At 29.4% G+C, this 144,179-nt stretch overlaps 1 protein-coding gene across 1 annotated transcript; it reads right to left on the minus strand.

Moving 5' to 3' along the window:
- Positions 1 to 30,519: 30,519 nt before the first annotated feature.
- On the minus strand, positions 30,520 to 110,971 carry LOC107453691 (neuroligin-4, X-linked). Its single transcript, XM_043039509.3, has 9 exons — positions 109,419 to 110,971; positions 60,288 to 60,437; positions 55,612 to 55,797; positions 53,348 to 53,778; positions 50,143 to 50,546; positions 48,372 to 48,487; positions 37,394 to 37,839; positions 31,963 to 32,288; positions 30,520 to 30,719 (listed from the first exon to the last, which is right to left on the minus strand). The coding sequence occupies exons 1-9, from the start codon at positions 109,873 to 109,875 to the stop codon at positions 30,695 to 30,697; spliced, it is 2,541 nt and encodes an 846-aa protein (XP_042895443.1). The 5' UTR covers positions 109,876 to 110,971; the 3' UTR covers positions 30,520 to 30,694.
- Between the last annotated feature and the right edge of the window lie 33,208 nt (positions 110,972 to 144,179).

Here is a 144,179-nt window from a genome sequence, read left to right on the forward strand (position 1 = left end):
AAAGGAAGTACACATTTGCATATTATTACATTCACTTTTTTTCCATTATATGACTACAATTTTATAGCGAGATCCGCGATGGCTCAGGGGATAGAGCGTTCGCCTTCCAATAAGGTGAACCGGATTCGAATTCCAGCTATGACTGGTCGGTACGAACCCGCATCTAGCTTGCACTGACCACAGTGCTAATGTGAAATATGCTCAGTCATAGACGGATCGTAAGTTAGAGTCCCTTTGCCTTCAGGCTAACCGTGAAAGGTTCTCGTGGTCTCCTCTCCATGCAACGCAAATGTGGGTTAGTTCCAGCAAAAAGTCCTCCACGAAGGCAAATTTCTCCCAATACTTGATCCTGGAGTTCCCTTGTCAGCTTGGTTTGGGTTCAAAATTACAAGACTGCGGAGTTGGACATTAGTAGTCGTCAACCCAAAAACTGAGTTGGCTATTCAGCGATGGTTATAAAATAAAATAAAAATTGTATAGCAAGAATCTTTGTTTCTCTCTTTTTTTAAAAAAAATGTACCTATTGTAACGATAATTTATATTATAATACAGCTTGACGAATATATATTTAACTATGATCAAGATTATTGTTGCGTATTTCTCCTCAGATAAAGTAATATTTCACAAAAATTGACTGTAAAGGAAATTTCAAATAGAAAATATCTGGTGGAAGAATTTACTTCAGACGGAAGAACTTAAAGTAGTTCCATTATTATTATTTTTTTTGGCATTCAGAATTTTCTATTGATTATAACCGAGTTGTACCTGGTCATCTCGGATATATAAGCTCCTACTATTATCAGGCAGCAGAAAATGTGGTTGCAGAAAATTAAGCAGAAAATGTGGTTTAAAAAATTATATGTGATGCAAAATCTGTTTTAATAATTTAAAATGAAAGCTAATAAAAGTTTTATCATCTAACTGAGGTTGAATTTTAATGCATGTTTTAGCAATTATGAAATAAATAAAGAATCTGTGGACTGTATGAAAATTTCTCTTATTAAATTTATTAAGACATTTGCTCCACAATAAAATATTAAAAACTTTCAGTGAAACAAACGGTGTAGAAAAATATCAAGAAAATAAGAATCATTCATACAAAGTAAAAAGGAATAAAAAAATGGCAAGTAAATAAATAAACAAATAATAAATGAAAAAAAATTGTATCAGCATGAAGCATTTCTCAAAAATAATGGGAAAATATATGCATTTCTAAATATTCCAGGCGTAGGAGGTTAAGCATAAGAAAAAAAAATTAATTCCATAGAACATGAAAAAAATTACTAATGTTGATAATGTCAAATTTTGTTTTAAACTGATATATTTTCCCCAGAAATTTCTCTAAATGAGAACATATATCATATTTCGTTAACAAGTTATATTTTATTTCATCTTTAATTAAAGTTATCCAGGCATTTCTTACTCCAAATAAATAAAATCAATAATTAAATTTGACATTTTTGATAATGCATTTGCATTGATGTTGTGTTTTTAGCAAATGAAAAGTTTTAAATATATTTGAAACATGAGAAATTAAAAACCATTTTTGCTTCTGTCAATTTATAGTATAATGAAATCCAATTATAAATAACTATCTTGAACCAGGAAAAGGTTTGTTCATTGTTCCAAGGCCCTTGAATCCCAAGATAATCAAATGCATATTGTTAAGTTTGAATTAATCTTGGATTACTTCTTTATGGGATTAATTTTAATTCGATTAAGTAAAATAATATTTGAGAAATAGAAATCTAATTCAATCTAGAGGAAGGTTAAATGATGCCTTGCTGGAAAAATACACACTTGAAAATTTCTTTCTTAATAAAGCTGTTTTAAGATGCTTATTCTGTTGACACTGTCTTATACAGCAGCATTTTCACCCAACATCCTTTAGAAGACTTCCACACTGATTAATTTAGTTACCCGATGTAAAAAACATAAACTGTGCAGTAGGGGAAACTACGAAAGATGTTACAACGTCCGAATTATTAAATTGCTCATTAGGGTATAAATAGGAAAGATGTCACAATATTTAAACTACGAAATTGCACAATTGGGCAAAAATGAGAATGTCACAACGTCTGGACTACTGAAGAATCAGATTTCTTATTTACAGTAACAAGTAGGAAGGCTTTCTTTATTCCAGGAGGTGTTGCTTCATCTCTCTTATCTGTATATTTTGAAAAGTAAATCTTTTCAAATCTTAACACCAGTCGCAATGGTGGTTTTACTAAAAATAGGACGATACTGAATATGCTTTTAGAGCTAAACACACACCTGATTTTCCTCATTTGTTTAAAACACAAGTAAAAAAGAAACATTATGACTTCCTAAACTAAGACAACTTTTCTGATTAAATTATTGGAACTATATTTTCGTAATAGTGAGTAGCATCCATTTTTTTCAAAGTTCAAAAAATTGAACCATTTAAAAAATGCATGTTTTACAAGAAAGATAGTATTTTGTAACTGATTTTGAAAGAAAAAAAAACATTATATGCACAAATTAATTAGGGTATCATGGCATATATAATTTTTTGAATCTTTTTATTTTGCTCCATGTACATGGTAAATACATACTTAACTCTGAGATAAGAAAAGAAAAGTAAACACGCACCACATAGTAAAATAAGTAGGCCTAGAACGGAAACTATAATCTTAACTTACATAACTAATTTTAAATAGTCGAATCAAAGTTAAAATTAGAAATGCAGTAATCCCTTTTTGTGTTTTACTGTTTTTAAAGTTTCCATTCGCTTATGGATACAATATTAGCAACACACGAAGTTTTATGTTTGCCTTTTATTTTTAAAACTCTTTTTTGAATTAAACATATTCAAAATTTCATTGGTTTAAAATACATGCTAACTCCGAATAAAACTTTAATAAATTGAGAAACTGAAGTAATTATTTAAGAATTGCGTGGTGCTAGTTTTGAATCTTAACAAACATTTTACATTTTAATATTAATAAGAAAAGTGAGTTTTTACACACATTTTTGTATTTATTACACACATTATGTACACATTTACACAATGCATTTTTATAACAATATATTTTTTTTACAAGTGGATAAAAAAAGTTTGCTTTAAAAATATTTGTATTGGTTGTAATTAGTATGAATTATTTCTTAGAAAATAATCAGAAAGACAAAAAAGTTATTTCAATGGGATTCTCAGAATTCATATTATTTCGAAAACTTCATATATAAGTCCCGATTTAGCCTAATAAAACTATATCTTAGAAACTGGTTCATTTATACTGGTTCCCTTAGAGACTGGTTAAAAAAATTATGGGTTCAAATTATGGGTTTCTGGGTTCAAAAAATTATAGGTTAAAACCATTTCACGGAATGAAACTGTAAACAGGGATAATATTAGAGGTGGAAGAAAATTAAAATGAAATTAAAAAAATCTTGTGAGAAGAAATAGTAGGTTGTGATGGATATTGACGGAAGGATGAGGTTTTGTTATTTAAGTTGATAAAGTTTTGTTATTTAAGATATTATTAAAGATAAGTTATGATAAAGTACGATAAATATGTTCACTGAGAAAAAAGTATGGACAAAATTATCTGAATATGGTGAAATTTATCGTGTTACTACGGATACTATGGGTACAACAAAAGGCTTGGCAATTTTTACCGAAACTCATTGGTAATGAATTTGGTAAAATTAACAATAAAATATGGTTTTATAATATGTGATAAAATTTGGTAAATGGGGTAAAATTCCGTAATTTTATCATGATACCTCAAAGTACGGCAGTAATTCCATTAATTCGGTAAATTTTTGGATTTTTTTAAATTTTTCAGTTTTGTATTTTTCTTAAACATCTGTTAAACAAAGCTCGACTTTCGAAAATCAGAATTTCTGGTGAACCGTTACCACATGAATGAATAAGTTATCAATAGCTTATTATATTCAAATAGCTTATATTTTGGGTTTTATTACTAGAATTATGCTTTTTTTAGAGGAAAGGTCATTACCAAACAGTATGGTAATTTTGCTAGAATTTTTTTCTCTGTGTATGCTTTGTGATTTACGATTGACAATAACTTTTTTTTCCGACTGACGAAATTTTATAAGATAACGAAATGTAGAAAATATTTATTTTCCTAACCATTTCTCTTTGCTGAAGCATCTAAGATTATTAGAAAAAGTTTCAAGACAATTCTGACTTGTTCTTTTGACTAAATTAAACAAATATTTCACAAGTATTGTCCAGAAACGTTTAAAACTGAAATGATAAATTATAAAAGTAAGATTTGTTTTTAACTCATCAAACTATACGAACTGCAGGCTAGTAACTGAAGATAAAACTCTAATAAAAATTATGTTTATAATAAAAGTGATCTACATTGGAAAATTATTTTAATATTTAAACGGCTCATTGAAATTACTAATTACTCTAAGAAACCCTTTTGAATAAATGTGAAATTTCATAGTTAGCTTAAATCGCTTAATTAAAAGTGTTTAATGCAATTGTAAAATTAAGTGGAAAAGAAAATGAATTATCCTATGAAAACTAATTAATGCTGCGTGTCTCAATGAGTTTTGAAGCAAAATTAAATTAATTTCATAGCAAATGAAAACAAAAAAGTAGGGAATCATCCACGATTACATTGAAGCTGAAAAGCTAGAAACACTTTATTGCTATCTCGATACACAATCTTCAAGTAATTAAATTGGAACAATTAAACATCGCATATAACTAATTCAATTAACTCTTATTATTTGAACTTTGGACAAAAGGGATAGCAGGAAAATGAATAATTAAATTTTTAGCATACTTAACTTAGAATACTTGCTCGAAAATTTATATTGCCGTATGTTATAGTCTCTTATAGCAATATTCGACAATTTGGAACGAAATTTAAATTTCTTTTCATGAATATTAAGTGATGATATATTATTGTTTTATTGTTTTTTATAAATAAATGAATTCGAAGAATGTTATTAAATGCAAAACGAATCACCTGTAAGTTTTGTGAAAAGTTACCATAATTAGTTATGCAATAATAAAAAGATTCTCTAAACCTTATTATGGTTTCAGGTGATCTGATATTCTTCGTGAGAATGAATTATTAATAAGCAAGTATTAACGATTTGTCTTTTATAAAACGGTAGATGGCTTCAAGTGTTAATAAGATTTGCGGATGCTTTTTTGGTAACTTGAACCTGTTATCGACTGAAAAACCTACAGATGTTTCGTTGTCACTTAGAAATAAAAATAGAGAAATCATAGAATAAAAAGAAAATTTTTATTTTTTTCTGCCAGCACTTTCTAGCAAAAACTCGCAAAGCATTTTATATATTACACTGGGGAACAAATGTTCTGTTGCATCTATACAAATATTTGATCTCGCCATATTTGGGTATGGAGATTTCAGATCTAAAATAAGTTTTGCTCCAAAAGCAAAAGTTTTCTAAATAAGAGTTTTGTCTATTTTTATCGAATGTGCAAGTTTTTTAACGTTGGAAATACCAGGGATTTGTATAAATTTTGCAAAAATTTCAAGAAGAGTTAGACCACATCGTCAGGATTAAAACTGCATAGGACACCATAACTGGAAATGCCGTCATTCATTTCCAGGGGCCCTTGCCTATTATGATCTTCAATAAGCTCATAAGCACACGGAGAAACAGTTCATAATAAGACAGTGCCTCTAGTGGCGTATGATGACATTTCTGGGAATTGGTTCTTAAGTAATTTTAATCTTAATGATGTGATCTAATACCACGAGAAGTTTGGACATTTTTATAACCCTCTGTTATATATAACGTTTTTAAACTTGCCCATTTCGCCAAAAAATAGACTAAAATTATAATAAAAATAACTTGTGATTTAGAAAGAGAAACTGATTGTTTATTTGGTAACAGCGATGCGAAAGTCTGTAAGATCCTTTAAAAGCAACTTAGTCATGCAACAAAAAACAAAACAAAAATTCCTTAGTCAATTTGGACTAAAATAACTGAAGGTTTCCCTGAGTTTTTTTCTTTAGGCTTTTTATTTGATTTTTTTCTGACAAATGAACTTCAAATCGGTTGCTGTTGATTTCTTATAGTGAAAATCAACTTTTGCAATACTATGGTTTAACTTCACATTCTTTACGTGGACAACATTTGGCGCGTAAGTAACATTCATGGTTCAATTAGGTTCATTTTTAGAATGATTAAAGGTATTTTTATTGCTGCATTTTTACTGAGCAAGTCAAAACAATATTTTATTAATTTAAGTAGAGTACAGTTATTACATTTGAAGCAGTTTCACCTGTAAAATATTTACTATTTATACAATTTCTTTTTGAAAAATGCTATTTTGTTTTATATTTAGTGATACTATATAGGGTGCAAAAAAGTTTGGAAACGGTGGAAACATTGGATCAGAGAGGTGAAAATTGGCTCATTTATTATTTATTTTCCTGAAAAAACTATCCAATGATTCCAAGCTCGATCTTTTGACCCCACATCCTATGTGTTGAAAATTCGAGGTGGAGGTCAACTTTTAAATTTTTTAGGTGAAACCTTATTTTTATTGCAGATTCAGATTCTCCAGAAAAATACAACCTGTTTGACGTCCAGGTTTATGTATTTTGAGGCACACATCTTGCTGTAACTGAGAAATATTAAGTAGGCTTCAAACTTTTAAAATAGGGGTTCATTCTTAAGATTTCAAAATTGTCCAAACTCTACCCCCAGGGGCGAGAGTGGTATATTGAGTATGGGATTATTGGTATGGGATTATTGGTTTTTAAAAACATATTAAATGTGAATAGTTTCACTTTTGATCAGGTCTGATGTATATTTCTCGAGATATTTGACAGTTTTCAAACCTTTTTTGCACTCTATATATATTACAAATGGTCGATTTTTTGTTAAGCTAAACAAATACATCAGAAAAACTGAAAATTATGAAAATATTTCAATAATAGCAAAACGCATACATCTCTAATAAAACCTTCAACACTGGATTTTAAACGAAATTGACGACTTTTTCTAAAAAAAAACATAAAAATATCTCGAACGGATAAGGACTAACCGAATTCTGAAGTATATTTCTTTTATCTAAATTAAATTGAAGGAATTTTCTTTTCTTGTCCATTGTACTAATATAAAGTTTGCCTCAGATTATCGAAATAAAAAACGGCTTTAAAAACTAATAAATAACTAAAGGCTTGAAATATAATGTTATTTTAAGAAACTTTAAGCTTATTAGTTAAATGTAGAGAGTATGAATCAGTTTTTTCATATTTTTATATATTTTTTTTAAAATTTATAATCTTTAAAAAATTTATTGGATTTCCTTTAACCTTAAGCTCGTTAAAATTTTCGAGATATGAAGGGAAGTGTCTTTAAATCAATATTATTCTTAAAAAAGATATTATTAAATATGAAATGATAAAAAGTTTGTGTGGTGACAAAAGACACTGAATTCTTAAAGGGATATCAAGAAAAAAATTTACAGGAATTTATGCTATAGCTTCTTTTACTCACGTTTACTGTGGATTTTCTGTAAAAATATTCCTAAAAATTATGTAACGAAATAATTTAAATCATCGTGGAGTTTAAGTTACTTTTAATAGCGAATAAAATATCGAATTATCTGTTTAGGGTTTAATAGCAATATGAAGTTACATATTATAAAATTACTTTATTTAAATGGAAATAGAAACACCATTTAACAAATTTATTTCAATTTAAAGGTAATTTAATCATCTTTCATCCATACTATGATAAGAACAACAATCATAAAAAGTAAAATATTTTAACTTCATACTAGTTCATTGTATTTTAATAAAGAAATTTATGACCTGAACTCAATATAAAAAAATGCAGTTGTTGCTTGTTGTAGTGTGCGGACATCTTCGCCAGAGGGCGCTTCGCACACTCACCTCCGAAAAAGTATTAATCAGAAAGAGAGAGAAGCATTCTCGGGACTGACTTGCGAAGTCAGACAAGATCATGTCACTAATTTACCTTTTCTTTTTATATTATATTTACATATGTTAATAATAAACAGTGTTGTCTATATAAGTGATAGTTATTTATGAGAACCAACCACATAATATTCGTGAAGGAATATTACATTGGCGCAGTAGGCGCCAGGATACGAACTGAATCACGTGAGTAACTTTTCTTCATATTTTTATGGAAAATGGCTTTCCTAGCGAAAGGTAGGAAAGAGGATTTGCAGTTTATTGCTGCTGAATTGGGTGTTGAGAACACCCAAGATTTAAAACTTTATGAGTTAAAAACAGCGATTGTTCAGAACACTAATTACGAAGAACAGTTTGTTAGAGAAATGTTATCTTCAATAATGGATAGACGAAAAGAAGAAAATGAAGAAATGAAACGAAAAGAAAATATGGAGTTAGAATTGCGAAAAGCTACTTTAGAATCAGAAAAGGCGAAGCTCGATTTGGAATCCCAGTTAGAACGCGAGAAAATAATTTTAGAGAAAACAAAACTTGAGAAAGAATCACTTTTGGAATTAGAGCGTATTAATTTAGAGAAAGTTAAATTAGAGAGTACGCTTAAGAACCCAAATAGTGTAATGATCTCCGAAAATATAAATATAAATTCAGTCGAAAATTTCATACATAGCGTTCGCACTTTAACTCTGCCGATTCCTAAGAGAACAGAAGGGTGGAATTTATTTTTTTCATCCCTAGAGAGAGCTTTTAATACAAAAAAGGTACCCGAAGAATTAAAGGGAGAAATTTTGTTAAATTTAATGGGGGAGAAAGCTGCCAATATTTTGATTTACATTAAGGATGAGGATATAAAGGATTATCAAAAAATAAAAGACACTATTCTTAGAGAATTTGAACCAACGCCGGGAGCATGTTTACTAAATTTTCAGAGAGCAAAACGTTTACCGAATGAAACCCATGTCCAATTTGCGTCACGTTTGGCTACCGGTTTTGAGCAGTATTGTAAATTGCGAAACGTTTCTGATTTCGAAACATTAAAGGAACTAATAGTTAGTGACAAATTATATCAATCACTCGATCAGGAAACCGCGACGCACATAAACATAAAACAGGAAAGAAATTGGTTTAAGCCTTTGATTTTGGGTAAGGAGTGCGATTTATATTTTACATCAAAAAATAAATCTTTTTACGAAGTGCATTCACCTAACGCTAGATTTATCACAAACGAATATAATTCGCGAGACGAAAGGAAATATATTCCTCCTCAAAAGCGGAGAGAGGAATTGAAATTAAAAGAAAATAAAATAAACAAAAAACTAGAATGCTACATATGCGGAGATAACCATTTAGCAAAACATTGTGGGAATAAATTTTCAAAAGTGAAAGTAAAAGAAAATGCTGTCATTGCAAAAATCTCCTCCGAACATTTTTATCCATCTGTTGACCTTCACCCTTTGAAGTATGTATCAGTGTATGTGGGAGGGGGGAAGAAATTGAAATGTGTAATAGATTCTGGAACTCAAATTTTTGTTTGTAATTCGAATTTGATTCCTGGCGCCGCTGATGAGGAATATGGAAAGATTATTTTGAGTTCGGCGTTCGGTGAGCATGTTGAGGCTAAGTTAATAAAAACAATGGTCTCATTGAATAGAGATTCGGCATTAAATTATCCCGTAGAATGCATAATTGCACTGACAGATAAATTAAATGTAGATGCGTTGATACCACCGTTTTTGTATGAGAAACTGATTTCGTCAGACTTGGAGAGTTCTTGCGAGGGGGAAAGCAGTGAAAATCGGTGCGTATTGCAAAAAGAATCAGCACACGTGTTATTACAACAAATTAATGAAAAGGATATTTTGTCAGAGGGGGAAGAGAGCGGTTGCTCATTGAGTGGGAGTGAGACGAATATTTTAAATGAAGATTCTAAATTTTTTTCGGATTATTATAAATTAAAAGAAGAGCAAACTAATTGTATTTCATTAGAGAAAGTTCGCGCGGAATTAAAACAAAACAAAGGCAATTTTATTTTAATGGATGGATTAATTTACCATAAGGATAAAATTCTTAATGAATCAGTTATACAGTTAGTTTTACCAAAATGTAGGCAAAATAAAGTTTTAAAATTGGCACACGAATCCGTTTTTGGGGGTCATATGGGGGTTAGGAAAACAAAAGAGCGAATAAAATATAGTTTTTACTGGCCGAATATGAGGAAAGATATAACGGAATTTGTCCAAACTTGTGAAGGGTGCCAACTTAGAAAAACTGAGAAAATTGGCGATAGAGCGCCCATAACTCCTGTGGTTCGTCCCGAACTTCCTTTCGAAATTGTGAATGTGGATGTCATTGGTCCTATAGACCCACCATCTAGCAGAGGACACAAATATGTACTTTGTCTTGTTGATCAAAATACTCGCTGGCCTGAAGCTGTGCCGTTGAAATCGCTATCTGCTAAAACAACTTGCGATGCTTTACTTACAATTTTTACAAGAACTGGTATACCCAACGTTATAGCTAGTGATCAGGGGACTAATTTTAAGTCTGCCCTAACTCAAGAATTTCAGAAGCGTATTGGTTCGAGTCCCAGATTCTCCTGTCCGGGTTATGCTGCTGCGAATGGACTAGTGGAAAGGTGGAACCGAGTACTAAAAGATATGTTGCATCACGTAATACGTGAAGATCCAAGAGGTTGGGACCTTCAATTACCGTTTCTGCTATTCTCGTACCGAGAGGTTCCAAACACCACTACTGGGGTATCTCCTTTCAAGCTACTCTATGGTAGAGAGGCCCGAGGTCCATTGTCTATCCTTAAATCATCTTGGTCTGGTGAAATTAGAATCCCTACCACTTTGTCTCAGTCAGCTATTGACTATCTTCAAGAACTGAAAGTCAGACTGGAAAAGGCTGCTGAAAGTGCCTCATTGATGGCTGCTGACAAACAGAAAGCATACAGTGACTATTTTAATAAAAGATCTTCAGTACGAAATTTTAGTGTCGGTGAACATGTAGTACTTTTAATCCCTGATTCTGCCGATAAAATATATGCCCGATGGACTGGTCCAGGTGAAATTGTCAAGCACTGTTCCCCACATTCTTACATGGTAAAATTACCAGATGGGAGAGTGAAACAAGTGCATGTAAACAAGATAAGGAGATTTCATGCTAGAGTTAATTCAATTGGTGTGATATTTGAAAATGAGGACGAATTTGGTGAAATTATTACAGTACCTGAAACGAACATTGGAAAAGTTATGTTTGATTCACAATTGGACTTAGAACATTTGAGTGATGATCAGAAAAGAAAATTAATTTCTTTGCTGAGTAAACATCAAGAACTTATGACTGGAAAATTAAAGAAAGCAAATGTTAAAGAGCATAAGATTCGACTCATACCTAACAGTGAGAGGAAGAGGCCTTATATATACCGTATTCCGGATGCTTTGAAAGGAAAAGTAGATGAACAGATAGAAGAGCTTTTAGATGCTGGTTTAATTGAAGAGAGTTCCGCTGAAATTGCTTATCCAGTGGTGTGCGTTAGTAAAAAAGATGGAGGGATGCGGATGTGCATCGACTATCGAGCGTTGAATGCTGTGACTATAACGGACGATTTTCCTATGGAAGATACTACTGAGTTAATACATACTATAGGGAAAGCTAATGTAATCTCAAACCTAGATCTGCTAAAAGGTTACTATGCTATTCCCATGGAGGAAGCAAGTTACGATTTAACTTCCTTTAAAACTCACAATTCTCAGTACAGATTTCGAGTTATGCCGTTTGGACTCCGGAATGCTGCAGCAACGTTTCAGAGAGTGATGAACAAGGCCCTAGCACCATTTAAAAGGTTTTCACGAGCATATATAGACGATATTGGTATATTTTCTAATAGTTTTGAGGAACATCTAGTACATCTGGAGTTGATTCTGAAAAGATTAGAAGAACTCAATTTCACTGTTAACCTGAATAAATGTTCTTTTGCTAAACCAAGTATCAAGTTTTTGGGACATATCATCGGTTCGGGTGAACTCCAGCCCGATCCAGAAAAAGTTCGAGTCATTCAACAACTTCCAAGACCAAATACTAAGAAAGAATTGAAAAGTGTACTTGGATTATGTGGTTTTTACCGAGATTATATTCCGAAATATGCTGAATTAGTGTATCCTCTAACAGAATTGACAAAAAAGCGAGTGCCGGAAGAAATTCCCTGGAGTGAGGTGCATGACTCTGTGTTCTCACGTCTCAAACGAGCCCTTGTAGAAGCCCCATCACTTTACACACCAGTGCCCGGTAATCCTTACATTATTTACTCAGATGCATCACAGATTGGAATAGGAGCCTGTCTTTCTCAGCGAATAGGAGATAAAACTTTCCCAGTGTCTTACGCTAGTCAAAAATTGACCAAAACACAACAAGCCTGGTCAACTATAGAACGAGAAGCTTACGCTATTGTGTGGTCATTAAAGAAATTTGAGTCGTTGATATTTGGCTCTGAAATAGAATTTTACACTGACCACAACCCCTTACCGTATTTAACGAAGTGTGCTCCTCAGTCATCTCGGTTACAGCGATGGGTGTTCGCTCTTCAAAAGTATAATATAACTTTGAAACATTGCCCTGGTTCCAAAATGCCGCATGCGGATGCATTATCTCGTCTGTTTCCAAATACTCTGACTTAAATATTGATTGTTTACATTTTGATAATTTAAAATTTTTTTTTGATTTATATATTATTTTGATTTTATAAGCAAGTTATAAATTTTAATAGTTTAATGCTACGTTATGTTAAATAATTGAGTGCATTACCTGATTATTGAAAATGTTTTATTATTTGAATTTAACTACATTATTTGCATTATTTGAAATATTCATTAATATTAGTGATGAATGTTAATTGTCATTTTAGTTTATATATTTACGATATTGTTGTTTACTATCAATTTATATGTTTTGTCAGATTAAGTATCAAGGGAGATACTTCAATCTTGCGTGGGGGGTGTAGTGTGCGGACATCTTCGCCAGAGGGCGCTTCGCACACTCACCTCCGAAAAAGTATTAATCAGAAAGAGAGAGAAGCATTCTCGGGACTGACTTGCGAAGTCAGACAAGATCATGTCACTAATTTACCTTTTCTTTTTATATTATATTTACATATGTTAATAATAAACAGTGTTGTCTATATAAGTGATAGTTATTTATGAGAACCAACCACATAATATTCGTGAAGGAATATTACACTTGTTATATGTTAAATTTAATTTGTATTTTCCTTAATGAACAAAGGTTAAGATATTTATCAAAATTAAAGGGTTAGTTACTATAAAATCTGATTTATTGCTAATTATAATTGTAATATTATAATCTAAGCTCACCGGACAAAAAATTACTCACCCTAGTGAGCATGCACCGATTAATCGTAAGGTACCGTTAGATGATGCAGTGATCAAGTGACTTGCTTAATTGCGTGATCACTGCCTCAATGTAATCAAAGGCAAGTGGCCATCAAAGAGATATTTTTGCTTTAAGCGGAAATTGCGTGTAAATATGGGTAAGTGTAAGGATGTGACTGAGTGGCAAAGAGAGGCGGTTTTGTTTGGCTTTGCCCATGGTCAGAAGGGGAATGAAGTTGCTGGATTTGTTGGTGTTTCGATGCAGAATGTTCAACGTGTCTACAAGCAGTGGTGTAATACACGTGGTCACAAAATATGATGTCAGAATTGTGATCGAAAAAAGATCCTGCATGAAAGATACCGCCGATGTGTTTCACGACTTGACAATCAAAATCGCTTCCAAACCTGACAGGAATTACTTCAGTTAGTGAATGAACATCCATTCCAACCTGTTACTAACCAACATTATGACGAGAGCTGCATGCAATGAACATTTGGAGTCGAGCATCTCTTAAGAGGCCATTGCTCACACAGACACATAAAGCTGCCTGACTTCAATGGGATAGAAGTAACCAAACGTGATAAGTTGCTGACTGGTGGAATGTAATATGGTCTGACGAAGTACGTTTTTGCCTTTAGTCAAATGACACACGTCGTCGAGTTCACAGAAGACCAGATGAAGCATTTCATACTGACTGTGTGCAAGATCATGTTCAAGCCGGAAGTGGGTCTGTCATGTCTTGGAAGTGATTTTCTTATTATGGATTTAGCCCCCCTACTGAGGTGGCCACTAACATATACCAGCATGTTTATTTGAGTATTCTGGATGATCAGGTGTTGCCTTTCAATCATTATCTTGATGAAATCGATACCCCCTCTTTTTCAAGATGACAACAGCAAAGTTCATCGGGCGACTTGTTTTATGAACACTCAGACACTCAATTACCTCTCGACTGATCTGTAAAATCACCTGACTTGAACCCCATTGAAAATTTGTGGGACATATTGGAACAACGGGTAAAATGGCGAAATCAGTATCCTCGCAAATTCGTGGATTTTCATGATCAAATCCTCAGCGAGTGGCTTAAACTGGATTAGACGTAGGGTAAAATAACCAGTGAAGGAACACTTAAGCTTCGCTTGCCTTTTAAAAAATCATATTAATTTCAAAATTCGTAATTTTAGTTAAATGACAGCGTCAACATATTTGTTACTAATTGTAAATTATGCAAAAAAATTGTAGATAACTTGCATAATATTGTTTTAAAGTTTTGGAGGTTCAAATAACAAGTAGTAAGAAGACCAAGTGAAGGAACAGCTCTTACCAGTGAAAGAACACAAAACTGCCCAGTAGAGGAACACCTAATTTTGGTTATTTCTTAATGCTCTTTATGAATTTATTAGCCATACAAATGTATAAAAACAAGACTATTTGGGAAATTATAACATACAAGTACTTGTAAAATGCTAACTTTTTTCTGTAATCATGTACTAGAAATTAAAGTGATGCTAAATACAAAATAAATAAAAAAATCATTCTGTCTTATAATTTGACAGTCAAATCTAAATCATTGCGTCATCCGATGCTGTTTATTATCATTATTATTTTATCACCTTTTTGTTTACTCTTTTTCCTCTTATTTCTTGAAGCTTTTTTTCTTTTTTAAGTATTTTTTCTTTCTTTTTCTTCTCCATATCCTCTTGTTTTAACTTTTTTTAGATCTTTCAGCCTCTTGAAATTTTTGCCATTTCTCTGAAGTTAGTGCAAAAGGTAATTAATTCGTTGTCTTCTTATTTGACCTTTTTTTTATCATCAATATTTGGCCAATGTAAATGGTTCTTCCAAACTTCTGATTTTTCCGCGACATTTCTAGAATACCTTTCTCGAAAATAGACGGGGGAATGGTGTCCTGAAGTTTGAGGAAAATCCATCTCTTGTTGACTTATATCTAGAGTATCATTAGAAGTACTGATTTTACTTATAGAAACATTTCTTTTTTCAACTAAGAGAGGATCAGTATGAGGACTCATTTCAAATTCGATATCTAAGATGCATTCATTATCAATACTAGCTTCAGTTCCTAAGTTTGACTTAACCAAGTGGTCTTCTTTTAAAACGTTCTTCTTCCATATTGAAAAAAGTACAGGCTTTTTGACATTTTCGATATTAGACTCTTCAGTCAATGCTGCGTTAAAAATTTGCAGCATATCTTGAGGGATTTCTCTCGTAAGCTTCTGAAGAAATTGAGTATCGTTTCTGTTTAGCTCTGTTTTTTGTTGAGAAGCTTGCTTCTAAATTCTAACATAGTAAAGTAGTTTTTATAATCACGTTGCTATCCTATAATGATAGCTTATTAGGAGTTCTTGGTGCAAAAGCTAGAGAAAAAATTTTCGATTCAAATTTTTATGATTATGTTTAATTAGTTTTCGATTTGTAAACATTGTTTATTAAGTTGCCTAACATTTGATGTAACTACACACCCCATTAATAAATGTAAATTATAATTTTTTCATAAATTAAGCTATTAAATTAACATTTTGAACTGAAATTATTTCAAGAATGATTCATGCAATTTTTAACAAAATTTCGATTGTCCTCTTTATAGCAGAATTACTTATCCTAGAGTCATGTAAAATCATATTTCACACATTACTGTCCATTCACTGGAAGTATTCCCAGTGAAAGAACATGCCTGTTTCTTCACTGGTAAGAAGTTGTTTTTTGTCTTTTAAACAGAATTTTGATGTATAATATGACTAAAAGTACAAGAAAATTAAAAAATTTCGTTTATTTTCATTAACTAGGAAAAGAACCCAGTAAAGAAACACTTGTTCCTTCACTGGTTTTTCATCGTTTGGTGATCCAGTGAATAAACACCCCCTTATCTCAGTACTTGATTATGCTATGGTGCTTTAAAAAAAAATAAAACGTAATTTCAATAACTATATTTTGAATTCTCTTTTTCACAGTGAGAAAAATAAGACTATTACATGCAATTATTTCCACTTCAAACATATAAATACAAACACTCACCTTATAATTTTTTCAACGAAACAAGGTGTTGCAGAGATAATAACAAATTCAAAATTTTTTCCAGAGAAGTTTATTTGACCAGGTAATCCAGAACATCGCTAGATGACTTCCTATTGTATGGCAGTAAGCTATTGTTATCAATCAATCTAAAGAAAAACTTTCAAATTCTTATTTTTAATCACTTCACTGGGTAGTGTTCCTTCACTGGTTGGTTTACCCTACCTTCAAAACCTTGTGAGCTCACTTCCTAACCAAATCCAGGCGGTTAGCATATCCAGAGGTAGTGTTACACTTTTTTAAATGATGTTTTTTTATGATTTCTCAAAGGGTAACTATTTTTTTTTGTCCGGTGTACTTATATTTCAGTGCTCTGTGTATATACATATAATATAAAATCTAATTATAAAGTATATGAGTTGTAGTTCCTATACTTAAAAAAAATGTTTAATCTTAAAAAATATATCTCATAGTGTGTATAATAAAATAGGAAAAAAATTTTATTATTTATTTTTAAGATTGTTTGAGCTGATTCACAAAAATCAATTCAATGAACGTTATAGATTCAATAAATTATTTTGATAAGCCTTGTACACTTGTATATGAATTCGTATACTTATAAAACGATTATTTTTATAAATATATCTTATTATTTTGTATAATAGAATAGATAACATAATTTATTTTTAATAATGCTTAATTAATATAATAATGTATAATTATATAATATAATAATGATAATAATTCACAAGTGTCATTTTCGACTGATTTATGTGAAAGGAGCGTATAGATCCAATAAAATCTTTTGGTATGACTTGTTGGTAATTATCTGAAAATAACTGTTCCTTACTTACGAAAATGTTGATTACCTTAATGATGCAATAAAACTTCAATAACTTCTACTCTGACTTTCGAAACTGTGCATAACAGCAGCTGTTATTGAAACAGTCATTACTTTAACTAGTCATTGAGCGTGTTACTCGTAACTGCTTTGCTGACAAGCTGTCGTAAAAAGGGAGCTTCAGCCTCTCCCCCGGTAAATTAAATTTATGTCACATGGGTTGAAGGACATATATTTTTTCGCTCCGGAGAACATGTTACGGAAAGCCAAAAACACATTTTTACAAGATGTGTATAAAAAAAAAGGTTGAATAAAAGAAACGATGCTTAAAATGAGGTGTGTAAAAAATAACCGAAAAAAAAAACACAATAATTTTCTTCGTCTTTACATGCGTTAAAAGGTCTTTAAAATAAAAATAAAAACTATTGGATTCCACTTTATTTATTTCTCTTTGTTTTTTTTAAAATTTATTTAACCATTTAAAGTACTATATGTATTTTATGTATTACATGCATTACATGTATTACATGTATATGTATTACATGCATTACATGTATTACATGTATATGTATTACATGCATTACATGTATTACATGTATATGTATTACATGCATTACATGTATTACATGTATATGTATTACATGCATTACATGTATTACATGTATATGTATTACATGCATATGTATTACATGCATATGTATTACATGTATATGTATTACATGTATGTGTGTTACATGTATATGTATTACATTTATCTGTATTATATGTATTATATTTTTAAAAAATGAAGGTCTCATTATATACGCTTCTCCCAAGTGTACAGTAAAAATTTCTGGAGCAAATTACTGTAAGAATTATCGCGCTCAAGGTAAAAGCACAGTTTAGCTTAAAATCTATTTTTCATATATACGTTTATGAGACAAAAACTTATGGTAATTTTTACAGTAATATTTTTTGAGAAATGACTGAAATTAAATAAATATTATTGCAAAAATTACGGTGTAAAATTTTATGTAGAAAATGGATTTTACAGAAGTGTACCAGTATTTCTTACCGTAATTTGATCCAAAATTACTTATAGTGTATGAAAAAAACTCTCTCTTGGATATAACAGTTAGTCTTAGTTGAATAAAAACTTTAAATATTATATAATAACCTTAAGTATTGCATATTAAATCTTAAGTATTGCATAAAGTACTATAACTTTTATAATCAACGCTTAGCAATTTTTTGTCAATTAAAAAAATTGTATATTTTGAAATGAAAAATACGATATAACAATTTAAAGTAATTTAAAATAATAATATTCATAAAATAATAATATTCATAAAATAATTCGTAAAATAATAATATTCTGCTTCTATCAACATTTAAATAATTAATTGCTATAATAGCCCTATTTGTTTACTAATTACCCTATTTGTTTACTAATAGCCCTATTTGTTTACTAATTTGCAGCAAAAATATTCCGGATCAAATTATTTACCGGCGGCTACAAATTACTACCGGCGTTTAGGGTGTTCATGCAGTAAAAATGATTTTACTGCAAAATATTATAATGTTATTTGTTTTTAATATTATACAGTAATATTTATTTAATTCGAGTGAATTAGCGATTTTTCGTAATTACTACTGTTAAAATACTTTTTTGTATATCAGATTTTTTGTAATGTAATGATTACGCTGTAAAATCAGGATCAAATTACTGTAGAAATTACCGGCACCCTGAGTGCCGGTATTTTTTACAATAATTTTATCTGGAATTTTTTACATTACGGGATGCTTCCTCCATGAACGACTGAAGCTCGTATCCTAACTGTGACAACTAAAACCTTAAAAATAAATTTAGCTTCTTATTTGAATATAAATTTCACTAAACTTCTGAGTTTGGACCCAAGCTCTAAATATATACAGCATCATTTTAATATCTATAAGAGAAACATTTGTTGTGTGAGACTATTTTTCAACGTGCTTGTATATCTGAAAGAATGTTATAAGCAGTTTCTAAAATAGTAATGGTAACCTATATTTTGTTTTTTAAATGAAGTTTGGATGATGTTTAAATCATTTCATATCTTAATCATATCAATCATATCTTAAATCAATTGTGCTTAAATGCCTTGACCAAAAAGTTTGATTATAAAAAGCAATCTGTAATTTCCTTAAATTTTTGATTGCCTATTAATTAAGCTCTTAATAGAATGGAGGAAATTACATATCGAGGAAATATTTTTCCATTTTATTCTGTCAATTTTTGTTCGTAGAAAAGATTTTTGTCAAAATAGTATTATCCTTAGAATTAGTCCTAATGCTACTCGGAGAAACCAAATTCTGAAATAATTACCATACTATTAAGGCAATGCCGGTAATAAAGAAAAAAAAACATAATTTAGCTAATGAAAATAAAATATACCGTATTTAAACAATGTATTTGGTAATATTCTAGTTCATATGGCCACATTCCCGTTATAGGTCTTATTACCACACACTTAGTAAAAAATAAAATAAAAAAAACAAACTGAAGAGGGAAAATATAACCGAATAAATGGTTCTTATGTCTTGTTCTAAGGTATCATGATAAAACATGCACCACATCTACTAAATTTTATATTACATTACAAAAGCATATGGTATTATTAATTTTGCTGAAATCATTAACAATGACTTTCGGTAAGAAACATTGAGCTTTTTGTTGTTCCTACAGAGCCGAAAACACCATGAATTTTACGATTTTTCACTTTTTTTTTACTATTTTTCAGTGTATCCATCAATTATGAAATTGATATTAAAATAGAACATAAAAGTAGAATATCTTATTAATTACTAGTATTTCCTCCCCGGAAAAATGCCTCACTATCGAGTGCATTAATCATTATTCCAACAATGTAAGCGATTTTAAAATCAGATAAAAAAAATGGAAATTTTTTTGATGCACTGAAAAAACATACTAGTGAAGTAATGGTTTCGTCAAATTATTCTGACTCAAAGTTTATAAAAAAAAATGTTTGGCGATGAAATGATTGTCAAAAAAATAAAAAAATTCAAGAAATGCTGAATAAGTTCAAGTTTTATTTCTTAGTGTGCGTACAAGGCATTTTTAAAACAACTATATTTCAGTAACCTGGAACAAAAACTACTTTACAGACAGCTTTGAAAACTGTTAAATGAAGTAAAAGAGTTGGAAAAAGTTTGACTAAAGAAAAGAGCAAGTTCGCTTAGACACGCACATCTTCTCTCAAAAAAACAATGTTAAGTTTTGACTCATGAAACAAGATTTTTCTCCATGATTAATGACTGTTTGACAGCCCAACTCTGACTTACTGTTGACATAGTTTATGTTTTAGATAGAAGAGTTAGTATAGAAAAATACACAAAATTTACATACCACAGGCTAATGTGTGATATGTTTAGCATAATGTGTTTTCTCGAGGCTGAAGACATGTAGGGCTCTTTCGAATTGAGTTGAAAATTGAGGTAAGCTTATGAAATAAAAAAATACTAAATTTTCGATGGGTTTTTAAACTTTGAGCACATGGATTTCTAAAATAATAATGCTTATTTTCATTTTATTTTTTAAATGAAGTTTAAAGTTAGGATAATGTTTAATTTAGAATTATTAATTTCACAAATTTTTCCAGTACTTTCAGATGCTAAAGATGTAAAATGAATTTTTTATGTTCTAAACTATTTTTTTTAACTTTGTGTTAGTTAAAAAAGCATGTTTTTAATATCTTAAGATGTTTATACTCTAAATTAATTAAGCTTAATTGTTTTTAACTAGGCTAAAAATTTTTATTTTAAAAAGTAATCTGGTTTTTTTTAATCGTTCCTTAATTAAACTTTTAATTGAAATGTTTCTTTTTTTAGAACATATGAAAAAAATGTATGCTTCCTTACAATTAATATGCGCTTCGTTCTTATTATAGTTTTTAATATGTAAAACTATGGATGTCAACTGTTGAAAATTCTTATGAAAATAGCAAGCATAAACATAGTTAGGATATAAAAATTAAGAGCAAATATTTTGCTACTAATTATTAAAGTGTTCATACAATTCAATTTTTAAATAAGTTAATAAACACATAGAATAAAAATTCTGATAAAATTACCGTACGGTAAGGTAATGACATTTCTCGTAAAATTTTTTTTTTAATTCTTATTAATAAAACCCAAAGTATACAGTATTTAAACCAATCATTTGGAAAACTTCTTTGTTCATTCGGTAACGGTTCATCGAAAACCATAGTTTTAAAAATTATATTTCTTATTTCAACACATTTAGTAAGAAAAAAATACAATACTGAAAAGTAAATTTCTCCGAATATATGGTCTTTCTACACTGCTCGAAGGTATCTTGATAATATTACCAAATGTTACCAAATTTTATTACATATTATAAAACCATATTTTATCTTTAAATTAACCAATATCATTACTAAAGCACTTTGATAAAAACTTCCGAGCCTTTTTGAATTTCCATTAAGTAAGAAAATTTTTAATTTTTACCATATTTTGGTAGCTTTTACTATACTTTTTTCTCATTGCATTAAGGAACTCACTACTTTTGAAACATTCTATCGCAACATGCAACGCAGATTTTAGATAACATTACAGCAAATACCCCATCTATAAAAAAATCTGTTATTGATCCTGTTTTAAGATATGTACTACTTTTTAGTATATTCAAGTATTTTCAAAATACTGTCATATTTAGAATATGAAATAAGTATTAACAATACGCATCTTTGAATTTCAATTTTTCATAATGTATCAATTTCTAATGTATTATTGATAATAATAATCACTTGAAATCTTAATTATTTACTTTTAATTTCTTTTTCACTGTATACTTTAATATTTTGTAACTAATATAAATCAAATTCTTTAAATACATTGCTCTAAATATCTATATTGATGATAAATATTGCTTAAATATCTGTATTTCCTGAAAGTAGTTTATAAAAATAACGGCATCATTAATTAGTGTCGCATTTTTGTTTACTTGGCATCTATAGTTTGCGGCAAAGTATAAAATGCATATTTGGCAGGAAGCATGAATACTTTGTTCGTATTAAAAAATGTGTTTGTGCGTGTTATTGTGTTAAAAATTTGTTTAAATGTGCCAGTTTAGCAAATACTGTCTTAACGAATTGGTATATTTTCGTAATTTTCCAAGTTCAGACATAACAGTCTAAAGTCAGATATAATCTTGAATTAAATACTTAATGGTTAAATTTTTTAAGAGTAATTATTATGATTATAACAAAGGGAATTTATATTTATTTCAATAACAAAGGAAATTTATAATTAATTATAATTTATATTATTAAAGACACGTGAGTTTAATTTCTTTTACTAATTACTGTCCTAAAAGCATTGTTGTTTATATTTATCCCCTGATATATGTTCGTGTATCAATTGATTAACATTGTAATGCAATACATTAAAAATAAATATTAATGAGAAGTATATAAAAATCTCCCGAATAAAAACGCGTTACATGTATGTCTAAATATAAAAATATTGCATATAAACTCGTGAAAACCATGTAATTATTAAAATACTACAGTGCTTCTAATAATTTGATCTAATTATTACAATATAATAATATAATACCTGTTGTAATAAATATTCCATGTTTATATAATATATCGTCAAATTTATCCAATCATCGAATTTATATTATATATATCGCGTAATTTAACCATTTGGTACCCGAATGTAAACAAGTGCAAACCGGTTTCAGTCACGTGATAGCAATCAAGCTTTATGCTATCACCTGATAATTAAGATTTTACATGGAATATTATTGTGCGTCGAATAGTTTGGACAGGGGCTGTACATAGCTAGTTTTATTTCAGGTAGTTGGCAATAAGTCTCGAGCAGTGAATGCTTATTGTAAAAGGTTCTGTCATAAGGTTAATTGTAATCAGCCTGATGACATTCAGTCTGATTGGATTGCCTATTTCCGACTTAGCTTAATATAGGTTAAATTGTAATGATTCCAAAAAGTTTCAGCAAATCAAAAATAAAGCAAATATTATAATGCAAAAACTTTGTCCATTTTTTTTTTACTGAAAAGTAACTTTAAATGCATTTTAGCTTACGAAATTTGTTTCTTACAAAACTATTCTTCTTCCGGCTTGCCAGGAAGTACAATTTTCAAGATAGAAAAAAAAATGGTGATTCTGAAGTGTAAGAAATCCCATACCATCAATCTTATCCACCATATCCGTTGCTCAATCTTCTCGAAAATGGATCTAGAGGAGTGAAGATAATTGAGGCCACCTTGGGTCACGTTTTGTAAGAACACCTCTAGAGAAAATAGACCCTTGTCGAATCCCTCCTTACCTGATAATGCTTCAAAGAAGAGCTGCTGAAATATCCCGAAAAAGAACACATTTCTACTTTTTATGCCTTTGGCTTCTGCTGAAAGATCTCGAATAAAAAGAGATCGAACTATTTCTTGATTCTTGTAAAAGTTACAATGTTCTTGGAGAGAGAGAGCGCATGAAATATTAAATAGGTTAAAAATAGCTTTTAATTTTCAATAAAAAGAAAAACTTTTCTTTATATTTGTGGTTTAGCCATCTTGCACCAACAGCTCAATAAAACCAACTATAATTCTATTCAGATTAATGGCAAAATATTATTTTCTCATTGTTTTCAGATTAAGAAAGAGCAAAAACTGTCTCAATTCTTAATAGTAATATAAGAGTAAGGTTTCTATTCATTAAACACATTGACAAGCTAAAAAAATACTAATCCCTTAAGACCCTCCTCCTTAGCGGTGTTGCCATCTCGCTTTTTGATGCTTCTCTTTTTATGTTAGTCGTCGTTTATAAAAATTTCGCTAACTTCGTGCAATCTTATAATTACTTCCATTTTCAACACACTAAACTCTATAGTCCTATTGTCTTCTATTTAAATCAAACTTTTGAGATTGTTTAAAAAATAAATAATTAGGTGACAAACCACATGATATAAAATAAAAATAAAAATTTATCTCAATATTATATTAAACCTATTCATAAAACTTTTTCAATTTATAATTTTCCTTTTAGGCTTTCTGGAAAAAGAGTTCAGTTAAATGTGTTCTGTTTGACTATTTTGAATTAAAATTAAAATTAAAGTTTTTCTCACTTGATGCACTGTGTACAAAAAAGAAAATTGTGGTCAAAATTACCCGAAAATGGTAAAATTTACCGTGTTTCTGGCCATATGGAAACACCAAAAGTCTCGGTAATTTTTACTAAAGTGATGAAATTGGTAAAATTGAGAATAAAATATGGTTTTGCAATCTGTGATAAAATTTAGTAAATATTGGAAAATCCATTAATTTTTTTATGATACCTTAGATCATGGCATAAAAATTCAACAGATTTATTTCATCATGTGACTAGTTATTGATTTTTGCTTACTTTACACCAAATTTTGGTAAAAAAATTATTTCTTCAAATAAACATCTTTGCTAATATTGAGTATATTTGATAGGTAAAGAGTAATGTAATGATAGTCTGAATTTAATAAAGAGTGTTATTTAAAAAATAGTCTTTGATTAAAATTAACATGAGTTTCATGAACGCAATAATATATTTTTTTCCTTATTATAAAAAAAAATATATATATATATAGTATTTGACATTCACCTTAAAGAGATATTTTTAAAAATAATCAATTAAATAATCTATAATAAAATAATCAGAACATTTATGTTATATTTTCAAAAATGTCAATTTCGAAAGTTGTTACTTTCTCATTTTGCAAAGAAAATCCTATGTGAAGTGGTCGACTTTCACCGTTGATTATCAACAATCGCAAAGTTTCTTGATTAAATGTCGGAAATATATTCTAGACCTCTGATTTGATATTTATATATATATTATAAGGCAATATATATACCTGGCGTATATTTATATATACACCAGGTAAATATTTGATCGCACTATTCTAAGGTAGATATTGTTCTAAGGCCAACTGCAGCAATCCGGTATACATTTGCTCGGTATTCCGGTATTCCTCATACTGATGTTTTTCCTAATCTATGCAATAAGTACTAAAATATCAAAGAATAAAAAAATTTCACATTCTCTACCTCTACATTTTTTGTTAAACCCGTTATTCACTTAAGAATTTTAATCCCTTAAGTTCATCTCTATGTAAGCTATAAGCTAATTCTTCCATCCTGATATCTATCGGTTTCATGCTTTGAATGCTTCCAGAATTTTCTAGACAAAAATAAATTATAACTTATATGTACTAGCTATTCTCGAATGAAATTATTCTCTGTCGATGTGAGTTCTGTGCTCTAGTGAAATGAAAAAGGAGACGGAAATTAATACTTTGAAATAAATTTTTATTGATTTCTACTTTTTAAATTTTTTAATATATATGTTAAATTTTTTTTGAGTGAAGTTATGTAGCTGTCAAAGTATAATTTTATTAATTTCATAAGAGAGATATTTCTATGGCAAGGAGTTTGAAAAAATTTTCGGCGTAATTCATCGAATTATTAAACGCAATAGATTTTTTTCCTCAATTACAACTTTGGTTTTCACTTAATTTTTTTTAGTAATTCTCTTATGTTTTCCTGAATATTTTAGTTTTTTTCCTGCATATTTTATTCTTAGCTATCCCAAATATTAGATAACTGGAATTTGGTAATCAATCTGAACGAAACAATTTTACTCCTAAGGTAAACATGTTTTCTAAACTATGTATCTTTATTCTATATTAGGGTTACATTTTTTTACCATAGACCAATATTGTTGTATTAAATTTGAGTTTATATTTGTAGACGAATGTATTTTAAAGTAAAATTTTGGGGCTACTTCATTTTATGAAAATAGCTTTCCATTCATTTTATTTGATTTGCAAGAAAATAACATGCATAAATTATTATCTTATCGTAAGAAAATAACATGTATAACGTTTCCGTACCTTGATAAAAAAGAATATTTTTATCATGAACCAAAGATACATTACATATAATCAACAGCCGGATCATTTTTGTGAATCAGCGGTACATTTTTAAATTCGTAATGTTTTAATATTACTTTATTACGTAAAATGAGACATGTGCTAACTTTTTCCAAATGAGAAAAAACAATCGATAACAATATTTTCACGTACAATGTCAGATACATTAAATTACAGTATTAACTACCGGCACTTTGGGTGCACCGTCCGTTAAATCCCTCTTACCGTAAATTATTATACCTCAATTTTTATACTAGCAATCAATTATATTAGAGGGAGTTAATCATTTTATGGCGGTTATTAATGTAAAAATCTCGGTATATCAGATTTTTTTGTTTCGTAACATATTCCGGTAAAAATTGATTTTACAGAAAAAAAGTACCGGCACCCTGAGTGCCAGAATTTTTTGCTAAGGTTTAGTTTCATCAGGTGCGTAAGAGCTATTTTTATAACTCAGAGGTCTCCCATTTTTTTCTCCACCACTGAATTAATGTCTAAAATAAAAATTTATCTTGTTCTGATAACTTTTTTCAGGTTTCAGAATCTCCGAAAAAACAAAGCCTATATTTTGTAAACAAAAAGCTTTCATAAAATCTATCTTTTACAAAACCAATGTTTAAAATAAAATATATCTTTTTCTGACTGACTTTTAAAAGTTATAACGTCTTAAATACGCAAAAAGCTATTATTCTTTACGCAGAAATACTTCGTATTGTCTATATTGTACCTAATAAATGTTTAAAATAAAGTTTACCTTAATCTGATTGACTATTCCAAGATTCAGCGCTTTCAGTGAGTGAGAGCTATTTTTCGTAACCCAGAAGTATTCAATTTACTTTTCTCTTCAACTGAACCAGTGTTTAAAATAAAATGTATTTTATTCTGACTGACTTTTAGCGTCTTAAGTGCTCAAAAAGCTATTATTCGCTATTCAGAAATATTTCCAATTGTTTATATTGTACCTAATAAATATTTAAAATACCCTTTACTCAGAATTATTTCAGTCTGTCTAGCTTGTACTGGTTCCCAATCAAAGTATTTTCCCAATCAAATTATGGTTAAAAGCAACGGCACTTCAGGTAAATCATTGATATTATCCATTTTACAGTTAAACCCATTTTTACCATGAAATATTTGACCGTAATTCTCACTGTAATGTTTATTTAATAAAAATGATTCTGTGATTTTACTGTAAGAATTGCCGTTTATCAGATTTTTTTCCATCACATATTCCGGTAAAAATGGATTTTACCGAAAAAAGGACCGACACCTTTAGTGTCGGTAATTTTCGCCGTAATTTAATCCGTAAATTTTTATATTTCTTGGAATTTAAACTAGAATAAAGCTTAAAATCCAAGTTTCAACGCCTTCAGAGCTTAGAAAACTATAGACATCATTTAAAAACCATTAATATCATTGTAGTATTTCGTAGGAAATGTGATAGATATATTATTGATAACTGCTGCTTATTTTATTTTGATTTTATTAAATAAAACTTTTGGATTCTTCTGACTTTGCATATTAAACTAAGACAATTTTTTTTCTTAATATGTTTCAGGATTCAGGATTAAGTCTTTATTGTACAAAAAGCTGTTATTCGTAACTCATGTGTATTATAAAAATGCACGAGTATACCATTGTACCAGGACCTATATTAACGTAAGTGTATTTCATACTTTCTTTCTTTTTTCTGTAGCAACTGCTTAATTTTATATTAAGGTAGTTTCACCAAATTGGCATAATATTACTATCTTCAATTTGTTGCGAAAATATCCATCTCAAGTAAAAAGCGTCTTATTAAAAGTAGAGGGCAAATAGTATTCCTTAATATTCCTGATTGGATTTTATTCATACAAAAACACTGTCGACATACAATATTCTTTTGATTCTTAAATGAAATGTTTAATTTTAGTTACATTTATTTACCACATTTTTTTTTTATTTTTTCAAAATTAAATTAATATCAAGTAAATATTTCACTTAATATAACTTTTGAGCTTAGAAACAATTTAAAATGTTTTTATTATCCTTGAAAGAATATGACGCTTTTGTGTATTTTTTTACACACTATATGCAAATTAATTTTATAAAAAAAGTTTAAAAAAATATCCTTCATCAAAAAGGCTATGCATTCATATATATAATTTTGCATACAGTGAGACATTTAAAAATTCAGTGTGATCTCCTTTGAACAGATTAACAGTTTGAGTGCGATAGCGCTTGTTATGAGCCAAAAATGCAGAGCTTCTTTTGTTTTGTACCGAAAATGTAATAATTGAGAATGAAAGGTATTTTTGTTTGTAAAAATTACTTGTTACATAATAAATAGTGTTAATTATAACCATTTCTATTGTTCTCCAAAAAAAAAACTACTACGCATTTCATTCCGCACTATTAGCATATATATAAGCAAACTCTTCAGCACTCAAACGGTTAAACTCTTGAATGTGTTTTCATAGTGAAGCAGAAATATTCTTGATTTTATCGACAAGAAACCAGACTTTCACAGCATTATTGTTCATGCTCTTTTAAAGCTAATCTCTCAAATGTTATTTAATTTATTCCAGAAAACCTCAGTTTTTTTAAGTAAATGTATTATGAAAAATATTTATTTTCATTTTCTTACGTAAATCTTCTGACCACATTGAGCACAGTCTAGTTGACATATAACAGGGGTTTCCAACTTACATGAGGCCGGGGGCCACAAATAAAAGCACAAATCAAATGATGGGCCGCAATTTTATCAAAATTTTTTGTAGGACTCTTTTATGTTAGAAGGAACATTAAATACTACTGTCAGAATTTTACCAAGTTGTACAAAATAAAAGTATTGAATTACAAATTAAAATAAGAAATATATTTTTAAAAATATTTAATTGTTAGTAATAATATTTTTTAAAATATTAACTAAATAATAAAAATTTGGGCTTCAATAAATTTAATGCGCACCTATGTATTAAACAATCAATGTGCAACAGATATCTAATTGTTAAGGTATTAAAATTTACATAGTAGCAGACAAATTATTCAAAGAGAAGATTGAGGTTTGTCTGCTCCAACCACCAGAGAATATATATTTACATTTTAAATTTAAAATTTACAAATGTGTGTGTAAATATTTTCGTCCAAAATGAGTGGTTTCAAAAAGTTAAATCGGAGAATTTTTTCGAGAAAATTTTTGATAAATCATGCTAAATTATATTCACAAAATACAAAAAAAATTAAATTAAAAAGAGCAACCTACACGATTATTTTTGTTGTTGTTGATTTACGTCGCACTAAAGCTGCATAATGGGCTATTGGCGACGGTCTGGGAAACATCCCTGAGGATGATCCGAAGACATGCCATCGCAATTTTGATCCTCTGCAGAGGGGATGGCACCCCCGCTTCGGTAGCCCAACGACCTGCACGCAAAGTCGAGCATTTTACGGTAAAACAGTTTAACGAGGACCAATACCGCACACGCTCGGTCCCTACGCACACTGATCCAAGTGGTCACCCACCCGCACACTGACCGCAGCGATTATTTTTGTAATTGAATAAATATTTTTTTGGATGCAAAATCTGAAAAATAAATTTCTTTGCACCGTTGGTATGTTAAATTTCACAGAAACGAAGAAATTAGGTTTTTATTACCGAGAAAAGTATTTTAAATCCATATAGATTTTTTACGAAAATTGTCCGCAAAAAAATGACAACTAATATATTTCAGTTCACGGGCCATAAAAAAGGCTTCGCGGGCCGGATGCGGCCCCTGGGCTGCCAGTTGGAAACCACTGACATATATCATCAAACGTTTTCATGAGCTGAACTAGTAACTTATATAATAAATAATCATGTCTCACAGCAGGGCTTATAACCTATACTTCCATATATAGCCCTATATATATATATATATATATATATATATATATATATATATATATATATATATATATATATATATATATATATATATATATATATATATATATATATATATATATATATATATATATATATATATATATAGGCATAACTAAGGCCTCTATTTGCTGAAAAACAGCTTAAAATATTTGTTTCAAATGGTGTTTTATAATTTGTTTGGCATTTTGATAATAAACAGTAAAAAAATACCAACTTGTCCTAATTATTTTACAAAGTATTGTATATAAATTATAAGTCATTATTTTATAGATATCCTCATTACCTAGTAAGTGTATGCTAAATATACGTGTGCATTTAATTTTTTTTAAGCGCAAATTATACTGATTTCCTGTTTTTGATTTTATTCCTTTTTGCATGACCATGTTTCCTATATCGCAAATGCTTTTTCTCATATTGAAAAGCATAATAAATCAAAATCATACGTCTGACACAAAAATTTTATTTACAATATTTTTTTTCTTCAAAAATTAACAAATTATTAATCACAACACTGATATGAATGAGATTTCAAATTATATGGTGTAAAAATTCCAATCACATAAGCTTTTATGCGTTCTTATGGACGTATACTGTTTAACAGACAAATGGTCGTTATTAGCTCGTAGTGCCTGCTTCTGACCTAAAAAACAAAGATTAAAAATACACTTAGTTAAGCATTAAGTATATAACTATGCATTTGAAAATGATTCAAAATTAAAATAAAATAAAAATCTTCTGAAAATGACTAATAACATGACGACAAAAATATTTCAATGGACATTTCATTTTTTTCATTATACAATTATATAGTTAAGATAAAAATAACATTTCAAGATTGTTTTGTTATAACCTATTTCAGTAAGTAGTTAGTAGGCTCAAAATTGACTTATATATGAATAAAATTACGTTTAAAATTCCTTTAAAAAAGTTTTTAATTTTTTTTGAGCTTAAGGGTACACTGGACGATAAAAACAAAGTGCAATTTTCATTCAAACATTTTAAATTTCAACAGAATATTGTTGGCAGTAATAGAAGTCTGCTACAATGTTTTAGGAAGAAAAATAATAAATAGTTTTAAAGTTATAGCTGAAAGTATGGTTTTTAATTGTTGATAATTAAAAAGTTCCTTGTGATCAAATTTGAAAGTTTTTTAATTAAATTTTTACCTAAATACACTCTTTATTGGTAATTAAATAAATTTAAGTGGTAATTGTAACAGCTATAACCAAGACATTAAATATTCATTTTGTCACCAAAAATGTCTTCGAAAAACAAGTTTTAACCATATTTGTTATATTATTTCAACTTTTTGCAGTTGTGGGAACATTGTTACTAGAAAAAGCAACTTTGTCATCGAGAACTGCGCTTTGATAAATGGAGCTTTACAAATTTTTAATCTTATAACTCGATAAGGAAAACTCAGATTTAAACACGGTTTGTTGCATATTACTTAATAAAGTATGAATTTTTTGAATATCTCAAAAACCAAAATAATAGATTTGAAGTATGGAGCTTTACAAATTTTTAATCTTATAACTCGATAAGGAAAACTCAGATTTAAACACGGTTTGTTGTATGTTACTTAATAAAGTATGAATTTTTTGAATATTTCAAAAACCAAAATAATAGATTTGATGTATGGAGCTCTACAAATTTTTAATCTTATAACTCGATACGGAAAACTCAGATTTAAACACAGTTTGTTGCATATTACTTAATAAAGTATGAATTGTTTGAATATCTCAAAAATCAAAATAATAGATTTGGGAAGAATTTCTCTCATTTTTAACGTTCAGTGTCCAATTAACCAAGCAATTCCTTAAAATACTTCAGGAACTCAAACTTTACATACTTTAGATACTCAAGTAACTAAGATAACTCACTCTGTTTTGAGAAGAGACTTTAATGTCATCTGTTCTGGACTGATAACATCCGTGAGGATGGGTTTAGGTATATCACATAAAATGGTTGGTGGATCAACAAAAGTAACAGTTTTGATTTTGGCTGGTTTTGATGTGTTTGTAAGCTCTGTTTCAGTTGATCCACTTAAGTGTCTTTTAATTTCGCTACTCTCTACCAGATCGAACATGGGTTGATCTTTAAATGCTTGGAGTGTGTCAAAATCGTGCAATATAAGAGATGCAGGTGCGTCTTTCAGGAGATAAGGCTTCTTGTAAGCTGGGTCTTCCTCCGATTCAGCTCTCTCCGTCTGAAATAAGGAAATAAAAGATGTAGTTCAATTTACTATTGTAATAATTTTTATAGAAACATTCAGCTTTGATTTCTACTTGAAAATGTATAATAAATGCTTTGGGAAGGAATTTTGAAATTTGTATTTTATTGCACCCGCTGGATTTAAAATACAGTTGAAATTGATGGTACAGGGCCATCGGTAAAAGCAATAATAAGTAGTGACAATTTCAAGATAATAGCCCCAGTAGTTTAAACAGCAGCGTTCTTCTAAAGATTTCTAATTTCAATCAATTTTGCATTATAAGTTAATCGAAAAAAAGTAAAAACTGAAAGAATACTTTGCCAAAAAATGAACATTTTAAGATTGTTGGGAAATTATCTTGATCTTAGTTTAATTGAAAATCAAAAGAATATTTGCTAGAAAAATTGAAAATACGTAAAGCAAAACGAACATTGCATAAATCTGGGAATCAGAATTTTTGTTTCACATTTATGAAAATTATTGATCTTGCCTAATTCGGGTGTGGAGATTTTCAAATTTGATATTAGTTTTGCTTCTAAAACTACAGATTTAGCTTAGAGAGAGAGATACCAATTATAGATTTAAAAATAGGATAGTACCTAAAATTTGCTAAAAAACCTTTTGCAACAGAATGAAAATTTATATATATGTATATACACTCTATAACGAAAAAATCAACGCACCAAAAACGTACTAAGACGCGCAAAATCGACGCTCGATAAGGCTGGAATGATGCCGACTGGGGACGTATAGTCTTTAGCGACGAATTCCGCTTCCAACTGTGTCCTGACGATCATCGAAGACGTGTTTGGAGACTCACAGGGCAGAGGGGGGATCCTGCCTCCACTATTGCACGCCACACCGACCCTCAACAAGGCATTATGGTCTGGGGTGCCATTTCCTTTAACAGCCGAACCCCTTTGGTCGTCATTAGAGGTACACTTACTGCACAGCGGTACGTCGACGACATCCTAAGACCTGTTTCGCTACTGTTCCTTTTGCAGCACCATGGGCTGGTTTTTCAGCAGGACAATGCCAGACCACATACGGCACGTGTTGCTATGAACTGTCTGCAAGCTTGTCAAACTCTTCCTTGGTCTGCCAGATCACCAGATCTCTCTCCCATCGAGTATGTCTGGGATATGATGGGAAGGCGATTGCATCTGGCACGGAATGTTGATGACCTCGTTCGACAATTGGATCGAATTTGGCAGGAAATACCGCAAGAGACCATCCGGGAACTTTATCGGTCTATGCCACGCCGTGTGTCAGCTTGTATCCAGGCTTTTTTTGCAGGCAACTTTGCTTAAAAAAATTTTTATTTGTTCCTTACTAGTTGACATTGACAGTTAACTTTAACTAGTTAAAGGAAGATGCAGTTGCTAAAACGGAATTATAGAGAAATAACGCTAAATTAAAAAAAAAGTCTATCAATGAAAAATAAAATTAATTAAAAACATGATAATTAAGATTATTTGATATTTGGAAAATAAATATTGCACAATATATGCTATTAAACTGCTGTTTGTAGAAAATGCAACACCATGAAGGAATCATCAGAATCAAATGAAATTCGCAGCAAATGTCAATTATAGGATATTATGCAAATTAATAAAGTTTCAGAGCCATCGCGCGTGCGTGGCGCGCGCAGCGCCCTCTGAATTGATGCTGAAAGCGTATAAATAAAGTGCTGTAGCGGGACGTTGAAAATAGTCTATGATTATTTGTTAGTGGCAAACGTTTAGTGAGACCTGAGTATGCCTCCACGACGGAAGAATAAGAAATTCAAGCAACTTACGGAGTTTGAACGAGGGAGGATAATCGGCCTTCGAGAAGGAGGATTTTCCTATCGCGCAATAGCAGCTCGTATGCAGCGGAACAGTTCCACAGTGATGCGAGTTTGGAAGCAGTGGACCGACGAGCACCGAACAACTCGAAAAACAGGCACTGGACGACAGAAGGTGACGTCAGAGCGCGATGATCGACACCTGCTCCGCATGGCGGTGAATGATCGCACAGCTTCCTCCAGGCAGCTGGCAACACATTGGTCAACTGCTACAGGTGTACAATTGTCGGCTTCGTCAATTCGTCGTCGTCTGCTGCGCCGTGGATTGCGTGCAAGGGTGCCATTATACAGGATTCCCCTCACGGCGGATCATCGACGGCTGCGTCGGCAGTGGGCTCTTGAGCACAGAGACTGGCGAGCTGATTGGCACCAAGTTGTCTTTTCAGATGAATCACGCTTCAATTTGTGGACCCATGATGGCCGTGTTCGTGTTAGACGTTATGCCGGTCAACGCTGCCTTCCTGAGTGTATTATTGAACGACATAGTGGTCGAACACCCGGAGTTATGGTCTGGAGTGCGATTTCGTATCATGGACGATCCAATTTGATACGAATTGAGGGTAATCTCAATAGCAACAGATACGTCCGTGAAGTGCTACAGCCCGAAGTCGTTCCTTTCCTTCAAGGCATCCCTGGAGCTATCTTTCAGCAGGATAATGCACGCCCACATGTTGCGCGGACTGTTAGAGACTTCTGTTCAGCACAACGCATGCAACTTCTTCCTTGGCCTGCTTATTCGCCGGATATGTCGCCTATTGAGCACGTGTGGGATATGGTTGGTCGGCGTCTCACTCGTGATCCGCGTCCTGCAGTTTCCAAAGACGAACTTTGGTTGCGCATACAAGCGATATGGAATTCTCTTCCTCAAGCAGATATTCAACATCTGTTTGACTCCGTGCCACGTCGTATAGCAGCACTTATTGCAGCGCGTGGTGGCTGCACCAAATACTGATTTCGGACGCTTAATTTGTTTCTTTTGTTTTGAAAATTTCATCATTTATTTGTATCAGTACAAGTCGTTTCTGCATTAAATTTCATTTGATTCTGATGATTCTTTCATGGTGTTGCATTTTCTACAAACAGCAGTTTAGATAAAATAAATAACTGAACATTCAATATGTAATCTAATTAACTTAAATTGGATAAAATTAAATTTGCAATAAAAAATTAAATTAATATAAAAATGATTCTTATTTTGTCATATAGACTGCTCAAGCTAAAATTATGTTTAAATATTTGGATAAAATCTTTATATATATATTTAAAAATATCGATGTCAACGAAACAAAACAAAATAATGATGGTTAAATTTATAAAGTTACAATTTACGTATTTACAATTTTTACTTATTTTAATTTTAATTTAAAATTATAAGAAAAATATTTTATTTCCTTGTTATTAATTTATAAAATTAAAGTTAATAAAAAATAGCATTTCAAAATTGTAAAGAGTTTTCTTTCTTACATCAAAATAAGAAATAAAATCTAAAGCCACTGCATAACAGTTTCAGAGAAAAGATAGCTTTCTTAAATTTCGTGACTCAAAGTGTAAACGCAATATTTGTTACCAAATCCAGCCATTTTTCTTGCTTTGTTCAGGTATTATACCCACAATAAAAATTTTGAAACGTTCATTTATTTATCCAAACGGGTTAGTCCGAAGGTTTTTCATTTATTTTTCAAGAAGTTGATAGGCGGTATTAGATATTGATAAATTATTACTGCAATATTTTTCTGCCGTACAAAGACATTTTCTGAAGCAAATTTTTTTAGAGAAATAGCTTTATAATTGATCATTAAAATTAATATTTTGCTGTAATATAATTTTATAAATTACTTATAACTTTATATCTGCTATAGACGTGAACAAAAATTATATTATTTAATAATACTAAAATCGTTTTATCTTTTAACTATATCAACTTGATTGCTGCTTATTGCCCTTAATAGACTTTTTTTCACGTCCACTTTGATTGTCTCTATCAATAAGTATTTGAACGCACATGCGTACGGTGGAGGTGGAATTATCGTCTGGGATGTTTCTAAAGCATAAGACGTGAACCCTTAGTCGAGTTTTCCCATGGTAAGCTCAAATCCGATACGTTCAGCACTATTTGATTTTAGTTTATAACCAATGTTAAACAGCCGACCAAATCAAGACTACTATGTAGCCTTGTAAATTTGAACTCAACCCATAAGACAAGGGAACTCCTGGATCAAGCACTGGGACAAAGCCTTCGTAGGGGACTTTTTGAGGGAACTAACCTACGCGGAAAGAAAAACTACGAAAAACTCCTACGGTTAATGCGACGGCAAGAGGATTCTTACCCATGATCTTCTATCACTGATGATATTTAATGTCGGAACTGTGATCAGAGTGAGCCGGAGGCAGAATTCGTATCAACCAGTCACGACTGGGATTCGAACCAGTGGTATTGATTTCTTAAATTGTTATTCTGTTTCCAAGTTTACCACACGTCTTCCAACGCTAGCTATTATGCTGCGCGAACCACCATAGAATCGTATGGCGACAATAGAGTGAATGACCTGTCCTGAGTCCAGACCTGAACAATATTGGAACAGCCGGGACTAGTTGCATCAGAAGAATTGAAACAAAGTACTCTTCGTGGGAGACTTTTTTGATGGATTTAACCTACATTTGCGTTACACGGAAAGAAAAACTACGATAACCTCCCACGGTTTGTCCGACAGCAAAGGGATTCTAATCCATGGTCGTCTACTACTGAGGATATTTAGCGTTAGAATTGTGGTCGATGCGAGCCGGAAGCAGAGTTCGTATCAACCAGCCACTTCTGGGATTTGATTCAGCGTCATCTTATTGATTTCCTAAGTCGCTGCTCTTTTCCAAGTTTAACACGTCTCTTCCAAGACGACAACGCTAGATATTATGTTGCGTGGTCCACCATAGAGTTGTATGGCGACAATAGAGTGAAGGACCTATCCAGAGTCCAGACCTGAACCGTATAGCGAATAATTGGAACATCGGAATTAGTTGAATCGCTGGGAGACAATTAATTAGAATATGTGAAGAGATTTTACGTTTTATCAAAGTCTTGTGGAAGAAAATAGTACAACTGCCATACCAGGACATTTTGAAATCCTGTCCGAAGGAGTTTAGAGCGCCACTTTCACTTTTTAAAGAATAAGGAATTTTTTCCCTAAGGCAGGTGACCTAATATTATTGATGGATAGTTTCTTAAAATTTATATATTGAACAAAAATATTGCATTTACCTCATAAAAGGCTTTCTGAACATTTCTTGCTACAGCTATTTTATCTTTTTGATAGTAAATTCCAGCGAAGACCACTACATTCAGCATGAGTAAAGAGCATCCCACGGCAATTGTAACTCCGAGGGCTGACAAGTGAGATGCTTTGTCCAAACTGAAGATGTATACCTCTGATGAGTTTGCAGAAACATTTCGATTCAGATCATTCTTTTGATCGATGGTCCCATTGAGCGACGAAGTATCTTCTGAATTCGATTTCATACTCAGCTGTTGAACTCCATCGTAAAGATTACGAATATTTCCATCGTAGGCAGAAGTATTATGATGTTCAGGCAGCATGTGATGTTGGTCCGTTGTAGTGTTGTCTGCTGTATCTAAAGCTGGGATGAGGTTGAGCCAATACGAAAGCTTGTGGGCATTGTAATGATCCTTTACTTTGGGTTTTAAAGCTGCAAAATACAAAACAAAGTATTAGTTTATTAGAACATGGAAATGAAACAAAATAAAGAAAATTACCGATTAAAACATTAATTAGATGTGTTAACACTCTATTTGATGTAAAGCTTCATTAAGTGCTAAATAGAAACTGCCCTAGTTTAAGGAAAAATATACAGTTTGAAAAATTTAGTACAAACAAGAAAAAAAAGAATAATATGCTTTAATGTAGACGATCGGATTTAACACGCACTTCGCTATAATGATTCGCTATAATTTTGCTATAATTTAATGATTCAATTTAAAGCTAATACCTTCCAATTAGTACATACCATATTCTAAGTTAACAGATATTTTTAAAACATTGGCGTTTTTTAATAATACCTCTTTAAATAAAAATGGTATTTTTATAATTTATGTAACTCAAAATAATCTAATGCTTTTAATCAACATTTGTAATTAAGAGAAAGTTAAGCTTAGTAATGAATATTTGTTACGGCTTAGTGAGTTAGTTTAGTATGTAGTAATTACTGATAAATAAGTAATTATTGATAATAATAAAAAGTACAAAGTAAGTTTAAATCAAGGTCTTACTGACCGTAATGCACTGCATTGTAAATTATATGTCATGTACTTCCTTTGTCTTATGGTTTTCCTAATTGAAGAAACATTTCTTTTATACATTAATTCAGCAATTACTGGTTATAACCCATCACATTATTTGTAAAAATTTAGTTAAATGTTTCTTTTTGTCTCTTCTTATTGTTTTACAAAATTCCTTGACCATTTAATAACCATCTTTGAACAGTCTACCTGATTTTCAGTTTGCGGCTACCAATGTTCAACCTCGTAGCCTTGTAATGTTGAACCCAATGCAGAAGACAAAGAAACTCCTGGATCACGTATTAGGAGAAATTTGCCCTCTTGGAAAATTTTTTGATGGAACTAACAAGCATTTGTGATATATGAAGAGGAAAAACACTAAAACCTCCCACGGTGAAACCTCCCACGGCAAAGGGACTCTAACCCATTATCCGTCTACTACTGAGGATATTTCACGTCAGCACCGTGGTCAGTGAGAGTCTGGCGAGGAATTCGCATCTATCAGGGATTCGATCTCGTGTCACCTCTTTGGGAGATGAGCGCTCTATCCCCTGAGCCACCACGACTCTACACACATCGATTAAGGCACAGAAAATGACGGAGTTTTATTCCCAAAGGAGGCTTACCGATCGAGAGGTACTTGCTCCTCTTAAAATAAAAATAATCGCTGGAGCACAATGTTGACCATCTTGCCACTGTCAAGGCGTTAGTTTTAAAGTTACGGAATCTTAATGTAAACGACCTGGATGTGTTTTACTTTGCTTTTAAATAATAGCAACATCGAAAAATACGGACCTGAACAATTAATTCGAGCCTGTTGCTTGTAATGCCTTTAATGGTCGAAGACAATAACATCATATGCTCGACAATATATCCCTTTTCTCTTAAATTAGACACTCTGGGGCATATTCTGGACTGCCTATACATTATAGAGGGGGATTTATTCCTAAAAAACCATCAATGGTTGCCTCAAAACTAATGGAACATTTGCCCAATTTCTAGGACCAGGATTAGAATAAATCTTTTTTTAAATTTTTTTTTCCAATGAGCTGCACAATCGGTCTTGCCGATAAGCAGACCTAGTGCGTTCTCCAGAGGTGGTATCCACTCTTTCAGAACCGCCACAATGGGTGAGATACCGTTGGTCGTGTTAATTTGGACGTCTGGTTTCTGTCACACTAGATGGCAGCACCGAGACTCTATTTGGATGCTAAAGTGCACTAGGAATTTTATTTAATCTAATTAATTTAATTTAATTAAGAATAAATCTAAACTCTGTAAAAAAATCTCACCGCCATACGATGTAAAAATATTTTATTACAACATATTCATGGCGTGAACTTAACTAGGATAGGGGCAAAAAGCTGCGCGTTTATACATTTATTCAAACATCTATTATTATCAACAAAATTTAGAAAATCTGCTTTCTGGCATAAATTTATCACAACTTTTAGTTCAAGTTTGATAAAGCTTCAGAGTAATTTTTCTTTCGAAGTTGAAAATTTAAGGCTCATCAATCATGATAAAATCTTTACAAGCTGCAAGAAATCTATTGATAGGTAATGGGTAATTTAAAGTTTGAAACTACCCGATAACGAAATAATAAATCTTAGAAAGGGGCTTAAATTACTTTAAAGATTTTAATCTTTGAAAGTTCATTCAAAAGATGGTATGGAATGATAACTCTTTAAAGAGTCTATTTTGGAAGTTTGGTCCGATCTGATAAGAGGGGGTAATTAAGAACTATAAAAATAGTATTCCATGAAGCGTAGAAAATTGAATTTATACTTTATTTGCATTTAATCTTGCAAATAATATAACTAAAATAAAATAAAAAGAATATTTTAAAATTTTACATTAATTCGAAACAGGTGTGTGGGAGTTAAGCGTAAGGTGATATGATTTATTATATATTTTTTATTTTGTTTAAAATGAAAAACATCTCCTGATTAAACAACAGCTTCTGATTAATTCCGAAATCATCACGCGCTGATAATTAAAATTATCGGCACAAATTTTAAGATTTGATATGCTTAAGACGCGGAAAAGTGTATCCGAAAATAGCTATTGTAAGTGTATATCATGTTTGTTAGACGTTAGATTAGAATTCTGTTTTTCATCTTTCTTGATAAAATTTTTCTTATTTTGCTTATTAACGTCAGGTGGATAATTTAAATTTTGGGGTTATTTATTTCAAACTAATTGATTTATTTGGGTAAATTAAGTGACAATGCTGAGTTATTTTAAAAACCAAGATCATATGAAACTAGTGTCGATTACTTTATAATTGCCCTCAGTTGTGAAAAAAATCTAATACTAATAATAGATTGATGGGTACAAATGAGGTATTTTTCAAAAGTATCTCTCTATCTAAAATTAATTATGACAAAACTTTGAAGGAAAAAATAAGCGCATATAAGTACGAGCGTACAGTGTTTCGGTAAGGGTTTTGTTATGCCAGATCATTATTTCCCTTATATTGCTATATTTGATTAATATCAAGTTATGTAACCTTATATAACCCTTACCTTATGATATAACCTTTAATATGATAATATTACCTTATGAACTGACATTATAATGTTGAAACTTAAAAATTTATTTGTTATTTTTTGAATCATGGGATTGTTTCAAAAAATTCACAAGACAATACATTAATTTTTCATATGTTCGAAAGTGAAAATATATATTTTCAAAATAAATTTTGTTTTTCAATACCACATTTTAACGTGTCGGAACTGAGATTAAATAGACCAAAAAAGAAATGTCTTTGTAAAATGATATGCTTTCAGATTTTTTTTTGCGTTTGTTAGAAATACTACGGTATTCTTGATAAAGAAAAAAAACTAAAATGTTAACTAAATCTGAATAAAATATAAAAGGATTATAAATAAAATGTAAAAAAAATTTTTAATAAAATATAAAACGATAAAAACATAAATGAAATATCGAATATAAAATTTCATAATACTATATCAAGTCTCTTTATTTTCAATTTTGTTATTTTATAAATTTTTTTATTCTCTTACTCATAAGTATTACTAGTCTGACTTTATTAAAGAATAAATTTATTTGCAGACAATCAGGAATCTGGCAACTATTAGACTGTTTAGCCATAATCAGAACTGTATTCAAGAAATGAAAACTCGCATTTCTTAAAAGGATTTAAATTTGAATGATAGATTTAGAAGATTTTTAAACAACTTTTGGAATCGATTATTATTTTTACCTATTCTTACTAAAATATTTCGCTAACTGTTGTTACAGAGAGTTTCATTTGAAATATTTTCTTTTATCAATAGGAAAATAATGATTTATATTTATATATTCCAGAATTTAATCGCTTTTCAGCATTTGTTATTGAAAACGTGTATGAGTATTTTCGATATTGAAAATGAAACAACTTTTAAACGCTATCTAGTTACATGTAAAGCCAAGTTCTTGAAAAGTTGAAATACATTTATCGGTAAGCTTTGTAAGCACAAATCGATGATTTATTTCAAAACATTTTTCCTTTACCTTTCTACGAATTGCAAAATCACTGCATAAAATAAAATAAAAAAATGCCGCTAAACGAAACGTAAATCGATAAAACCTTCAGTTCCATTTTGGGAACTCTCTAAAATTGGTAAAACTAAAATAAAGCAAAAACAGATCTCGTCCTACGAGCATTATTATCACAGAACTTTTAGATTCTTTTGTTCGTAGAATCTTTTTGGTCGAGAGCAAGGTGGGGCTGATTGGAAATAGTTCCCTTTTCATAATGGTTTTAAAAGGATCTTAACTTTTCTTTTCATGATTTCATTGTTGGGAAAAGTAATCTTTTCTTTCAAGAGATCTTCATTAGCAAAATATAAAAATTAAATCGATGCATTAAAGTTTCTTCGAGTGAACTTACTATCAGAGAGAATTGCAATCGAATCGAATATTGGGAGAAAAAAATATTACTGCTCTCGTGAGCTGTTTCGTTACTGTTTTTTTTTCTTTAAATACGTTTTCAGTCATATAACATTAATGTTACTAGAACTCCAATCATCCAGCACCTATGGGACAAAGATCATGTTGAAAAATCAGATAATCGGTAGACCTTGGTTGAAAATCGATTGTGTAAGTGTGGTTGTTGTTGTTGTCATAGGCCTTAATATAAAGGCCTATGACATAACATAGGCTTTAACATATGACAAGCCTTAACATATGTTAAGGCCTATGACAACATAGGCCTTAACATAAAGGCCTATGTTGTCATAGGCCTTAAAGGCAAAGTGGGTGATTGTTCTTAGTTTCCAGTGGCACCAGTAATTGTGGTATAAACATTAAATTGCACTTCGTAAAAAGAATGTCAAAACTATCAGAATATGGTAAAATTAATGGGGTCTCTGGCCAACACCTCCTAGAAGAACGAAGGAATCAGCACGGATCAATTTAGTAGTCCGACGTGACGAACATAAACTGCGCAGTCGATGAAAAAGAAGAAAGATGTCACAACGTTTGGGCTACTAAGTTGCGCAGTGGTGGAAAATACGAAAGACGTCATTACGTTTGGACTACTAAAGGATCAAATTTCTTGTTTATGGTAACCCGTGCTAAGGCCTTCTCTTTTCTACGAGGTATTTTTCTGGCTCTTTTGAAATAGACTGAAAGTACAAAAAATTTTGTAGAAGAACTTTGGATTGTAGATAAATTTATTACATTCAAAGTTTCATGATTTTAATGAAACTTGGCAACTAATTCCTAACAAAGAAACAAATTACCAAAGGTAGTCCTTTTTTTATAAGCTTCATTTATTATTCAGTAAGAAAGCTATAATTTTCCCTCTATATTTCTTACAATTAATTCTACACCATTAAAAAAATTTCAGAATCTTTAATTAGTTTTCAAATTAATATAATACCTATGCGTTATTAAAAATGGTTAGGAATTACATTCCTAATATCGATATTTTTCCTCACACCTTAATTAAAACTCAGAATATCCTACTCAAAAGGATTTTTATAGGTTAATTTTTCTTTTCTTGTTCATGAATTTTATTGAATACCTTTTTTTTTCTTTTGCTGGAAAACGCATTAACAAAAAGAGTAATGAAGCTCTATAATTAAAACTTCGTTCTTGTGTTAATGACTTGGAAAGGTTTTCACTTTCTTTATCTTAAAGGTACAGAATGATTGTGCATAGTTTGAGTGGAAAAAAAAACAAACTTATCCATACATATTTTTAAGGTGCAATTAACTTTAGCTTAAGAAAATATTACCTTGACAGCTTTTTTTAAAGCAAATATTTTTCCTATTGCGAGATAAAGAATAAAGTAAGAAAACGTCAAGAACGAAAAACAAAAGTAAAAGGTGTCGTTAAGTTTCCGTTTATTTTTTTCATTTTAAATAGAATAATAAATATCCGTTAAGAAAACCAAAGAGTATCTAAAAAGGCGCTCAAAAGAAGTATTTTATTTTTATCCTTGTTTGATAATTGATTTATATATGTTTCATCTTAAAATTAAAAATAATTATTAATCATCAATAACTATTAAAATTATTTTTTTGCATGGAATTAACTTAGGAGATATAAAATCTATAACTGCTTGCAAAATATCCTAGATTCGCTCTAAAAGTACGCGAGATAAAGTGAAAACGCAAAAAAAAAATTAACAATAAGGGATTAAAACTTTGAATCGTTCTCTGCCTTAACTATTCCGACCATATTGTCCAGACTGCGGCTATTTCCCACATTTTACAGGTCAAAAAACCTAATTCGCAGAAAAAAGCTATGTTTTTTTCAGAAAAAGCACGTTTTTCTGTCTTATTTCGTAACTTAAAATATCATCTCTGCACTAGTTAATCAGCATTTTTGAGATCACCCAATTAAATCATTAAAAATGCTGACCTCAAAACATATCTAATTCCAACCTCTACAGTAAAACCAAACAAGTACCAATTGAAAAGTTAATTTAATGGAATAAATGGTTCTCAGGCCGTACGTAATGTAAATACTTGAAATAATAAATTATAAACATTAATCTTAACTACTAATTCCTAACTATTTGATTGAAATTTAAGTCCAGTTTATTAAGCGCTAATGAAGCGGAAGGTTTGAAGTTATACAACAATTATATCAATAATAATAAGATAAAATATTGAATAAGCAAGTAAAGTTATTTTAAAATATTTTCCGAAATCAATTCTTTGTTTTTACCATTTTAATAAAGTCCTCGAATGGCCTTGTTATATATTTGCCGAAAGTAATTATTTCCTAATACTCTTTAATAAAGCCTTAGCGTATTTTTTCTAAGCTATTTTTGAATTATACGAGAAAGAATGCTAATATTAATGTCTCAAATTTTAAAAAAATTCTTCTTTTTATGAGTTGCAGGAATTTTACGAATTAATTAGGGGGAAAATGGAATGTATAAATTAAGATTGATTGAAATATCAGATTTTTATCGGAATAATTGATTTAGCTACCGCCATTAAATGAGGAATATAACAATATTTTTTAAATATAGTTAAATTAAAATTGTGAATGAATCATATTTTAAATATATTACCAATAAATAAAGTAATATTCATTTATGTAATATTTCACAGAATTGTACGCTTTCGATAAAATTATAGTGTCAGGAACTGCGTGCTTTTTACAAATTTATTAAGAAAAATTAAAAGTATACTTTAATATTAATTAAAGTTATTTATTTTAAACTGGATAAATGTATTTATATGCAGCATATAAATATATTTTTCAATGTTTCCGAAATAAAAGGAAATTTTAATCATATTTTCAATTTACATATATACATAGAGGAGTTTGCCCTTTTGTACGATGACTTCATATGCTTGCAAATTAATTTTAGTAATTCCACGCAGTAATATTCTAAGTATAAAAAAACCATAGTTTTTATCATATTAATTATTTTTTTACATATTTATTGAAACTTTCTATATTAATTTATTCAATTATGAATGTATATAATTTTGATTAAGTTCTCTAACAATTAAAATATCATTTCACTTTTTGTTATGAAAATGAAAGGCGGTATTCTTATAGTTAATAAATATTTCATTAAACCTTATATTGTTCATTAAAATCCAATACTTTTTGTCATCTTTCTAGCAGTAGCACGATTCTATGCGTTAAAATTTTTGTTTGTTGCTAGTAAAAAACTGATCCAGGTGCCACCTTGTATAGAGTAAAGGTTTTACCATCCAAAGAAATTTGTCGAGATCGGAGCATTATTGTAGATAAACCCATTTTTTCACTTCTCGGTGAGGATGCAATTGAAGTTTGAAAACCAAATCACAGATGACACAAATTTCTTTCTGAAAGAACATAAAGAACCCATACGTCGAGCTTTGAGACTAACTTTCTAGGCTTTTCTAAAGATCATAAACGGTAGTATTTGATAAATTTAGTCTCTCAACAATCTCACGAATTGTTATTCTCTGGTTTGCATCAATTAATGCCTTTATTGTGTCTTCATCTGCTTAAACTGACAAGGTGCATCTTCGAGCACTTTAATCGAAATTATGCGAATAAGTTTTGTCACTGGCGTACTGCTAATACATCTTCTCCATAAATGTCGGATAATTTTTTCTTGCTTGGACATTATTTTTATCTTTTCGATAGTAAAAAAGAAAAATATGACGGAAATTCTGTTTTTCATTTTCCATATTTGAAATTGCACCAATCAAAAACTACAGCATAGAATCAATCGAATATTTTCGCGAGCAAGCGCTCCCATATCAGCTGTCAAAATATATAATGATAATGCGAATGAAGTGTAAGGTTGGTTTTGAAAAAACATAATTAATTACTCTGTTGGGAAAAAACAGAATTACTTACTGAGCAACACAATAGCATTTAAGCAGATAAAATAAAGAAAAAAACTTGCTTCAATAAATCAGATCTCGTTCAATTAGAAACTTGTCGGAAATCAAATATCGATAAGTTTCGAAATTCACAGCTACAGTCTAGTTAACAATTTGTAAATGTGTTTCAAACTAAGTATTCAAAAGTATAAAAAAATAGAAATATAAGGATTGAAAATATGCAATAGAGTAAAAGTTAAAAGAAAATTAATAAAAATTTAGCATCATAAATAAAAGAACTCAAATACCATTTATCACACGAATTGGAAAAATTGTAGAAATATTAATAATGATCAAATCTTTATTTTTTACAAATCTCACACGCTTTTATATTATAGTTTTAATTTTAAAGAAAATATTATGAGTATAATAATTGTCTGGTTATTACTTGAATATGCATTATTCTTAACTACATTACGAGTGGAAGAAAAATAGGAGTTTGATCGCTATATTTTTGCGTTATAATCTATTCTAATATCTAAAACACTAATGCCTACGAATGGAGAATTGAACTAAAAACCGGAAACAGTTTGCAAGCTTTGAGCCGCCTGAGATCTCTCTCTATTTAAAAGTTCATTAACTAGAATTTATAAAAGTGAATTCAACTTTTTAGTTAATTCATCACCTCAAATAATTTTTCTTAGTTTCAATTTCTGGTGAATTAATTGACTGAGTCATTTCGAATTTTAAATTTTCTCATTTAAAACTACTCACATAAGAAGAGTGTAAGAATTTGCATACCTTCAAGTTCAGATCTTTTAGATTATTATTAGAATAAATAATGAAAAAAAATATTGCAAACAATTATTTCTTGCGAAGTTCTTTTCTTCAAAGTATTTGAATTAACAAGTTTTATGATCATATGTAAAAATTTTAGATCGCTTCCTCAGCTCAAAAGGTACGAGAAATTTTACATAAAGTGAAATTTACCCACACTGTAAAATATTATTATGCCAAGCGTAATGCTCCTTGAAGATAGAATAAAAATATACAACAAAAAAAATTTTTTTTTTTTTGCTTTTATCGTTTTTGTGGAGTTTTTCAATCTAGCTTTGCCCAGGCTCTAAAATGCAACATTTTTTTTTTAAATTTAGTGATCAGGCCAACCTTCACTTTTAAAGTGTCACAGAAAGTATATAAAAGCCTGCGCAAAAACCTTGTTTCAGTGATGTCCATAAAATCTGAAATAAACCTTGAGACAATGATTTTATCTTAAACTTGCGAACGATTTCTATTCTTAATTTGCGAATGAGGATTCATCCACGATTTCGGAAAGTTTTTCTAGCTTTGGTTAGAAAAGGCAAATTTAATTTCGTTGCAAAAGGGTTGTTTATATAAGCTTATTGCGAGCCTCATAGTGCATATACTAGCTTAGTTAAGTGTCACATTCATTTAAGCCTGCATGGTTTATGTGCTAATCAGTTGAAAACCTCATTCGGCTTTGCGATAAAAGCTGTTGCTGGCATTTTAATCACTCTTACACTGATCAACATTATAGGTTCCAAACTTTAAACCACTCTTTTGCCCGAACTATTGGAACCATATTTTCCAGATTGCGGTTATCCTCATATTTTTAATGTCCAGCATCTGAATCCATCACAACAAATATGTTCCTTCAGAGAAGGTTTGTTTTTAAGTCTCGTTATTTGTAACTTAAAATATCTGTTACTTGATATACTTAACTTAGTATCCTTAGTATAATATTAACTTAGTATACTTAAGGTTAGACCTTCTAACAATTACAATTGATAACTGAAAAATCCAATTCTTAGATCAAAAGTAACTCAGGGGGCGTTTTTCATTGCAAGATCCTATCACTTCATCAGGTACCATATGTGAAAGGATATTTCAACGTAAAATATAGATAATGATATCCCTTAAATTATTAAATCCAGTTTTAAAGGAATAATTTTATAATTATTTTAAATATTTTTAAATTTAAGGAAAAATGTATTTTATTTATTGCTTTTGCTTGACTTCAATGTATCGTTAATTCTGTTAAAATCTATTTCGATTAATCTAAAACACTAATTTGTTCAAAATTTTTGCTTAGTTATACCAAACAACAGGAATTGAACAATACTTGCATATGCTGAGGAACTTCTGATGTGTAGAGGTAAATTCGGGCCACACTACTCGCTCGTATCTTCCTCGGGTGATGTCAATTATAAGATCTTCCAGCTGAGTACCAATATTTGGATCGCTAGTAACAGAAGAGAAGAATTATATAGGTTTTTTTTTTCCAATGTAATTGTTTATTCCATAAAAACGCCATTTATTTATAGATCCAAAAATATAATTTGTATTTATCTCTGAAACATAAAATTAAATAATATTTGAAAAGCTGATTTTAGTTATAATATTAATATACAACTAGCTAAATATCGTTCTTCGTACCGGGTGAAAAAAATAAAAATTTTTAATTTTTTTTAAAGAAATTTTAATTTGATGACGTAGTACGTCTATGCTGAGTTTGCTACAATAGGATACTTGCAAGTGACGTAGTGCGGGTATCTCAATCCTTATTGGTTGTTGAAACGCTTCATTTGTTTACGTTAGCAACTGTTCTTTCCATTCCATTTCGAGTAGGCCAAACCCGTAAAGTATCGATTCTCTTAAGTGGCGCATTCTAAGTTCTTACAAAAAGATTCTCTCAAAAAGAGTTCGATTCATTCCTTTATATTTTTTACTTAACATAAAGCCTGACACAAAGCCATGTAGAACATAAACTAATCATACATCGAAGTTGCCAGATGCACAAAACGCAAATATATCACGGTTACAATGAAATACATAAGCAAATAATAAATCTAAGTTAAGTAAAATATGTAGACGTGAAACAGTTATATTTCAACAAATTCAATGTACGATACGGCGTTGTATTTAATTAATTTCACGTTAATTATCATTCTAACTTTTGTGGAGAAACTGAGTTCAACTTTAACACACCTTTTGGCTTATAAACGATCACCTGGAGCTGACGACATACATTTGCGGGTATTTGTGATGATCTTTTTGAAGTGTAAGTACCCAATTACAGACACTCAGTTTTTAAATTTTTTTTTTGTCGAGAAAAGGAGTTGCAGTTATAAATTAATGGCCAACTCTTTAAATTTTACGGAAATTTCTGCGAGTGCCCTAAGATAAAACATGAGTAAGGAAGCAGTTTTGTCAAATGTTTAAAAGCTCTTCTTCTTCTTCAGGAGCGCAACAGCCCTTTGCAGGCCTTGGCTGCCTCAACAGCACACCTTCTCCAGCTCCCTCTGTCCATGGCAACTCCCCTCCAGTTCTTAAGTTTTAGGACTTTGAGGTCGTTTTCGGTGTCGTTGAGCCATCGAGTACCTCTAGAGCGGGACCCCTGAGGGTTCTTGAAGGTGGCAATTTTTACAGGGCTATCTTCAGAGCCTCTTCATATATGGCCGAGCCATCTAAGTCGGTTGCTTCGGATTATCTGCATAATTTGAGGATGTTTATAGAGCCCATAAAGTTCAAAGCTGTACCGTGTTCGCCAACATCCCCCCTCTGGTATGGCACCAAAGATAGTTCTAAGTATCTTTCTTTCAAACGTTTCTATCGGGCGTTGGACGTCAAGGTTTAAAGTCCAGGTTTCGTTTCCGTATAGCAAGACAGGCAGAATGAGTGTCTTATAAAATTTTAGTTTTGTCTATCGGCTAATAAAATTCGATCTTAGTTGACTTTGAAAGCTCACGTTCATTAAAAACTATATATCAGAGATAAAAAAAATAATTAAATCAAAAAATTCGAAATAACCAAATAAAACTGATGATAGCCGAATGTCTGAAATACGAGTAGCACTTCAAATAGTGAACATCATAATCCTAGATAATAAATCCTTACCCAAATTTAGCAAAACTGGTCCAATGCATCATAGTCACTTCTGATAAGGCCACTTCGTCTGCTGTATAGTTATTTGTGAAATGGGCAAGATTTGTTACTAATGGTGCTCCAAAAACATAGGATAAGTCTTCACCTGAGAGACAACCCAATCTTTGCAAGTAATCCCCTTCCTCAGTCTGATGTGTGAAAACATAAAAGTATGTCTTTTTGGGCATGAAGAAAACTGGATTGTGAAGAGGGGTGTTGGTGGGAAAATTAGGGTTGCTATGCAACATTCCAGTCGTGATAACGGGGGAGAGAACTGTAGCATCACTCAAGGCTTCCACTGTCCCCCTAAAGATGTCTGTAGTATGAAGGTGAGGCACAGACCAGTCCATATACTCGTTGACGATTGTTAGAAAAATCTGCAAATTATAAATGTGCATGCGTATAAGGAATGGAAATGAAAAAAAAGAAAGAAAAGTTTCTACTAAAATACTGATATTTCAAAATTTACACCATTCTTAAAAACTGCAGACATGACTTTTATTAATGCTTGATTGACATTTTCAAGATTCTTAAATTTAAATAGGGTAGATTAAGACAAGGTAAAATTAGATACAATGACAATTTTTGAAAGATGTGTTACAAATTTTGTAGCTTCTACATTAAAATAAAAACACTATTATTAATTTTAATAAGTAGAGTAAAGCTATTTTTTATCTAAAGTTACACGTGTTTCAATATGAAACACTTGAGATTTCTTTCGAACTATGAAACAGAATTTTCGAAATGCATGAATCACATTTGTCATACTAATAAATTAGCAATGCAATACTGTTTTTATCAACATCAACTGAGGATTGAAGAACCTCCTGCTTCTTACTTCCGATTAATAATTGCAGAATTTTCTCGATAAACATACATTAGAAAAATAAACAAAGAATAATTAAAATCATTAAACAAAATTTTATAAATGTGTGAGTCATATTTATCAGTCTAATAAATTAGCAATGTAATACTGTTCTTATTAACATCAACTGAAGATCGAAGAACCTCCTGCTTCTTACTTCTGAATACTATTTGCAGCCTTTTCTCATGGTAAAAAATTAGAAAGCATAAACGAAGAATAATTAAGAAAATTAAAGAAAAGTTTATAAATATGGTGTCACATTTCTCACACTAATTAATTAGCAATGGGATATTGTTTTCATTAACATTAACTGAGGATTGAAGAGCCTCTTATTTTATTGCATCCGATTAACATTTTCTCGGTGAACATAAATTAGAAAAATAAATATGTTAGAAAAAAATACGTATAATTAGCATGGTGATTTTTTTCATTAACTTACATATTACTCTTCAAAATTCTAACTTCATGTGGCAAGCGTATGAACATTCTTTATATAGATTTATTTTGATTTCAATACATCACTATTTAAGCCTCTGTTGCTTATATAACTATTTTTTACGAAATCAATCACTTTTTAAAAATTAATATTTGCTTTGCGAAAAAGAAAAATGAAAACAGTCAACAGCATCTAGCTGATTTCCAAGACATCTGCAAGAAGGCAACCTAATTGGAATTCTAAATTTTTAAATAAATAAAGAGAACTAAAGAATGCTAATGTATTGAATTTCAATGACAAGATTGGAAAGATTGAGTGAGCATTTCATATTACTTCACAGGAAAGCACCCATTACCAGAACTTAATGAAAATCGATAACGAAGCCATTATCAAGTATTTATAATATAATAATTTATTTAAATTATCTTTGAATTGGCATCGAAAAGGACTAACAAAGATTTATTACTGTTTTAGTGAATTTGATTTTTAAGAAATATATTAAAATAAGGAGATCAAAAAAAGCTTCGAAAAATTGTTTAATGATATTTTTTTCATTGTGATGTTTGAAAACTTTTAAGGCGATTTTTATTTTCATTAAAAATATTATAAGATAATCATAGTTTATACTTAGTCACAAGTTAGTAAAATATAAATAATCAGCAAATGTGAAGAAAAATTAACAAAATTTACAGAAATTACTATTTTTGTATTATAATATATATTTATTTTAAAAAATTTCTTACTGCCCTTAAAATAATTTTCAATGTATAAATTACTAAAATGAGAAAATATAAATTAAAAGTTTAATAACTTATTGTAATATATATTCATGGTAAAAAATCTGTATAACTCTTTAAATTATTTTCAAACAATAAATTAGTAAATTAAGGAAACAAAAAATTTAAAAAAAATATTAAATCAAAAATTAAATTATATTTTAAAAGTTTTTAGGATGTTGCTTTTTTTCAAACAATCGAGGCTGCCAAACTTATAACTGCCATATAAATGGCATTTTGTTGCCTAAATGCAATTATTTCTATAAAATGAATATATTTAAAAACAGCAATTTAATAAAAAACATTGTATGATATATAGTATATTTAGCAATAATGGATTTGCTTATAATTCAATACATACATGAAGGCATACAAAGATTTAAGTCTAAGTTTATGTAGCAATATAATCGTACGAAATAACATGTCATAGGCATTTAAGAAATTGCATTGAATTTTAAAAATTTAATGTGCTTCATTTGATAAAATGTACTATTCTAAACTTAGCTTTGTCGTAAATTCCTTGGTTTCGGTTTGGTTGTTAACGTAACTTTCATTTAAACATAAAAGTCTATTACCGACCGTATGGAATTCATCCTCAACAATCATTCAAAAGCTATACTTTTCAAACTACACTAGCACAATATAGTTCGGGAACAGATCACGATAGAAATTACAAGGCCTTCGCATCATACACCCCAACCACCCAACTATGCACAGGCAGTTTTAGATTTAAAACCAACGAGGATATTACAGTTCATTCCGAGCCATTTAAATACGATCAAAGAAAATGTGCAATGTGATTAAACACCCAACTTTTAGCACGAGGAATTAAAAATCGGCCCAAACACAGACTGTACCCTCAATATCGACTAGACGACTTACCGTATAACGTAAGTTTACGAAAGAGTTAAAAAATTTCTGTTATTTTTTTTTTAAATCTGGGAATACGGTTGTATGCATGTACTGGCAAAAAAGGAAAAAATTTCATTAGCATTTTCATTTATTTGCCAGCTTTTTGTTTCAAAAAAACTATGTTTGAAATTTGCATGCCTGGCAACAAAATAATAAATGAAAAAATTTTTTCAAAACCATCTTCCTTACCTGTTGCAAGTGATGCGTAAATAAATTCCTGACCATTGTCCGTATTATTCTATCCCTTCTGTGAGTATTTATTCCCTTTATTTCCTCGACAGCTGAGAACATGAAAAAAGACTCCACTTTCGTCGTTCCAAGCATCAAATCATGCCTGAGAAATAGGTCTGGTTTGGTTTCCATCAAATACACGGGATCACGTGGGAGTACTATTCCATCTACAGTGGGTCCGAAAGCACTTAAGTGGTCAGGAGCTGGAATGTCCACTGACATTATTTCTTCTAACTGTCTTTTGCGGAGGCATTCAATGAGGGTCATACTGTCCTGCATTGAGCAATTTAATGCCTGCGCCAGCCTTCTCGTGTGATCGACGGCATCTTTCGCTATAGCCCACGGACATAATGCAGACCCACTTTGAAGAATGACACGTTGGAATAATCCTAGTAAATATATTTAGTTTCATGGAATTAAATATAGGGTTACAATTTTTAAAATCATATTAAAATAAATAAGGTATTCTCAGATTCAGAAATTTATCATAAAAAAATTTAGTTTTTTTTCATTTGTAATTATACTTCAGTATTTTAAATATTTTATTACTATTAAACTGTAAAAAACTCCAGACAAAATTATTGTAACAAAATTATGGTATTTGCACTCAGGATGTCGGTATTTTTAAATTCGTAAAATCCGTTTTTACCGGAACATAATATGGAACAAAAATTCTGAAGTACCGCATTTTTCACAGCAGTAATTATCGTAAAGTCACTGAATCATCTCTAATTAAATAAATGAAACTATAAAAATTAAGATATAATATTTTACGGTAAAATGGAATTTACGGATAACGCAGCCCAGTTACCGGTACAATATACAATAATTTTAATGTTATTGAACCATAATTTTTACAATGCGTATTATTGTTGTATATTTCGAATGTTATTCAATATTGGTTTATATTTCATTTAAATTTTAAGCTACTTATTATTTATGTAGCGTTCATAGAATTTTTTTAAAAAACAATTATTAATTTTAGTGCGCTGAACTTTTATATGAAAATCACCGAAAACAAGCATATACTTACTGAATATTCTTTTAAAAACTATGTAAAATAGTTTTTTGTAAAGGATTAATATTACGTTAAATAGAAGTAAAATAAGTAGGACAGTTCTAAAAATTGAGAACAAAATTTTTACTTACACGAACGTTCTGTCTGAAATAAAATTTTAATATAAGTCACAAATTGTAACTAGTGTCATAAAAATAAGCATAAAAGATTTACTAGCATAAAAATTTCAAAATCCGTTAAATTATAATATGTAATATACCAAGTTTTGAAACAAAGCTCAAAGCAATAATATTGTTTTGAAATAGAGTATGGTATGAAGATTTGATTTTGAACTTTTAATTTTTTCCTAGGAATTTTAACAAAGTCACACTGATTAAACTAAATAATGACTGTTCTTAACACCTCTAAACCTATTCCTGAAATGTTTCCAAACATGATCTGCATTAGTTTTTGGAAAATTGTACTTCAAACCCATAGAAAGCAGTCAAATGTGCCCCATGACTGCAGTTCAGTTGACTGAGTTTAAACTATTGAGTGTTTTTACACATTTATACGGTAAACTAGGTAGTTGATAGTTAGTACCGTATATTATTATTACATGAATGACTCTTATGAAAAGTCGGCATATTATTTTGGAATAAAATTAATTTTAGTTTTAATAAAAACATTGCTTTTCAGATCATAAAGTATTAAACTGAAAATACTATTCATGTTTAAAAAAAATATTTGCAATTTTTAATGAGTTATTTTTTAATAATTTTAGCAATTAAAATGAACTTTTAAAAAGCATTTATTTAAAAATAATTGCCTTAGAAAATAAATGAGTTGTAACTAACTTATAAACAACAACTATTTTTAACACATGTAATTGCGAGGAAAGAAAGAATACAATTTTAACAACATTCTCAACTTTTACAAGAAAAAAGACGTTTATAGTATTAATATTTAAAGAAAGTCAATAATATATATCATTTATAAATTTATTTCCAATGAGCTGCACAATCGGTCTTGCCGATGAGCAGACCTAGTGTGTTCTCCAGAGGTGGTATCCACTCTTTCAGGACCACGACAATGGGTGAGATACCGTTGGTCATGTTAATTTGGACGTCTAGTTTCTGCCACACTAGATGGCAGCACCGAGACTCTAATATAAATTTGTGTTAAAAACATTTCTCAGATAATAACAGTTAAAATGTATCTTTACCTTTGGCCATTGGGGAGAGCATAAGTAAATTTATACAAGCAGCGCCATGACCCTGCCCAAAGACAGTGACGTTGTTAGGATCTCCTCCAAATTCAGCAATGTTATCTTGTATCCAATGTAAAGCTGCCACTTGATCCATTAAACCATAGTTACCTCTTGCAGAACGATCAACTGCAGGCAAGAATCCTACAATTTTAAGAATTATATCACGTAATGTATGCACGTTGTATCTAAAGCACAGATAATTATGATATTTAATTCGCAGACTTTACTTTTTAAATACCAAACTATAATGAAAATAGTTTTTGTTTTTATTTATACATAAACACCACACCGTAATAAAAAGGATTTTTAAATTTTACGAAACTTTCTTTGTTTTTGTCGAAACCGCTTCCTGGAATATGCTGCGAGCAAATATTTCGTCAACGTGACGAAATAACTGTCATCCCTTCTTCGATGAAAAACATTTCGTCAAAATTGAAGAAAGATTTCGTCATGCTATCTTTTCCATAAAAAAAATCTCGAAGCGCTTAATGTATCTAACTTTTCTAATAACCATTTCATCGGGGGTACTGTAAGGTGGAATCAGTGTCTCCCAAATATCGTAAGAGGGACTGACAGAACAGAGAGATAAATGCCACAAATGCCCGAAGCGGGATTCTAACCTGCTATCTTCTTAGTACGAGATCAACGCACTTAACAGCCATACAGGCTGACCGTTTTCTCTCGTCTATATTTTCTATTGTCTAGCCACATTTTAGTTTAGTCATTCTAGTTAAAAATCTCCCACAATTCATTGAAATGAGGTTTCGTGCTGCGGAAACATTTTCGTCATATATTTGAGAGTTCTAGTTTCGTCACAAATCACGTTATTTTGTGACGAAACGATTCTCAAAATTAATGAAATACAGCTAAAAAATTGCTAAATCGTCAAAAGTGTGAATTTTGGTTTTGGTTTGGTTTTTGTTTCTGAGAGTGTATAGAATTTTTCTAACAAATTTTGTTAATAAAAATTGTGAGATCACATTACGAATAAAGCAAAGAATCTATTAATTGTGTATACTGTCGTATAATGTAAAAGAGAAGAAATATTTAATTAAAACCTCTATTTTGAAAAAAAAAATATGTTGGCAATCACTTTTCTTGAATTATATTGAATTTCCTTTAATGAGTTGATGATTTTTCAGATAATTTGTACAGAATATATACAGCTAAAAGATAATTATGTAAAATAGCTGAAATGTTCTAGATACTTCATAACCTTGAAAATATTTAATGCAAACATTTACTTTAGCTCACTGTATTATTATTAGATCGTTGATCTAGAAATACTTTGCATAACGTAGCTTTATTGAAATTAGTTAACGAATGTTTTATAAAACTTTTAATGGAGCCAAAGGGTTTTGATTTCATTAAAATAAAATGATTTCGGTTCAACGTAACAAATTAAAAATTTAAATTCGTGTTTTAATTGCTTTAAATAATTTTTAAGAGATTTTATTATCCTTTTTATTTCATAATTGTTTTTTTTTGTTTTTTTTTTTCATTTTTGAAATTTTTTTTATAAAATTTCAAAATTTTTTTCATAATAACATATTATAATAAAAGTTATAGTAAACCTTACAATCTTATGATAATGCATGCTATAATTCTTACATGCTTTATAATTTTATAACTATAATCTTTTTCTTGTAAAAATTGTAGTTTCGAAAATAAAGAAAAATAAAAAATTTAACAACTTCTTTGATGAAAAATAAAATTTAAAAAAATAAAAAAATTTTTTTTTTCTATTTGTCAATTCAAAATTTACAAAATGAAAAGAAATAATACTTACAAGATTTTATGACTCTAATAATAGTTAAAGTAATATTCTTTTATATTGAAATTAATTTATACATAAAAAATTAAAAAGTCGTTCTGGTGTTTTTTTCCCTATGGGTATTTCAAATCATATGATATACCTTTTTACGATGTCTATAAAAACGCATTAAATAACTGTAACATTGATATATATATATATATATATATATATATATATATATATATATATATATATATATATATATATATATATATATATATATATATATATATATTGATCAAGTGTTATTCATTGGAAAATTTTATTCATGAAAATATTATTTCATTGCCATCCTTGTTTAAAAAAGCAAGTTTGAACAAAAATGACAAAAAGTCCAATCCCATGTACGATTGACCTTTGATTGGCAAGAAAGTGAAATTGGAAATTAATTTTATATTAGCCATCCGAATGTTATATCCTCTTCGGAAAACATTGTACGTTTATTTTTCTTGATATTGCTTTGCGGAAATTCCTTCCCAATTGAAGCTTTCTTTTCTCTATTGTCTCTCTCTAGGTAATAACTTTTGATATTATTTCCCTAGACTGCTTTAGATCTTGACATACAGATTCTCATCCTTCCAATGTAATGATAAGTAATTGATGTCAGAAAGCAAACAATATAAGTCATCTCGGAAAACACTATCTTGTAAGAAGGTCCCAATACATGTTGTAATTAATTGCTGATGAAAGGAATGGTATAAGATTGCTTTCAACTACTCATTTTATAAGACTATTTTTGGCAAATATATAACTTCAAGTTTAAATCAGCGGGATGAATTCTTCAGTAACAGCTTTAATGACTTATATTTTTCTTTAATAACTTCTATTCCAAAATTTTTAGTTTAAAATAAGCGTATAAACGCCTTCTTGATTAATATCTTTCATTCTTCTTCAAAAGTATTTATTCTTCTTTAATGACTTCTATTCAAAATGAAATGCTAATGAAAGGAATGGTATAAGATTGCTTTCAACTACTCATTTTATAAGACTATTTTTGGCAAATATAACTTCGAGTTTAAATCAGCGGGATAAATTCTTCAATAACAGCTTTAATGACTTCTATTTTTATTTAATAACTTTTATTCCGAAGTTTTAAATTTAAAATAAGTGTACAAACGCTTTTTTTAGTATTTTTTATTCTTCTTTAAAAGTATATATTCTTCTTAATTCTTCTTTCCTATTTAAATTAAACTTTTACTTAAAAGAAGTGGAACGTGTTAATATCTTATTTCTAACAAACTGACTAATTGAAACACTATTTAACTTTAATTAATACTTATATTGAAAAAAAAATTCAAAGGGGAAAGAGCGTTTGCCTCCCAATGAGATGAAAAAGGATGGAATAGCAGCATTTGTACCAACCAGCAAACACTAAAGTGTTTGCTGGTTGGTACAAATGCTGCTATTTACTCGCACTGCCCACAATGCTGCCTTAAAATATCCTCAGTAATAGACAAATCAATGGTTAGAATCCTTTACATCGGTCTAGCAATGGGAGGTTTTGGAATTTTACCCTCCACGTAACGAAAATGCGAGTTAGTCCCATGGAAAAGCTCGTCACGAAAGCGAGTATGTTCCAGGAGTTCCCTTGTCTTCTGGATTGCGTTTAAAATTACAAGGCTACGGAGTTGATAACATAAATTCAGAATCTGCTATTCAATACTAATTATTAAATAAAATAAATTGTAAAAAATACTGCAAAAATATAAAAATGAAATAAGATGCCGTAATCTCATCAATAAATTGGCCATTAAAATAACTGAATATGTTCATTGAAACAGTTACAATTGAAAAAGTGTAAGGTTTCCATCTGAAGTCGTTTTGAGGTTAACAGGAAGCGGAACCTATCAAAAATAAATTCATCATTAAACTTCAATTTCAATCTCATTTTTACCCTATAAAATCAACCTCATATACACAGAAGAGCCATTACATTATGACCACGGAACAATGCTTTCATGGGGCACATCAGGACCCATAATCCTCATAGAACAATCCCTGACGTCTGTAAGCTACTTGAACATAGTTGCAGACTAGGTTCACCCCTTCAGGGCAACAGTTTTTCCTGCGGTGGATGGTGTTTGCCAACAGGATAATGCACCATGTTATAAGGGTCGAATCGTCATGGATTGGTTCGAGTAACATTCCAGTGACTTTCAAGTCATGTCTTGGCCCCCAAATTCACCTGAACTTAATCCAATAGAGCATTTGTGGTCCTACTTGGAAAACCAAATTCGTGCTGCCTCGTGACCCCCTCGCAATGTGAGGGAATTGCAGGACCAGTTGGTGAGCGCTTGGTACCAGATACCTTAGACTACCTATCAGCTCCTTGTGGAATCAATGCCACGGCGGATGCTAGCAGTTTTGAGGGCTAAATGTGGTCCTACATGTTATTAGCAGGGTGGTCATAATGTAAAGGCTCTTCGGTGTATATCTCAGCAAAACTTTTGGTTACAGTCGAGTGAATTCATACCTCAAGTATACTTATTTGCTAGTTAGTTGCTCTAAAGTATATCTTTATCATCTTCAAAACAACCTTAAGTGTGCTCAGGCACCTAGATTATATACCTTGGGAAGTTTGAAATAAACTTCAAATAATACTCAAAAACACCTCAAATTTTGGTAGGAGTCGCTGGATAAGGGGAGCCGCAAAATCTCTTTACTATGAAATATAAGATATAATATAGTCTAACGTGTTATAATGGATGCGTTGATTACCCAGATAAGAACAAGTGGTTCTATGTGTAGTGGTGATTACAAATCCATTTATTTAAATATAAATTTTTGAGTGTGTGTAAAAAGTACAGATACGAACCTAAGACGCCAAGCCTGTAGTTGATAGTAACCACCACAACATTGCCGTAACTGGCTAAGACACGCCCATCATATGGATTTCCAGCGTTCCATTCATAAGATTCACCATGAATAAAGACCATAACAGGAAGTTGCAGTGGTTGACGTCCAACTAAAAAGAGAAATATTGATATTATTATTTATAGAATAAGATCATATGCAACGTTTAGAGATGAATAAACTTAAAGTTTATTAATTTTTATTTTAGTAAATTATAAAACGTAAACAGATGGCAGTTAACTTTAACTAAACATTTGTAGTGTAAAAGACTAAACTGATGATGTTTTTCATGTTAGTTCACAATTCAAATGCTAAACATGTTTGAATCATAACTTTTTTTGTCCGTCTATATAAAAACTCCTCTCGCCAGTAAGTTGGAAAAGTAGCTGTGAATATGGTTGCGAGGTTTGACTATTTCAAGAAGGGATATTAGGTCTACATTTAAATCTGGTTTTGGGTTTGGGTCAACATGGGAAAGGGAATCAGGTGGAAAAGAAGCTCTCTTCTTGGAAATGCGCTATTTCTTGTTTTTGAAGCAGTAGACAAAATTAAATTCGTGGGAAAAGGGAGTTCTTACTATGGACATACTATATAATGCAAATTAATCACATACAAGATGTAATCATAGGAAACATAGTTAAAGGGAGATTAAGAAAATACTCTACAATTATTTATGAAATAGTTTCTAAATAGAACTGCGCAGTATCCAAACAATTGGAAGATTTAGTACAAAATAAATAAATAGTTAAGAAGTTTTCCATTTTATCATGTGAAAAAAATTTTAATGTTGTTTAAGAAGATTACTAAAGCTATAAATAGTTAAGAATCCAGTTACTCAAGTTTTATAATTATAAAAGGAAGTAGTTACTTTTATATACTTTTATATACATTTAAATCAGTATGTATGCATTTTAGCAGTAAAGGTTTCATTATGAGTATGAAAACAATACTGATTTAAAACAATAACAAATATAAAAAAACGTGTCAAAAACATAAGAATCAAGTTAAATATAAAAATCATAATAAATGTAAAAATCATAATAAATGTAAAAATCATAATAAAAAAAGAGCATTTTCTGCACATAAAAAACCCTCTAAGCTTTCTTCTGCATAAGATTGATTAAAGCACATATTTTTGAGAACAATTGTTAACTATATATTTGAATATTTAGTTAGCTAATTTAAATTTTAAATGTTATTTTTTTCATTTTTATGTATTTAGTTTTTTTATATTTTGAAGATGAATACATGCTAAATACATTTTATTCGAAAATTATAACTTATTTTTATATTCACTCAACTAAAATTCTATTTACTCAAAGAAAAATTTGTTATGATAAATACGTAAAAACTTCTTTTAAGTAAAGTTTATTAAAATATAGATATAAAACTATCGTTATTCAAAATACTTTCTTTTATATTTTGGATGATATTGCTTTATTTTTAAACGTTAAAACAAGTCTGTGATATTTGTGACCTTTAAAAGTATTAAATGTTAAGTTTTTTTTTAGAATAATCATAAACTTTAACGTAAATAATGAGCTCAGATACGTTTATTTGACAAAGCAAAATTTAAGACTTAAAAAATTTATTAAACTGTTTAAGAAGGAAAGCAATTACTGCTGGCTATAAAAAATTGGCTGAAAATATAGAAACAATAAATGAATCATAAAGAAAGCATTGTCTTTCAATTAATTTATGTAATATATAAAATGGCTATCAATTATTTTTCCATAATATGATCAATAATCATTATTACCAATTTTGTATTAGCTAATAACAAGGACTGATTTTATTTGTGAAGAGCAAGGTTAATTTATAAAAACGTAAGCAAGAATTTTTAGATAGCTAAAAAAATAGTTAATTTTCTCTTTGTTTTCTTACAGAGATTTTACTAGTTACATAAATTATACAACGAAAAAATGCTTTTCTAAGCTTAGCTTATAATAACAGTTTATTTTTTTTCCATCTTCATAAATTTTAACACATTATTTAGGACTTGTAAATCTAATAAATTATGTTTTGACTAGGTAATGTTTAATGTTTATAATTTTATGGAAATAAAATGTTTTTCATTTCATATGATCTCAAAAATATTAATAAAAAATATTATTTATTATGCAAAACATAAATCTGTAACACTGTAGTTTATTTAAAAGAAATTAATATATTTTTTTATATTTTTCGAAAACTGATTGCTCTTTAAAAATTAATTATAATGTTATTAAATGTCAGATCACTCAATTGTGAATTTTTAGCTTTTTTCAGTCTATTTAAATTAATATACAAGCATATACATGTAATGCTATGATTTTATTAAACTTTTTTGTGTCGGTTAAATTTATTTATAGCAAGTTAAAACGTAATTTTATTTAATTTAAGGAATTCGTTTCCAAGGGTATGTAATTAAGTGAATATGGACAACATTTCATATGAAGTTTTTCCATTTATATCTAAACAATATTTGTTGTAATGCACATGATTTTTTCTAAATTCCAAGCCAATCATCGAATTTTGTACCTCATTTGCATTACAATATTCTACTCTATTTGAAATATTATATGCTCTTGAATAAAATGCTTTTTTCTTACTTATTGTGGGGAGTGAGTTACAGACAATGTCAACCGTCGTCTATGAAAAGGTACCCCATCATAGTATTAAGTTAACATTTCTTATATACTAGTGAATTGTTATTGGAATTTTGTAGTGGTAGATACGCTACAGTACTCCCCTACCAGAATTATATCTGTGATATAAATTCGATGAACGGATACCACTAGTTGATTTAATGCTATTTTTTTGTGAGAAGCCGCGAGAGCTGTATTAAGATCACCGTACTTTTTGAGTAATGATCGTGAGAGGTGTATTAAATTCACCGTCGTGGTCGCACCTTTGTTGCCTTAAGCAGTCGAGTGTATACGTTGCACGTGCGAGACTGAGTAACAACAGCGTAAGGATGTGGACGATGTAGCAGTCACAAGTAGCAAGTTAACTTTTCAATGTTGACCATTCATCGAAGTAGGTGTTACTGTCTATGTAGGCGTATGCATATCGAAGTGGGCGTTTCTGCCAACGCAAGCGTGCTCACATCCCGTCCGAAGGTCACCAATGTGGGGCGAGTTGTTATCGACCATGTCAACCTTCATCTATGAAGAGGTACCCCCTTTATTAATAGTTTCATGTAATTCAATGTGGGAATGAGGAGTAATCGACAATGTCAACCGTCATCTATGAAAAGGTACCCCTTCATAGAATTGAGTTAGCATGTCTTATATACTAGTGAATTGTAATTGTAATTTTGTAGTGGTAGATATGCTATAGTATGAAAAATATAAAAAATAATATTGTTATAACTTGAATACAATTAAAAACAGTAAACTGAATTCCAATTTCTGTGTGTTGATTAATGTTCACATATAACACTTAATATTTATTTAATAATTTCTTTTAGTTTACCTATCATAATTATCAAGAAATACTAAGGTATTTCTAATTTTTAAAATACACAATATATTGAAAATTTCAAATTTTATATAAAATTTTAAACAGTTAAGTAAAGTCACAAACTAATATCAGAAAATTTATCAGGTATTAAGCAATTCTTCATATTTTTTAAGGAAAAGTTTTAGGCTTTTGTATTCAAATTTATTTCTCTTACTCAAATCAGATAACAAATGCTTGTTCAAATATCAAACCAATAATTTTAGGATTCTTCTCTACACTATTGGAATATATAAAGTCTTGACTGAATTTAATATTAATAATGAATGATAATACTTTTTTGTAAGGGATATTAATATTTGCCAAATATTGTGTTAAAAAAATCAAATAATAATTGCATCTGCAAAAAACTTCTTTAATGAAAATTTAATTTCAATAAGAAATTATTTTAGTTTTGCTTAGGTTTGTTTGATTTATAAACTGAAGTTTAGTTTTAATGTTAAACAAAATATTTTGAAAACATTAACATACTATTTGTAAATAAATTATGCAGTATCGCATTATATACTGAGAAAAAGGTATGGTTAAAAGTATCCGAATAGTAACATTTACAGTATTTCTGTCTCTATGGGAATGCTAAAAAGCTTGGTAATTTTTATCGAAGTGCTTTGGTAAAATTAACTATGAAATATGGTTTTATGAATAATCCAATTATGGGTGATATATGGTTAATGGGTGATAAAATTTGGTAAAACTTGGTAATTTTATCAAAATACCTTAGTAAAGAAATTTATTCGGTTAAATTTACTTTTCAGTTTTGTATTTTTTACTAAATGTGTAGTAAAAAGAACCATAAGTTTGAAAACTAGAATTACCGGCATACTCTTAACATTTGAACGGAAAAATTACCAATTGGCGTGGTTTAAATACCGTATATTTCGGTTTAATTTATCGGATTTAATGCTTTTTTCGAATTTAATGCTGATATTACCATAAAGTACTGTACTTTTTCTAGAATTTTTTCTCCGCGTACACATTCAAACCATTTTAATTACAGTATCTTTTATATTAACGACGTATTGTAAATTGTTTGTTAAAGTGAAAACACCTTGATCCTATTTTATAATTTGATGATACTGTAAAATATTCCCTATCCAATTACGGTAAAAAGTACTGACACTTAGGATACCGCAACTTTTTCCCGGAACATGTAACGGAACAAAAACTTTTGATAGACCCTAATTTTTACAGAAATATTTACCATAAAGTTACTAAAGTTAACTAAATAAATATTACTGTAAAAATTACGATATAAAATTTAAAGGTAAAAATGGATTTTACGGTTCAATGGATTTTACAGATTGTGCACCCAAAGTGCCGGCACTTTACACCGTGATTTGATATGGAATGTTTTACAGTGTAGATTATAAAGTTTTCTTTCTTGATGAAATTTTAAAAAAAATAAATCATGAAAATTTGAAAGATATTTTTTATGTAATACTTTTTAACTATTCTTTTATTTAAAACTTAGGTAATTTAAGCATTATTTAAAAAAAATGATTCTAAAATATATACTATATTCTTTTAATATCATGAGTAAATATTGTATACAAAATAAAAAGCCCATACATTATATGCCTCTCTTCAAAACATACACAAACAGTAAAAACATCATTCCCAAGTATTTTAGTGAATGATTCCAAAGTATTTGATGATTAACTACGTGTTCTGAATTCTCTTCATCGGCGTTTACATAAGTGTAGTAAACGTACAAATCGAACATATGTGCGAGCGCAATCACGGAAAAGACGTAAAGGAACCGGTTACATCAGAAATCGATTGCTAAGTTATTTCCCCTGTGCTCAGATCGTGAACTGTATGTCTAATTCCAGAGGTATAGTTGGAAGGACTTATGAATTCCAGATGAGTTCAATCATTAGCTGGAATACAGAGAGTGCAGACTTATACTTTGTTCCATGTTATTTATTCCAAGAGAGAAATCAATTAGTAATAAGGCAAGGATGAATTATTTATGTGTATTTTGCATCTGGTATATCAGAAAAGGAAAAATCATCAGACAGTATAAATAACGGGAATGAAAGTTTCTGATTTCGATATTGGGGGTTGCGTTAAATTCTTAGAATATCAACAAGGTTTGCATTATTGTGTTAATTTTGATTTTTGTATTTTATCGGTAGAATGTATGTAACATATTTGTTTGGTATATTTTTGGCAAAATTGATGTATTTTTTTAAACATAAACAATATATTTTTACACAAAATTATACGTCGCTGTATTTTTTCTCTCTCTTTAGAATCTAATGACGCCAGTTTTATTAAATTTTAATTTGTATTTAGAAAATGATTAATTAAAATGTTATTTTTATTATTTTTCGCACGCATCTGGCACGTCTGGAAAGTACCGGCACGTTGGGTGCATCATCTTTGAAATCCAGTTTTACCGCGAAATATTATACAGTAATATTTGTTTAATTGCAGTGATTTAGTCAATTTAAGGAAAATCTATCTATATTACATAAAACGCTAATACGTACGTATGTATCAATAAAACCGATGATATTTCTTTTCTCGCGCTGGCAACAGTTTTCATTTTTAATTGATTGGATTCGGCGCGCAAGAGCACGTAGTGAGCATCATATGGCTAATCCATGTTATATAAAACGCTAATACGTTTTAATTGATAGGCTTCGGCGCGCAAGAGTACGTAGTGAGCATCATAAGTCTAATCGGGTGAATTCTCACCGAATTATCAAAAAAATTCTCACAAAATTATCTTCATCGAAGCCGATGCTTTACATCCGGCGTTCAGTACTATTTCATATTGTTTTACAACACATGGTTTTAGCCCTCTGGTGGGAAAGACTTTAAAACAAGACTTACAACAATTACTTTTCTTAATAACTGAAATTTAGAATAGTGTGATTACGAAAAATATGTGAACTGTTTGCGATTTCAAATTAATATTGAAATGCGCAGGTTTAGAATTTTCTACAGTGAAAAGTTTTCGGAATTTCAGTGTTCAAAAAAGTATACAAAAGCTAGTCGTTAAGAACGTATCCAATGAGCGAGCAAAGCGAGCATCGGATTGCGAAGCAATCCGAAATGAACTGCGAAAGCAGTTCCGGGGGTTGGAGAGCGCCAGCGAGCAGGGGGAGAAGCCTCCTAGTATTATATAAAACGCTAATACGTATGTATCAATAAAACCGATGATATTTCTTTTCTCGCGTTGGCAACAGTTTTCATTTTTAATTGATAGGCTTCGGCGCGCAAGAGTACGTAGTGAGCATCATATGTCTAATCGGGGGCGAAGCCTCCTAGTATTAATAAAAAAGTCACAGCATATTCAATATTTTGTTCCTCAACGTAGTCCGATTAAATTGGATTTTAAGGTAAAACGTACTGGCAGCCTGAGTGCTGATTATTTTTACCATAACTGGATCTGGAATTATTACAGCGCACCAATTAGGGAACTCAAGGAAATTTTACACGTCGTGCCAAGTGACTGTGAACTTATTGGCACAACGTTTCGAATCTTGCATGATCAATAGCTCCAAAACTTGATCCGGCATTTAAAAGACGGCAAAACGAGCCAAAAACTTAGCCAAAACTGGAAATAAAAACAGAACAGCATAATTCGTCAGCCCATGGAAAGGCCGCAATCTTTCTTTTATATTAGTATATTTGAAATTCTTGTATATTCGAAATATTAGTCAAGAAGATAAATTTTACAGACATGAAATTAAAATTATGTTAGATTGAAATTTTTAAAAGATTTATAGCACAACAGTGGGGCAGAATGTACAGTGCGTCAAAAAATGCGTACCACTCTGAATGACTTTTGAAATAATAATCGGATCTTCACGTTCTAGGACTCAATCTTAATGACTCGAATAAGGGAAGAAATATCCTAATTAATTAAGCAGACGATACTTTAAGTTGCGAAATCAAGCACAAAAACGTACTTTTTCTGAATAAACATACCTGTTTTTCGACGGATTCAGATTTCTAAACCCCAAAATATAAGGGTTAGCAGCTATCTGGGAAATATGGTCCCAGTAGTTTGGTCAGGAGAACGTTTCAAAGTTTAGACCCCCTTATGTCAATTTTATTCTTTGCGTAAGCCTTTATATTTCGAGAACTTCTTAAGCGAACTGAAAACGTTTTGCTCACAGTTATATTGTATCATTTAAACTAAGATAATTCATTAAAAAAATTTATTAAGTATTTAATACTTTCTTACTATTTCATTTAATAATGGTCGGAAAAATTTTGAATTGTAAAATTTTAGCAGAATCTTTGGAATAGTTTCTTAGAAATTGAATTTCAAAAAAAAAAAAAAATATTAAAGCGATTTGATATTTAAAATTCGTACTTTTCATTTTATCGTGAAATCCATTTTCAGCGGAACATGCAATTAAAAAAAATCTGGTATACTCATTATATTTGTCATTTTACTGTAATAATTAATACAAAATCAATGAATCACTCTAATTAAATACATATTACTGTAAAAATTACTGTATGATATTTTACGGCAAAATTCAATTTTATGGTAAAATTGATATTGCGGATGATGCATCTAAAGTACCTATACTTAATACCGTTATTTGAAGTATAATTTTCTACAGTGCACTTATTATTTTTTTTCTTCAAACAAACGTAATATGTCGTAAAAGTTTCTGTCTTAAAAAAAACTAACATTTTGTAAATATTGATTTCAAAATTAAAGAAGAAACCTTTAGTATTCAGTAATAGAGGATGAACACTGAAAGTTTTTAAAGGCATTAATAATTTGCCAAAAATAACCTTTAATAGCGATGACAAGTTATTATTTCTCAATAATTCTCGAATTGCAAACGAGGCAAATGCTAGTGAACTTTCATTGATTTTTTTGTGATATTAAAAGTTTCGCATCCAGATTATTTTTCCAATAAAAAAAAGAAACAAACGAATGAAAAGAGATGACACTTTTTTCCTGCAAAGTATTGGAAATTTCAAATAAAACAAGTTCTCGTGATTTATAAAGAGTTGCATCGTTTTCGAAATGAAAAAAAAAAAATTCATGAAGCATCTGAAAAGAGGTAGTTTTATTGCTTGTGCCAAAGGTGCGTTTAAATTTAGGAGAGATTGCTTGAATATGTAAAAGCAGAATTAATTTCAAAAGATACACAATGAAAATTTTTTTAAGCATTATTGAAATTAAAGGGTGAAGAGTTTTATTAATTATTAAAACCCTCATTTGAAATGTGCATAATAAAGGTATAACTAACAGAAAAGTAAAATAGTTTCGGATACTTTTTTCTAATCCTTATTATTCTTGTATAATTTCAAATTGAAAGGGCACAATATATCAAGTGTAATTACTATCTAAAAGACAGGTGAGATTAAATATAAAAGAGTATTATTCTATCCATGTTTTTAGGAAAAGACTGGCAGTATAAATTAGAGCAGATATTGTTGAGTAGATATTGCACCAATCTGTAGAATGTGAAATAAGAGAAATGCACGCAGAAAAAATTCTGGTAAAATTACCATATTGTATTGTAATGGCATTTTCTATTAAAAGAAATCCTTTTTCTTTTTGATAAAAAGAATAAACTGTTCAAACAATTCATTTGGTAATTATTTTAGCTTATACAATAACGGTTTATCAGAAATTCTGGTTTTTTAAATTATTGTTTTTATTACACTCATCTAGTGACAAATACAAAACGGAAAGGTAAATTTAAGAAAATAAATGGTTTTTATGCAATGCTCTAAGGCAGGGGTCCCCAACCTTTTTGTACCAAAGAGCAAATACCAGAATATTGGTCGAATGGCGGGCACCATTTATTTTTTCAAGATAAATTTACAGTTGGTAGACATAGGAAATAATACACACTGCATATAATGCACAAAAAATTTAATTTTAAAAATTAATTTAACATATGAATATAATTAGTATTAATATCCTTGAGTAAAAAGTAAAATAAATTATTACGAAATTGCTTGCAAAACATATAAAGTATGAGTTCATATATGCAATTCGCGAGTGGTCAGCTATATTTTGCTTTGTGCTTATATCTGTGGGGATGGCGATTTCTATTTTGGTTGTGTTTATCATCCATATTGAAAAAGCAAAAAATATTGCTTAACATTTTATGGGAAAATGGAAAACTGAAGTATTTTATCGGGCACAAGCAACGGGTGCACCTAAACCGATCGAAGGGCGCCATGGTGCCCGCGGGCATAGGGTTGGGGACCCCTGTAAGACAATCATTACCAAAGTTGGTCATTACCAAGGTTTGGAGTTCCCATAGAGCAAGAAACATGGTAAATTCTAGCATATTCTGGTAGTTTTGACTATACCTTTTTTTCAGTGTAGAATCTTAAGAACCGAAATCTTACGAAATAGTTATACATTTTATTTATCGTAACATTTCCTACACTTCTGCGAGAATTCATTCTTTTGCTTTTTAGCACAAAATTGTTGTGATTTTTTTCCAAAACTTAGACATTGTTACAAATATTCATTACTGACAATTTACAATTACATAGCTAATATTTCATTAGCTCAAAAATATTAATGTTGGTACTGCAAGTAATTCTTTGAAAGTAAATCTAATGTACGTTTTTGTACTAATTCATCTTTTCTTCAAAAGAGACATAAATTAAATTTAAGTATTTTCATTTTTTAAATAAAAGAATAATGCATTAACTATTTCATATTTTTTCCCTTTGCAAAAAATTAATTAATAAATAACTGATAACACTAATAAATAAATAATAGCAATAATAAATAAACTAAAAAAACTATGCATTTACTGTGGTATGAAATTGTCAATAAAATTATTAATACTAATATGCAAATGGTTCGTTTCTATGATAAATTTCTGTTAATGATTTTTAGTTTTCAACTTCATTTTAAAATAAAATTAAAAACTTGATGCTTGAAAAATATACTGCATTCAAACAAATTAAAAGAACACTATGATTTCCATAAATAAAACCAGGTATTAAATAGATTGAAAAAGAATTAAAACTTTTATCTACTTCCTAAAACAGTAATTCAAAAATTTATAAAAAATATTGTTGGTGTGATCATTTTAATTCTTTCGGTATAACATTTTATCTGGACATTAATTTCTTGAGACAAATATAATAGGAAAAATTCCATAGTATAATGAAGATAATGGATTAATTTAGTGAAAATTTTTTATTGATATTGTCTATGTACTGTAAAAATCTTTGTTATATAGTTGCCACCATTTTTATGTAGCGGTATACTAAAAATTTTTACTGTGCATGTAGTGATAGATGTTTTAGTGATTCACTGATTTACTCATTTTTTATTTGATTCTGTACTGCTACTATAAATCGTTATATGCATTAATATAAATTTACGCAAATCAAACACATTTTTTGCAATATATCTGCCCTAATTGCTTCAAACAAATCCTATTTTATCAATTATATATATATATATTTTCCATAAAAATTACAGTTTAGTTCTATTCTGTTTACCTATAATCAAAAAATGGTAGCAACTAAACACCAAAATATTTTTCTGTAAAGAAATTATCTTGATAACGAGTTAAAATTTACTAATTTCTTATAAATTTGATTCAATTTAAGACTCCACAGCAAACATAATAGATTTTATGCAATTAAAATTCCAATTTTACAAAATCAACACATGTCTTCTAAAACATGAGGTTTATCTTCTTCACAGCTGGTTTAATTTCAGATCTTTTAATGAAATATTTACTATGGACCAACGAATTTCCAATAAGGAGTATACTTCTTATCTATGGAATTATAAGATTAAGTTAAACTGCGACTCTAATAACTTGTCTCCTGTCTAATGTCAAATTCAGCTGTGCACAATTGTTTGGAATAGCAACTATGCAAATAAAGATACCTAGATTCCCCTAGTAACAGATGCCCGCTTCTGCTAGACTTGGGGTAAATTAATTAGAAGACCCTCCATGTTTGCTGAACCGTAATTATATTATGTTTAATTCGGTTCTCGCGCTTTTACTAAATTCTTGAGTAAATGAAAATTACCCGTATTCTAACAAGGCATGCTTGTTCAGAAAGTTGATACTTTTTATCAACAATTTCATTTTGTGAACAAATATGAAACCGGATTGATTTTCATTATTAAAGTCTACTTTATCAAAGCTATGATAAAATAGTTTAAATAGTTTTATTTAAATAGTAATTAATCAGAAGCTGGTTTAACACATTAGTTTAACTTCGCTAATTTTTTATATTTTTGTACTTCACTGTTTGGAGAAATTTAAACCAAACTTACATTATATACTGCAAAACAAAGTTCATAAAAAATCGAAAAGAAATGGCACATGCATAACACCAAATGTGCTGTACCAAAACACAGAAAATATAGCCCACAAATTATTTACCTTGGTTGACATTTTTCAACAGATTAATCCATGCGAACCAGGAGCAGAACTTGAATCAACAAGCCATCATTAGGATTAGGACTAGGGTCTTTTCATTGGGAGTCAAGTGTCGCCGAGCTAATCGTGAGATGTTTTCATGGTTTTCCTCTTCTTGGAACAAAAATGTGGGAAAGTTGGATAAAAAAAACTTTGCTAAGGCTAGTACGTCTCAATGTTAGATCCCTTTCCTTCTGGTTTGAGTTCCATAAACACAGGCTACGGAGTTGAACAATAATAGTCAAAAACTTTTTTTAATTTTTATTTCCCATGAGCTGCGCAATCATTCTTCCCGATGAGCAGACCTAGTGCGTTCTCCAGAAGTGGTATCCACTCTTTCAGGACCACCACAATGGGTGAGATACCGTTGACCATGTTAATTTGGACGTCTAGTTTCTGCCTCACTAGATGGCAGCACCGAGACTCTATTTGGATGCTAAAGTGCACTAGGAATTGCCAGAAATGCCAAGAGCGAATAAGGCACTCCAGGGATCTTTTACATGCTGCATAATTATACGACATGGCCACTGAGGATTTTCTGCAGATCAGAAGGCCGACGACAAACCAACTGCGCCACCCAGCCATAGTCGAAGACTTGAACAGTCGAATTTGTTCGACTGTCCAACGCCGGTTACAATATAAAATAAAATAAACGAACAGTTTCGGTTTTATAATTAGGTATAATTCGATATAATTAATCCCATTGACAAAATACAGAATAAAAAAAAAGTTATAATTCAGAACATTAATATTAGGAGTTCGCTTAGAATAGTAAAATAAAGAAAGATTTAAATTTTAGATTTTAAAAAGCAAAGCTTAAATCTTTGTCCCCAATTTTGACGCTAGTACTTCAGTAGCAACTGTTTACAGAAAAAAATCATTTTTACTCATCACTTAAATTTTCTTAAATTGCTTTTCAAACAGTTTTTTAGCATGTGATCCAAAAAATAAATTCATATTCAAAATATTTGAACTAGACTTTTATGCGGGTGCATACTTTTATGGACAAGAGTAAACACGACAGTTTTTCTTTTACTTCTTGCCTCATTTTAGGAGGAAAAAAATAATATAGAAAAGCAGAAGCAGTGTCAGTAAAGGAGAGTGTTGCGAGTTCACGAACTGTCGCAAGATGGATGATTAATGACTGTTCAAAAGATATTTTGACTTGCGGCATCTGAATTTTGGTTCATAAAAGCGTTCTATATAGGAAGTTTTGAAAAGAAGTTACATGCACGTGAATATGATGCTTCGTGTGATAAAATTAACACTTAAAGTTGTAATTGTTAAAAATAAATGTGGCATAAATATCAATGCAATGTCTAACGGGATTTATTACAAATCACTCAAGTTTGTCTAACAGAAATTGAAATCTATTGTGTAAAATGTGTTATAAATCACATAATTGTTTAGTGTTGTAGAAAAAATTAAGTAGGAATAAATTAATCGGTCTAAAAGTTTGCTTTTTATTGTGACTTTATTAAATGTTATTTTTGCTTGAACACAGAAAGTTTGGAGGAATACTGATTTAAGTCAAATTCTTTTGATTTGAGAAAGAAAATGAATTTCGTAGATTTCATCTGATTCATAACGTAAAACTTGTTTATTTAAATTGCGATTCTGATATCTACAATAACAAGCAAAAACGTGATTTGTTAGAATAACACATATATTAACCCTATAATATCTATATATACCTCTAATATACTGACTCTATTTCCATGTACTACTGTGCACATTACATGGCATTACATTATAAAAAATTCCCGTTTGGAAAAATACAGATTTGTTTTTCGTTTTTAACCGTTATCCGTGAAATGTAAAAAATTTCAATTTTTTTCTACAGGCGTTATCTGTATATTTGACGGTTTAAAGCTGTTTTTCACAAAACAGTCTTCCTCTATTTTTCGCATTCATCATAAACAGATTAAAGCTGTCAATTAAAATTCTGGTTTTTGCCATGCAGTTTTATTTACCATAAGAATACTTTATCTTTTTTTTTTTTCAAATCATTTTATAATTATTTTCTATTCTTGCTCTTACTTTTCAAAAATTATTTCATGGTTTCGATCATCATATAATTAAAATTACAATTCAATTTCATTGTTGAATTGATCCTCTACCTGATTATTATTTATCTTTAGATATTATCTTTCGGTAAATTAAATTACCAGACATTAGGGTGGGCCATTATAGTTGTAGGGTATCTACCACTACAAAATTACAATTCACAAGACGTGTTAACTCGATTCTATGATGGGGTTCCTTTTCGATGTGGATGTCCAGTCGGAGAGTAATCATAATGTGAAAATTTCGAGTATCAAGCCGGAGAATTGCAAGAAAGTGATCTATGCTGGTCTAGGATGCCGACAACTGATGCTGGTCTTGCTCTACTGATGTCTTCTTCTTCCTTGTGATGTCGGTCATGAAGAATTGATGCTGATTATCCTGAAAGCTTCAAGGTGAGTGGTGCTGATTTTGATCTCGTCAGATTTCTGAGACGAGAGAGACAATACTGATAACTGACGATTTTGATGTCTAGATTTTGATCCCGCCATTTTGTTTTTTCAAGTCAAGCCGTATCATACAACAGCTCGTGGTGGAAAGGTCACATTCTCTGGTCGTAATTCACCGTCGCATTGCGTAGAGTCCACGTCATTAGAAAAAATCATTGCTACCTGTGGGATTTCAAAAAGATATTTTCCATCAGTTAAACTTGAACATATTGATGATCTTGTAGAGTTTTACTCTCAGTTTGATACAGAGGAGCTGATTCGTTTAGATAAATTACTTAGCAAACTGCTCATTCAGATAAGATCAAGTTACCCTGGAGACTATGAATACTCATACTTCCTAAAACTGACAAATGCAGCTTATCACGTCAGATGGAAGCGGAAAAAATTTCAAGCAGAAGAAAACAAGGTGATGAATGAAAACTCCATTAAAGTCGAATCAATAATGACTGAAACTAATCCAAGCACTGCAGACAAAACCATGGAAAATAAAGATGGAAACTTGAATACAACACCGAATACAGAAACTGACACGGACATCAATATTAACAATAATACAGAACCACCAACAAAGAAAAGAAAAAAGAAGAAGAAGCAAAATGTAGTCAAAACAATTGAAGATAATTCTACACTCATGTCTACAAACAGCTGTCCTTCTTCTAGCCAACATAACTCAACAGATGACGTCACTATCTTGCCGACAACAAAACCTAAGGAGGTTACCGACGAAGTACAGGATCCGCCCAGCAAACCAGAAATAACACCGCAAGCCAGATTTATTAAGGTTTTGGTCCGGGGCCTGCCTGTGGACTTTGATAAAGATGCCATCAATACAGAATTACAGAATAACAATATTGAAACCTTTAAAATACTGCAGTTTAAGAAGAGAATGGGAGAGGCCTATCGGCTCCTTCCACTTTTTCTCATAATCCTAACATCAACGGTGAATCACCATAGAGTATTCAAAGTCAACAACATACAGCAGATCCCGATCAAAATCGAACGATTTCGAGGAGGTCGAAGACCTACACAATGTTACAACTGTCAAAATTATGGACATACGCAAAGCCACTGCAATGCACCTGCAAGGTGTGTAAAATGCGCTGAAAACCACAGGTCTCATGAATGCAACAAAGACAGAACAACACCTCCAAAATGTTGTAATTGCTACAAAAACCACACAGCCAACTATACTGGGTGCGAGACCCGCCCCAGCAGAAGGAGCCCTCGAGCAACATCAAATTCGACGCCTAAACTTGCTCACCGATTAGTGTCATTAATCAAAGAATTACAGGAATTGCTCAAAAACGAAGAAGTGCTCCGTCTTCTAAGGGAGATCATCGGGGAATCATCTCAAACCCAGTGAGTTCTATTCTTATTTTCAAGACTCTCAAGTTAAATTCACTGAACTTTTCACAGTAGACTTTTACTTATGTTACATTAAATTACATCAAATTTTATTTTCTGATAATATAGCCAATTTATACATATATATTTATCAACTTATGCACGTTAAATTCTTTTGCAAATTCTATTGTATTTAATGAACAATATTTCGCTTATATTTATATATGTCAACAGATGTCAATTTAGATTCGATATTCAAATGTTATATTTACTATATTAATTTATGTCAACCTATGTATATATATTTCAAATTATGTTTATATTTATATATGTCAATATGTGCCAATTTAGATTCTATAGTCAAATGTTTATCTACTATGTTTATCTATGTCAACCTATGTATATATATTTCAAATTATGTTTAAATTATGTTTATATTTATATGCTTATATTTATATGTGTAAATTTAGTTTCGATATTCAAATGTTTATTTACCCAAGCAAAGTGCTTGTAATTTTGTATTAGCAACCACATCGACTGCTAAATTCAAAATGTTATCACTTTAAACTTATGTAAATTTCTAGATGTATGGGATAGGGGGCGCTGCGCGGCCCAGGTGCCCAATTTTTTTTATAAATAAAGGGGTTCCTTTTCGTAGATGAAGGTTGACATGGTCGATATCTACTCTCCCCACATGTGAACACGCCAGAAACGCCCACTTCGATCTGAATACGAATACATCGCCTACATTGACAGTAACGCCTACTTCGATCTGAATACACCAACTTCGATGGATTGTTCACATGGAACAGTTGACTTGCTACCTGTGGCTGCGACATTAGCCAACTCCTTGCACTGTTGCTACTCAGTCTCGATTAAACACAACGTCGACCGACATACACTCGACTGCTGAAGGCAACACAAGAGCAACCACTACCGTGAACTTAGTACAGCTCTCACGACCAGCACTCAAAAAGTACGGTGATCTTAAAACAGCTCTCCCGGCTTCTCACAAAACAGCATTAAATCAACTAATGGTATCCGTTCATCGAATTCTATCAGAGATATAATTCTGTGGGGGAGTACTGTAGGGTATCTACCACTACAAAATTACAATTACAATTTACTAGTATATAAGACGTGTTAACTCGATTCTATGATGGGGTATCTTTTCATAGATGAAGGTTGGCATGGTGGATATCTACTCTTCCCACATAGTTCTTAATTTTTTTCTATTAAATATCATTTCAATATGTCAGAATTTTAAGGTAAAGACCGCTTAAGAAGTATTTTAATAATCAGGAAATACAACTGTTTGAATCATGAGACACAGCTCTTGCCCTCCAATGAGGAGAACCGGGTTCGAATCCCGACACTGACTGACTGTTCATGTGAATTCTTCTGTCGACTCTCTGTTTTTGTTAAAATAACGCAGTTCTTTTGTTAAAATGGCTGAATTAGTTTATTAATTTAAGTATCTAATCTGCTTTAAAAACAAATGCGGGCTTTCAACCAGCTGTATTTTTCTGTGAAATAAAGGATTTTATAATGACACACCAGCTGACGGTTTTTTTCTGTAAATTTAACAGATTTTTTTATAGTGTATATTGTATTTGTGTTTTGTATATGTGATTAAATGTTTAAAATATTCTAGAATAAATTTTAAAAAAAATTTCTTCAGAAATGGGTTTTAACAATTTCTTCTGCAGTTTCCTAATTAATCTATGAAATTATTTTCTGAACAGATGATTGCAATGCTAATATATTCCTTTAAGAATGGAAAGCTATCTCAGTAAAAACATAAAAATAAAATCTAGAAAAAAGAATTCTCATAAAGTATTTTTAGATTGATATGAATGAACATTATTCAGAGTAAAACTTGGGGAAAGATTCTATAATTTTGTTAATGATTCATTATTCGCTTTATTGTTTTCTGAATTATAATTGCTTGCGGATACTATCTTAAACTAAGTAAGAACAAAGAATAACTATGATTTTTGTTGAAAAAAAATGCTCATTAATATCAGGAGACCATTTAAATGTTCCCTGCATTAATTAGACTTTATTATTTCCAGTTGCAAAGCGAAGCGTTAATGACTGCAATTTTCTTAAAAGCTTTCTTTCGATAAAGGCACCTTCAAATCGATCCGACTTAAGATGCATGAAATCGAAGATATTTCGTTTTAAGTTGAGGTTGGAAACAAGTAAACTATTTTCAATTAAAGTTAATGATATGCATATCTTTACTTATTATGGTGCGATAAAAAAATGTAATGTAACTTACATTTTAACACTACAAGATTGCAAGGAATGCTTATTGGAAAGGAATTATATTGCAACCCTTGAATCCTAAATTGTAGACAGAAATTGATTTTGCTCTCTCCATGATATCTTGTAATTTTATTTTCTAAATAGTTCTTATACTTAACTGCTCTTTTCTTACAAAAAAGTGTACGATACAGTAATATAAAGAATATTATCAAACGCTAGATTTAAACTTAAATGTATCTGAAATAGTTAAAAGCAGCCAAACATGATTCATGAATTTATCCCTAGTAGCAACCTTGCAGCAAGTGTTGTATTTTTCTTTTCATTTGATTGGCATACGAGGTTGACTAATTAATTCTTTTTTAAGTTCGGTATAAATATTAGTATAAGAACTATTTTGAACTCTGATTTTTTTATTAGCAGATTGGTATCCCTAGTAGCAACCTTGTCAACCTTGCAGCAAGTGTTGTATTTTCCTTTTCATTTGATTGGCATACGAGTTTGACTAATTAATTCTTTTTTAAGCTCAGTATAAATATTAGTATACCAATCTTGTTTCCTTAAAGATTGAATAAAGACAAGCAAAAGAAATCTTAATTTTTAGTTTTTACTGCAAATCCTGTTTTGGTCTTTTTTTTCATTCTAGCTTTATTTAGCCTCTCATATGCAACGTTGAAGTTGGTAACTTAATGATCTGAATTGTCTATACCTTTAAAATGTTAAGGAAAGTACATAAAAGCCCGCGTAAATAAAACTTGTTTCAGCGTTGATCTTAAATTCTAAAATAAACCTTGCGAAGGTGGATTTGTCCTCGGATTAAGAACGCCTTCTACTCTTGATTTGCGAAAGATGATTCATAGTACTTGATTTTAGAAGATTTTTTTAGCCTTGCTTTGTAAAGGCAGATTACAGCTCGACATAAAAAGGTTTATGCAAGCTGAGAACAAACAACATAGCGCTTAAACTGGTATATTTAAATTTAACAATGTTTCAAGCTTATGTGGTTTATTTGCAAATCATTAATAAACAATGTTTGGGTTTGTGGTAAAGTTTACTACTGACAATAAAATCAACGTTACACTGCTATATGGGTATTGTTGTTAAGCATTGTGTTCTGATTTTTTTTATTACCGGAGCTGCAACTTATTCGAAAAGGAAAGGAAAACTTCTTGCATTTTTTCGATTGTAGCTACATTCTTAAAGTAATCTTTTGGTGCCGGTATGTTATTAAAATATTCTAAATTAACATATATTTTAACAACTCAAGATTTTTTCTCAATTTCTCTTGGAAAAGAATAAATTTACGAACTTTAAATGCAAAATTGTAATAAAAATTATTTTTTTGCCTCCGTAATATCTTGAGATGTTTTAGAATAAATATTATTTTTAAGATTCTATTTTCTTAAGATCCAGTCAAAAATTGCATATTCTAATTAAATAGGAAATGTTACCAAGCGCTCAAGATCCAAAACTTAAATTTATCCGAATTAGTTTCAGTTAGACAAGTATGAGAGATGCATTTATTTTTGTAAAAGTTTTCTTATTATTATTTATAGGCAGTTTGCTTTTAAATAGCAGAGTTGTAACTTTCTTAAAATGAGTGATGTGATTCAACTCAAAATAATCTACCTTACTATAAAATAAAATAATAAGAATAAGAAACAAAAATAAATAAACGAACTTTATAATGGTTTGCAAAAACTTTCGAATAAAAGTTATCGGTGTATGATCGGTGGCAAAGATATTGGAATCATATTTTCCAAATTGATGCTACCATCCTCATCATATTTTGTAGATCAGAAGCAAACACCATTAGAAAAAAGATTTTTCAGAGATGATTTTGTGACTGATTTTGTAAATTAAACCACGCCTGCTCTAGTTAATCGACATATTTAAAGTTAGGCTTTCTTACACGGACAAAAAAATTTTAAAGAATTATCGTACTGTATTTTAATAACATTTCTGTTAAAAAAAACTCTCATAATTATGGTAAATGAAACGAAATATACAATATTTAAACCATTCATTTCAAAAATTTCCAATTCCATAGTGATGATTTACCGGAAATTCTGGTACTCAAAATTACAGATCTTATTGTAAAATGTTTAATAAAAATACGAAACTAAAGAGTAAATTTAACCGAATTATTGATTTTTATTACATTTTGAGGCATTATGATAAAATTACCACATTTCACCACATTTATCAAATTTTATCACATACATATTATAAAACCACATTTCATTGTTATATACCAAATATACACCGAAGAGCCATTACAGTATGACCACCCTCCATCTATAACAATAGGCTCGCACAGATTTTCATGATTTCTCGCCTAGGAATAATGTTTTCATGTTCACATAATCCTCATCGAACAATCCCTGACGTCTGTAAGCTACTTGAACATAGTTGCAGACCAGGTTCACCCATTCATGGCATCAGTTTTTCCTGCAGGGGATGGTGTTTACCAACAGGTCATAAGGGTTGAATCGTCATGGATTGGTTCGAGGAACATTCCAGTGACTTTCAAGTCATGTCTTGGCCCCCAAATTCACCTGACCTTAATCCAATAGAACATTTGTGGTCCTACTTGGAAAACCAAATTCGTGCTGCCACGCTATCCCCTCGCAATGTGAGGGAATTGCATGACCAGTTGGTGAGCCCTTGGTACCAGATACCTCAGACTACCTATCAGCAACTTGTGGAATCAATGCCACGGCGGGTGCTAACAGTTTTGAGGGCTAAAGGTGATCCTGCATATTATTAGCAGGGTGGTCATAATGTAATGGCTCTACGGTGTATATACCAAATATTATGTATTCCAAATATATAATTTTGGTATAGATAATTATTATATATACCAAAATCATTACCAAAACGCTTCGGTAAAATTTACTGAGCTCTTTGGCGTTTTCATAGAGCAAGAAACATGGTAAATTCTACCATATTCTAATAGGTTATATCATACTTTTCTCTCGGTGAAAAATTGAGCCTCCGTTAATGAATAACCGTGGCTCAAAAGTTGTTTAGAGTGCTTGCTTTTTAGTTTACTTTAAATTTCAAGCTACATTTAAGTTACAAGAAATTGATAAAATCGAATTATATTTTTGGTTATTTTAAGTTGCCCTGTTTCTTTTCTATCGTACTAAATTTCAGATCCTGTTTTTAAAATTTGACGTTTGAACAGGAGTTAAATAAACAATCTGTTTACAACGATTTCGATTGCAAGATTTATTTCGATTGCAAGAACTTATTACAAATATCAATTCGAATTTCCGTTCCATGTATCAAATAAAGGAAGCATCCAATTTAAAAATATCTTTTTTTTAAATATACCAATGAAAAACCTATTCTATGTGAGAGGAAGAAGTATTTTAGCGAACGTTGGAAATGTATAAGTTTCCTATGGAATAGGTCATATTTAAGAGGAAATAAGACTTTATAATTTTTCGTAATTTAAATTTCGAACATGATTCGGAACAAAAAAAATCAGATACACCCTAATTTCTTCAGCAATAATTACCATAAAATTGCTGAATCACTCTAATTAAATAAATATTACTGTAAAATTCACGGTATAAAATTTTACGGTAAAAAAGGATTTTATGGTAAAATTAATGGATTTTACGGATGATGCATCAAAAGTTATCCAGGGTATTGTCTGTTTTGCGTACTGTAAATTACAAGTTGCATTTAACTTATAAGAATTGATAAAATCGAATTTTAGTTTTTTTTATGTTACTTTGTTTCTTTCTCATCTTATTAACTTTGAAAGAAACTTGACGTCTCAACTAAACTCAAACAAACATCGTGTTTACAGTCAAATGCATGTAACTATTCAATTTATTTCTATTCTAACAACTTATTTCAAACATCAATTCAAATTTTCGTTCCATGTATCAAGTAAAGGAAGCAACCGAATTGAAAAATATTTTTTAGAAGCATAACAATGGAAAAATTTGTCTATAGTGTGATAGGAAGAGGAAAATATTGTGAAGTATTTTAGAGAAGGTCGGATATATATGGTAAGTTTCCAAAGAAATATGTTAAACTTAAGGGGAAAGAAGACTTTATTTCTTTTTAAACTTCGCTAGGAGTATAAACTTTTGGGACTGAACCGTAAAATATTCTTTTTTTTCTGTTAGAATGGACAGAAAAACTGTAACTTTAAAACTTCTCAATATATTATATTTATATGTCTTTCTTTAAAAGATATTTTTTAACAAAATGTTTCCTCTTGTTCGTTATATTGTATAAAAAGGTTAGTATTCAATGCGCCGTACACATAACTGTCAATTTTAAATGAATTTCCTTGTCTTATAAAAGTGCTTCTATGAAATCTTAATGCCTAGTGTTAAAATAATATGCATTGATTGTGAATAATTAATGTTAATATTATATGTAGCCTGTGTTTACACTCAAAAGAATCAACATTCTATTTTATTTCATGAACAGCCGACCCAATTTTATGGGTTTACGACTACTAATGTTCAACTCCGTAGCCTTGTAATTTTGAACCCAATTCAGAAGACAAGGGAGACATTTGCCTTCATGGAGGACTTTTTATTGGAGCTAACCCGCATTTGCATTACATGAAGAGGAAGACCGCGAGAACCTCCCTCGGTTAGCCTGACGGCAAGGGGACTTTAACCCATGATCCGTCTACCACTGAGGATATTTTACGTCAGCACTGTGGTTGGTGCAAGTCGAATTTGCAATTCCTATAGACTGGGATTCAAACCCAGTTCGATTCATTGGAAGGCGAACGCTCTATCCCCTGAGCCATCGCGGCTCAAACAGTCAAAATTTTATTTTATTTTTATTTTATAACCGTCGTTGAACAGCCGATCCGACTTTGCGTTTAGGACTACTAATGTTCAACTCCGTAGCTTTGTAATTTTGAATCAATCCAGAAGACAAGAAAACTCCTGGATGAGTACCCCCAGAGGAATTGATTTGTTATGGGAACATGGAGGATTTTGAGACTCGACAGATTTAACGTGCATCAATCACACGGGGAATCTTCGGTCGGCGGGGATCGAACCCACAACCCCTTGGACATTGGCTCAGTGCCCTAGCAACCAGGCTATCCCGGCCCAAAGAATCAAGATTGCTGTAAACCTCGAAATACTGAAAAGGATGCCATACTGCGGGAGAAATTTTTCATCACAAATTCCATAAGTAAGTTATATTTAAGACATAGAAAGTTAATAAGGCATAGACAAGCCTAGAGTAAGCCAGGAACTTTAAATTGCTGAAAAAACAATTTCAAGATATTTAAATTCAAGCAAATTATTGGAAGAGAACTTCCCTATTGAGTAATTCTAAGTTATCCTCTCATAATTGATTTTCTTTTTGATATTTTGAAAATTTATTTTCAATATTTGATTCCTTATGATTTACTCTAGATTGAAATGATCTTTTTTTCCTTACTTTAAAGTTTAAACTACATATGAAGAGGAAAGGGTATTTGCGATAAAAAGTTTCTCTTGTGGTCGCATCCTCCAAAGAGGCAAGTTAGGCCCTTTTCAAATTCTTTATGTATAGATCACTTAGACGTTCAGAATCTTAATAGTATTATAATTAATAAATAAAAACTTGTTATTGACTTGAGCATCGCACTTCTTTGGTATTTTATTCAATTCGGTTAATCAAAATACATGATTGAACAAAACACTAACTTTTCAATTATCCGTATTCATTAGAATATTCATTATATCTGTGATGCCTTGCGGACCTCATAGAAATAACTTTTTGATAGACCTGAGAGAAAGCTTTAATTAAAACACGAGAGTAATGCATCCTGATTTGCGAACACTCATTCAACTGCTTAATGATTGGACATCAATCAAAACGTGACTTAAAAATTATATATAAGAGTAAAAACTTAAACTGGAGAGATTGCGAATACGATATCCAGGTGATTTGTGAAATAATTGTTGAAATACTCTTATTCCTTTAATGAAACGGTACATTAAATATACCAAATGGTATCTTTTATTCAAAACAACATGGGGACATGTAATACCTATCAAAATTTCTAAGGGGCCACTCTAACCCCTACATTCAATCCAGGTATAAGGTTCTATATATACACTTGTAGAATGAAAAAACTTTAAGAATCGTATGAGCATTTATATTGGACCAAATTATGAAGAGTTAGAAATATTCAATATTTTTCGTAAGTTGTTTTTTTAATTACAGAGCAACAAAAATGAAACAGTGCCAAACTGACCCAATCCTTCTTTATAGTGTTGATAATGATGCGTATCTTTACAATTATCGAGTATGTATTGGGGGCCGTCCACAAAAGATGCAAAGTTTGGTAGAGAGGGGCTCATGAAATCGTGAGAGTTTATGAGAACGGGTGGAGAGCAGGTAATATGTTATGCTCATAAATTTCACTTAAACGCACAGTTAAAAGTTTAAAAACTAAATTTGAAGTGACTTACAGCGTGTGCTTTTTTTTGAACTGCTAGAATACAGCTTTGTATTAAAGCGTGATGTGTAGCAAGAGAGGTAAGGGGTAAATGAAATGTGCCATTTTGTGACGAAGGGAAGAGGGGGTCAAATATCTTAAAGGGTGGCAAATGTGGTTTTATGGACAAGCATAACTTAAATTAGGGGAAATTTTGAATATCAGGAGTAGTAGCGTTTTAAGATAAATTAAAAATAAGTCTGCGGAAAAGCAAACACAAAGAAAGTAAAACTGACAAGAACAAAGTCTAACCGTATATCGATTATTAAATTCCCCCTATTTTGTCTATCGCTTTGAGAAATAAAGCAAAATATGATAAAACATGTTTTGAGCAGATGGGTTTTTGTATGATAGCCTATTGGTAAACTGTATTTAGAAATATTATAAATTCGTTTCTATTGGAAAAATGACATAGTATAATAGTAATATTTTTCATTTTATGTAGAAATCTGAAACATTTGTTTGCGCTACTATTCACTTCGGTCATGCATTTTAAATTATTCTTTATAGCAAGATTATGCTCATCTCCAAGAAGACAAACCTCCAGGTTTTAAACATTTCCTCTTAAGTTCGCGCTTTAAACGTTTAAGAATTAATTAAATTTTGATTTAAATAATCTACGCTCAAATTTATAGGACATTTTAATTGCTCATTTCTGCAGTTTATGGTCACCATCACTAAATGGAATGAATTATTAAACGCATACATATTTCAGTAGGACATTCACGTACTTCAAATATTTATTGTCGGCATATTATGAAATTGGAATTCGTGCTCTAAGCATATCAGTCGCTTTAAACCCTTTGATGACGATAGTAATTTTAATAGAGAATTATTTATCTGAAAACAGTTTTATTAGAAAGCAAAGTTTTTGTAGAATATTTAGAACATAATATTTAAAAACGCTTATAGTTTTTTTTCTTAATTATATCAGAAATAAAAATTGAATGAAATTTATGAATGATGGAATGTGATTACAAATTCGTATGTAACTGAGATTTTCTGGTTTAAATATATTATATATATTTAAAGAATTACTTGCATCCAAATAATGTTATGTAATAAAGAGTACTGAATAAAATTTCACAATAAAGAATAAGTATTAAAAATTGTAAAATATCTTGCTTTCTATAGCTTTTTTAAGGTAAAACATCAAAGTAGTTTTCTAAAAGTGGACATGTTTTTACCAGTGAATTTTAGGAACGCTTATTAAATACTACATACGTAAAAACATATGTAATATATGTTTTTACGTATTTTGTTTCCATGTTAAGTCATGTTTAGATAAATCTTGTACCGACATATTTTTAACTAAGTTTAAAATAGTTAAAACAATAAATACTATTAAAAAATCCATATGAATCCCATAACGTAAGATTTCTTTTTGAACCAACTTAAATCAAAAACACAACTGAAGTAGTTTTGTCAAACTTGCTCCAATTTCTTACAGTATGACAATAGATAATGTAGTTCCGATTACATGTTGGAATTTATTTCATATGCGAGGGTAGTATTGTGAACAGAAAGGCCCATAAAATTGAAGGTTTGACAGTTAATATATAAAAAACTATTACTGTAATGAAATAAATATTGTATGCTATGGATACTTTATCATTTACTTAAATGTAGTATGTTTTTTAAAATTAACAATATGAAAATTGAAATTGTTATCGGAAAGCGTGCAAAATGCTCTTTTTGATATCTTTTTTACAAAGCTTATTTCATCTATATGAATATTAACGTAAGCTTAGTATCTTTGTCATTCGTGTGAATTTTGCAATAATTATTTATTTTTTGACAGCTAAAGTATGAAAAGTATATGAAATTATACAAAAGAATATTATGAAAAGTATAATTAACCTGAAAATTGGAATGGTTTTGAAAACAATTACAAGTGCAATTTATATTACTGCACATTTTTACGATTTTTTTTCTATTCCAATGTATATTGATTCTATATTTCTTACATATTATTTTGTGTATTTATAATAGTAAAAATCAAACTATGTAAAGCTATTTTGAAAACTGAATCATTGTAATCGAGTTTCATAATCCACGAATCATTGTAAATCATTTTAAGCTTCATAATATTATTTTTCTCCTTAATTATAAAACTACATCTATATATAAAAAAAATTCCATGAATATTTTTCTTTTATTTGCAAAATAGCGAAATTCTTCGAACATAGAATACCGTTTAAATAAAATTTTATTAAAAGAAATCGAAGAAAAACAGACAAATAAAATATGTATTGAATAAGAAATGAAAAAAAGTTTCTACATTTATTAAGTCTCCGGTGTATGAACTTTGATAAAAATTTAAAAATGAAAACAATGTTAATCGAAATAAATCTAAGAATTATTAAATGATAAGGAAAAAAAAATGTAAATAAATAAGTTCTTTTCGTTTCTAAATTAACAAACAAAACTTTCTTCATTTATTAAAATCATCACATTATTTAAATTATTTGTTTAACGTTTTATTTACCCTTACCATAAAACCAACGATTTTATTTGAAAGAATACTTCATTTGCTCATTTTTCAAACTGTTATTTTTTTTAAAAAGAAAAACTTTGTTTCTATATCAAATGCTGCTTAGGTTTTAAAAAAGTTTAAATGCTTAATTCATTGTAATTCAAGAATGGTTTGAGTAAAATACAAAAGATTACTAAGTAAATTTATTATTTTAGTAAGAGCTTAAATTCGTGATATCAATTTCATTCCCTTGGTATCAAAAAAAATATTTTTTAGATTATCAGTTGTAATTTATTAATTTCTTGAGATATTATGAGTTTTTCTTCAAAAATTTTAAAAAAATATTTTAATTTTAGACTTTTTTGCCTAATTAAATTTAAAATATCAACATTAATTTTTTTTGTTTCGTAATTGTTTGGGAAGGCAGTGTTTATTTGCAAACATAAAATTTTCAAAACATATATAAGTGTATTAGACTAGATTAGATTAGTATTTTTTTAAATTATGTAAAAATAATTTTACTACAAATATATTAAACTTTTTTTTAACAAACAATTTGTATTAACATTTGTTTAAAACGTTTAATTCAGCTGTATTGTATTTTTGGTGAAAATCTTGAATTATATCGAAGAAATTTTTTACTTTATTTCATTGAGGCGAACCACCACGAACGTCTTTTTATTTCAGTTTTGCCCACCTACGTGTACTGCGTGTCGTTGGCGTCATCTGTCAAAAGCATTTTAACTTTCTAATACAAATGATAAGAAAAATGCAGTATTTTTCAAATTTATGTGTTTAATTATACATTTTAAAATTTAGTTACAACTTATTTTAGTCATATATTAGTATTCAATTATAAAAATGTTACAGTTTGATTGTATTAATTTCAATATTCATAATATGTTTAAAACTCTCTGTTTTTCCACTCAAAATTTCGTAGCTTTGAATGCCTGAAACATTTTTATGCTTTATATCTTTAAACATGTAATTTCATTTTTGATATACCTATAGCACAAGGTAACTAAAAGTTTGTTTTTCATTTTGATATTTTCTTTGTTTAGGCAAATTTCTAGATATTTGTCAAAAGTATTTAATTCATAAAAGAAACAATTCCAAAGAGAGAAAAGACTCACAGAGTAAACTTATCGATTCCAATTAATTCTCTTAAAAACATCATAGAACTGTTGACTAACTGTTGTAAACTGTTTTCCATATTGCAGCTTTCTCGATCTTTTGATATTGTTCTTTAATAGAAGAAATAATCCTTCTCCACCAGTTATATTTACTCAGAGTTATAATTTTTTAAGCTTAACATGGAAAGCTCATCTACAAGGATATTTAAATAATTGGTTCCTTAAAATTAGTTCTTCGTAATTTAGAAAGACAAAATACCCCTTTAAGGTTGTCGGTACATGGAGAAATAAAAATTGGAAAAGTAAAAATGCTCAATAGTAATGACATTTCTATTAAAAAGACTTAAATCCTATAAAAAATCAAAATACTCAATATATTTTACACCATTTACTATAAGTTCTGGTTTTCAAAATTATTGTTCTTATTACCTCACATTTAGTAAATAAGACAAAACTGGATTAAGTTAATTTAACCCATCAAATGATTTTTATGCCATGTTCCATGCTACATTTTCCGAATCTAATCGCGTATTATAACACTAAATTGTATAGTTAATTTTACATAAATCATTGCCTGAGCACTTCGATGAAAGAAATCCAAGCTTTTGGTCTTCCTATAAATCCAGAAATACGATAAATTTTACTATATTCTTTTTGTTTAGACCATATTTTTTTTCAGTGTATGAATAAAACATACTAATGCTAACTTGCGCACTGTATATTAAACAAAATACTTAAATGGAATACTTGAACGTAAATATCTAAACACTTTCAAAAAGTATTCTTTAAATAGTTAACAGCTACTCCGACCTGAAACTTTTGGTGTTCCTATAAAGCCAGAAACATGATAAGTTTTACTTTATTCTGGTAGTTTTGACAATGATGTTTTTTTTCTTTAAAAAGTTAACAGCTACTCCGATCTGAAACTTTTGGTGTTCCTATAAAGCCAGAAACACGAAAAATTTTACTTTATTCTGGTAGTTTTGACAATGCTTTTCTTTCTTCTTAAAATAGTTAACAGCTACTCCGATCTGAAACTTTTGGTGTTCCTATAAAGCCAGAAACACGATAAATTTGACTTTATTCTGGTATTTTTGATAATGCTTTTCTTTCTTCTTAAAATAGTTAACAGCTACTCCGATCTGAAACTTTTGGTGTTCCAATAAAACCAGAAACACGATAAATTTTACTTTATTCTGGTATTTTTGACAATACTTTTTTTTCTTTAAAAAGTTAACAGCTACTCCGACCTGACACTTTTGGTGTTCCTATAAAGCCAGAAACACGATAAATTTTACTTTATTCTGGTAGTTTTGACAATACTTTTTTTTCTTTAAAAAGTTAACAGCTACTCCGACCTGAAACTTTTGGTGTTCCTATAAAGCCAGAAACACGATAAATTTTACTTTATTCTGGTAGTTTTGGCAATGATGTTTTTTTCTTTAAATAGTTAACAGCTACTCCGACCTGAAACTTTTGGTGTTCCTATAAATCCAGAAACACGATAAATTTTACTTTATTCTGGTAGTCTTGACAATACTTTTTTTCCTTTAAAAAGTTAACAGCTACTCCGACCTGAAACTTTTTGTGTTCCTATAAAGCCAGAAACACGAAAAACTTTACTTTATTCTGGTAGTTTTGACAATGCTTTTCTTTCTTCTTAAAATAGTTAACAGCTACTCCGATCTGAAACTTTTGGTGTTCCTATAAAGCCAGAAACACGATAAATTTTACTTTATTCTGGTATTTTTGACAATACTTTTTTTTCTTTAAAAAATTAACAGCTACTCCGATCTGAAACTTTTGGTGTTCCTATAAAGCCAGAAACACGAAAAATTTTACTTTATTCTGGTAGTTTTGACAATGCTTTTCTTTCTTCTTAAAATAGTTAACAGTTACTCCGATCTGAAACTTTTGGTGTTCCTATAAAGCCAGAAACACGATAAATTTGACTTTATTCTGGTATTTTTGACAATGCTTTTCTTTCTTCTTAAAATAGTTAACAGCTACTCCGATCTGAAACTTTTGGTGTTCCAATAAAACCAGAAACACGATAAATTTGACTTTATTCTGGTATTTTTGACAATACTTTTTTTTCTTTAAAAAGTTAACAGCTACTCCGACCTGACACTTTTGGTGTTCCTATAAATCCAGAAACACGATAAATTTTACTTTATTCTGGTAGTCTTGACAATACTTTTTTTCCTTTAAAAAGTTAACAGCTACTCCGACCTGAAACTTTTTGTGTTCCTATAAAGCCAGAAACACGAAAAATTTTACTTTATTCTGGTAGTTTTGACAATGCTTTTCTTTCTTCTTAAAATAGTTAACAGCTACTCCGATCTGAAACTTTTGGTGTTCCTATAAAGCCAGAAACACGATAAATTTTACTTTATTCTGGTATTTTTGACAATACTTTTTTTTTCTTTAAAAAGTTAACAGCTACTCCGACCTGACACTTTTGGTGTTCCTATAAAGCCAGCTACACGAAAAATTTTACTTTATTCTGGTAGTTTTGACAATGCTTTTTTTTTCTTTAAATAGTTAAAAGCTACTCCGACCTGAAACTTTTGGTGTTCCTATAAAGTCAGAAACACGATAAATTTTACCTTATTCTGGTATTTTTGACAATACTTTTTTTTCTTTAAAAAGTTAACAGCTACTCCGACCTGAAACTTTTGGTGTTCCTATAAAGCCAGAAACACGATAAATTTTACTTTATTCTGGTAGTTTTGACAATGATGTTTTTTTCTTTAAATAGTTAAAAGCTACTCCGACCTGAAACTTTTGGTGTTCCTATAAAGCCAGAAACACGATAAATTTTACTTTATTCTGGTAGTCTTGACAATACTTTTTTTCCTTTAAAAAGTTAACAGCTACTCCGACCTGAAACTTTTGGTGTTCCTATAAAGCCAGAAACAGGATAAATTTTACTTTATTCTGGTAGTTTTGACAATACTTTTTTTTCTTTAAAAAGTTAACAGCTACTCCGACCTGAAACTTTTGGTGTTCCTATAAAGCCAGAAACACGACAAATTTTACTTTATTCTGGTAGTTTTGACAATGATGTTTTTTTCTTTAAATAGTTAAAAGCTGCTCCGACCTGAAACTTTTGGTGTTCCTATAAAGCCAGAAACACGAAAAATTTTACTTTATTCTGGTAGTTTTGACAATGCTTTTCTTTCTTCTTAAGATAGTTAACAGCTACTCCGATCTGAAACTTTTGGTGTTCCTATAAAGCCAGAAACACGATAAATTTGACTTTATTCTGGTATTTTTGACAATACTTTCTTTTCTTTAAAAAGTTAACAGCTACTCCGACCTGAAACTTTTGGTGTTCCTATAAAACCAGAAACACGAAAAATTTTACTTTATTCTGGTAGTTTTGACAATACTTTTTTTTCTTTAAATAGTCAACAGCTACTCCGACCTGAAACTTTTGGTGTTCCTATAAAGCCAGAAACACGATAAATTTCACTATATTCTGGTAGTTTTGACCATACTTTTTTTCTCAGTGTATGAATAAAACATACTAATGCTAACTTGCGCACTGTACGTTAAACAAAATACTTAAATGCAATACTTGAACATAAATAACTAAGCTCTTTCAAAATGCATTCTTTGAATAGTTAACAGCTACTCCAATCTCAAACTTAACAACAATTTCTTTCTCATTCTTACGCGAATCTTAAAATCTTTAAAGGAACGGATAAACACACTTTTAAACATCCAGTAAACATATTTAAGAAATTATTCCCTCTGTTTAATCGTCTAAATTTGTTCTTTCAAATCCATCCCTTTTGCATGCATTCATTCAAACACACGCTTTCATAGATTTACCGGCGCCTTAATAAGCACCTTTAGTTCGGTCGTCACGCATCCGGTTTCAAGGATATGTGTGCAGTGAATGCAGTAATTACCCGAATCTTTCAGGAGTACTACATGGTGCGGTAACTCTGATGGAGTCAGCTATTTAACACCGTGGTGGGATGCATGAAGAGTTTTGAGAGTCACGCGATAGTGGGGGGGTCAATTCGAATTAAATTGAGTTCTGCTACAAGATGATAAGCTGGCTGACTTTCGCTAGACTGTGCTAATTATTTCGATATGAGAATTAATCTAATCTAGTCAGTTTATGGAGAATAGTAAATTTTATCAAAGTAATCAGCATTACACAATGCATATTGTACATCTTTTAAGTTTAATTGGTAATTTAAGGTGGAAAATCATGTTCTTGTGTATCTGAGCTTTAGAGACATGTGGCTCAATCATATTAGAAGTTTTTCATGCATAAAACATAATTTGATTAATTCAGGACAAAATACAGGGTTATTCATAATTCCCTCGAAGTGTTATAGTAAAAAACGAAGACGAATATGGCAAAAAAGAACATATGAAATTATTCCGAAAGTATTCAAGTTTTAATTTAAGCAGTTGCCGGCAGATGGCAGTAACATGTACCATTGAAGCCAGTTGTAGTAAACATAAGGTTGTAGAAAACAGAAGGAATTATGAATAACCCTGTATAGTATCATTAAGAAAACATTCACAATTTTAAAAAAATAATATTTAACATAAAGTATACTTTGCATGCGCTCATTCAATAACAAGTTTTTATTTATTTACTGGAGTTTTAGCAAACACCTTTAGTGCTATCGTAACGCAGCAAATTTCAAGGATATTTTAGAAAGCAGTAAACCAGCAGCCATTACCCCAATGTTTCATAAGCATTACATGGCGTTCAATTCTTGAGGGGTTTCAAATTCAACACTATGGTGGGTTACATGGAGAAATTGCAAAGAAATATGAGTTATACTCTGTATGCTTTCATCTAAAAGCATGGTTTTATAGAGTTGCTGTAGCCTTAACAAGCACCTTAGTACAGTTGCCGCGCACTTGGCTTCAAGGATATTCTAAGCTGTGCTGGGAATACTAATTACCCGAATCTTTCACGAGTACTAAAGAATATAGCAACTCTGATGGAGTCAGCTATTTAACGCCATGGTGATATGCATGAAGAAATTACAAAAAATAACAGACTATACTTAAGTTTTATTTAACAACATGCTTCTAGACTTATTGGACATACATAGATTTATTGGAGCCTTAAAAATCACATGTTGTACGTTTACAATATACCTGGTTTCATGTATATTTAAAGTTGCTGTCAATGCATATATTATCCAAATTTTTCATGAATACAAAACAGTGTAGCAACTCTGATCTGAGATCAACTCGGATGTATGATGAAATTAAAAACCATAATAAATCATACTTTGCATGCTTTCACTTAAGAACACGCCTTAACAGATTTACCGGAGCCTTAACAAGCACCTTTACTACTGCTATCAAGCGGTACAAGGTTATTTTAAGCCTACTTCAAAGTTGTTTTAAGTAGCAGTATAAGCAGTTATAACCCAAATCTTTCACAAAAATCTTATCATTAAAACTCTCTATTCTCAGAAAAAGTTGTTAAAAGTTTAACTATAATATCAGTGCCTTGAGTCCATAGCACGACGCATATGCACTGCAACCTTCATACCTGCAGATGTTAAACTGAATCATATTGTCATTCAAGTTAAATAATACTATCTCATAATTAAGTTTGCTAACATAATTCAACAGAACACTGTATTAATTTTGATTATTATTCAAACGACAATAAACTACGAAAGTTTTAACAGTGAATGAATCCATGGCGTCATTATGCAATCTAAATATTTTAACTTGAAAAATAAAACTTCTTATTTAATTCATAAAAATGGAAAAAAATATTGAAGGGTTTAAAATTAAATGAAAAATTTAGAATTGTTATGGTATACAAAATCTTAAAGAAGAAGCAAAGATTCAAAACTAAATATTATAATATCATATTGGAATTTATAAAAGTGATATATCCCTAAACTACTGATATCACGCACACACTGTAATATTTGAAAAAAAAGTACTTTCTCAATTCCCGTGTAATGCATTATTTAATCTTCCGCGGTACTCTCAAGATGTGAAAGAACCTAGCTTTAGCCATGCATCAAAATATTTAGATGCATACATTGCTTAAGTAATTTTTTTCGTAAGGTTTTTTTAAATAAGGTTTTTCTCCAGCACATTTTTTATAGTTACCTACTTTTTTTTATAAATCATGTCTCTCTTAGCGTACTCTTTTTATCATTGTTTACAATTTTAACATTCATAATAAAGCCATAATTGTGCAAGAGGATTGTAATTCTAAATCTTCACTGTTAGAAATATGTACACTAACTTGATTAACTACGTTAATTTATTTTTTATATCACGATGATAAAGTATAATATTTATTATTTTGCGCTAAAATACGTTTTTAATATTCAAAACATATACATACAAATGCAATGTTTTGCTAACCAAAATACTGATTGAAGTATTGATATATGGTATGTGACATTAATTTATTATTTTCATGATGATGGTTATCATGCCGTAATTTTATAGTCAAATTTCTTGTACATTGCCTTTATACCACAGCAAAAGGAAAATGCTGAGGTTAGAATTTAATATAACTTTATATCCGAAAAATTCTTGTGGCTAAAGAAATAAATTAGCTCAAAGAAAAATAAAGTTCAAACATATTTTTATATTCGATGCGTCGCACACCCTGAATAAATGAGTTCTACAGTTGTTCTGTTTAAAAAGTTAGCCGTTACATTGATTGTAAAGAAAAGAAAAAAAGTATTTATAATATAATTTCTCATCACATTTATAAAATTTGATAAAAATTAAAGAATCGGTATAATTTAATTGTAATAAGATAAATAATTTCAAAAATAAATTAATTAAAATATTATTATGAAATATTTTATTATTATGAAAATATTACTATGAAATATAATATTATTATGAAAATATTATTATGAAATATAATATTATTATGAAAATATTATATGGAATATTATATGGAATATTATATTATTATGAAAATATTATTATGAAAATATTATACGAAATATTATATTATTATGAAAATATTATTACGAAATATTATATTATTATGAAAATATTATTATGAAATATAATATTACTATGAAAATATTATATAAAATATTACATTATTATGAAAATATTGTTATGAAATATAATATTATTATGAAAATATTATATGAAATATTAAATTATTATGAAAATATTATTATGTAATATTATATTATTATGAAATATTGTATTATTTATAAAAATATTATTATGGATTGTAAAATTAAAGAAATATTAAAAGCTTGGAAATATGTACTGCCTATAATGACATCACAATAGTATAGTTACGGTACAATAGCATATTAAAATATATTTTTTGCTCTGAGAAAATAAGTAGATTCATTTAATTTTTTTTATGTTCAAAAATAAAGCTAAACTTTTAAGAGATTTGTTCAACGCATCGTTGAACATGATATATTACATAAGCATCATATGTTCGTAAGACGTTGTGGTATTGACCAGAATTGTATTTAAAATAACAGAAATAAGCTTTTTAAAGGACAGTTTTAAGTATAGATACGTCATATGGTTCAGCTTACGAAAAGCTTTAATTTTTATTTTATACCAATGTAATCGAAACATATAATCCTAAAAATCAAAATGTATTTTTACTAAATTTACTACATGACAGGCAAATGATTTTAAACAGTAATTAGTAGACATAGATATACTCAATTAATACAGTTATCAATACAATGTATCATTATCAGCAATTTATTATGCATATTAGAGTTAAAATTCAACACCTGATAATATAACTATACTAAAATCTTACGGATAATATCCATAACACAGATGCATTTTGTGTTCATTCGATACATAATGGCCAATTTCCCGAAGATAATACATCCTTTGTCTTAAACAGAAAGCGACATATCTTTAGTAGCGTTTGACAGCTATTAAACAGTTGTAAGTGTTCCACGTCGGCATCATTTAATTCTAATTAGTTGAGCACAAGTATATGAAACAGGCTTAACAACGATTATGATTTAATGCTCCATTATGAAGTACATAGGATAAGTGATTCTAAACTAATCTATTTTGATACTATATTTATTTCGAGACTATAAAACACATTAAAATTTACTGCCAAATAAAGTATAATTCTCAAATAATTGATGCAATATAATTGAAATTGTGGAAAATAATTTTATTTTGGCAAAGATTTTAAAATAATTAGTATTATGATTATAATCAGTTTCCTCACAAATAATAAAGCCATATATTTTATAGTTTTATTATTTATATTTAAATCTTTAAACTTAAATTTAATTTAAAACCTGAAAATTTGAATCATTTTCTATAACTAACTGTTTTTATGATTCTATAACTAAAATACAAAGTAGCTTTGAAATACTAAGAATATTTTAAGTCATAACTTTCTTTAGAATCTTAAATTTAGTTATTTGCAATTTTTCTGAGAAAAGAGCTTCTAGTTTTAAAATCTTATATTCAATCGATTTTTTAAATTTTTATCGCATATGTTTAGCCAAAAGGCACTTACATGACTGTATTATAATCATGATGACCAAATTAAAATTGAGCCGAAAAATTCAAGATATTATGTCACTAAAGCCTGTAAGTTTTACTATTGTAAATTACTATTGAAGTAATATAAGTAAATTGCCATTGATATTATATGTAAATAATTAAATTTCGTTGTAAGTAAATTACCATTAATATTATAACTGATTAAAGGGCTTCTTTTATTTTAGCCGTATTGTAAAACAAAGTTTTTTTTTAATCGTAAATTTTAAAAAAAGATATTCATTGTTTTTTGCAATAACCTTATTCAGCTTCATAAAATTATTTTTTTAATTGATATGAGATTTTATGAACCAGTGTCAGATTTGCGTATAGAACCTGTATCGTTTTATTTCTGATCCCAACCAAGACAAATTAAACTATAGATTAAACACTGAGGGACAAACAAACGTTCATGGTTATTTTCCATGTAAAATTAGCCCACATTTGTGCTACATGCTGAAGAAAAACACGTTAAACTCCCATTCTTCGTCCTACGTCAAGAAGATTCTAATCCACCTCTCCCCGTGGATAATTTCGTCAGCATTGTCGATAGTACCATCTCGGAGCAAACAATGAAGAAACAATCTAATTATATATATATATATATATATATATATATATATATATATATATATATATATATATATATATATATATATATATATAAACCACACAAACCACATTTTGCTACATGCCGGTAAGTTTGGTTTCTGCTCTCTTTCATTTCATGCTCTTTTTCAACTGAATTTTTTAGCAATATCGACAAATTATAAAAAATAATTTTTGTCCTAAGAAAATTCTTCCTTATTCAGAAATATCGCATTATATATATATATATATATATATATATATATATATATATATATATATATATATATATATATATATATATATATATATATATATATATATATATATATATATATAAACCACACAAACCACATTTTGCTACATGCCGGTAAGTTTGGTTTCTGCTCTCTTTCATTTCATGCTCTTTTTCAACTGAATTTTTTAGCAATATCGACAAATTATAAAAAATAATTTTTGTCCTAAGAAAATTCTTCCTTATTCAGAAATATCGCATTATATATATATATATATATATATATATATATATATATATATATATATATATATATATATATATATATATATATATATATATATATATATATATATATATATATATAGGATGATTCTAAAAAGATGGGCAAAATTTTAGGAAGTGATAGTACACACCCAAGTAAAAGTTTTAAAGCTTTGAAGTTTTTTTATCAAAGAATGCATGGTCGAAAATAGAAGGGAAAAGGTGCTGGCGCATTCGGAAAGTTGTTTCATGCAAACGTGAAAGCTCCATTCCTGTTGCGATTTACTGCGCTGCGAGTTATTATTTGCATGTAATGGGAAGAAGAAGAACTCGTATGCAAATTTTCGTCATGATTCAAACATAAAAGCTGCTGATTCGAGGGTGCATTGTCAATCGCGGTCAATCTGAAGATGCTGCCCTTCTCTAATAAGGAAAAAGCCGATATGCATTTTGTCTATGTATTTGGTTCCAACTGAACGCAGTACCATCTCATTATGTACGAGAAGTGAGAAGCTAACTGGACGTAACCTTTCCAAACCAATGGATTGGGCGAGGTGGTCCTATAGCTTGGCCACCGTGCTCGCCAGATCTTTCATGTATCGATTTCTTTTTATGGGGACAGCTGAATGCTCTTATGTATGAGACTCACATTGAATCTGCAGAAGAACTTGTCGCCAAGGTTTCGGCCGCTGCAGGGGAAGTTCGCGATATGACTGGTGTGTTTCAGAATGTTCGCCAATCTTTTTTTTTGTCGTTGTACTGCGTGCATAGTTAATGCTGGCCATTGTTTTAAACACTTATTGTAATCACATGTCATAAAATTTACTTTTATAACTTAATTTCATCGTTCTTTGTGTGTTTTTGCCTCATATAAGAATGCAACTTTTGACACCCCATAACGGCTTTGTGTTTTGTTTTCGACCATGCATTCTATGATAAAAATTGCTTGCTTGGGTGTGTACTATCACTTCCTAAAATTTTGCCCATCTTTTTAGAATCACCCTGTATATATATATATATATATATATATATATATATATATATATATATATATATATATATATATATATATATATATATATATATATATATATATATATATATATATATATATATATATATATATATATATTCTGATTCTAAAATTACGGTAAAATAGTCAGCAACAATCTGTCCATTTAATCAACCATACGGCTTACGGTAAAAGAAACAATTTTTACCTTTATGGTTATGAAACCGTTTAAAACTTGAGTGGTTAGAAAACCATGTATACAAAACTTTACGATTTTTTTAACCACTTATAACTAGCATAAAAATACGAGACTATTTCGTGTTAAGCAGCTTTATGCTGCTACCATCTATGTGTGAAGGAGAGTACGGTATTCTAATAGGCTAGAGTCATAAAATGGGTTGCGCAAGACACTAGAAACTCTTCACGTGTTAAAGGGAATAGAGGAAATATTGTGGATTCACACTGGGACTCGAATCCCGTTGTGCATGTCATGGGAGATTTGCCCGCCCTAAAATAATGTTCTGAGCTGCACTGAACTTGTGGTTTCATTTGAGGGGCCTAGTTAGAGGGCGATAAAATTCTGATTGCTTAACCGTCTCGTGTGAAACCAGTTAATAAACAGTTTTTTTTCTCCACATTTAACAGTTTGCATACCATCTTATTTATTTTTCTTTGACTATTTTGTTTGAAGATAATAAAATCACAATTAAATAAATTGTTATTAAACCATTTTTTTAACAATGTGGGAAGGATAGAAATAGGACACAGATATAAGAAAGACGCAGAATATAACATGTAACCTCAGGTAACTCAGAGGTAGGTGGATCTTCGATTATACTTTAATCTGGCTAATTAGAAGCATATTTTTGAGCTTTAGTAAAACTAACGGTAAAATTACTTATGAAACTATCATTCACATTAACTTATTATAATAACTTCAATATTATTTTAAGAAATGAGGGTTATTTTATTTATATAATCTAATTATTTCTAGAATCTATTTTAACTTATAATATCGAAATACTGTTTCATAAAAGTTGCATTGTGGTTGCGAATATGTAGAGCCATAATCTTAGTAACCATATCACAAATTTTTTTTTAAAAAGATTACCGGAAAAAAGTAATAGTTTTTTTTATCCATTATATTATGCGATTTAAAATATTTTTTGACTCACTTAAAATGATTAAAAAATTTTACTGGTAATATTGTCAATTTACCTCAAATTTCTCATTGAAAATAGTTACTACCTGGAAACTTACAGCATGTTTATCACATTATCTCTCAGATCGTTTAACAATGAAGGTTCTAATCCTCGCTATTCATTGTGGTAAAAATTACGATACGAATACAAACGCCCTCGCCCCCTATATCAGCATATCTCATTATGCACTACAATATAATTATAGATTAATTTCCTAATTCTTTATTTTTTAAAACAAGCTTCGAAATAAAAGAATTTTTTCATAAAATAAAGGTTTTAAATATCCAGGAGTATTTAAATAAACTTCCTGTAAAATTGTTTTATTTCCTTGCCCAATTATTTCTAAATCAAATGTTTTAAAACAAAGATATGTACTTCATTCATTTACTATTTATTATTAGAGAAAAAAAGTATTTTATCCTTGTTTAATACAATATGGATGAACATCTTGTTTATTTGAAGAACAAAATTCCATCATTGAATTTTCGATATGAGAAAAAATAGCTGGATTAAATCCAATGTAAGCACTTATTTTTTTTCCATGTCATATCGTCTTCCTTAGTTTCAAAGTTACAAGCTATAGGTTGCGAAGAGTTCTTTGACAAAGAAGAAAATCAAATTATCTTTTACGTTTTTTTATTTATTCTGTTCTTGTTTCATATAAATTTATGCATCTTGTGCCTTATCCTTGCTGTTCTACTAAAAAATAATCGTGTATAGAGTAAAAAAAGCAGCTGTTTTCGAAGGATAGAAGATAAAATTGAGAATGTCTGTTTCTTTTTTGGAAAAAAGAAAACATTATAGAACTCCCCACCTTCCGCTAGAGAGTTTAAAAATAATATATATATATATATATATAAATAAGTTTCATTTATTGCGCATAAGCTGCAAGTAAACATGAACTCCTTAGATAAGTTCAAAATGAAGATAAAACAAAGGAAAATTATAGACATATGAAAAAGGGGTGAAGAAATAATAATGAAAAAAAAACTGAAAATGAACTGAACTGAAAAATGAACTGAACTGGAAAATGAAAGATATAATCTTTTCATCAGCCCACACGATTATATCCGCGAAAAAGAGTGCTTTCTGATATTGTATCAATATAGCCAAAGCAAAATATATTAATACAATAGTGTGAGGAGCACTCAAAAAAATTTTTTCTACAAAAATTACAACAAATAAAATAGAACACAATAAGTAAAAATAACACGTAAAAACAGAAAATAAAATAAAATAAAAGAAAAAACATTATAAAACAAAATATATAAAGCGAGTAGCGAGATCAGATGTACTTAGATGAACGAGAAATTTTTCAAGAACGATTTAAAAATATTTTCGCAACAAGATTGCCAGATTACAAAATATGAAAACAAAAGCGTAAATTGAGTGTAACTAGAGGAGTTTTGTTTTAAGTTTTAAAGTGCCGTTCTTACTGTATTACTGAAGTGATTTTTTATGGTTTGCATTGATTAGTTAGTTACCAAGAATGGGCCTGAAATGGATTTGCCAATGGAAAGATTATAAAAATTAACAAATAAAAATTTTATATATATATATATATATATATATATATATATATATATATATATATATATATATATATATATATATATATATATATATATATATATATATATATATATATATATATATGTCTAGTCGTAAAATTCATGACTCATACCGTAAATATTCAATTCTGATCACATATTGTAAATAGTGTGAAACTCTTATGATTAAAAAGGTACTTTAAAAAATGATTTGATAGCGAGAGGCTTATTTTATGCAAATGATACTTATACAAGTGATGCTAAAACTGTAAATACATTTTTTAGATGCAATCTCATACTTTTTGGAATCAGATCAGTACAGTACTGCCTAAATTACTTTTGATAAATTGTTTGTTAACTGATATTTTTCTGTAATGAAATTTTTCCTGTATCTTTGAGGAGTTTCTACGTCAACCACTCCTCAATCGAAGAATCTGGATTGAGGAAACAAGTAACTCTCTCAAGCAAACATAGAGGGCGGCACCTTAAGTTTGCTCAGCACCATCCGCTTGACAAACTACAGTACTCTCCATATATCAAACTTAATGACACCAGTAGATTAACTTAGCAACAAATCGCGTTTAGATGCTTTATAAAACGCAACTAAGCTACAATTTAAAGTTGCTGATACATTTACAAAGTTGCTGAATTCTTCTGGAAATTCCCAAGTTAATGCTTATTGATTTTAAGAGGAAAATTTTTGAATTCTCCAAAAAAGTTTCCTGCTTTTTGCCAGAAATATTACTATTTAAAATGCAAATCAGTTGCCCATTGTTTTTCAGAAACATTACAGAATTCCTTTTGCTGTGTGCTGAAATTTTATGCAATTAAATCTTATCAAATATTTTGTAACTGCTCTCTGACAACGAAAATTTATAATGCTAACAAGACTAAAAAAGGAAGATAAGCGATCTATTTGAGTATTAAGAAACATCTAATGTTAAAAGATTGTTTTTTTTAACATTCTGATATCCGTCTACACTTATTTAGACAGACTAGTTGCACCTCATTATGGGAATTGGCTATTGAAGATTATTTTTTTTAATGTAAACACAAAAAGTTTTAGTGGATGCATAACTTTATTTTGAAGTATTTTTTTTAAAAAATAAAACTTTAAAATTTGTCCTACTGTGATTTAAAGGTAAAGATTTACTTTTGTCTGAAAATGGAAAATCTTTAATGCGTAGAAAGCAGTTTGCCCAATCTGCTACTTTTTTTTTTCAAAAATAAATATCATTCTTATGTCTATAGGTTTCATTAGAAACTTTGACAAAATATTGATCCTTCGTTGAAACTAACAGCAAGTTTAGAAGATTCAGAAATTGCGACTTTGATGACAGTTAATGGTTAATGCATGAGGATTTTGAATTCCGAACTAGAGCTTTTCCGGAGAAGGTTTCGAGTAAACTTTGAAAAATTAAAAACAGTAACAGCCGTTTTACAACATTTATTTTTCATTATTTTTCATTATTTATTTTCATTATCTATTTACATTTCATGTGAAAATCCTGCTGTGAGACTCAGCAAAAACATTATTTCTTCACGATTTTCAATTTTATGTTGGTCCCGTATTTATGATTTGCACACGTATATATATATATATATATATATATATATATATATATATATATATATATATATATATATATATATATATATATATATATATATATATATATATATATATATATATATATATATATTTAATATATATCTTATTTAATTAGCATATTTTAGTTAGTCTCTCGAGTTATTACTTAGTGCATGAATTAATACCATCACTGCTAGAATTTTCATTCAAGAATTATAGAAAAATAACCGGCAGCAGTATCTCCATCCAATTAACCGTAACGTTTACGGTAAAGAACATTTTTTACCTTTACTGTTTTGAAACCGTTTACAACTATTATAGTTAAGGTACCGTGAATAAAAACTATACGGTTTTTTATTCATTTGCAATCAGAATGGTTTCAAAACCGTAAAATAGATACTTAACTGGGAATTGGAGATAGTTTAGCAGAAGTTTGGCGCTGCTATCTATACGTGAAGGAGACTGTCAAAATCATTCGTTCAGGCTCGCAAATTGGGTAGCATCTCTCGGCTATATACAGATTAGCTCTTACGGCTATAATATGTACTCAGTTTCAAAAACTAGGTGGCTTCATTTGGTGGGCCTAGTTGGTACGAGCGATAAAAACTTTTTTGCTTTACCGTATTAGGTGAAAGCAGTTAATAAATGGTTTTTCTCACATTTACAGGTTGAATACTGTCTAAATTATGGATATTTGACTGTTTCTTTTTTTGAATAAGGTAAAATAACAACTAAATAAATTGATATCTAATCAATTTTTCTAAGAATTTTCCATTAGTGAATCATTAGGTTGAAGTTTCGAAGATATGTCCTTTTTTTATATTGTGCATTGCACATGCCATTAACAATCTAATACATTAAAAGATTTGTCACAAATATTTCATTTGCACCTGCGCACTAGAGTTAATAGCTTAGATTTTAAGCACAGGGCTGCGTATGCACGTTGCATATGCATTTGTTAACAAGAAACTGATGAAATTAAAGAAAAGGATTATTGATGCCATTGTGCAATTTAGATTAGGTTTTCAATGTTCTAGGTCTACTGGCATGAATTAACTGTAACAAGCAACCATACATCAAAAATATATGCAGCTGGAAAAAAAATCATATAGATAACAAAAAAAAGAGTATGATAAGAAAAAATAACTTTCATCCTCCTTTTCGGAAGCTATTATTTTAAATAACAATTTAAAATTATCCCAAATTACTTCGAACTAAGTTTTAAGAGGAAAAAAATCGCTTAAATTAATACAGTAATTTGATTAAATTTACGATGAAGATAAACGTATTATCTCTTTCCTTTAAAAAGTCCACTATTTAATTTACTTTTTACACCATAACAACAATATCTAAAAATTACTTTTTTAGTGAAAATTTATTAATTGTAGTGTTAATACGTTACCACAGTTCTCAATCATAGAAAATGAAATTCATTTTTCATCACATCAGCTAACAACAATTTTTTAACTCAGTTTAATTAGTTAACCCAGTTTTTTTAACTGTTGTTACAGTCATCATATCGGTTTGAGTGGCTAATTTATTCACTGTCAAGTACTCTAAGTAATTATTTCTAGTGCAAAGAAATGCCAGTTTTTATTTGGCTAGACAAGAATTTAATTTAAATTGTTTTGTCAGAAAAGAAATCAAGTCGAGTAAGGGTTATAACTGTCAAAAGTAATCATTGTCACTTCAGCAGGGAGTTAAGTTTATTTATCTTAGAGAATTTTCTTTAAATAGAAAAGCAGAGTAGATTTCTAATTTTTCATTTTTTAAGTGTTAAAGAAACGTTTTCTTCGAGTGTTTTGCCGCATTTTCATGGAAAAGAAGTATCTTCATTTTGAAGTTGCTTCATAAATTAAGTGTTAAAGAATTTCTTCATTAAGACATTCTCATTACTTAAGACAAAAAGAAGAAGACATCATTCAAGTGGTAAAGATGTATTTTCATTGAGGGTTTTTCATTAAGCGGTAAAGAAGTATTTTCATTAAGTGGTAAATAAATGTTTTCATTCACATATTTTCAGGTGAAAACGTACTATTTAAACAAATTTTTTTCGTTAACATTGTAACTTATTTTTTCCACTAATTTTATTTTTATTTGATTTTTAAAGGCTCTAAAGATATCTATAAAATATTAGTAATTCAATTAGAGTAAACGCATGTTGTTTAGAAATTTTCTAACTACACTAAATTTTTACTTACAACGTTATTGACAAATTCGACTTTTAAAATATGCGCAATTTTTCCACTTCCGATTAATCATATGTTTTTATGATGGAATGAATTAAAAGTTCAAGTTCTGTAAATAAAATAAAAATGGAACAAATGTCATAAAAAATCGTGTTCATTTAAATAATTTGTCCACTGATTCGGTCAATGGTGGCTACACTGTTAGAAATGTCTCAGAAAAATGGTTAAATAACAATTTATTGAATGGTTATTTTACCATATTTAATCAAAACAGTCAAATAACCATAAATAAAACGGTAATTTGACTGTTAAGTTTGAGAAAAACTGTTTATTAAATGCTTTCACCTAATACAGTTAAACGACCAGAATTTTATCACACCAACTAGAACCACATAATGAAGCTATTTAGCTCTTTGCAACGGCGTGCATATCATAGCCGAGCGACCTTACCTGTTAATCTCATGACCGATAAAACTTGAGTTCGAGTCCTAGTGTTGACATCACAATATTTCCTCCATTCCCTTCCACACATGAAGAATTTCCAGTGTCCGGCACTCTCCAATGCCCATTACCTTACGAAAAGCCGAACTCTTATGTCAAGCTAAATAATAATAATTTTTTTTTTCGTTTTTGAAAAATGTTAGTTGTAAATGGTTAAAAAGTCATAAAGGAAAAAAAATGTTCTTTACCGTAAAATTTACGATTAATCGGATGGACTGACAGCTTTCAGTTATTTCACCATAACTTCAGAATGAAAAATGAAAATTTTAACAGTGTATATTCCATATTTCATTTATTAAATATTTTTTTTCCATGCACGAAACTTTTTTTGTGTCTCAATAAATGTAATGCATGCAAATTATGGTCCTTAACTGGGTTGAATCTTTTTTAACATTGAAATGTTATGATAATTGCAATAATTATAATAATTATTATTTTTCAATAAGAGATTACTAATGCATGAAAATAAATTTAAGTAAATAGTAAAAACATTAAGTAAAAGTTTTTCGACAAAGTCAGAATAATTCCTCATTAAAAAAATTTCTAAAAGTGTAAATAAAAATTTATTAATCCAGCAACTGCTGATAACGAGTTCCAGATCTCGCTGTCTCACTCTGTGAAAAGAATTTGTATCAAATTACTGTAAGAAGTACGGATACTCAGGGTGCCTATATTTTCTTACCATAAAATCCTTTTTTTTACCGGAACATGCAACTAAACTAGAAACCTGATATACCATAATTTGTATTGTAGTAAATACCGTAAAATCATTGAATCACTCTACTTAAAAAATTTTACTGTGAAAATTATAATGTAATATTTCAATGTAAAAAAGGATTTTGAAGTAAAATAAATTTCACGGGTGTCACTTCTATTTTTGCACCCAAAGGACCAATAATTTATGTCATAACTTGAATAAAAATCTCTTACAGTGTACTGTCAGTTTTCTCTTAAAGTAGGTGTTTTTTCGTATTTCTTTTTACGTTTACTTCAGTGAGCTTAGAAAATAATTATTTATACCCACTTCTTTGATTTACTGAGAGGTTAAAGACTTTGCTTGTAAAAAATTATAAATTATTTTACAGTATAAAAAGTGTGTAAAATATTTTAGGAAAAAGTTCCTTTCCTTTATGAAACACAGAAGATTTCCATTTCTGCTATGATTGGTTGAAACCATTTATTGAAATTTCTCAAGCAATTAAGAATTGGAAAAAAAATTGCTTTGGTAATATTGGTGACGTACGTATTGGTCTTCACTTTTTTACAAGAAAGCAATGACTAGAAAATTTGAATAAAAAATTCATAGTTAAAATTTGCAACATTTACTTATAGAAAAAATTTTTTTTTTAACAAAAATGTTTTTTCGTTACGTTAATACATAAATAAGTTTTCATCGCGATTTTTTTGGTAATGCATAGCGATTCAAAAGAAAATCGTATTTTCTAAATATTGCACTTGTTCCCAAAATGAAATATTTTAATGAACACATTTCCATATAAATGCTTACATTTAAACAAAATGTTATGTTTTTAGAATAATGTTCTGAGGAATTCATTATCAAACAGAAATATTGTTTTCCCCGCATTTAAATTTTCATAAAGCAGTATAATATTATTCAAGCATACCGTAAACCGGGGCGAGTCTACCCATCCAGGGGCGAGTCTACCCATTTTAGTTTTATTTAATTTTCACTATTTTAAATTGCAAATAAATTTTTTTTTACCGACGGAGGACTTAGTTCAGACTCTAAGGAAGATGGAGCTGTAGTAGTTTGATCCGTTTTTATTTATTTGTCGTCTTTTTAACCGACCTGTTCAAACGTCTTTTGAGAGATTTGTATTGAAAATCAGCAAACTTTTAGTTGGTGCTCCGTAAGTATATTATTATTATTACTATTTTCACTTTGGTTAAGTGATAAACTTATCTAAGACTAAGATTACATTAATTTTATATGAAAAAAAACAAAAAGAATGTAAGTTTTGCTGTTGTGAACAAAAAGCCAGAATTCGCGGGGCGAGTCTACCCATTCGTATTTAGTCTTAATAAAGCATAATAATATAATTTAGAACTTTGTTTATATTAAAATTAAGTAATTTTAAATGAATTTGAGTATATTATTTTAATTCTGCATTGATAAATTTATCATTAATAAGAAAATTTATAGGTTAAATATAAATGTAAATATAAAATATGTTTATTTTACCTATTTTTTCAATTTTTATATTACAAAATTAACTTTTTTTATTTAATATTATATTTCAACGAGAAAACATTGTAAGAAAAATCACACCTCCCAAAAGAATGGGGAAAGGATTTTTCATGATTCCCAATGTTTGAATTTCGATTTTGTTAATAATCTTTAATTATTATTATTTATTAATTATTTAATTGTAAATTTATATTAATTTTAATTTATTTTTATCAACAATAATCAGAAAAAAATGTTATTTTATAATGTTAATGATTATAAAAACAAAACTGTGATCAAAATGTGATAATCGATCAAATACTCAATTTGTGTTATTTTATGAATAAAAAAATGGAATATATAATAAAGTTATGAATTTTACTTCATACATATCCCATATGGTAACTAAAATAACAATTTAATAGCAAAATTTGATTATTTACAATGTTAACATTCATTTTAGTAGAATGGGTAGACTCGCCCCATACGAGAGATTTGTCAGCAGTTCTATAAAAATATACAGTAACAGCGTAACTGTTAATATTTTCTAAAATCGATTTCACAGCTTTAAAGAGGGATAAATAGCGATTCCGAAACACCTATTAAAAGCCTTTTTTCTTTAATATTTACAAAAGTTTGACCACTTGAAAGTTGACAAACTGAAAAAAATAAAATGGGTAGACTCGCCCCGGTTTACGGTACGTGATTCATGATGGCAAACAACATAAAATAGTATAAGCAAGACAGTGCTGAAATATATTATTAAAAAAATCAAATATTAATATGTTAATGTTCTATTCTTACAGTAGCTGACATTGAATTTGAGTTAAGAGCTGGTTGCTTTTGTGAACAGTAAATAATATTAATTGCTAACAAAAATTAAATAAATAGAAAATCATTATATGTTAACCCTTGTTTAGCTCAAAAGTTACAGAATTACGTTTAAAACGAAACTGTTTCTATATAAACAATCATGCAACAAATCAGGAAAGAAAATAATTAGTTTTGATATTGGAAATTTTTCATTATTAATAAATTATACATATAGTGCGAAATTATAAAATTATATGAACATTATTAGTATGAAAAATTTAACTAGATATATCTTTGAAAATGAACTTACCTATAGCTGGTGCGTAGATATTAAGATATAAACAATCTTCGCTTTGATTGGTTAACAGTGGTAAAATCCTCTGAAGATATCGAAGTCGCCCTTGAGGCATTCTTTTCAATGCATCAGTCTCATTCTTGATGTCTGGCCATTTTTGGGGACACACTGACCCAAAACTGTCCGCTACCCTTACACCTTTCCAGTGGGGGGAAGTCACAGGTGGCATGAACCGAAGAGCTCCTGTAGGTGCACCAGCATAAGGAACACCTAGAAATACCTCTACCGGTTGCAACTGCCGATTGGACAGGGTACTTATAAATCCTCTCAATGTTCCATACCTAGTATGTACCACACGCGTACTCAAGTGTCGCGTGTCCAGCTCCATCTGATTGATGGAATAGGTCCGAAATATGATGGAAAAGAATATGAGAACTAACCTCATGGGCAGGCTTTTCAAAGTGTCCTTCATCAAGATAATCAATATGTCACTGATAACAAATAGATGTCATCATTGCTGTACTATGAATTTTTTTTTTAGTTTGTTGCATTACGTAGATTATTTCAAAATGTACGCCAGCGTATATTTAAATAATCAATCATTCATTGTTGTCCACTTTTGATAGTAATATCATTGATTTTCGACATATATTGATGCTATTTAGTTTATTTCAGGCTTAAGCTTATTAGTATTTCGAGGAAATACTAAACGAAAGCTTAGGAATAAGTGCATAAACATAACGGAATAGTGTGAGTTCACCTTTAAAATAAGTCATAATGACATATTAAATTTCTGCAATTTATGAGTTCAATATGATTTAGCAAATTTATAGTTGTGATTTTATATCTTATTTTTACAAAGACGTGGAAATAATGGTGCAAAGCGCGCAATATAAGTAAATATATAAAAGTTGCTTATGTATGGTACATTTAAAATGATATTGAATTCAAAATAAGGAAGTGCAATTCTAAAAAATTATTAAAAAAAAGGGTGAAAATAGTGCGTGCAATATTTGAAATTAAATTTATAAGTTATTTAGTAATATTAAATTTGTAAGTTGCATACGTATGGTACATTTAAAATAATATTGAATTTAAAATTAAAAAAATGCAATCATATATCAAAGGTTATGTTACATAAATAAAATGAATTTAAAGAATTTTTTTTTTCATCAAACAAAATTCATCGCTTGTAATGTAAAACTTTTAAAAATAAAGTATAAAAATTTATAAAACAGAAATGTTTGTTTCCTTAAAATGATTATAATTTAAAAAATATTTTTCGCATTCTTATATACGATTTGAACAATGCGCACCACGAAGAATAAAACAATATTTTAAAATTAATCACTCCTAAAACAAGTTAAATAATTTTATAATAATCATTATTTATGAAATATTATAATTTCTATATCAAATCACATTTATATTTTCGCTCCATTTCTTATACTGATAAAATGTGTTCAAAGAAACCGAAAAACAATATCCGAAGTAGAGTTTTAAGACGAGAACTTGATCTTGAGCTTCCCAACTACCATCTCACATCTTCCAACTGATTCTCCCAGAGTATTGGGAGTTGAAAGAGGGGAAAACGATAGCCGGCAGGTTTACCGTAACGCATGCGCACTTGCAATGCCAAAGCTTTTGCGTGAACTGCTCGTTTAAGTTAAGACTTTAATAAACTCAGATGTCTTTCAATGTATTCCATGTGAAATATGCACTACACGCTATCCACCCGAAGTATAAATTCATTATGTTAATCTTTTCTCTAGAACTCGTTACAGGACGAGATTCTCTAACAGCACTAGGCTCTATTTCAATAATTTAGTGACCTCGCTGTATCTAGGATAGAAAATTATGTTGTTCAAGATTTTTAACCTGTTTAGGAAAGGGAGTGAAAATACCTTTGGGTTTGCCCTGAAGCCCATAATTGCAATTTATTTGGTAAGTGCTTTTCGAGAACGAGCATCGCTGAGTATATTTCCAACCTTTCCAGACGAAAGGAAATTTAGTATATCCGCATTTGAGCCCTATTTCGAATCCATTAAGCCTAAATTGTGTCTAGCATAAAATTTTAAATAGCTTTAACTTTTCATTCCACTCTTTTGGGATGTTTTGTTTCAGCTGTTATCGAAAAAAAAAGAGAAAATATTAATATTTTTGGAAAGAGAAACTGATAAATATTGCGAAAATGGATTTTTAAAAGGTTGCGATATTTTTGCTTTTTGAGCTCTTGAAGTTTTCTGAATAAAAGGGAAATCATTATATTTTTCGAATCGTTTAAAATATATTTCTAACTGAAAATATTTTCCGAAAATTATTTTGAAATAATTTCCAAGAAATTATAATCAATTGATTATTTTTAAAAATAAATTTATTAAGCTAGAGTTCTTGCTTTTTTAAAATAAAATTTTGTAAAATCATATTTTTATAGGGAAATATAAAGCAGTTTACAGTTCATCATGTAACTCACTAATGGGTTTAGAGAAATCTTTTTAAAGTATACAGTATTAAATTGGAGGCGCCTGAAATATTTTAGCAAGAAATTTGAAAAAGTAATTAACTATCATCAGAGTGTAAAGCAATTCTCCTTCATAAAAGCAATTCCCATATAAAGTAATTCTCTTCCATAATTTTTTATGTTTTTGAGATAACAGTTTCAAAAAAAATGTTCAAAAAGAGTTGAAAAATAACATAACATTTCTTGTGGCCTCAATGGGGGTAAAATTGCAAAAATTTAGGTCATGCTCACTGTTTTAAAAATGTATAAAATACCACAAACTTTGTTGTTGAGTTTGCGAAAGTGCTAAAATAAAAACGCTTATAACCGACTAGGCTTGAAAGATAAAATCTTTGTAACATTTATAAAAAGAATAAAATGAATGAAAATAATAAAAATGAAAATAGTAATGAAAATAATAAAAAATTCTATTTTTGAGCTAATTTCCTACCTCTTAATTTTTCAAGATCTAGTTTACTATCTATATTGTTTCGAGATTATATTTAAATGGATTTAAGGTATTATATACTCACACACCGGCTATTACACATGGAAAACTTCTCCAAGAAAAATCCTGTGTTCTTACTTTTAAAATTTATTCTTTTTCATTTTTTTTTGTTGTTGTTTTCTTTAATGTTTAGAAATGACGATTTTATAAGAATTAAAAGTTTGTTTACAATCTAAATATGTGTTTTATATAAAAGAATAATACACAAAATAATGATTTATGAATCATTAGAATTTTATTTATACCATAGTTAAAGCCTTATATTAATACCATAAATTATATGTATTTTAGAATGCTCTAATTTTTAATTTCAACATTTACTTATTTTGGTAATAATTTACCACCAGAAGCTCCTCTTATGTTTTGCGATATGAAAATAAACTGATCTAATATGAAAATAAGCTAAGAACCAATCTCGTAACGGTAAAAAGTTGAGTAACATCATTGAAATTGCAGCGAAGAATATCATGGTAACCGGAAGTCTGAATTTCAGCTAAACTGTCCGAAAATTATCTCTGATTAAAGGTGCTTCCGATTCGTAAAATTATACTCAACGTTGCCACTCAAAGCTCGTTGTCATTCCAAAAGTACAAATTAATCATAGTTGACGAAACTTATCATAGAGGGCGCGCAACAACTACATTATAAGTATAAAACTCATTTTGCCTGAACTAATTCTATGATCCTATTATATCTCAAAATTTCTAACAAAAGAAGAAAATTCTTCTAAGAGGATCACCTAAAAACAGGACACAAAAAAACACTATTAATACTTTAAGACTGCACATTTTTCTAAATTAAAAAACACAACAATAAAAGTTCGTTGCATGAGAATTAAGATATTTCTTATTAAATTCAGCAAAGTAATGAAGAATGCACATTCACTAATAGTGGACATAAAAGTTTTTAATCGTTGCCTCAAATCTCCAGAAACCCATTAAATGAATGGATTTTTTATGAAGTAATTTTCCCTTACACTGCATTAGCTTTAATAGGATTCTTGACCGTTTCCTAAAGATGCACAGGAAAAAAAAACTTGGTTTGTTTTGATACATTTTGGAACAACTTTTTTGATTGCTTCTTCATAGCTTAAGAAGCATTCTCTTTTCCTTTTTTCATAAAAAAAAAGTCTGTAATGAGTTCCACTTTCTGGATTCAAGGTTCTGGTATGAAGTGGCAGAATGAATAGAGTTGCTTGTGAGAAGGTTAAGCTTCGGTGATTTTCAAGAAGAAAAAAAAAGCATGGGGCTTATTTTCTTTCTGTGTCTAGGGAGCATTGTTATTGTCTCCTTTTGGTATTAATTGAGGGAGTGGAAGCCTTTTAAGATTCCCTGATAAATATTCTATGAAAGAGACTTCCGCTTAAGAGGCTTTTAGCCGGATATTATTCGCTAAATTTCTTTCAGCTTTTCTGGAAAACCATTTTATTGTGATTTTGTCCGAATCAGACTTATATATCTGTTGTAGTATCCGGTGATCACATAAGGTACTCTTATCACTCCCAAGTATAATTGCATTTCATAATGATAAGACATACTCATAAATTATTAAAACAATAAGGTATATAATCATGCTGTTGTTGTTTCTAATGCCACTTGCCACACTAGCCAGACTGCTTGGTGAAACTGTGCAAATTTAAGGCAGAGGGTGCGTTTCTTATTTTTCAGTGGTGCCATCTACGGACAAGAATTCGTCTTCAGCCTCACACACGTCACACCCGTTTATAGGGCGAACCCATTCATACATTCATTCATTCACTCACAGATCGTAATTTTTGACCTGGATCAGAGAACGATCGATCTCCAATCCAGTACCCCCAGAGGTATTGCCTTGTTATGGGAACATGGAGGACTTTGCTACTCGACAGATCTAACGTGCATCAGTCACCATTTACTACACAGGGAGTCTTCGGCCGGCTGGGCTTGAGCCCACAAACTCTCGGACATGGGCCCAGTGCCCTACCGACCAGGTTATCCCTACCTAGGTATATAATTATAAATAATACTTATAAAATGCCATGACTTCTATGTAGGCAAAATAGATGTTCATGTATATTGCGCTACCATCTAGTGGACAATTTGCAAACATTAAAGAATCAATCTGGAAACAATGCATTTGATACATTTTGGAACAACTTTCTTAGATTCCTGCTTCATAGCTGAAGAAGTATGTCTTTTTTTTCCTAAAAAAAGTCTATAAAGAGTTCCACTTTCTGGATTCAAGATTCTAGTTTGAAATGGTAGAATTAAAAGATTTGCTAGTGAGAAGGTTAAGCTTCGGTAGTTTTCAAGAAGAAAGAAAAAGCAAAGGGCTTATATTCTTTCAGAGTCTAGGGAGCATTGATGCTGTCTCTTTTTCGTATTAATTGAGGGAGTGGAAGCCTTTTAAGATTCCATGATAAATATTCTATGAAAGAAACTTTCGCTGAAGGGGCTTTTAGACGAAAATTATTCGCTAAATTTCTTTCAGCTTTTCTAGAAAACCATTTTATTGTGATTTAGCTCGAATCAGACTTATATGTCTGTTGTATTATCCGGTGATCACATAAAGAACTCTAATCACTTCCAAGTATAAATGCATTTCATAATGATAAGACATGCTCATAAATTATCAAAACAATAAGGTATATAATTATAAATAATCCCTAATAAAATGCCATGACTTCTATGTTGGCAAAATAGATGTTCATGTATATTGCGCTACCATCTAGTGGAAAATTTGCAAACATTGAAGAATATATCTGGGGACAATACGTTTGATACATTTTGAAACAACTTTTTTGATTCCTGCTTCATAGCTAAAGAAGTATTCTCTCTGTTTTTTTTTCATAAAAAAAGCCTGTAAAGAGTTCCACTTTCTGGATTCAAGGTTCTGGTATGAAATGGTTGAATGATAAGAGTTGCTTGTGAGAAGGTTGAGCTTCGGTGATTTTCAAGAAGAAAAAAAAAAGTTAGGAGCTTATATTCTATCCCTGTCTAACCGTGGAAAACTCTTCTATATATTCCCTGGAACCTCTCCTATATAAACCGTGGAACCTTCTCCTATATATATGTATAAAAGTTGGTATTGGTTTCAACTTCCAACACTCTGAGAGGATACGATAATCTGGTTTGAGTAGAAAGAATGGACGTGTTAGTAGTTTTAGCTTCGATGATTTCGAAGAGAGTAGAAAGCAGAATACTTATTTTCTTCCCTTGTCTAAGGAATATTGGGATTTTACCTCTTTTTGGTAATAATGAAGAAAATGGTAGCTTTTTATAGATGTCTTTAAAGGGTAGCTTTTCTATGAAAGATTTCTGAAAAATACGATCTATAGGTGTATATTATTCTCTAAATTTATTTCCACTACTTAGAAGAGATTTGATTGAGGTGATGTTAAAATCAAATTTATATTTTCAGAATTAATAACTATTGACCATTGGTTCAAACACTTTTAATCGTAATTGTATTTCGTAAATGCATGTAATAAGAAAGACGATTTGCGATAGGTGATGTGCAATTTTTGGGAACGAGAAAAAATATATATAATTAGAAAATATGAGGATCTCTAAATGAAAAATAAAACAAAAGAATTTCAAAAGAGCTATAAAAGAAAAGCGTCTGTGAGATATAAAAAAAATAATTTATGATAATTTAATTGATGTAATGTTACAATGTCTGACTAATTTCCTTCGTTAAAATATTCATTACTTTAAATTACGTATTGACTTTTAACTTATTCTATATCTAGTTTATACTAAACAAAAAAAATTTATTTACAAATTTCATTTAATTTATAGTTCATTGGGAAAATAAATTGATAAATAACGCTTAAAAATAGCCTTGCCTTTATATATATTGTTTTTTAATAAATCGTTAAAAATGACATAAATGAAGGGGAAAAAACGGAAAATCAATAAAACTCTCTATAAAAATTGTTTTGTTCACTTGATTTGTTCTAGGTTTCTTTGGAGTTAAATTTTTGCTGGTGAGTAAAATGACTCACCAGGGATACATGGATCATTTTTAAATGTTTAAATATCTTTTAATGACATAAACAAAGTTATTATCTTTAAACTATTGTTTGATTTCTCTATTGGGACCATTAGCCTTAATGCTCCACTTTTTAGAGAAAAATAGTGTTTAATTAAAACAGTTAATTAGAAAAACTAAATCTCAATTTGAAACTGTGACTTAAATTTGTAATTCAGTCGAATTTAAAAAAAATTAATTTGAATTTGAAAGATCCTGTTTTATGCATAATGCAAATTCCTAATTTTCAATACACTGTTAGAAATTTCTCAGAAAAAAAATGGTTAAATAGCAATTTATTTAATTGTTATTTAACTGTATTCAACAAAAATAGTCAAATAACCCAAAAAACGATTACAATCAAACTCTTGTTTGAGAAAAAGCATTTATTAGTTTTTCTACCTAATGCGGTTTAACAACCAGAATTCTCTTTGCGCTAATTACGCCTATAAAATGGAAGCTATTTTTCTCCGAGCAGCTGGTTACATACAACAGCTGAGAGGGCTTATGAGTCAATCTCATGACCTGCTGAATAGGGGTTCGAATCCCAACTTTGGTTCCACAAGATTTCTTCTTTTTTCTCATTATATGAAAAGTTACTCGTGTATTGCCCTCATTAGTCGGTGACCCTAGACCATTAGACTTTGAGACTACCATTCACTCATAAATTACCCAGCATCCACAGAGTTCCAGTTTCCGGTTAATTTTTTTTTTTTGAGTGGGGGGTTTAGAAACTATGCTAGTAAATGGTAAGAAAAACATATAGTTTTGCATTTATAGTTTCTTAACTGTACCAGTTGTTTGGGATTTCAGAAGCATTAAGTTAAAGAAATATTAACCCCTTAACGATCAGTTAATTTTCAAGAAAACGGTCTTCAAAGTGCCTATTTCTTTGGCTTTTGTACTTGTTTTACGTGTTTGATTACTGCTGCAACTAGCTTAAAATAAACTAAATAGCTACAATTACCTTAAAAATATCCTGGAACTGCCATCTGGTGTGTAAAATGAGAAATAAAATATTTTTCGGGAAAAAGAAATGAATTAGTTTTATTCTTATTGCCGCCTTACTACTGAAAACTCCAGCCCTTCAATATCACTGGAGCGAGAAATAGAGGGCGAAACCTCAACCACTCATTTGCACGGGAGCGATAAGGAAGGAGTTAATAACCATAAACTTTATCGTTGATTGTATGTTCAGACTGTTACCGGATACTTAACCGTAATTTCAGAATAATTCTATCAGTGTAAAAAATTAACTTTTGAATAGAACACTATATTTCATGCGGGTACTTTTTACAGATGTCCTACATGTATTCAGAATTAGCTCTACGTTTGTCGATGAATAAACTTAAATACAATTATATCTTATATAAATCTTCATGCGTGGCAACAAATTTATATGTTTTAATTTTTATGCTTGGCAACAAACTCTTGATATGTACTACAATTTTTAAAGACTAGGTTCAAAATTCAAATTCAATACAATTACATGTTATGTAATTTTCTACCCACATTTAGAAATTTTTATACCTGGCACAGACACCTTGTAATTTTTTAGGACTGGTTACAAAACTCAACTTGCGATGATAAATAAACTTCAGAATAAGAACATCCGAAATAAATTTATATTTACGTTTAGATATTTTATTGAATGCTGAACAACAATATTTTTCGAGTACGTTTCAATCTTAATATGGTGTTTTTGAACTCTATCACCATATAAATTTCTTGTTTTGAACTTGACTACATCGCTTCGTTTAAACAGAAATAAGGCTTAATGTGACACATTAAGTTGCAAAATGCTATAAGATATCAATATTTAGGTTCAATATTGACTGGTTTTATAACAGTATCATTTGTCAATAATTGTGTAAGAATTCTTAAAAAGCAAAGATATTTTTGTGAAAATATTTGTTTAAAATAATTTCATTTTAATCAAATAGTTTTAAAAAAATCTCTCAATCGAAGTTTTTAACTTCAAACAAATATAAATATAGAATAAAAATCAATATTCTATTATTTATACCACTGAATTTGGTATTCATTTGAAAAAGAAAAACAATAATTGTAAGATTAAACATTTGACATTGATTAATGATCTGGAATTCGATTTTTCAAATCGTAATTATGCATATAGTTTTTTAGTTTATTTTTAAAAAAAATTAGATTTTTATTTTATGGAAATCAAATTTCCTTGAAAAATAATTAATCATAGAATAATTTAACTTAAAATTAATTTAATATTTTTGTTATGCGCTTTTACTTTAATTTGCACTGTTTATACTTTTATTTATCAAAAAAATACTTTTTATCCATTATTCATTTTGAGGTAATATAATATCATTTGAAATTGAATATGAAACGAGAAATATGCTGATTATTTAATCGTTACGGTTTCAATTACTATTATTATATTGAATTATTTGTAAATTTATGGTACATTAAGCTAAATAAAATTAATTGTTTTCCAGATTGCTATAAGTGAGTGGATGCTCGAAATGATATATTCAATAAAAGAAAATAAGAAAAATATCAAAGTAAAATAAGTTGCTTTAAAAATATTAATGTCTAGTAACCATTGAATTGGAAAACGCAAAGCAAAGTAGATATGTGTTTTTGAAATTTTCAAATTAACTATCAAGATTGCTTTAAATATTTTTTTTGCCGATGAACATTTAGAAAAGGGTTTTACATGTCCGAAAACTATAATTAAGAACATGCTATTATTATATGATAAAAAAGTATAAATATTTTATTTAAATATTTTTTAATTTATTGATAAATGATTAAAAAATATATGATACATGTGCTTAAGTTTGTTACAGGAACATTCAAAAACACTTGAAAAGCTATAACTATAAATGAAAAATTTATTTATAAATGCACTCTTTTTTTAATAATTTTTCTCATTTTCATGCTCCATAAAGAATTTATCGGGGCATTTCCAAAACCAGCTTGGTTATTAATTGAAAAGGCACCCATAAAATAGCGTGCTTATTTAGTTAATATCCTTGCTTTTAAAACAATTGCCTATGCTTTTAAAACGTGAATATTTTTTGATAATTCAAAGTCAATGGTAATTGAAATGAAAAAAAAATGTACTAATTATCAAAATTAATGGAGAAATCGAACTAATTCGTGAAGGAGAAATGTACAAAATGGTCATGCTATTATGAAAACCAATGATTAAATAGGGTAATATGTACTAGTTTAAATAAAAAATAAGGACGTACTAAAAAGCAAAATTAATGGATAAATGATACTAATTAATACAGGAAAATATTAGAAAATCACCACACTCTTATTGATGTTCATGCTTCTTAATTAGTTTCAGCAAGAAATACTACTTGAAATAGAGAAAATAGCTATTTATGGTTATAATGGAAAAATGGTTATAGTTGGAAGAGACATCAAAGATCACCATTGTGTAATTGATGCCAATCATACTTAATTAATTTTAAAACTAGGTACTACAGGTATTATGATAATTGGTGCAGTTTTAATAGGAACCAAATCTACTAATATTGGTAAAAATAGTATGCTTGGTATTTATTAAAAATGAATCAATACTCAGTATTTTTAATATAGATGCTTTGGAAAGAGTTTTTTTACGGGTTTTCGAAAGGGATAAATGCCAGAGAAAATTACTTGAATGTGATAAATTTTAACTATTAAGAATTAACCTCGAGCAACAGTACCATGCTAAATGATCGAGTACACAGAGAAAATTATTCCAAGAAAATGTCTGGTTAAAAAATTCCTGATTAATAAAACCAAAATATAAGGTATTTATACCACTCATTTGGTGATTTCCTCTGCTAATACGGTTACGGTTTAAAGGAAAGTCTCGTTCTCAAAATTATATATCCCATTACCACACATTTAGTATAAATTACAGAACTGAAAAGTAAATTCAACCGAGTAAATGATTTATATGCCATGCTCTAATATTTAATAATAAAATTAACAAAATTTACCACATTTACCAAACTTCATCACAATTTATAAAACCATATTTAATTGTTAACATTGTTAACAAAATCATTACCACCAAATTTTTACCGAAGTGCTGTGGTAATCGTTTAGGTATATCTATAGAGTAAAAACATGTTATTGCTTTATAATTTTTTTTCTTATCTAACTTTATGTATTTAATTAGATTACTATATCTATATGTCTGGGGGAACAGTCTAAAATTAGAGAGATATGCATAAAAAATAAATTTGTTTCTAAGACCTTATGAGTGACACTTTTTAAAATTATTTTAAAAAGAGTCAATTTAAACTCAAGTATTTTATACAATCGTGACAAAGTAATTTTGTACATAAAGGGATTTCTAGCAGGAATTTTTTTAATTTGAAAAATCCCAAGTAATAAATAAGCATTACTTTCTGTGCGCACTTTTAAAGTTAAAGTATCGAAATTAATTTATTACGTTATCTATTTGAAAACACAATTGAAAGATTATGAAACTGAATTTACTGAAGTATGAAGCAGATTCTTTTGATATTAGGCTCAAAATAATATTTCTGATTATTAAGTAAATAAATAAAACATAATATGACTGCTCATATTTTGTTGGCATAAGTCTGAATGTAATAAAGAATGATTGTTATTAACGCAATGTTGCTCTAAATATTCCTATCTGCTGAGAATTTCGAGGATTTATTCTCAAATTTGCTCAGAAATAATAAATGCACTACAGTCCTCATTTACAATTTATCTAACTTTAGTTTGATTAATAGTATAGGGAAACGCCCTATGCTTGGCTGTTTTCATTTGCAATTAATATCAATTGAGTAATTTAAATTCAATTTATGATAATGCATAATGTCTTGTATCTTTAAAACAGAATTCTAAATGTATTTTTCTCTCTTTGAGTCAGTTTCCCCAGCAAAATGTAGAGAAACTCTGAAGCATTTTTAATTTTTTTTTATTTGCAGCTACAATGAATTTAAAGCATTTTAAATTGAATTCTGGTTAAAAGCAGAGATAACTTTATGTCTATATAAAGAAGTGGATTTGAAAAATATGTTTAATTTAGTTTAAATTGCTTAAACGATAAGTTATATTGATTTTCTTAGTCTATATTTGCAAATTTGAAACATTAAAATTCGCAATTTAAGAAAATCTACAGAAACAGAAAATTTTGATCAAGACATAAACAATACTAATTGTCAAAACAAACTGCCGAAGTGTGTCAAGTGCGGCAGCTGTCACTAGTCATATGACTTTCCGAAGCGTAGGCCAGGGGTTTCCAAATGGTGTTCCGTGCTCCCTAAGGGTTCCGTGGGAAGGTCACAGGGGTTCCGTGCATTGGGATTTTTTTCCAACCAGATTTTGATTTTTTAGACCTACAATACATTTGCATCCAACCAATAATTCATTATCTATTTAATATCAAAGATATTTTTATGATATTATTCGAGTAAAATTGAGGTTAATTTTCTTTCCTATAACAATATACTGAATAAATTTCTACAAAAAATATAAATTCACAAATGATCGTATCAGTATTTCTCATCAAACTTTGAAATTCAAGATAAAATAAACAAATTCAGGAAAAAGAATTATTTTTCTCTTATAACCAGTCTTACTGTTTATAACAATTACTTTTCAAAAATCCTAATTGAGATTATTTTATTCAATTTCACCTTATACATCAAAAACTGTTAGACTTAAGTTATACAGAAAAACCATAACAGCTGCAAGCTAGTGAATTTAACTGTCTAGCACGAATTCTGATTTTAAGACTTTTTTATGAAGCAATGAAAAAGTTTAATTCACATTAAATATTTCTGAATTAATTTATCGTTTCTTTTTTAGCATATTTACATCTGCTAATGAACGTTTTTTAAAATTTGGGGTTTCACCTAAAGAAGTTAGATTACAAATAATCATTATAATTGGGTTCGGAAGCTGAAAGGAATTGGGAACCGCTAGCCTAGAGATATGCCACCTAATTGTTGCAATCAATTTTACAGCGCGCAATCAACGTCTGCGGGTGTGTTGCACATCCGAGAAGAGACTCTTACAAAAAATTCCCAGTCGATAACAGCGAGTCTATGTAAAGAAAAAATTGTCTTTCAATTAATTTTTATGGGGTTACATATAAAAGTGGTTGTTAACCATTTTCCTATAATAAAACCAATAATCATTATTACTAATTTTATAATAATTAATTACGTTGACCAATTTAATTTGAGAAAATAAGTTAAAATCATAAAAAATGTAATCAAAATTTTATAGAAGTTTAATAGTTCGACGAAAATTGTATAGTTTGAATGGATCCAAAAAAACGGTAAATTTTACCGTGTTTTTTAATGCAAAGGTACATTCATCTGTTTTTGTTTTTAAAAAAATAATGCTTTCCGTTCAATTTTAAAAGTACAAATTAGAAATCTTTTGGATAATAAATATTCAAAAATACAAATTAGAACTAAATGCGTTAGAAATACTAAAAAAAATTATATTTAAGATTTAAAGTCTGTAACAACATAATATTTACTAAAATATTTATTTTCACAAAAAAATTCTGTGCTCAGCTCAAAAGCTTTGTAATTAACAATAAAGAATTAAGTGTAAAACTAATATTATTTCCTAGTATGTATACATAAACTAAAAACTAACAAATTATAAAAACCAAAAATAACAAATAAATAATAAAGCACATTTAGAAATGTAATATTTTCCTTTTTGAAAGTTAATAATGGCTTACATTTTTAAGAAAACAATAATGCTTGTCATTTCCCTTTTTTTTTAAAAAAAAAATACATCATTGCTCACTTACAAATAAATTCATTTTAGGATTTAAAGTATTTAAATGAATTTTAATGAATATTTAAAACCGATAGCAACAAAGTACTAACTAAAAGTATTTTTTACAGTTACAAAAGGAATTCTGCACTCAGCCGAAAAGCTTTACAATTTATTATAAAGAACCAAGTGGTTGAAAATCCCTAATGGTTTATTAATGTTACTTATTGAAAATCTTTAAGCTTCGTAGTAAATTTAAATTCCTTTGTTGAAACTAAAATAGTTCCCAAATAGAATATTCGATTGCTTGCAGAATAGCGTTCGTATCTTTTCATTGATATTGTCATTGACACTGAATTTTATGCTCCGTGTTAAAAATGCTAGTGTTTACCATTATTGAAATAAAAAGTTAAAATTATACTAAGACCCTGTTTTGACTCTGCGATGTATAAATACAAAGCTTTCATTTATCAAATCAAGTCGATGAAGTTTAGACAATGTTGCAACGTGACAATTTATTTTGTTTTCAGTAATTAAAAGATAATAATTCAATAATTTAAATATGAATGATAACATTTAATATATTTAGGAAACTAATTCTAAATAATTAAAAACTTAATATTTCTAATTACTATTTAAATATTAATATTTTAATTTACAATCGAAGTATTAATATTGCTAATTTTATTTAAATTATTTTATATTAAAGATTACAATTAAAATATAATATTACTATTTACAATGAAATTATTGATATCAGTAACTAAAATAAAAATATTAATTCATATTAATATTTTCAACTGCAACTAAAGTATTAATAATACTAATAATAATTGAAATATTAATATTAAACACTAGCATTTCATCGCTAATATTCCAAGTACTTACACATAAATATTACTAACTATAATAGAAATATTAATTTTGCTAGTTACAATTAAAATTTTAATATCTCAAATTATATAAGATATTTATCATGTTCTGAGAAAGTCAAAAATTTGCAGGGAAAAAAACAGTTTTGCTGTAGACGATTATTGGCCAAGGGGTGTCGTTAACGTTAGAACTCTTTTTTTTTGTCGCGGAAACGTTGTCAACATTGCACGCTAGCTCTATCTATTGATTACTGGGTGATCTGTAAGCCACCACTAGGAATTTAACTCCAATACAGTTCAGTGTCATTACAATTAATCCATCAAGGCTGATAAGCAATATTCATATTTCTGCCGTTTTTTTCCCTTTTTTGATATTAATTTTTATTCTAATTGAGATAAAATGAATTGACATTGCAGAAGATCCTTGTTTTTTTCCCAACTCACAACACTCCTGAATATTTTAGCAAATGGTGCTTTAGTGATAATTTGAGAAAATTTTATTCTAACATTTACCAATGTCTAATATTTTTATAACTGTAGAAACCGATAAAAGTATAATTTTGGTACTTAATTTTCACGTTTTGTAAAAGCTAGACATTTTCACTAAATAAAAATTAAAAGGAAGTTTTTTTTCATGTTTCTCTATTTCGAACTCATACAGATTAAATATGATAGATTTTAAATTTTTGAACAAATTGTTGTTGTTGTTGTTTGTGTTCATTTACGTCGCACTAGAGCTACACAATGGGCTATTGGCGACGGTCTGGGAAACATCCCTGAGGATGATCCGAAGACATGCCATCACAATTTTGATCCTCTGCAGAGGAAATGGCACCTCCGCTTCGGTAGCCCGGCGACCTGCAAGCGAAGTCGAGCACTTTACGGTAGAACAGTTTAACGAGGACCAATACCGCACACGCTCGGTCCCTACGCACACTGATCCAAGTGGTCACCCACCCGCACACTGACCGCAGCCAGTGATGCTTGACTTCGGTGATCTGCTGGAAACCGTGTCTTAAAGATCAGTCCACTGCGGGACTTGAACGAATTAAATGCGAAAAAAAGCAAATTTTGAAAGGATTTTCCTGAAATTCTGGTACTCAAAATTATAATTCTTTTTTCACACATTTAGTGAAAAATACAAAACTGTAGAGTAATTCTCATCGAATAAATTATTTTTAAGCTATGTTCTAAGGTCTTATAACAAAATCACTAAATATTACCACATTTACCAAATTATATTACATATTATAAAACTTTATTTTACGATAAATGTTTTTCAAAATCATTACCCAAGTGCTTGAGTAAAAGTACTGAGATTTATGGTGTTCTTATAACAGCCTGAAATACAGTAAAATTTTACCATATTCTGGTCGTTTTGAACATACTTTTTTCTCATTGTGATACATGATTATAACACTAAGTGAATAAAGATAACAAATCAACATTAATAGTTTAACATTATGAAATCAACATTAATAGTTTTAAATTACATTACTTTTTATATTGAACCGGAAAATGCTACACAGCAAAAATCTAAGGTTTTTTTTCTCAAATTTAATTTAATATAAGTCTATAATTATATTTAATGCATTTTAAAAGTTGGTTATTTTGAGTCTAGTTTTTGAAATATTTAATTAATTTCGATGTTAAAACAGATTTACTAAATGAAATCTCAATAAACAAAGAAAAATTAGTATTTTAGTAATTGTTTTACTACATTTAAATTACGCTTACAACTAAAGAAAGAGAAAATAAACATAGTAAAAAGCAAGTCACTCTTTTCGCAATTACATTTTCTCTGGACTAGAAAAAAGTAATAAATATATAAGCACTTCTACGAATTCTCTGCATTTCTAGTTTTTTTCTAAAAAATGCTTTTTAATGTAAGCATTCTTCTTTCAAATACAACAGTAAATTTTATTGTGAGTATTTATTTTGTGTTCATTGTTGAAGTAGAAAGAAATTTGTTTACCGCGTAAGTAAATCTTTCTTTCATCTAATATAAATTTCTACAGTTTAAATATGCTTTGTAATTCAGAATTTGATAACAAAAAGGAAATGTTACATAAAGGAAATGTACAGAAATTAATTAATAATTTTCGAAACGATCTTAAAAATGTACTTTTAAACGAGTTTTATAAAATAAGTAAAATTGTGTTTTTCAAAGGTTTAAGTGTAATAATATCTAATAATTAACATGTGTGTTATTATTAATTATTGTTACACTTAAAAATTATATTATTTGATTTTCTAAATAACAAAAATCTTTGATTTACATCTAATTTGAGGGTCGTGCTATTAAATTCGTCTCACATATAATTTGGGTGTTGTTCATCTGAGGTGACAAATCATTAAAATCAAGAAAGTATTTTAAAAGTTTAAAGATTATTGTTTAGTTCACTATGAATTTTAATTTATAGACAAATTTCAAAGATAGAATATAAGAATACATTTAAATAAGTACTTTTAGTGGATTAAAAAAGTCATCGATCCCTAGCACTTATTTTACTTTTTTAGATCCCATTTGTTAGCTTCATAATTTTTTATTAGAAAATTATTATGCATATAATTTTGTATAATCAGTATAATAAGTATATACACGGATGAGCCATTACATTATAACCACCCTCCATCTACAACAATGGACTCGCCCAGGTTTTCATGGTTTCTCACCCAGGAACAATGTTTTCATGGGACACATTAGGATCCATAATCCTCATAGAACAATCCCTGACGTCTGTAAGCTACTTGAACATAGTTGCAGACCAGGTTCACCCATTCATGGCAACAGTTTTTCCTGCAGGGAATGGTGTTTACCAACAGGATAATGCACCATCTCATAAGGGTCGAATCGTCATGGATTGGTTCGAGGAACATTCCAGTGACTTTCAAGTCATGTCTTGGCCCCCAAATTCATCTGACCTTAATCCAATAGAGCATTTGTGGTCCTACTTGGAAAACCAAATTCGTGCTGCCACGCTACCCCCTCGCAATGTGAGGGAATTGCAGGACCAGTTGGTGAGCGCTTGGTACCAGATACCTCAGACTACCTATCAGGACCTTGTGGAATCAATGTAACGACGGGTGCTATCAGTTTTGAGGGTTAAAGGTTGTTTTACATGTTATTAGCAGGGTGGTCATAATGTAATGGCTCTTCGGTGTATACAGTACTGTATTTAATATATTTAAGGTTTGTAGACAATATTTCAATTTTTTATGTTTTTTGTAATTTTTAAAAAAATATAGGATTTTATCATTTAATGCTACAAAATGCTGCTAATTATATTTAAATACCTAATTAATAAAAATTTTCTTCATTTATAAACTTTGCTTAAAAATTAGCTTATTCATGAAGTACATCTCTAAATCTTTAAGCCTTTCTCAAATTCAATGCCGTTCCAACAATGTCTTCTTTAAATGCCAAATTTATATAAATTTTCTTCGTTAATACATTACATGTCTCAGATGTCAAAATTTTTTAAATATAGAAAAAAAACTTCTGATTTGGTTTTAATTTCCTGACAGTTCAGTCTGCAGATAGAAGTCTATAGAGAAAAAAAGTCTCTATACGTGATCATCTTAAACTATTGTAACTTGCATAATATAAATTAATATTTTAGTAAAGCTTAAACTATTGTAACTTGCATAATATAAATTAATATTTTAGTACAGCTTTTGTCGTGCAACTGCAGAAAATAAAAACATAGGAAAATAAAAGCATATACGTTTGATAAAAGATTTGAATAATTTCAATGGAGAAAGTAGAACTTTGTCTTCTCATTCCATGATTCAATATATTCATTAAATAGCTGAATAAACACTGAAAATAAATCAAAAGTTTTAACTTCTTTCTCGTATTAACTCGATCTATTGCGAAGATCCATTAAAAATCAATTTATCGCTCTTGGATCCTTTTTTAGTTTTTTTTTATCTTCTTAGATCATTATCAGTTTTCTTATAGGTAGTTACCGCAACCTTTAAAAAAAAGAGGTAACTAAAAATTCCCGAGACATTTTTATCATTTATATATAGTTTTTTCTCTCAGTGTTTAATTTTCCATACAGATTTAGCTTAATCTTAAAAGGCGATTTTTTTAGAAGACATAGTAAAAAAAAATAGTTGATACTTTCTTTCTTTAAGGCGGCAGAGAATTTTAAAAGAAACGCTTTACCGGTACTGATTTGTAAGTCTTTAAAATAAAACTTTGTTTCACATTAATTGAAAATAATATATGTATGTTTAAAAATAAAAGAATGAAAACTTTATTTTATGTTTTAAGATAAGCAGAAATTTTTTATCATATTAAGTATTTTGGTTTTGCAATTTTTATGTATTATATAAATTGTCATGGATTTTTCTGAAATTTAGGGAAATATAAGGTTTCGTTGCTAAAGCTTTGCTGAAACATTTTTTACCTCAGTTACCTGTTATATCTGGTAATTTTGCGAGTACTTAATACATATAAAAAAATAATAAATACCTATTTTCTGCGAATTTCTCTATGAAACTGAAATTAAAAAAATTATTTAAAAAAAGATTGCAGCCTTATAAGTCTACAATATTTTTTCTTGTTAAAATAATAATAATAGTAATACTCTTGTTTAAAAAAATATAGCAATAAATGAGTTTGCACAATGTGATTAATGGATATGCATGTTTTTGAATAATGTGAATTAAAAGGAACTAGCATTATCTATCTATCACGAGAACTCCTCCCGACTGAAAGTCTGAGGTTGCTCACTGCTATGGAAACCAGAGTAAAACCATTTTTAATGAGAAGGGAACTGAAGAAATGGCGCAATTCTGCCTTAATAAACTTATGCGAAAGGGTTTACCCCTCATCCCTATTGAAATCTTCTTATCTTCGTTACAACAATAATCGTTAACATGCGAATATTTTGTCTGAAGAAGTTCTCGTGGTAGCCGATCAGTACTATAAAGACAATCAAAAATATGTGGGTCCATTAGTAAAAATGAAAAGAAAAATTGCGAGTTTAACTTTGAGATCAACCACAAATGCATGTAGTAAGTTGAATATTGTTATTTTGTAGGAATTAATTTTTTCTTTTCTTTTAATAAGGTTTGAAATCACTGTGAAAATTTTAAATCTTGGTAAACCGCACCATCGTTTAAGTATGCTGCAACTTTAATAATGAGAAGTGAAGTCATATTACCGTAGAAATGAGACAAAAGTACTTTATTATGACTTGAATGGAAACACAGTTCAATTTATCCTTATCAATACTATTCTACAATATACAATATATTTCAACATATATTTTTTTAATAAAGAATTATCGTTTAGAATCAGGATATCATAGTTTAACATTGAAATAACTTTTTTCCCTATAGTGTAGATTACAATCAAATTAATTAATTAGTAAATAGGATTGCTACCAAAAGTCGAACATGCTGTAAAAATTAAAGATGACAATTTGCTGTCCTAAATCTTTTGTACACGGAGAAAAAAAATAATAGTAAAATAACCGAACTGTTTTTTAACAATCAATTCTGGTAATAAAATCAAAATATACTGTATTTAAATCATTTATATGGTAACGGTTTCCATTTATCTTATCGACTTATAGGAAATTTGGGCTTGAAAAATTATAGTTCTTACTACCGCGCATTTAGTATAAAAATACAAAACTGGAAATTAAATTTAACCGAAAATTTTCTTTTATGCCATGCTCTACCATGATAAAATTACTAAATTTTACCATATATACCAAATTTTATAGTGTTTTATAAAACCTTATTTTAACGTTAATTTTACCAAAATCATTACCAAAGCTCCTCGGTAAAAATTACAGGTCATTTTAATGTTTCCATAGTGTCAGATAACTGATAAATTTTACCATATCCGGAAAATTTGACCACATTTTTTCAGCGTAATAAGCATTGTCGCCTTTATTTTATCAATTAAAAATTTTATCTTTAATGTTTTTTCCCCGAAGGAGTTTAAAACTTTTTTTAAATTTGAAACTCAGGATCTATGCTATTAACTATAGAAAAAGCAATCAAGTTATTTATGCAAACTTTTCCTTAACAATAACACCATAGTAGATAATTATTGACATCATTACTTTATAAAACATTATTTCACGTTTCTTAAAAAAATTATCTATATTTTTGCTCAAAGGTTCCTGAAATTAATTAAACTTGTATTTTCGTCAAACTTATTAAGAGAAAGTTAGGAATTACATCGTAAACTTAATTTTACACTGAAGTTACTCTTACACTTTCGTAAATTTTTTTAAAGTTATGCATATTCTATTTAACTTTTAAAAAAACAAAGAAAACGACATTTCTTTAATATTTCTCTATAGCAAATATAATAAAAGTTCTGAAAAGTTTTCTCATAATAATTGAATTTACGATGCAAGATGTAAACAGAAACTCAAACAAGTAAAACAAAATACAAACTCGCTGTGTTTAATCTACAAAATCTATTCTGCAGATATTCCGCAGAAAGTCCAAATTTCTTTTTGTTTGTTCAACACCTTTTCGAAGAATGGGCCCTTGAAATTAATCTACTTATGTTAATACATGACGTGAAATGAATCCAAAATGAGGAGAAAGAGTTTAGACAATTCAGTAAAAAATAGCTCTTTTTAATTACGTTAAATAAAATTTTATTATTTTACTTTTAATCTGTTAAGTACATCATAAACAGTTTTTCGATTTTTTTTATTAAAATCTAGTTGAACTCACGTTCTTCGCACGGGGTGTAAAAAAGCAAATAATCTATAAATCATGGTCAATACGAAATCTTGCTATTCAACTCAATTAATAAAACTAAAATAATTCCAATTATTTATTTGCTTATTATGATTTGCTGTCATTCTTTGCGACTTTACGTTATAAGATTAAGCAAAAAAGGTTCTTTATAAATCATCAAAATTTACTCTATTCTGCGCTATTAACTCTATTTTAGATTAACTCTATTTTGTGCTATTTGGCAGAAATCTATTGCTCATGGTCAACTCATAAAAGTCAAAATCTACCATTATCAAGAAAGTTTCATTGTCACTCATTCCTTTTGAGTAGCAATAAGATACCTGTGTCCATCGAATCTATTTAAAAACTGTCCAGAATAGATACAATTTTAGCATTGATGCAAGTATCAAGCATACTAATAAGATACAACTTATTTTTTATATTTGGTGCCTTCCAGCCTATTAAATTTGTGTGAAGTACATTTATCAGTGGTAAAACTAATGTCATTGAAAAACTCTTATGAAACCTTTAAGAGGATTTTAGAGCATGATCATTTCTTTATCTGATCATAAATATACTGTTTATGTTATTTTTATGTAGTGGCAAAAATTTTATTTAATTCTAGTTCATAAAAATTTTATCGCTATCTTTGTCACCTCTGGAAATAACTTTGTCGAAAATTATAGAAGATATGTTGTAGAATTCCTTGTTAAAAGGGCACGAATTACTGTAATACTAATAATTCGTATTACCAAGAGTAATTAAGTATCATTGGTGTCACTAATAGCATGGAAGTCAAAATCTACCATTATCAAAAAAGTTACATTGACACTCATTTCTTTCGAGTATCTGTAAGATATCTGTTTCCACAAAATCTGTGTTATAACTGTTCAGAATTAATTCAATGTTAGCATTGATGCAAGTATTAAGCATACTAATAAGATACATTTTATTTTTTATATTTGATACCTATTTTATGCCTGAATATTTCTATAGACAAAGATATGTAAGTATCAAAATCATACACAAAACTTCCTTTATTTGAATAATATCTGTTTCAGCTTTTAAGACGAAGATCCAGGATAACCGAATACTCCAAGAATGTTCCAAACATTCAAAATAAACCTACACAAAGATGCTCTAATTACATCACAAAGATCCAAGAATATTGTTAGAAATACTAATGAAACTTTAAAGCAGTTAACAAAATAAAATAAAATGCCAAGTGAAGTGGAAAAAAAACTTTTACCATACTCTTAGAAATTTCACGAAAAAAAATAGTTAAACAACAATTTTTTCAATTGCAATTTTACCATATTAAAACAAAACAGTTAAATAAACATTAATAAGATGGGATTCAAACTGTGAGAAAAACCATTTGTTAACTGCTTTCACCTAATATGGGTAAGGGACTATAATTTAATTGTATCAGCAATACCCATCTAATGAAGCCACTTAGTTCCTTGCATGTGGGAACATGTTATAGCCGAGAAGGTTGCCTATCTCAAGACAGACAGAACGGGGGTTCGAGTCCCAGCGTTGACACCACAATATTTTCTCCATTCAACACATAAAGAGTTTCCAGAGTCCTGAACTCTCCAATTTGTGACCCTGGACTATAATAATTCGATACTCTCATTCACGCATAGCTGACAGTACCTTAAATCTTCTAAACTATTCTCAATGTCCAGTGAAATTCCTTTTTACTGTTTCGAAATCTTGCAAGTAAACAGTTTCAAGACTATGAAGGCGAAAAATGTTCTTTACCATGAACTTTACGGTTAATTGGATTGACAGACTGTCGTTTATTTTACCATAATTTTAGAATTACATTTCTGACAGTGTGATTCAAGCAACAAATGAAACAAAACAATGTATGATACACACACACAGAAAAAAATTTATTTGAATTGCAACAATGAATTTCTATAGTAGTAGCATAAAATTTTCACTATTGCATACTATACATAGATTCGTAGTTGCATGATATGTACATCCTTTGAATTTATGATTCTTAAAAGCGTTTTTAATGTGCCAAAGTATTTCTACACTGTAAAAAATGCTGGTGCATTAGCTGTCCCCATTTTTGAAGTAAACAAAAGAGAAAACAATAACAGTAAAATATTGTCTAACCATATGAAATAAGCAAACAGTGAAAAAGTAAACACCAAATGTGACTACATGCAATGAAAATTTTTTAAGTTTACCTCAACACCAAAAATGGTGCTAACAACGCACCAATTTTATTTTTTTACCGTGTACTTAATTCGTCAACATGCCATTCATTAAACAAAGTGAAACAGTATATTCAGTACAAAATTCATATTTATAGTCATCCTGAAGTATTTTGAAATTAATAACCAATATCAAATAAAAAAAAATGAAAATAGAATCTTTAACGCATTTACCTGCGTCTAACACGAGTGAATGTTACCGGCAAATTTACACACTCCTGTGTCTCACACCGGTAGTCTTGTTATTTTATTTCTAAAACCGGTCTGAGATCCGTTCCGGTAAAAATGGATAGGTTAGATTATAATTAAATTTATTTTCCATAGATGACATCATTATGCAGCATTTTCCTTGTGTAAACCACGTGGTGCATTTTGATTATTGGCTATTTGATATATTAATTTCATTTGTTGATTATTGATTGATTTAATTTGATTTTAATATTTCGAAATTCAAAAAAACCTGCAATCAAATTGTTTGAGTTTTGTTTGTACAGTAATTTTTTTATAACTTTTACACCAAACCCCTTCCCTAGTCACCCCCACCAACTGAAATCGCAAAAAATAATTTACACTATACCTACATGTTCATTATAGAAAGTAACCCTCGATTGTCTTTTACCACGTTTTTTCAAAAAACACTTATGTTTTTGGGGTTTAAAAAATTAAAAAAAAATTTTTCACAATAAATAAATAAAAAAAAAACCATAATAGTAAAAAAATTTTTGGTTAAAATTAAAGCTTTTTTTTACAGAGACTAGAAATTAGGAAACAGTAATCTCGCATTCTTGATCAGAAATAAATTGATATTTGCTAGTTAATAATTGCTAAATAAATGCTGGAAATAATTATTGAAATAAATGGCTAATTGCTATATTAAATAAAAATGGCGTTTGAAATATAATTAGTTACTTAAATAAAAACATAGAATAATTATAAAAATTGTTTTATAGATAAAAACTGCACATAAAATACAATTTCTAATAAATTGCAATTATGCTAGTATATTAAATAATAGCGAGACAATTACGAAGCTTGTTTTATGGCTGAAAATGATCGCAAAATATTACACCTTACTTATAATGCTAATTAAAAAAAGTAATATCAGATTAAAAGCATAAAAAATGAAAAGTATTTACAAAAATATAACATGAATGTTGTATTCAATCTTTTCATCGTTATTAAATTAAGTAATTAATATAAAATGCTTTGAGCTACAAAAACTAAGAAAATAATTTACTTTTATTCAACGGTTTTAAACATGCATTTTATTATTCATAAAAATTCATCAGTGTTTTTAGCTCCATAAGCTTTTTAATGAATAATTATCTTAATTAATTTTTAAACTACGTGTTTGTTTCCGTTATCAGAGTTTTCGTCATTTTTTTCTTGTTTTTAAAATCTTTTGTAATAAGAATGGAAAAGAATAAGAGCATAATTAGAGATAAAAATAAGTTACAGTTGCATTAAAAGTGGTACCGTTTAGATTCTAATTACGTAATTAATTAAAATATCGTTTATAAGAATACAAAAATGAAACAGTGTTCATTAAACTTTCATGAAAAAAATATTATTTTACTTTATTCAGAAAAGATTAAATCTTTTAACAAAAACTAATTTTATGGTGCTGATGTTTTAATTTTTCACGTTTGCATATTAAATATTTTTATAATTCTTTCAAAAGCGACTAACTGTACTAAGAATTCCTATTTATAAAATTAAATTTTTATTTAATAGCTAGGGATAAAAGTTAAAAATTAAATTTAAAGGTTAAGTTAAAAGTTAAATTCGAATAAAAATGGAGGGATTTTTAAAATGAGTGGGTATGATTAATTCAAAATTTTAAGGGAAGTCGCAGTGATTTATTTTATAAGAAAAATAACTAAAGTCAAGCGAAAATTTTATTTTTCCTATTGAAAATTTTTTTTTTGAATTTAACAATCATATTCTACAGCTGTATTAGTATATACAAATTTTTTGATACGGGATGCCTTTATTTTAAAGTTTATTGTTTTCAAAATTTTCAATTTTGTCTAAAAGGTTAAAAAAAGGAATTGTTACAGTTTTATTCTAAATAAAGTTACATTATAGTATTATAAAAATACAAAGCAAAAATTCAGAACATTTTAGATGTATTATCACAAAGTGCAATGTTTACAGTGTCTTGACTAATGGTATTTGAGGGACATGAATGTAGTTTTCTCATTCATTATGACGTTATGCTAGCGTAATTTATCCTTTAAAAATAATAAAAACAAAAACTTTAATGTGTGTGAAGAAAAGGTACGTGCATAATCTTGTTGATAAGGGTTTCCAGGTTCGAAACCTTTGCGACGATTGAGAAGTCGAACATTTTTTTTGTCTATCAGCAGTTATAAAGTTGTTATAACATTGAAAAGTATAATAGCATCTGAGTGCTGATATTTTTCTTTGTATGTGCATTTGTAGTTTTTAAGATTTATAAATAAATACTTTACAACAAATTTCTTTCCAATGTATGAAAAATTTGAAAGATAATTTTTTACTGCATTGACTGATTTAATGCTAAATCAGAAATAATTTCTTAAAAATTTAACTAGGAAATACATATTTTCAACTTGAAAAGATTTTGTAAGAATTTAAAATTAAGTTTCGCAGTCTAATGTAAAAAACGATGAAAATAGAAAAAGAGCAAAAGAGAAAGAAAATGTAAACTTTTGCAAGATTAAATTTTTAGCTCGTACCAGAACACACACATATATATTTTTTGGTGTCCTTGTGGAGTAAGGTTTCTTTTGACCTCGACTTCTTTCGAGAGAAGAAATATAATTTAATATGTAAATAGAATTTCTTTCCACTTTCTTAATATTTGTCTTTGCTGCATTTCAGACTAGAAAATCTTAAATATAGGTAATTTAAAAAAAAAGCATAGTTCTCAATTTCTTGTTGAGTTAAAGTAAATATATTTAATTAATTTGTTAATAAGTAAATCTCCCGATTTTTTTAAAAGTTATTTTTACTTTATAATATCTTTAAACGTAAGAGTTTTAATCCGCATGTTACAAATAAGCCTGGCTACATTCATTCTAGTTCCTTTTTTTCGTATGTGTGAAAAATTGGAAAGAAAAGTTTTTGTTATATTGACTAATTTTATATTAAAAAAGAAAAATCTCTTAAAAAGTAATGAAAGAAATGCATCTTTTAAGCTCAAAAAATTTTGTATGAATTTAAAATTAATTTTAACAATCTAATATTAATTAGGAAAAGAGCAAAAATATTTAATTAATTTGTTAATAAGTAAATCTCCGGTTTTTTTTAAAAGTTATTTTTACTTTATAATATTTTTAAACGTGAGAGTTTTAATCCGTATGTTACAAATAAGCCTGGCAACATTCATTCTAGTTACTTTTTCTTCGTATGTGTGAAAAATTGGAAAGAAAATTTTTGTTATATTGACTAATTTTATATTAAACAAGAAAAATCTCTTAAAAAGTAACGAAAGAAATGCATATTTCAAGCTTAAAAATATTTTGCATAAATTTAAAATTAATTTCAACAATCTAATGTTGAAATAGAAAGAGAGCAAAAGCAAAGATGCAAAATTTTTCGAGGTTAAATTTTTGTGTCCTACCAGAATATATGTATATTTTTGATGGCCTAGTGGAGCAAGGATTTTTGTTGACCTCGATTTCTAGGAGCAAAGAAGCGTAATTTAATATGTAAATAGAATTTCCTTTTCTTTTGTTACTTTCTGAAAATTAATTTTTTCTACTTTCAAAATAGAAAATCTTAAATATACGTATTTCATAATTGAAAAAGAAGACATTTTTTATAATTATTTGAGTTAAAATATATTTGATTAATTTGTTAATAAGTAAATCTCCCGGTTCATTTAAAAAATATTTTTACTTTATAATATTTCAAATTATAAGAATTGTAATCCGTGTGTTACAAATAAGCTTGTGCCTACATAAATGAAAAATAAATATAATTTAAATTTATTTTAGCCCTTTTCAATGGGATGTATAAAAATATTAAAAGATAGTTTTTTTTGCTAACAATTGCTCACAATTTAACGTTACATCCTAGCAAAATTTATTTTGGCTCTTTTTTGTCGGACGTACGAAAAATTTTAAAGATAGATTTTTGCTATATTGATTGATTTTGTACTAATCAGGAATAATTTCTTAAGAAGTAACAAAAGAAAGGCATATTTTCCCCTTCAAAAGATTAATAGAATTCCTCTTATTTATAAATTTTTTTTTGGTTCCTCCTAATTTGTCTTTTCATTTTCATTTTTTTTATAAATAGAAAACCTTACGTATATGTATTCCATAATTTTTTTTAAATTAAAATATTGCTTTCAATTTCTTGTTGAGTTTAATATAGTTCATTAATTTGTTAAGAAAAAAATTTCCCGGTTTATTTAAAAAGTATTTGGGCTCTTTAAAATCTTTTAAAACATAACAGTTGCTATCCGTAGGTTACAAATAATGTGTTTTATATATAGAAAAAGAAAATAATTTTAAGTATATAGATATATAATAGTAATTAAATGTAAAATAAATAGTTTAATAATGACATATGTACAAAACATAACTCAATGAACCATGTAAATGCTTTGGAAACGTTAAATATGCGTAAAAATTGTAGCATTTATTGAGAACAAAATTTATGTCAAAGAGTCTTAAAAAACGATAACATTATTCTATAAAACTTAGAAAAGTTCCTCCCCCTGTTATCGCTTTCATAATTGGATTTTTTGAATTTGGGAGCTTCCAGCAAAAAAAATTTGTGAACATGCTAGCAATGTCTATTTTAAAAACCCCAAATAAAGACTATCTTAGACTATTCATGTTTCTATCAATATTCTATTTTACATTTTAATCAGTTTTCCAACCTTAATCATTATGTAGCTTTCTTATGCACCATTTTAAACAAATTTAACTTTTGTAAAGGGAAACCCTAAAAAGGATTTAGCATTTTATTTCACAAAATTAAATATTGCCCTTAATAAAATGAAATGAGTCATAATAAAGTATTTCAAGAATAAAACAATATACGTAATTAAATATTTTTAAACTATCTATCTATCTATCTATCTATCTATCTATCTATCTATCTATCTATCTATCTATCTATCTATCTATATATATATATATATATATATATATATATATATATATATATATATATATATATATATATATATATATATATATATATATATATATATATATATATATATATATATACAAATATGTACAAATATATATACAAACAGTTTACAACTGGCACGGTTAGAAAACCATGAATACGGTTATGAAACCATTTGTTTACGGTTATGAAACCATTCTATACTGTTTTGAAACCATTTATAACGAATATGGTTAAGAAATCATGAATATAAAACTAGATTTTTTGTCCAACTATTTTCAAATACCATAGTTTCAAAACCGTTAAAACTGGACATTAGAGTTAGGCTTTTCTTTAAGCAATCGATAATGGAGTTAGATTGTGATTGAGTTGTCAGATTTCATCAAATGAACAGTGTAATGTTGTTTAATTAGTTTATCTGGTTGCTTCACATATCGGAGGAGATGGGAAATGCTAGTTTTTTTTTGTTTTAAGCAGCTTTAGGGTGCTGACTGCCATCTATGCGCAAATGAGAGTATCGTCTTCTAACAGTTCCAGGTCATAAATTGGGAAAGGCGGGACATTAGAAACTCTTCATGTGTTGAAGGGAATGGAGGACATTTTGTAGTGTCAATGCTGAGACTCGAGCCTCCGTTCTGGCGGTTATGATGTTGTCAGATTAACCTTCTCGGCTATAATATGTACCCAGATGCAAGTAGATTAGCTTTCTCGGCTATAATATGTACCCAGATGCAAGGAGATTAGCCTTCTCGGCTATGACATGTACCCAGATGCAAGGAGATCAGCCTTCTCGGCTATGACATGTACCCAGATGCAAGGAGATTAGCCATCTCGGCTACCCAGATGCAAGGAGATTAGCCTTCTCGGCTATGACATGTACCCAGATGCATGGAGATTAGCATTCTCGGCTATGACGTGTACCCAGATGCAAGGAGATCAGCCTTCTCGGCTGTGACATGTACCCAGATGCAAGGAGATTAGCATTCTCGGCTATGACATGCACCCAGATGCAAGGAGATCAGCCTTCTCGGCTATGACATGTACCCAGATGCAAGGAGATCAGCCTTCTCGGCTATGACATGTACCCAGATGCAAGGAGATCAGCCTTCTCGGCTATGACATGTACCCAGATGCAAGGTGCAAGCAGTTAATAAACGAGTTTCTTCACAGTTAACATTTTGTATGCAATCTTGTTGGTTATTTGACTGTTTTGCTTGAATATGGTATAATAACAATTAAAAAAGGTGTTATTTAACAGTTTTTTTCGAGAAATTTCTAACAGTGTATGTGGAATGCAAAAAATTGATTCTGTAAAGGTTTAAACAATAAAATTCTCAAGATTACATTATTAAGCATTTTAGAATGATATAGCAGATTTAGAAGAAGAAAACAATGTAGCTTTTAATGAGATAACACTCATTAACATAAACATAAAAGCAATTAGAGTTATGTATAACATTGAAATACAGGAAAGTGATATGTTGATAAATCTTCATAACAAAATGATATGTATTTTAAATTCTTTTATTGTAACTAATAGTTATATTTAGTTTCAATAAAAGAATGTGCACGTCAGAAGTGGTGTAAGACATCGCCATATATCTTCACCCTCACTATAAATTTCAAGTAAAAATTAATAAAGCTAAGCTTCCTTTATAAAATCATCTTGAAATTCCCATTAGAGATTTTCTTCCCCATAACAAGCAACAGAGAACTTGAGAAGTCTAGTTTAAGTTAATTTATGAGGTGATTAAAAGATCACGCTCCACAGCGACAACTACGTGTCTAAACATGATTGTTCTGATAAAAACACTTCATTAAGGAATATGTACTGAGCATATTTATCTGACAAGCTAATTTTCTGTGTACAACACGCATTTCAGATGCATGCAAGTTTTAACTTATTTCTAATTGCAACGAATATAAACAAAATTGAGCTCACAGTTTGTGTTAATAGTTAAAGATAAATTCAGAAATTATACAAGTCACTTTTGTTTGCTTTTTGTAATTAACTTCAGAATAATTTGGTTAATTATTTCTTTTACTTTTTAAGCTGTTAATTTGTAACTCTTTAAATGATTAAATTGCTGCTAGTGTATCTGAAAAAAAAATGGACTTAGTGACATTTTAAATTTTTTTACATATTTTCTGTTATATAATATTAAACTATATGCTTTACTATAGATAGATGACTGTACTTGATTGCTGATGGTATAGTTTAATTCAAGGCTTGCTTTTAAACACTTTGCTAGTTTATTTTAAAACTTTATTTAAATTCTCTACTTAATTATTTCTTTTGAAATTAAATTTTCAAAACAAATGCGTTATTCTTCAATGTCTGTGTGAACAAACGTCTCTTGTAAAGATTGGTTTCTTATTCAATAAAATAGAGACAGCAGTGGTGGCTTTGGGATAAAGCGCTTGTCTTCCAATGAGGTGACCCCGGGTTCGAATCCCAGCGATGGCTGGTCGATACGAATTCCGCACTCCGTTTGCACTGACCACAGTGCTGACGCAAAATATCTTCAGTGGTAGACTGATCCTAGGTTAGACTAGCCGTGGCCCTTTGCCGTCAGGCTAGCCGTGGGAGGTTTGTGTGGTTTTCTTCCTGTAACGCTTATGAGGGTTATTATTACAAGGCTACGCTTTTAAAATTCTAGTATCAAATATTAGATACTTGGGTATATCAAATAGAAATGAGACTTTTAGAGAGAATAGCAGCAGACTCTATTTTTATTGCCGTTATCATGGCAACAATGAAATTTCTTTTTGAGTTTGAATAATCCTTTTTTAGTAATTTGAATCATAAGTAAACGCAATATTTATAATCCAATTGCATAACATGCATGAACAATAAATATTTAACAAGAGAAAATGCCAAACATTTTGACATTATGCGGAGATTACAGATAAAGTAAGGCAATGATGCTCACTCGAGGGCTTAAGTATGCAAATGGCACAAGTTGTTTAAACAATTTTAAAATTTGTCCAATGCTTTTTGACTAGGTAAGAATTTAAGACAGCGAAAATTGACTAAGTTTGTAACCTTAATCAAATTGACTGATGAAGGAAAGTTCCAGAAATTAGTGCTATTACAGCGATGAGATATGGAAATATGCAAAGCAAAATTTATGGCGATTAGGAATATCGAAAAATCTCAGGGAAGTGGGTGCCTAGAGTTTTGAACACAAATCAAATTAATGTAAGAAAAAGACAATTGCCAAAAAGCCGCAGTAACACAACGCACAGGCACTGGGAAACAGTCGAACATCCCAAATATAGCCTGGATTTGGCACCTTCAGACTACCATTTGTTTAGATCCCTTAAAGAAGCCTTGGAGGGAGAGAGATTTTCATCCAGTGCAGAGGTAGAAGATTTTGTGCATAATTGGTTTACTACACGGCCTTAAAAGTTTTGTATTTTTTCAATAGTAAAATTTTAATATTTAGTTTTCAATATAGTCTAATTTTTACTAGATCCACCTATACCCACCAATTTGTCATTCATAAAGTCTAATTTTTACTAGATCCACCCTCGTATAATTAAAATTAATAATAAATTGAAAATTTATAATCAAACTCGTTATGAAATGGATTAATATTGATTCAATTTTAATTTATGATTACATGAAAGAACTATATGACATATAAGTTTATTTAAACCGTGTACGTCTCCATTGTTATTTCTCTTACATGACTTTCAAGTGATCTTCTTTATAGTTTGTTCATAAATCTTCTGTATGCGGTTTCTATACAACAAAAATAACAAACGAGCCGTTTTTTTTAATATGAAATCCTATCATAAAAAAGAAATTATATTCAGAAGGGATTACGTGTCGATGTTTAAACGGACTAGGCTGACTTGAGTAATAAATCTTCAAGATAAAGACGAGATGCTGAAAAAAGCCAAAACACGGGATTTGTCTACGATAAACTACACAGGGGAATACTAAAGGATAAGACATATTAACGAATATGCTTGGTATACTGTTGAGAGACGTAGCAGCAAATAGCTAAATAAATATGATAAAAATTTTAATGTATTCATCAATTGAAGTTGGTCACTAAAATTATTCATATTCCAGTCATATGCATTTCCAAATTAAATGCAGCGGTGGTTTTAAATTATTCAATAAAGCAATTGTTGGAAAAAAAAATATTTCAATGAACCTAATCCCATATAGCACCTGAAAAAAAGTTCGGATCAAATTACGGTAAAAATTACTGTCAGCAGTACTTTTTACTATAAAATGCCTTTTTACCGGAACATACAATAAACAAAAAATCTGATACGCTGTAATTTTTACAGTAATAATTACCGTAAAATCAATGACTCATTACTTTTAACTTTCACTTTCAAAGATTTTTTTTGTCGTTTCCCTGTTTTTAGGCAGTGGGGGTGTGATTGTCCCAGTTTTTAAGTGTCGCCATCAATGAACTGGAATTCGACTTCTGCCACGCCATTCACACAACCACTACCCGTTTATAGGGCGGGTCACATTTACACGCATTCACACACAAAGGAGAAAGGACATAGAACACACAAAGAGAGAAAGAAACATCCATGCCTTGCCCGGGATTCGAACCCAGGACCTATCTGATGCAAGGACAGTTTCAAAGTGTTAAAGAAAGTATATAAAAGAATGCGCAAATAAACCTTGTTTCAGTGATGATCACAAAATCTAAAATAACCCTTGAGAAGGTGAATTTATTCTCAATTTGAAAACCCTTTCTACTTCTGATGACCTATCTTCCATTACAAAAGGTTTTATTAGCCTTTCTTTGTAAAGGCAGATCCAACCTCGATGTAAAGAGGTATTTCATGCAAGCTAATGCGAACCTCATAGTGCTTAAACTAGTATAGTTAAATTTTACATTGTATCAAGCTTTCATGGTTTATTTGCTAATCATTTATAAACCTTGTTGCACTTTGTGATAAATGTCGCATCTGACATTAAAATTAATCTGACACTGCTCTCTAGGAATATATCGACTATATTGCACTAAATAGAAAAAAAAAATACTGCCTTATAAGTCGGGTTGATCATAAGACAAAAAATTGTTCTTGTATTTTCTAGAAGAGGCACATGCTTAGGGTCGAGTTTCAGTAAAGTAAGATTTCTGATTTTTTTGAAAATAGTTTCTTAATCTCCTTTTTTGAAACATTTGAGTGAGTTTAAAAACTGCAGAAAATCTAAAAATTTACAATTTTTAAATGAAATTAACAACTATTATCTAGATAAAGTAGTTCAAAAATTATCTTTTATAGAATGATATAAAATATTAATGGATTGGATTAATAATTAATAATAATAATGAGAAGAAGACTTATAATGAATTCTAAGAGTATGATTTTAGAAAATTTAATTAATTTATGTCTCTATTAATACACAATTATGACTATAATGCACTTAATTTCAATTTATTTCGGATGAAATTTGGCCAAAATTTTACTTACATTCGTAGCATGTGTCGACCTATTTGTTTTGAGATAAACTAACTGCATTTCGTTTTATTTTACAAAATACTTTTAAGCAAGGTCTCTAGCTAGTTTAAAAACGACGGCACATTTTCTTATTAGACTTATTTTAATTACGTTTTCGCCGTACGCAACAGATATCTCTTTTAAATTAATTTCTTAAGAAAACGGCTAAATAACATATTATTTAATTTTTATTTCACCATATTCAAACAAAACAGTCAAATAACCGTAAATAAGATGGCATTCAAACTGTTATCTCTAAGAAAAACGTTCATTAACTGCTTTTCCCTATTACGGTTAAATAACTAGTATTTAATCACACCAGCTAGGCCCACCTAATGAAGCCACTTAGTTCTTTGCAGCTGGGTACATATTATAGCCGAAAGAGATAATTTGTCATTAACACGACCGACAGAACGGAGGTTCAACTATTTCTTTGCGACATCACAATAGTTTCATCATTCTCTCACGATACTCTCATTTAAACATAGACCAGCACCATAAATCTGCCTAACACAAAAAATATCGAATTTCTCATCGCTTACGATAGGTAAAACA

Source organism: Parasteatoda tepidariorum, chromosome 2 (genome assembly GCF_982258835.1).
Source record: "Parasteatoda tepidariorum strain Cologne lab strain chromosome 2, Ptep-v5.0, whole genome shotgun sequence".
NCBI lineage: Eukaryota > Metazoa > Arthropoda > Arachnida > Araneae > Theridiidae > Parasteatoda > Parasteatoda tepidariorum.

Bases quoted from the DNA above. Each gene is read 5' to 3' on its own strand.
- LOC107453691 (XM_043039509.3), bottom strand. From the start codon at position 109,875: ATGAAGGACACTTTGAAAAGCCTGCCCATGAGGTTAGTTCTCATATTC. The intron at 55,798-60,287 runs GTTCGTATCTGT...TTAAAATTGTAG, and splicing joins CTACAGGCTTGGCGTCTTAG to GATTCTTGCCTGCAGTTGAT. The intron at 32,289-37,393 runs GTAAATGCAATA...TCCTTATTTCAG, and splicing joins TTCAGAAAGCCTTTTATGAG to ACGGAGAGAGCTGAATCGGA.